Source organism: Silurus meridionalis, chromosome 6, assembly GCF_014805685.1.
Source record: "Silurus meridionalis isolate SWU-2019-XX chromosome 6, ASM1480568v1, whole genome shotgun sequence".
Classification (NCBI taxonomy): Eukaryota; Metazoa; Chordata; class Actinopteri; order Siluriformes; family Siluridae; genus Silurus; species Silurus meridionalis.
This window is the reverse complement of record NC_060889.1, coordinates 3314037-3455507: the sequence shown is the minus strand read 5'-3', so window position 1 is coordinate 3455507 and position 141471 is coordinate 3314037. Positions and strand designations below refer to the sequence as shown.

Genomic DNA, 141471 nt, shown 5'->3' with positions numbered 1-141471 from the left:
CAAAGGCTTCAAAACCAAGGTTGTATCTGTCAGATAAATGACCAGACATTCTTTTCCTGTTGTCTCCAGGAAGATGCAGCTCTACCTCTGCCATGTTAATCCATCATCTAGGTGACTTTCAGGCCACGCCTCAGTCTCCGTAGCGCTGTAATACGTCGTTTTCACATACCGTAGCAGCGGTGGTGCTGCGAGAACGTGCTCGAGAAAGAGTTTAGCGACAAGAAATCGATCGACGAATCAAATATGGGTCACAAATAATAGGTCACTTTCTATTTATACTTACGCCCACTTAATTCGAAACCTTTAAAACCAAGATTGCATTCGTCAGATACAAATGATATACCTGAGGAAACATAATGAAATGTATGAACCACTAGATGCTCATGGTATGGACTCCACATTGGCTTAAAAACATCCTGGCCCTATTGAGAATCTACTTTTTCTTCTTTCGGCTTCTCCCATTAGGGGTCGCCACAGCGGATCATCCTTCTGATTCCTGATCTGCATAATTGATTTGGCACATGTTTTACGCTGGATGCCCTTCATAACGTAACCCTCCCCATTTAACCCTCCACATTTATCCGGGATTGAATTCAGGTTTTTTAGGCATGACATGCCATGGTTACTCAGCATACATTAAAATATGTTACTGTGGTTTATATGTAATGCATTCTGAGATGTATTCTTTTGAGCTCACTACAGCTGTAAAGAGTGATGTAAAGAGCAATCCTAGCAGTTTAAAAAAGGACAAGGAGATATCAATTATCTCACAAACAAACTAAGTTTTAATTGAAGGAAAAACCAAATACCAAAAAAAACAGTCCATGACAAGTCAAATGTGAGTTATTGCAGCAATAAATAAAACTTCTGTTAGAATGTCATTTATGATAATGAGAGAAATCGCAAATGCAGATTCAGAATTCAGACAGTGACCGTCTATCCGTCTCCATCTTTCTTTCTTGTAAGTTCTGCGCCCATCAACCGATCAGTGCAATAATTTCCGAGGTGCGATTGTGTCTGATATTTTAGTATACACCAATCAGGCATAACATCATGAGGTTTAAAGTGAGTAACACTGATTATCTCTTTATCATGACACCTGTTTGTGGGTAGATATATTTATTAGGCAGCAAGTGAACATTTTGTTCTCAAAGTTGACATGTTAGAATAAGGAAAAATGAGCAAGCATACGTATTTGTGCGAGTTTGACAAATTGTGACATCTAGACGACTGGGTCTCAGAGCATCTCCAAAACTGCAGCTCTTGTTGGCTGTTCCCAGTCTGCAGTGGTCAGTATCTTTTAAAAGTGCCCCAAGGAAAGAACAGTGGTAAACCGGCGTCATGGGCGGCCGAGGATCATTAATGCACGTGAGGAGCAAAGGCTGGTCTGTGTGGTCCGATCCAACAGACGTGTTCCTGTTTTTTGACAGCAAAAGGGGGACCAACACAGTATTAGGCAGGTGGTCATAACTTTATGCCTGATTGGTGTAATCAGATTTACAAATAAGGCAATGAAAAAAGACTTCTGGTGTTTCAGGGTTTTTTTTCTGGTTTGTGTAATTTTTATACAGATGTTTGCACATTTTATCTGACATCACTATCAGCCATCACTACGTATAACACTGTTTACCAAACATCACACGTTGAGAGTACGCTATTTCCTGGCTTTGTGGTCAGAGTCCAAACCTGTTCAATGATGCAGTTGTTAGGGAAATGACATCACCTGATAACATCCTTCATTAGTATGCAGCAGGTGCTTTGTGATTTCTCCCGGCCGTATGCATGAGAAGTGAAAACATGTTGCTTACAGGAAGCCCCTTGCATTCTTGTAAGCGCTTCGAGAACCAGGGAGATCCCAGCTGTAGTGGTGGCGTGCCATCACTCGGCTGATAAACATCTCGCCGCTGCACAAGAATCAAACAGTTTAAAAGAAATGAGCGTTGGATGATCTTCGGGTGTGAATTTGCGCACAGCAATGCAAGGGCAGGAGGGTTCGAAGGGGCGGACCGAGGGGTTGTAGGCCGGTGGAGTGTTTGCTATTTTTACTTGCTCACTGAGTAATCCGTTGATGGGGGTGAGAAGGATGTGAAATCTCGGAGCACAGCCTAGCAATCAACCTCTAATTCACCCTGTAGCTTGAAGGCTCTGAAAACACAACTGCACCTGTTTTTATGGGAAAACAATCCTAAACATCACTTCAGGCTGCCCGACACAGTGTTGATTGTTTTTCAATAACGGCGCCTCAGGAACCTTCGAATCTGTTAAGAAAAGGTGCAATTCGATTCAAATCCTAGGTTTGCTTCCTGTTCTGCCGGGATGATCTTTATGCAAAAGGTCATTTTTGTTCACCAAGGAATTATACGGAACCATTTTAGGGAACCATAAGTACTCTAGACAATACGGGGCCTCACAGGCCAGGTGTCGTAATTTCATATAACAGCTTTCCAACCACATAAACCCTCGAATATATCCTATATCTTTTTATGATGTTTTTATTATTACTAGTGCATGAGGTGGTCTTTTTCACCTCAGACTGTTGCCTATCAACATAAAAAAAAAAAATAAATGGCACAGTAAAACGTGTAATGTTTTGATTGATGAAAAAAGGGCTGCTACCCTTCAAGAGGAACCGTATGCAAAGCTACAAAACATGTTGCTAAGATCTATAGGATACAAGATCCTGAAAAATATGTTTGGAAAAAATGTCTACAGTATAAATATATGAATGCATCAGGAGAACTCTAATTGGGCTAGAAACGATCTATGCTAGTTAGCAGATCATGTATATATTCAAAATCACATTGAATTGTGGAGGAGACTTAACCGACATGCGGTGGATCTGCGGACTGGTCTTTAACAAGCTTGAAAGACAGGAAGTAGCAGGTTTTTTTCTTTGCGACAACACATTTCAGTTTCAATTTCTGCCTGCCGCATTTCCCCTTTCTTTAGCTCGGGCCTCGTTTATAAGAGCACATTTGACAGCTTTAACAAATGGATCCACGGCAAAGTGACGTGCTGATGTTTGTGAGTAATGAACAAGGTCCCTCAAGGACAGCTACTCTACAAATTTTCGGGTCTCGGGGTCTGGTTAGACAATTTGCTGGGCGACAAACTGATAATGAGTGCTACAAAAAAAACAAAAAAAACAACACTTTTGAAAGTGGTTCAGAATGAATGGGGAACTGGTTTTGAGGCAAAGAAACATCATGCAAGAAGGCAACAATCTAAACCTGCAGACTCTGTGTTAAAATTCACCTGCTGTGTAAAAATTCACCTCGTTAGCTTGATACCTGTGAAAGGAAATTGCATTAGACCCCCGGATTTTATACAGCCAGGACGGCTATTATTAACCTTTCCTTCCTCTAGTCTTTTTTATGTTTTCATATTCATTGTGCATGGCCTTTCCTATCAGGCGGCATCATGATATATTTAAGCTGGGAGTGTGAAAGGTAACAGGCATCTCGGATGGACTCAGACGAAGCTCCTGCATCTTTCAGTGATCCGTACCAGAATTGTCAAACAGGTCAAAGAGTAAAAATGGGAATGCTAAACAGTTTTGCTTTGCCACATGACTACGTAGAAGTCAAACAACAGGTTGGTGTACTAGGTGTGACTCTCCACAACATCAGGAAATCATATATATGAAATTGGTAGTGAGAATTTTCACTTAAATATTGTCTGTATAACTGAGGCGGATGCGATTTGTATCTCGAAGCATAACCAATGATAAGATACATTAAAGATACATTTAAAGCATTCAATTCAACACAATGCGATTCCATTCGTTGAAATAAAATATGAAGCTATGCAATTCAATATGGTACAGATTGTTCACTTTCATTTCTTTGGTCCAGGCTGACAGCAAACCATAAATTGACTGACTTCTAAAGCATTCACAAACAATTATGATCTTTATTTAATAAAACCAGACTTTTCTTTTTCCTTTACTGTCTCCAGGAAGATGCAGCTCTACCTCTGCCATGTTGATCTAGATTCAAATATGTTAAAATAGGACGCATAGCAATATCCACGTGTATCAAAGAGCCTCGGTCGCCCATGTCACCGGTTCACCACCGTTTCTTCCTTGGAACACTTTTGATAAATACTGAGCACTGCAGAACAGGAACATCCCACAAGAGCTGCAGTTTTGGAGACGCTCTGACCCAGTCGTCTAGACGTCACAATTTGTCAAACTCGCACAAATCCTTACACTTGGCCATTTTTCCTGCTTCTAACATCAACTTTGAGGACAAAATGTTCTCTTGCTGCCTAATAAATATATCCACCCACTGACATTCACCATGATGAAGAGAAAATCAGTGTTCTTCACTTCACCGCTCATAACGTTATAATGTCATAATGTTGTATGTGTATATATATATATATATATATATATATATATATATATATATATATAGAGAGAGAGAGAGAGAGAGAGAGAGAGAGAGAGATGTATTTCCTTTTGAAACAGGAAGTCAGGGGTAACAATGTGTTGACAGCTTTATATACCATACCCTGTAACTGCAAACTTTAATGAAGCTAAAAAAAAAATCACACACTGGGGGTATTTACTATCAAAAGGGGCAGGTACAACATTTTTTCTTCTTAAAAGTCTTCTCCCCAGACAGTTCTATGATCATCTCAAGAAAGTTCCTCTTGCTGAGGCATTTTGTTTTCACTCAATTTCACTGTAAATAAAACAGTTCTGTTTCAGCGCTGGCATGTTGAAGTGTCATCAATGAAATAGTATTAGCACTACTCCAGTGCCTATTGCTATTACAACCATGATAAGTTGGTAAACATTGATTGCGACAGCAATATTACCACGTTGGCATCGACCATATGATATATCACCCACCATATGAGGAAGTGCAAGCTGAACTTCACACGAAAACATGGAACAGGAAAGAATTGTCAGGATTACTAACCTTTTCATGAAAGGCTGTGTAGTGCAGGCTTTTACCTAGTAACTATCTGGAAGTCATTTGACGCCTGATGTTTATGGAACAGTGGCAGCAGATTCTTGTTTTTGATTAATCAGACATTGATTAGTTCTCAGTATATTGTTAGCTCAGACAGTATACATTTTTACATTTGCGGCATTTAGCAGACCCCCTAATCCAGAGCGAAGGTCATTAAGAATGAAATTTAAGACTTATATACCTTCAAAAAATACATTGTTAGCAACTGGCCTTAACCGAACCCTAAATTATTATTAAATTTGGTACAATCCGAGAGAAATTCACACCAATAACAGAAAGCCAATTGGCTGTTGCGTGTTCTTTGAAGTCGTAATATAGGAAATTCTATTTGGACAAGCGAAAGAAAGAACTACAACACCACAGAAACTAACAAACTTCCAAAGTGCTGCATGAGCATTTCAATAGGCATTAGAGGCAGCGTTACATGGACATCGGAAAATTAAGACCCGTTTCAAATTAATTAAAACATAGAACAGCGAATTGTTAAGGCCTAAAATTTTGATTTAGACATTTTAGGGCTCCACGGAAACCCTGATTAAAGCAATTGCATGAATGTGTTCTTATTCCCGTAGTAACGACTCATCTACATATGCAACATTAAAATACATAAAAACATAAATTCCTGATTATTTATGGAAGGAGTTTCCAGTGTTCTGTACACATACGTTCTCATATTCCATATTCCAACAAGCTGCCTTTTCCTTATTAGTCTTTTAAGCCTCGAGGCTGGTTAGCAAAGTAATATTTCTAGCTACTATAACATAACCTTTAACTTGTCCTGGAAAACTTCTGGAAAAACCTCTGTAAACATTTTTGCAGGGTAAAAAATATGAGTAAAAGTTTAAGTCAGATTAGCAAACATTTCTATAGCAGTACATTTTCTTTATAATCACGTGTGTATTGTCAATAGCACATCGCTATTAGATGCAGATACATATAACTCCATAAAACGTACAGGTCTGATAGAGAATTCGTGAAAATGAAAATAAATTTCTTTATAAAGTGGAATTTCCATTAAAAATTAGACGAGGCATTACAGTACTTGGAAAAGTAGTTCTTAAAGTTCACACAGGGAAACGTTTTCGCATATTTCTTTTGTATCACGCCGACCAAAAGATTTACAAACAAATTAGTTTGTTGAAAAAACCTGTCTCATTTTGCAGACGTTACAAATCGAAGCACCTGTAAACACGCATGCCGAATGTCCCTATAATTACATCGGCCCACTGGGTCACCGCAAAGTGAAATATTTTGATTAGGATGCCGTTCTCGTCTAAGCTTGAGGACGCACCTGTTCCCCGTTGACCTTTTGGAACCGTCAAAGCCGATTTGTCCGTGATTGTAATGTGACTACACAAGACGACAGACACGAAAGAGGATCCGGGACTCGTGGCACTCGTTAATTTATTCAACCTTGGGCTTTGACTGACGAAAACTCTGAAGCATCAAGGGTAAATTTGCTCCCTGAGTCTGCTGCTACGTTTATTTTTTTTTTGTTTTCTACTTCAATAGTTTGTAAAAGAACTGTTTTGGACTATGCTGCCACTGCTGGGCCCTTGAGCAAGGCCCTTAACCCTCCCCTGCTCAGTTGTAAGTCACTTTGGATAAGGGTGTCTGCCAAATGCCATAAATATAAATGAATCTATTATCTATATAAAATTGGTGCTGGCTTGGCATTTAGATTTGTATTATTTTGAGTTTTTTTATTTATTTATTTCATTATTATCTATTGTTGATGAAAAAAGCATCAGTATTTGTTCAGTTGTATTTATTATTATGATTATAATTATGATTATAATTATTATAATTATTATTATTATTATTATTAATTGTCATAGTAGTAGAGAAAAAAATGTACATATAAAAAATTATTGAACTTTTTTTTTATAATTTCGCCTCTCTATACATCAATTTACTTATATTAAACTATTATGATTAAGCAGAAATGCAATCATTTTTTTTTTTATTAGTGGCATTAAAACTCATTTGCGCTAACACGTTATTAACACGCTAATTTCGACAAATAAACGAGCTTGCACTACATGCGAAAAACACGTGAGTTCCAACAAGCACAAACTTATGATTTCACATCTCGATCGTCGACACGTGGCTTTTCTGATGGCTGTATCGCTGCATGGAAGAATAAGCAAAAAGAACTTTTTACTCATAAGGCATGCGAAGGGGAACAATCCGAGGCGCCCACCAGAATGATTCAGGGGCTCAGCCGGAGATGAAGCTGCTCCGGGGAACGCGTATTATGCACTGATCCAAAATTCGTCAAATGAATGCACTGCTAACGGGCGACCTGTAACTGAAATAAAATTGAAAAAAAACACACATTCGAAGAAATGTTCTTTGGACTCTGTAGGGGGTTTTGTGCCTTTTTGACAGTTCTGCTAAGAAATCCATGAAAGTACAGAAAGACTGATTTCAGCTTTATCTTCTGATGCTGAATGCTCAATGCGTGAAGATATTTATTTTATAAATTAAAAAAATAAATAATGGAGAAAAATCTGGATGCTTTGGAAACCAATGTTTTTTAATTCACCATTCTCCAATCCGAAACCATTTTTAAACCATCTATCTCCACCGTTCACGACTGCTGCTTCAGCGTTCCCCCAATCAATCATCTACTTTACCACCATGTCAGTTCTGCCTTTGCAAAACACCTTCCTCCTCGTCAAATTTGTAATTCTTTTTCAACCCGCTTACCATCAGTTTATTGGGGGACCAAAGGACGATAGGGGGAGATTTTGGGGTGTCAGATCAGTAGTTTCCATTTAACAGGAAGTGTTTAACGACATGTGTGGGAAATGACCTGTCAGATACCAGTCAGATTTTCTTTGAGGATTTGTGGTTAAGTAAGAGCGGTGCCTGGTTCATGAAGTGAAAGAGACAGAGAAACAGAGAGGGAGAGCAAGCCAGGAGGGGGGGGAGAAAAAAAAGAAGCATGGAGACCTTTGTCTTTATGTTTCCTCAATTCGACTTCTCTGGCCCCTAGGAGGAAGTGCGTTTCAAAATGCTCGGTGAGACTGTGTGGCGTGCTACCAGAATGAAAGACAGCCATTCGAGGTATGTTTATTTTACATTTTTTTACATATATCGATAAATAAAATGACCTGTCTGTAATTACACAGGTATTACTTTATGACATGGCGTAAACTCATTCATCAGAACACTTTAGCTTGAATCCAGATGACTCGATGTTCAAACTGTGGTGATTCATAAATAAAAAAAAGAAAAGTATAATTGAAATTTCTTAAATTTTTCTTTGAGCGAATCGGTGACATCAGGGACAATCAGAACGGTTCATCAATTGACCAGCTACCAAAGAGCTTCACAGCCCTCGATTCAAAATTCTTCGGATGCTTAGGTTACAAAGAAAGAACTTTTATGGAACCGTACACATGCCGTTCTACAGTGGCAATTCTTCGTTTTTAGTCGTGATGTCGGTCTTTACATTATTACAAATGATTCATGGCTGAAGTCGAGCGATACTTCCCCATATTTCGCGTCTTATTGTTGGTCATGTCGCAGGAAGTCAGCTTGACATGCATCGCAAACTGACTCCATGGTCTGGTTAAAACAAAGACAGTTCGGACTGGTGCGGGTTCAGTGTTGGGCGAAGTCAGTGTAGGCTGCAAGGTTCTCTGATCTTGTCCTCATGCTGATCTGTTTCAGTGCCAGTTCAGTTTGCGAATTAATATCGTAGGATTTTATTACCCGGGGTATTATAATACACTGAGCTCAAAGAATAGTTGGGTCATGGTGTCATTATACTTTTTTCTGTAACATCTTTTAGATCATTGAGTCCAAAAACATTATTTTGACTACCTCCTTTTCACATCAGACCCCCATAAGGTGGTGGAACCAATGTCCCCAATGGTATTCGTTCCAGTGAACTACGTTGAAAGGAAGTGGAACAGGGTGTGATAAAACCATGAATTGCCTCAAAACCATTATTTCTCTCTCAGCTCATTCAGCTTAAACACACTCGATGTAATTCTGTTCAATATATCGCGTTTGTGTATCATGTATAATGCTAGCTAGGTTGCTCAGATAAAATAGCACTTGATCCAGCACTTTTTGATCATTTCTTTATTTATGTAACATCCTGACAGTTAGTTATAGTAGTGGCTTAAAGTTATTGTCCATTAAAGAACAAACACGCCTAATAAAATGGCCCTGATTTTGGAGCTCTGTTAGGATGTCCCAGGACCCCACATTCATAAAAGTAATACCTTCATTATTCATATTTAACCATACAGGAATAAGGACAAGGTCAAAGACAAGGACAAGGACAAGGACAAGGACAAAAAGTATAGACTCAGCCTTTTGATGACCAGATCAGGATCTCATGAAAACGTGAGCCCGGATAAAAAGGCATCGTCCAAGATTCAGTAAGGCCGTTTTATTACATGCGATACCCAGATGTGGAAATTTGTCACCGTGGACTTTATGATTAAATAAGTAACTCCTAAATCTATGACTCTAGAATTCCACCTGAGGTCGCTTTGAGCTGGAGCAGTTCCTTCGAAGATCTCCTGGCACATTCAGGTGAGAGAATGTTGACATTCATGTTAGACAATAAAGACGCACTACATCATGGATGTGTGCAGAGATCCTGTTGGGAAGGCGAAGGGTCAGCTTGATTAGAATCCCGAGAAATGTTTCTGCTAGCGTGACATTTCAGCACAGCAGCCCCAGATTTTTTATTATGCTCAACAAACAAGTGTAACCTTTACCAAAGCATGAGGAAGAACTTTCTCAATAGACACAAAAACCAAGAAGGATCACTTCTGCATTGTAGGCTTGCTCATCTCAAGTGCCTATAAGCGTTCTTGTTCCAGACACGCACCAATAAAGGATCTCTTGTTGTTGTGTCCTGATTTCAATTTCCATTCTCGTCTCTGATCCATCTTGGGCTGAAATGATCAAACGTAAAGAACCGGCTCCTTGTTCTCTTGCTTTAGATGGAGTGGAGACCTTCACACAATTCTTGCGCTCTGAGTTCAGCGAGGAGAACATTGAGTTCTGGTTAGAGTGCGAGGACTACAAGAACTCGACGTCTCCTGCCAACCTGCAATCCAAGGCCAGGCAAATGTACGCCGTATTTATCGATGCAGAGGCTCCCAAAGAGGTACTCAAGCAAAGACTCTTCATTAGCAGAAACACACTTTGTTTTCAGATGGGGATATGGGGGGATGGGTTGGTACTGAATCTACAATATTAGACACCAGTATTCAGATTCCAAATTTGCCTTTAATCTACAATTTCTGAAACAATCCTTAGCTAATCCTTAGATGGTTAATTTTCCAGTTTAACAAGTAAGATAAAAAACGGAGAGACTTGATTGTTTAAAGCTGCGAGATCGCATACAGGAGCGTTCCATAACAACGCAACTATTAATGGAAAACAAGACAAAATGTCTTACTTTCATTTAAAATTAATTGTTGTCATATTGCTGATGTATCAAAGGAATAAAACAAACTTCTTTCAGATATCTGTCCCAAAAACCTCCTTAATGAGGAACCGACCGAACGAAGGTTGCATTAGATTACTTCTAACCAATCAGATTAAAGCATACGACAAAGAAAAGATACCCTATTCTTTATGTGAGTGATTTGATTCGTTCAAACGTTGCGCGGTGGAAATTAGACTTTCTCACTCGGCGAGTGTCTCTTATGTCTCTAGCTCTGCTCAAGTGGCTGCTCTTATAAACCCTCTGGAAGTAAAAAAAACAAAAAGCCCCTCTGACGGAAACCCAGAGTCAGCTCGAGCCCAGGGGCTTGGTTTCACTTGTTTTTTTTGGCTGGACCTTTTTTGCGTCAATGAGGCTGAAATGGAAAGGCTTCGCAACAGCCTTTTGTCTAAAGAGCAAAACGAGGCGTCTAAAAAAACGCAGCGCTCATGGCCACAAGCCCGAAGTGGAGATGTGACCGTGTGGTTTTCCTGCTAGCATGTCACAGCTGGGCTTTGCAAACCCCCCTACTCAGCCACCCACGCAAAGCAGAAGTTACTGAGTAAAATGAACTCAGTTTGGATATTAATTGAATTAAAAACATTTTGTAACTTTACACAGACGTAAATCAATATGAAATGGTAAAAATGGACACACTATGTAGCTACAAGCTGAATCTAATCAGTTTTGTATAGACGGTACTGGTTTTACTGGCATGGCTCGAATTGGAATGGTATTGGTTTTTAGAGCTCTTTAAGAAATTGTATTTGTTTGACTGGTTAGAACAGGGATTGTAATAGTTTTCATGGTATTCATCTAATGGTACTTATTGGTTTTAATGGTTATAACAGAGATTGTATTGGCTTTAGTAGTACTGTTTTAATATACCTGGATTGGTTATAATATTTATATCAGGAATTGTATTGGTTTTACTGGTATGGTTTTAATGCAAATTGGATTAGTTTTACTGGTAATAACAGGGATTGTACTAGTGTTAATAGTATTCATTTGATAGTACTTGAATTGGTTTTAATGGTTATACCAGAAATTGTTTACTTTTTACTGGCTATAACAGGAAGTGTATTAGTTTTAATGCCATGATTCTACTGGGAATTGTATTAGTTGTAATGGGTATAGGAGGAAATAAATTGGTTTTTAATGGTATTGCCTAATAATACTTGTATTGTACTATAATAAGGTATTGTATTGGTTTTAAAGACATGGTTCTAATAGGAATTTTATTGGTTTTAATGGTATGGCTCTAATGGAAATTGTATTAGTTTTACAGGTTACAACAGTGATTGTATTACTGTTAATGGTATTAATCTAATAGTACTTGTATTGGTTTTAATTATAATGGGAAATATAGAGTATTTATTGGCCTTAATGGTATGATTTTAATGGTATTATTCTGTTGAGGAATAGTATTGTTTAAATTGTTCTAATGGGAGTTATGGGAGTTTTGATGGTTCTAACAGGGATTGTATTGGCCTACATGGTATGGTTCCAATGAGAATTGGTTTTAATAGCATTATTCTTTCGAGGAATTGTTAAGGAATGGGAATTATCTTGGTTTTAATGGTTGTAACAGGGATTGTATTGGTTTTAACAGAAGCTATAATGGTGTAAAGCAAGTGGGTCTCTACTAGTCCCCTTCAATTGGTGGCCAGTTATGATACCGTTAATGACCAGAAAAACACATTTGGCAACTTTATAGATCACATGGTATCTACTGGACCATTAGAACGTCAATAAGCCTCCAGATCCCAACTATGGCTTGTTTTGTTCATGATGGTGATCATTATTTGATGATGTCCACACAACATAATGGAAACCACTTAGTAATGGATTTTAATGGCGTGTAATCAATTTTTTGTCATATTGTGATGGTTTCTGTTGTTTTGGGTTTTTTTGTTTAAATTTTTTTTTTTCCAACTTACCAGTCATTTTTTTTTTTTTAAACCACACTGATATACATCACAGGAAACCCAAATCTTCAAATGTTCAAAACCTGTTCTTAGACTACCACAAAAATAGCGTTTACTTTTTTTTTTCTAATGTAGATCATTTGCCAATTTACACAGGGGGTTAAATTTAACTTTAAATGCGTTTACACTAAAGGACTATATTTTTTAGTTAAGTAAAGTAGCTCAGAGAACGTTCAGAGAACGCTTTGAGTCACTGTGTTGCACTTCTCAAAAGCGAGAAAAAGTGCGTTAACCAGATAGTAGTGCGAGGTAACAAAGAGCCAATAGAACGAGCATCTGGTACTACGGTTCAATACAGCTAGCGTGCCACTGTTAGCCTGACAAGAAAGTACTGGGGTTTTGCAAGATAGCATGAAAATCTTGCTTGATTCTTTGGAAATCTTCTTGGTTGCATGAACGCTGACAAATGACTATACGTGTAAAAGATACATTAATATCTTACTCTTAGATCATTTCTTTATATGGTCACATTGCATGGTATGCGTGTCTTGATACTATGTGATAACATGCTAGTTCTCTAGAACAGTGGAATTATCCAGAATTTTTTTTCTCAACGAATAACCAAACACCAATCAGAATTGAGAACTCACAGATGCTCTAAGATATATAATAATGATACATTTTAAATTGTGTTGCATTGTGTGTAACAGATTAACATCGACCACTCGACCAAACTGGACATCCAGAAGAACATCGCGCAAGCGACGCAGTCATGCTTCGATGCGGCGCAGAGCAAAATCTACGCCTTGATGAAGAAGGACTGCTACCCGCGTTTCCTCACCTCTGACATCTACCTGAGCCTGACCAAGAGGAAAGTGCCGCCGACCATGACCAGGCGAAGGTCTCGGTCTTTTGTCTTCAGCGAGCGTGAAGATAACGCAACAGCCTGGATGTAGCTCCTGAACAGAATTTCGGACAGTATCGTTTTCTGGTGCAGCGCCAATCAGACCTTAAAAACCGTCACAGAATTTGAAAAGGCATTTTTTATGGTTATTATAACAATTATATTGTTTTTAATGGTAAGGAATGAAATGTGTAATGGTTTTAAACCTTGAAAAAAAGAAAAGTCTTCTATTGGTGGTTCCAATTCTGGATACCGTTAAGGACCAATTGAACATCTCGAACAATTTAAATTCTGGTTTCATTACTGGACACCATTAGGAGGTCATTAAGGCTCCAGATTCCAGTCTTTGGTTTGATGATAATAATATGAGGATGTTCACAATCCCACCTTGTAGCCATGGAAACTATTTGGTATTTTTATTTTTTTTATGGCTAACAGCTGAAGGTATTTCCAGTGGAAACCATTGGAATTTCTGCAATTTGTTTTGTTTATTTGTTTCTTGTTTTATTTTTTTTTTTGGCAGAGATCAATTGATATGGCTTAGCTCAAATAAAAAAAAATATATTTTTTGCAATACGTTCAATATAGCTAAGTCTAACTCCATACAGGACAGTTTTTTTGACAAATACGACTTGAAATATACTTGGACTTCATCAGCATGGCCTGTTTATATATCACGTAGCTATCCACGTTAACTGTCTAGCTAAATTTGATTAGGATTGATACATTTATGGTCCAATGGTGTTCATTGTGAATCCCTGAAAGGCTGCAAGGCAAATCTCAGGTTCGTAGTGACACGATTTTATTTTTATACCTTATGGTTTCTATAGTAACAGCTTGTTTGCAACGGATGATGGACATGAATGTCAAGCTAATAGCCAATGGATTCAAAATGAAACATCTTCAAGAAAAAACAATGGTTAACATCGAAGGTTTTCCGTAAGCGGAAGTTGATTCAAAGGAAGGAGTTTCCAGAGGCAGAGCTTTGTAGCAGCTTTTAGGTATTTTTAGTACGTTTTTTGTGACTTAATTATATTTGTATGCGCTTGTAATAGTTATATATATTAATAATAGTAATATATAATAAGAGACGAGGCAAAAATCGACGGCTAACTTGTTTTGCAACCAAATGATATGCAATGTCAAGCTACATGCATTACAGCACACCCCATGAGTGTTTTATCCTTGACTGCAAGCTACTTCAAGCTAATTACCAATAAAACTGACGATCAGATGATTGCAGTTGCACTTAAGCTCCGCCCCCATTGGAGTCCTAGGAAACCGCGAAATCAGTGTTCCATACATATCAATTTCACGTTTTTTTTTGTTTGTTTGTAAATTCGTGTGTATAGTTGATAAGAATATCTGTTTACAGAATTGCAAGTATTAAACAATGTCCCTGTTCTATGAGAAACTATTTTTGAATGCAAGTAATACAGAAATATTACAGAATAAAGCATTTCCTTTCTGTTTATACTTTCGTATTATTCCACTCCTGACATGCACATTAGCATTGTTTTTTTTTTTTTATTTTGGACATAATCACTTTCGAGTATTAACGTGAGCCATGAATTATTTATTGACTAAAGCTTTTGCCATTTTTATAGCCAGGAATGTCATAATGCTAATCTATTTCTTGCAGCATTACAATCATTGCTTTTGTTTGTAAATTGTATATACAACCTGCGTTATTAATCCTTGTATGATAAAATTGTTTCCCCAAAAATCGCCTGAATAAAGCAGTTGTTCATTTTTTTTACTTTTTGTCTGCCTTCATTCCGTCTCCGTCTCCTGTTCCAGAATTTTCTCGCTACCCGACTGTGTTCAGCTATATTGTGATTATTTTCTGCATTTATTCCCTGCTCTGTTTTTTGCACAGATTCCTCTCAATCCCCGGATTACTCGCAGTTGCTACAGAACTTTCTGGATCATCCGAACTCACATCAGGCTTCCGTCACATCCCGAAAGCAGCACTCAATCCCTTTTGCACGGAATGGCCTCTCAGCAAATATCAATTATGTATGCACATAAAAGCGCGTGGAATGCATAAGATCTGTTGTCGGATCATCTCGGTGCGGAACAAGGCCTTGAATAACAAGCATGACAGAAGTTAGTAGGTAAATCTATCACACCCAGATATTACTTTGTCTCAAAATTAAATAAATAAATAAAAAGGAAGGAAGGTAGTAATGCTCCGAAGAAAATCTATATTTCATGACTGAGTGAAGCAGGCTTGAGTGAAATATTAATGGCATAGACAAATGATGTATGTGAAACGTCTTTATAGAATCCATTACCGACAAAAATTCCATTGTTTCGATAATATCGGGACGCAAAGCCGTTAAGCTTCAGCGCCGCCTGAGATCGTGTAAAGGTGATTCATATTCCACGTCGCGTTGAGGTATTCAAATCGCGCAATTAAGGTCAGCGTTCAGGAATGTGCATATTTCTTGTCATTTTTTTTTTTTTACTAGACTAAATTAATTAGAGAGTTTTATCAGAAATATGGGTCGGTGTTTCTGTGGCCTTGGAAACCTTGGAAACATCTCAAAACAAGGTGACAAGTGCCCCCAATTTGGATAGTTTTTCAGGGTGACGTCTGAAATTATCATTGTAATTATCGATAAACCTCTGGTGCTAGGAGTAAAACCGGATTTAAACATCAAAAGAATAATTAGCCTGTTGAAATGGCTTCATCACTTGAGATGTACATCACCGTTACGCATCATTATACCTCTAGCACGATATCATAAATCAAATATTTGCCCAAAGATAACACCCTGAAAAAATGACACCAGATCTTAACACTCCTTAATCCGTTTCTCCACTCACTCTTCCAGTATTTTCTACCTGGCTGTGTTCAGCTGTTTCGTGTCACTTTGTGATCGTCGTGTATATTTTATTCCGTCTTATCATCGTTCCCCTTTTGTTTGCTCTTTACTTCCTGGTTTTCGTTGCTCAGCCACTTTATGATGACAGATTATTCGTGAAACTTGTGTGATCTGACTTCCGATGTAGACTTTGAACAAACTAACACAACAATATAACTTTGTTTTGCTAGCTAATGAGCAAACCTGCTTACTCATTATTACCCACTACATTTCCATTATTAAAATCTATCACAGCAAATTTTACTTCATTTATTCGGCTAGCTAATAAACCAGCCAGCATACTTTAAGTAATTAGCACCATATCTGTACATGAAGTCTAACACAACTTCATTATCACTCTCCTAGCTTGTTAGCAAGAATGCTAGTAAACAATCATTTAACTAGCCCATTCTTTTTATACACGATATCGAATATGACTTTTATTCAGTTTATTTTGCTAGTTAGCAAGTCTGTTTTTCAACACAGCATCTAAGGAGTTACCTGGTCAACATGTTCCCATCAAAATTAATTAATTATTTCATAGTTAGTTAGTCAGAGCTAGTTAGCAAGACTGCTAATAAGGTTGATTAATTAGCCATCGCTATCTATATGTGAAATCTAACACAACTTGAGCACCTGATCCTGTTAGCCTGTAATGGAGTCGTTTTTTTTTTCTAGTACATGCTAGTACTCAAATGGTTTCCTTAAACCCGCTCCCACTGAATTTCTTACCATTACAATTGGTATTGGTACATATTGCGATTTTTGTGTCCACTCGTGCCCGGTACCCCAAACATTCTGTCACAGCCTATGAAGAAATAAACACAAATGCTACGATGAACTTACAGAATAATAACAGACTCAGACCATTAAACTGAGTAAAATGAAACAATGCTAACAACAAAGTAAAGCACCACACATGACAAACACCTTGGGATTTTTTATTGATTTGTTTATTTTTTATTAACCTTCAAAAACTCGAACTTATAAATAGCTTTCAATCAAAAATTACAACTTTCGCAGGATCTGCGGGATGGTGGGACTCACGCTATGTTTGTTTGACCGCCCACTCCCACCCACCATGGTAAAACCGCCCGAGATTTGCGTTGGGTTCCCGCGGCATCCCGAATCCCAACTCATCCCAAATCCCAACTCAGTCCTCTACATGGAATTGTACACAACTTTAATACTCGGTCCTGCTAGCTAGTTATTGAGACTTTTCGAGTTTCAAAAGAAGACATTCCCTGAGGTAAAACGAAGGGTACAAATGTCCGAAATGCTTTTTTTCAATACAAAATTAAGGCTTGGGACACTTGATTTCAATTTGAAAGGCAGTATAAGGAAAGGAAAACATAAAGGAAAAAAAATGCGAAGGGAATTCAAATCATGCCGAAGCAAAAACATTAAAACTCAGCAACGGTTGCAAACAAATTCAAGGCTAGAGAAATAAAGGGTTGTGTGATCGCTGGCTGAGAAGCTCGACAGGAAACAAAGCAGTGTATGGAAAGGAAGTTGATAGAGAAAAGGAGGCACAGCGCCATCTAATGTGTGAATGAGGGTAAGAAAACTCTGTTTGTGATAAGAAAAGATTGAAAATAAAAGACTGGCTAAAAAATAGTGTTTTTGAATGGAAAAATGTATAAGGATCTTCCATTATTTTCTTTTTGTTTGTTTTTTTCCAAAAGAATGACTGGTCACATCGATTGTGTTTCCCACACAATCGCTGGTTCAATCGTTCGCTCGGGCACTCACACACAGGTGGTGTAAACAAATTCCTAACCAAATAAGCTACATACAAGCTCGACGAGGTGGCAAAAGCACGACCTCCTTGCGATCTTTCCGACTAGGTTTTTGCTCAGAATCTACGAAAAGGAACGAAATCCGTCTGATCGCGCCATTTTCGAGGACAAATTGTCAAAGCACTTCGAGACACGCCAGAGAAACGCCGTATGCTTGATGTAGGCCGAGCCCTGGAAAGTTGTGAAGAAGTGCTTCGTACTCAAGGTTGCGGGGAAAGAAAGAACGAAAGAGAGAGAGAAGGAGAGAAGGAGCGAAAGAGACAAGAGATAGAGAGAGAGAGTAAAAGAAAGAGTGTGTGACCTGCTCGGCTCGAAGCACGTCCCCACCACCTCGTTTGGAAAGCAAATTCGCAGAGCCATGTGCGGATGATTATGTATGCAAATCGCAGCCGTCCTCGCATTTTCCATCGCCTGCAGACATTTACATGGCCAGGAAGCCTGCTGAGATACGGTTAATCAGCAGAGCTCCCCGGCGAACGCCATATACGCAAGATTTCGAGTACGAAAACAAACAAACAAACTTATAAATAAATCATTCAGGCATTTTGGATGGTGAGGAGAAGTGCACCAGACAACTACTATTAAAAGAAACGTTAAAACGGAGAGAAAACTGTGGCATCACTTTAAAAAAAAAAAAAAAAAATCTAAGTATCATAATTCAAATATCAAAGTGACCTTAGAAATCAGATAAATCGCAAGCGGAAAGGTTTGTGACGAAATGCGTGCATGTTGTGCGTATAGCGAGACATTCTATAAAAAAAAAAATAAATAACTAACTAACATGTAGAGATGAAATTTGAATCAAGTTGCATTCATGCATTATGCCCAAGTGTGTATTTGGAAGCAGAATTAAATAAAAAAAAAATTAACCATGAAATCTCATGAACTTTGTACAATTTGGATTTATTTATTTATATCGTGAAGAGATTGTGAGTTTGGGATCGTTTAAGGGTTAAAGTCAATGGGAATGGGAATCATAGAAATTGTAAATGTGAATTATGTGATGCATCCAAAAAAAAAAAGTTAATAATACAAAAATTCTAATTAAACTTTCACGTCCCAAAGTGGGAAATGCCAACTCAGTGGTTAAGGCTCTGATCAGAAGGTCAGGGGTTCAAACCCCAGTATTGCCAACCTGCAACTTTTGGGCCCTTGAGGAAGGCCCTTTGTGTTCTAGGGGGGCTGTATCATGGCTGACCCTGTGCATCGGGATATGCGAAGAAAGAATTTCCCTGTTCTCTAAAGTACATCTAACAAGTATAAAGCACTTTCACCTAGAAGCTTACGAACAAAAGTTTAATGCGATCCATTAAAAACACTATAATTTATGCATATCGCAAAAACTGCAAGGTTTAGGATGAGTTTGGGTTTTGCGTGAAAGAGCACCAAGCTGATCATTTGTACGAATGTGGATGTAAATGAATTGCATTGAATAATGAATAATAATATTAAGAAATGAATGGAAGACAGAACCTTAACCTATTAACCTGTGTTGATATGGAAGCACCAAATCATTCATTCTGGTGCATTTCTGTTTACAGGAAGCACATTTGCACTTTTGCATTTTAAGAAGCAGGCGACTGGCGGAAAGTGGAAAATATGACCTCGGAGATCGGCTGCAGGTTTACGCACAACGAGCCGAAGCCGATGTTGAACAACAGGCAAATCTGAGGAGACGTGATGATTTCAACCACAATCCATTTGCTTGCGACCAGATTTCCATTATATAATTTTAATGTCACGGTTTTTTGATTCAATCGTTTGGCTTTTAGGGTACACTGGTACAGCCAAATCAGACCATCGAATTAGTGTTGGGCAGAATTATTTCAAAGAATAAAACCCTGTAGTCAAATAAATACACTATATTTTTGTGGATATCAGACCTTCAGATTAATTATGTTCCTTTTGAGCATCCGATTCCACATTTGTTTACAGTTTGCTGCTCTCATAACCTCCAGTCTTCTGGATAGATTTTGTGACATTTCCTTCAGCTACAATGGTGTTAGCAAAACCAAGTTCTAATGAGGTGTGGTGGCCTGGGGTGCAGTCAGTCTTCATTCCAAAGGTGTTCAAAAGTGGTTGAGATCAGAGCTTTATAGCAGGAGATCTTCCACTCCAACCACATAAAGCATATCTTCATGGAGGGCACAGAGACATTGCCATGCTGGAACAGGGTAGTTCAAATGAAAATTTAATGCCAACCATCCAGATATATTCTATACAGTTGTGTGTCTCCAATGTTGTGACAGTTTGGGCAAAAAACATTTATTGCTGGAAAAGTCCTGTGTCCAAAAGCTTTGTCCTTATAATCAATATTCAATCCACTGCTCAAAGTTCCCCCTAATGGCAGACGTTTGTGTGTGCGAGTGAATTAAAGCTCTAAGGAAATTTACAAAGGTGACGCGAGTCACATACTCAAAGATATACCGAATTATACAGTTTTTACCGGGTGATCACAAGGTTACAATATAAGACATAACCATATGTTTTCAGTTTATACATTTTCATTGTTTGTAGTTTACATTCGCTTTCTGCACACAGGAATAACCGTATTAATTGTTTTATTGCGTCTTCAATGCAACTGTATTTTTTGTGTCAATTTTGCATCAACCAATCAGGATCTTTGCATCATCCGAAGCATAAGATTTGCCTCTCTTACCAAGCTACGTTATTGCCTTGGTATAATACCAATAATACCAAAAACTCATACAAGCACAAAAAAAATTATTTTATGCAGAAAATGTTGAAAAAAAAATGTATTCTGTTGCAATAAATATAAATAAAAAAAAAATATATATATATATTAGGACTGTCAAAATTGTTACGCATCGCAAATATAATTTTTAATAATTGTATCAACACGTGATTAATGCAGCACGCATTTCTGTAAAAAGATTTTTAACAAATAAATATAGAAGAGGCCAATATAAAACCTTTAACGCAACATACACTGTGTCCTTTCTTTACTCAGATATAAAAAAATAATAATAAACTTCACCAAAAAATATTCTTTTTTTTTCCATGTTTTATTTGAGGTTTGTGGCCCGCTTCATTGAAAGAATAAGCTAAATATGTATTCTAATGAAAGGAAAAACAGATGAAATGATATCACAGGCCTGTAACAGACCTGAAATTTCATCCAGGATTATTTTTTGATAAATGACATAACTGCAGTAAGCAACAGCTCCTTAGTTTTTTTTTTTCCCCTGAGCAGTTGATCACCGCATACATTTAAATATCTTGACTTTATTTATCAAAGCGCTTTGACATCCAACCACCAACCCCCTACCACAGAACAACCACCACCACCCCCACCACCACCACGGACCGAATGGAAGTCCTGGTGTTAGGGATGGCGTCATCTAGATCGTAAGTCCGATCGGAAGAGGCTTCCCCACAGCGCCTGCGGTGAGGTGACCCTCCCAAATAGAGCTTTGCATCTTCATTTCCATGCATTCTATTCATGGAGGTAGTCCTGCTCAGACCCCCTTTCGACAGTCCCACACACTGGCAGAGTGCGCATCAAGCAGATCCTGAGCACCGGAGTGGCAACCATGGCCATAAAGTGAGTTCGTTTAGGATTCAATTTCTACACTGGACATGTAATAGTATTTGAGTGCAGTAATTCCGTGTTTTTTATCTATTTACAAAAAAAAAAGAAAAAAAAAAGATTGGTAGTACTAATATTTCTTGCTGGTTCAATATGAAGAGAAATTCCATATCAAATGTTCTTGCTGAATGTGTTCGGGGTTGTAAGGTGATCCTGGTTTTGTAACCTATGTGACTAGTGAAAGATCTAATTGTAATTTTGAAGGGTAGATTTTGTTGCTTTGTCAAGGAACCTGTTGAAGATGTTACAGTTTGGAGCGAGTCGATCGAAAAGCTACTGGAGTCCACAGGTAAGGAGCTACGTTCAAGAGTTTAAGTGTTCTGTTAAATTTTTGAGTACAATTCTTATTGTAAAAAAAAAAAAATAACTGTAAGATATAAAAGCAAACCCTTAATATCTGAGTAATGAACGTAGCTCCCGTAAAAGGGGGCTGTCTTCACAAGAGTGGCTCAACTTCCATGTTACGGATATAATATCTGTTCAATTTGCCGTATTGTGCATTAAAAGAATATATATTGTTTCGTGATTTTAGAAATAAATCATTAAAAGAAAGAAAAAAGAAAAAGGTTTGAAAAAGATTTGAAGGTTTTCAGTTTTAAGGTACTTTGGATAATTCAAATCTGTGCGTCAGCATTCAAATCGGAGCTTTGTGTCTTCTCAACGACAAGCCCACACCCTGAATTTATTTGACAAAAAAAAATGTATCTTAGAAAAACCCAGTTGGGGTCATGATTTTGTGCTGTTCTGGATTTCTATTTAATTATGTTTTTGTAGCTGGGATGCATGCCTTTACGGAGTTCCTGAAGTCCGAGTACAGTGAGGAAAACATTCTGTTTTGGCAAGCATGCAAGGAATACAAGAAGATCTCGTGCCGGACAGAAATGACGTGCGAGGCCAATAGAATCTATTCGGAGTTTGTGCAAACGGAGGCTCCCAGGCAGGTAGGTTGGATCTTGGGTTGGAAATCGAGGTGCTCTACGGTGTTACATGTGGTGATGTTAATCTTAGTATCGAATGGTTCAGATGTAGGAATAATGACTATGCCATCATTTGACTAAAGCGTTAAGTCTACAAAACAAAAGCCAGGCTAAAAAATTATAAGAATGAAAACAATCATGCCCCCACTTATTTGTTTTCCAGATTAATATCGACTGTAAGACTCGAGCGACAATATCAAAAAACATCTCAGACCCAGACATTGCCACTTTCGATATGGCCCAGGCCCAGATCTACCGGCTCATGACGAGGGATTCTTACCCGCGGTTTTTAAAATCTGACATCTACCAAGCATTGTTGCAGAAATGAGGCCACACCCGACTTCTCAATAGGATTAAAAAAAATGTCTTTCTTTAAAGAATGCGCTTGGTTCCCAGGTAAATGCATGTACATCTTCTAAACCGCCGAGTTCCCATGGAGTTCTACCACAATAAAGGCTGCTCTTAATAGGCCATTTGGAACTGAGGAACTAACATATTATAGTGATGTAGTGTATTACACTAAACAAAAAACCAAACACACTTATTAGAGGCCTAGATAAACTACTACTCATTGAGATATGTAACAGAATCAGATTTTATACAAGCTACATTGTTTTCCTTAAGATATTGTTCTTGTTGTTAAATAAATAAAACAATAAAAACTTGACCCGTACCACTCAATGTATATAACTCTGAATATACTATGATGTGCACTTTCTTGTGTAATCATATTGACTAAATTCAAATTCAGAATTAAGAAGTCAACTCAAAATGACTTTAAAAGCACTTAAAAAATTCAAACACAACTTCCTTTTACGCAGTCAGGAACGAGCCTGCAAAATTTGGCAAAACATTTTAGCTAGGTTTTGCGAGATTGACATAAATAAATGATTAAAGACAAACCACCTAGCTGTCTTCAACAGCTGATTCAAGCCTTTAGGATAACTATGTACACTTGAAATTTCTCCACAATACTTAAAAATTGTTTTAGGTTAATAAAAGTACAAGTAACAACCACTTTCTAGCTCAAATTTGTTTTTTCTAGCTTCTAGGTCTCTAACAAGTGTAGCCCAAAAGAATGATTGATTCTATCAACAACAATAATGCCAACATAAAACACCCCCCTGCTTAATAGCACCATAACCTGGTAACTAGCGCATTTTAACATAAATGTAATCAAGAGCGTATCGAGACAAACATTGACAAACATTGTTCTGTGGACCTTGTAATAATGTACAGAAACTTGCAGGCTGCTGCTCACTGTATTAGTTTGCAACATAGAATATGGGAGTAGTCAAAGTTGTGGTGTGGTCATCTTTTAAGTCTAATAAGTGTGAAGGTTTTTTTTTTGTAAACATGCTTTTGTTTGCATAAAAAGACTTTTTTTCTAAGAAGTATGTATATATAAATATATATGTGTGGTGGCCTGAGAAAATGCTTAAAATTTTTTATTCCACCAAAAGTTAAAACATTTTTTAAATAGCTTTTTATATAGTTTGAATGAACCCCATAAGAGTGACTATAATAAAGAAATTCAGACAGATAAGACAAAAAAATGATTTAAATGAAATTTTTAAAAAAATAAAAATAAAAAAATGCAAAAAATTTAACTACATTTCAGGTTGGTAAAAAAAATAATAATAAAAAAATAGCCAGAGGATGGGTTTTCCCAGACCACCACACATACATTAAACTATTTATTGGTGTGAATACAGTACACATGCTTGAAAGTCATCAACGTATTGTATGCAAACTTATCACATTTTATTTTTTCAATTAAAATTATTATAAGATACTTCTTGGTACTATACAGCAAAATTGAATGTTGTCTTGCCAAGAATGATAGCAATGCATCATTTCATCTTGGACAAAAAAAATAAAATGGATTACAATAAAAAGATTTACAGCTCATTTTTCCAAGAAAACCGTGTGCTTTTTATGTCAGAATTTCATTTTTCTTTTACCCTGGGATACTTTTTTGTTGTATATTTTTTCCCCAATAACCTAGAGCTTAATTGCTTTATGGACAGCTGTTGGTTGAATCTATTAGCCTGTGTAAATAAAAGTACAGCATAACAAAGAGCATCTATTTTTAATTTGGTGAATTTAAATGATTGCTCTTTCATTCTGTTGGTTGGGAAAGTCTGCTGGATGGACGTTAGGTGGCAATACCATGCTACAAAATGGTGTGGTAACTTCCTGCCTTCCTGCCTCATGGTATTTGCATTTATTGATGGTGGACAAAGTATAGTTTCTTGTACTTAGGAAAGTAGCACAAGCTTCAACATGACTCCAGGAAAACCCAAACCTTTCTGGTGACACTACTTTCTTAGTGTCCACCAGTTCCTTATTGAGATACACATCCTCATGGTCAAAACCCTCATGGTCAAAACCCACCAGCTGCTTTCTGTCAGGCCTTAAGCCACACTGCTTTACGACTAACTTTGTTTCAAATAAATAAGCACCATCATTTTACCTGATTTGCCTGAATATGACGCTAATATAATTAACAATGCAGAAACTTTTTTTTCTCCAATGTTTACTTTTAGTTCTTCCCATTTTTTTGTGTCAATTTTATTCAAAACAAAGAAACAAACTCAATTCATTGTGATTCTGTACTCTAGAGTTACAACTTGCAGATTTTCAAGTTGCTTGATCACCAATTCAATCCATTTGTAGTGCACATTTTCTGTATTTTTAACACTGCGACAAAGTGCATCAACTGGACAATGGAAAACTATTAAAAAATGTTTTAAGTGATTGTTTAATTTCACAAATAAGGTAAAAACTGTATGTAAAACACTTGCCAACATTGGATAGTGGTTATTGCGTTCATTAAGATTTTATGTGCAGCAAAACATTGTACTTACAAAATGCATTGTTGGTAAATTTCTTGCATTGTTTGCCAAGAAATTTACCCAGGGAAAAAGTTTCCTCATAGGTTCTTCTATCAGCCAAAATTTCAAGACTTCTACTCCATTTTTTTCACCGAAGCTTCCAAAATGGGAAAACTTGTTTTGTCTGCTTATCATCTAAAAAGAGTTAAAAAGCTCTTGGGAAAGCGACAAAGAACTGATCTCAAGAAAAATTAGATAGGGGCCTGACCACCTTGAAGAACTCAACTTCACAACTGCAACACTATAAGAAGGGTACATGCGTCAGACTCTCGTGTTCTGTCACTCTTATGTTACAAACCCAAATAACTTAAAGAATTTGGCAAGAAACTATAAATGAAATGTATTCAATTTCCTAACAAACAAAAACAAAAAAACAAGTGGATGCAATATTAACATGGAACAAGAGTTTTATTAACTTCTTTACTTCTGATATAATGTTTGCAATTAAAACCTGCCATCATTCTGCTATACTGGATACTTTTCTATTCCTGCTTGCTTATGATAGTAAAATTAGCTCCACTTCCACAGAGCAGCTCCGAGGTAAGTGCATCCAATGCAGTCACATGGTCCAGTGTCAATATTACTATGGAAACATTCAACAATAACTGCATAGCAGACTCCGAAAGTGAAATGATAGCAGATGAAACATGATATTTTTGTTATTTTATTACATTTGAATATGACATCAAAGAGCGAGCTCTCTGCTGTTTATTTTTTTAGATTGGATTTTCCCATTCTATTGGACAAATCTGCTTTTTTTAACAATAAAAATAAAAAATCTGTAAAAAGTAGTTTTCTTGGACAAAATGTGTGGGCACCAGATCATACGTGCTTTTTGAAAATTACATCACAACAAAATAGTCCCCAGGTATAATTTATTCTATAATATATACATAATTTTATTGTTTAAGTCTAATTCTACCTAAGTTCTATTGAAATGACTTTGTGATCACTTCAGACATTCAGTAACAGAGCCAAAAAAAACATGCAATATATAGATCTTGGATGACCACATGACTCCTTTTGTTATTTACTATAAATGCAAAGTTGTGTACCTCGATAAGCTAAGCGAGAAAAAAAAAAAGAGTTTGCATGCTCATCTTATGTCGGTAATCTGACGCTTTTTAAACATGTATGCTTTGCGGTCATTGGAGGCTTTCGACACTTTTAATGTAAACATTTTCTGCACTGATGCCATTTTCTTTTTGTTTCAGTTGCAGGTTGAATTTCTTCCAATCGCTTATAGTATAGTAATGCACCAACGATTTTTAGTTCCAAAATGAGATGCTATCATGGGTTTCTGCCTTATAATATCCACTATGCACATGATAATGTAGCTATGCAAGCATTTACATTATAATCCGAAACAATAAATGCACCATCAATGGTGTCTATGTGCAAAGAACAAACGTGCAAATAATACAATAGGATACTTGTTGCAGCGTTTGAATGGCTTAAAAAAATTTTGTTGTTGTTGTTGTTGTTGTTTATCTCACACTGTTCCTTATTTGTCGTCTGCACATTTTGTTCTCAACGGTTGAGCGCTGGCATACAACCGTAACGACAAGCTCGGCTTCCTCTTCCTCTTGAAATGCTTTCATTTCTGCACATTCGTATCCCGTCGCGTAAGTCACATGTCTCCTCAGTCTGTTTTTGTTTGAAATGAGGGACTTCTCCGAGTGCTTATTAGACTCGCCTATGAATTTATGAGAAATGCTGTCATTGACACTATACCATGCCAGACAAACAGACAAGCAAAAAAAAGGGAAAAAACACAGGAAGTTGCAAGCACAGTCAAAGCCTTGCAATGCAAGCTTGGTGTAAGATCTCACAAAAAATTACATTTACCATACAAAATAGGTTCCTCAGGGATTCTTTGAATAGTTGTTACTATGCTGAAATGTTCTACATGGGAAACTCTCAGAAAGGGAATCCAAACTCAACTCAAGACTTGGCTTTATAAATGGAAGTGGGTAAGACGTTGAGCAAGTCCCTTAACCCTGAACAGAAAACACCCAAAGTTGGTTTGTTTCTTACTCATACCACAGTGACTTTAAATTCCTAAATCAGACATTCAAATACATTACTGTTTCTATACTTTTACATGGAGTTGTATGGCAGACCAATGATACACACAATAAATAGAGCAATATTAGTGAGTAAATGTTGATCTGGTCAGAAGATATTCTCTTAAAAGTTATAGAAGGGGTTTTCCTCCAAGAGAAAGTCTACAGGACAAAAAAAAAAAGTATTTTCTTCATTTCCTGTAAAATGCATTTTGCAGCATAACATGCCGTTTTGTTGTTTTGTGGGGTTTTTTTCACTTATTCATTTTCTGGATCAGACAAGGTCAGGCATCCTCAGAAAGGTCATAGGTTCTCTTATTTACTTCACAAATTAAGATCATTAAAAAGTGATAGACAGATTACAGATTATTTATAATGGAAATATAGCAAGAGGTTATGTCTCATGGGTGTCTGATAACATTACATGTAGCTATAAATGTCAAATAAATATGATTTGAAATGTCTGGTATGAAAAAAAAAAAAAAACCTGTAATGCAACACCTCATGTGACTCTACACCACACACCATTGCTGCTCTGAAGACCCAAACCTGAACCTATTTTGTTCGTTAATTACACAACATGTCTTATGCTTTATCTTGAATGCAACATCTGTAACTCACAGGGCCTCCGTTAATTCAACCATGTTGTCATACACCCTAGACGTCAGTGTGAAACCAAACAAGTGGGCTGAGGGTTTCCTGTCTGACACACATATATCCTCACCCTTAGACACATCCGTTTCGTCATTCTTAAACATATCCTTGAAAAATCACAGGACCTAGATCTACAGATCTCGGGGTGTAGAATAACATTTGTATCCATTCATCACCAAGCTGACAAATTATTTGGTCATTTAATCTGCGAAAGATTTTCCGTTCCTCCCTTGGTCTAAAGTTCAAGATTACTACTTCTCCCCAGAAGGCCTGCTGGTGTACATTCCTAAAATGGTGGTTCAGCTCAATGACTATTAACTTGACCAACTAACAAAATCAAATTTTGAATTGAATTGGAAAGCTCTTGGGAAAGCTACAAAGAACTGATCTGATCTCAAGGACAATTTAATACCTACCTGGCCCACTGGAAGACCTCAACTTGGCTGTGAATTGTTTGAAGGAGTAAACCCTGAAGGACAAACAGAACAGCCCTCTAGGGTGCTAAATAATGTAGGTCCTTAAAATGTTGGGAAAGACTACTTAGGCTTGGGCAGAATTTACCATTCTATACGGCACAATTCAAATTTAACAGAAGGATTCTTAAGCTCTTGGGAAATCTAAAAAGAAATTATCTCATAAATATATTGACATACCCTTGGCACATTTGATGGAACTTGTCGACACAACCTTAGAAAAAAAAAAACACTACAACAGAGGTTAAAAAACCTCTATATGAAAGAGAATCTCTTTTTTAGAGGGCTCTATAGAAAACCATTAAGGGCTACCACAGAAGGCCAAACCAAACGATACCAAAGGGTGTACCAATACAACAACAAAATAATTACATAACTGGCAAACCTCAGAAGGTCATTTGGAATTGAGCCAAGATTAAATGGTTCCTAAAATTTAGGTGTAGCCTAGTAAATGGAGTGTTTCTCAAAGCAAGAACATTTCAAGAAACACTTTTTATTTAATAAAATCTGCTAAGATTCTTATTCCCCTAAGAATGTAACAGTGTAGTTAACTATATTAACTAATTTGGGAGAATAGGCACCAGTAATTTAACCCACTCAATATAATTTAGCACTGAAAGGCCAAACAGGTTCCCTTTTTTTTGGGAGCAGAATGGAAAGCAAACTATTCTAGTCTTGCTATTACAATCTGGCTCACCACAAACAATGATGACATCATGTGCCTGCTCCCACAGGTGTATCTTGCTTCCCTAAATGTTAACAGTTTGTGACTTTATATGACCTTTTTGATCCAAATGCATTTTAGATTATTCCGTAATTGTTCTGTGCTGTGCTCAATGATATTCCAAACGTGGGCATGGAATGGTGGAATGACTGCAGCTCAAAACTGTAAACACCTTGGATCGAACCCTGAGCTCAGGTTACTGCCTGTGTGGATTGTTTTCCAATGTTCTCCAGGTACTCATAGTCCCACCCAGCTTTTAAAAGACAACTGGTTACTATACATCATGTACACCATGTATGAATGGGTGTTTCTGGTCCTCCATGATAAAAAATCTACAGTGCTTCTGGAAAGTATTTACAGCACTTCCCTTTTTCCACATTTTGTTATGTTATAGCCTTTTTCCAATATAGGTTCAATTCATTATTTTTCTTAAAATTTTACAATTAATACAACGTGAAAGAAGTTGGTTAGAAATCATGATGCTACAAGCTTGACACACCTATTTTTAGGCAGTTTCTCCCATTCTTCGTAGCAGAAGCTCTCAAGCACCATCAGGTTGGATGGGGAACATCGGTGCAATGCCATTTTCAGATCTCTCCAGAGATGTTCAATCGGGTTCAAGTCTGTGCTCTGGCTGGGCCACTCAAGGACATTTACAGAGTCATTCCGTAGCCAGAGGTCCAGAGCCCTCTGGAGCAGGATTTCATCAAGGATGTCTCTGTACATTGCCTTCGATCCTGACCAGTTTTCCTGCAGCTAAAAAACAGCATGATTATGCTACCACCATGCTTCACTGTAGAGATAGTATTGGCCAGGTGATGAGCGGTACCTGGTTTCCTCCAGACATGACACTTGGCATTTAGGCCAACAGTTAAAACTTAGTCTCTAATGGTCTGAAAGTCCTTCAGGTGCCTTTTGGCAAACTCCAGGCATGATGTCATTGCCTTTTACTGAGAAGTGGCTTCCATCTGGCCACTCTACCATACAGGCCTGATTGGTTGGAGTGCTGCAGAGATGGTTGTTCTTCTGGAAGGTTCTCCTTTCTTCACAGAGAAATGCTGGAGCTCTTCCAGAGTGGTTATCAGGTTCTTGGTCACCCCCCCTGACTAAGGCCTGTTTCTAGGAAAAGTCCTGGTGGTTTCAAACTTCTTCCATGTACGGATGATGAGGTCACTGTGATCATTGGGACCTTCAATGCTGCAGACATTTTTCTGTTCCCTAACCCAGATCTGTCCCCAGATACAATCCTGTCTCGGGGGTCTACAGACAGTTCCTTGGACTTCATGGCTTGGTTTGTGCTCTGACATGCAATGTTAACTGTCAGACCTCATATAGACAGGTGTGTGCCTTTCCAAATCATGTCCAATCAACCTGATTTACCACAGGTGGACTCCAAATAAGTTGTAGAAACATCTCAAGGATGATCAGTGGAAACACGATGCAACTGAGATCGATTTTTTTTTTCTCTTTCATGTTGTCATTATGGGGTATTGTTTGTAAAATTTTGAGGAAAATAATTAATTTAATCCATTATGGAATAAATATGTAACATTACAAAATGTGGAAAAAGTGACCTGTGAAGGTTACATTTCTGCCTCACACCCAATTATCTCAAGACAGGCTCTTGGTCCTCTGCTACCAAGATCAAGCCATCTAATAAGCCTGGATGAATGAATATTCAGTGCCTCATGCACTGTGCCACCACTTCCACATTAATGCCAACCAATAAAAAAAAATAAAAATGCTGGACTTGGGTAGAGAAAAAAAAAAAAGGTATCATGCTTTTTCTACTTAAAATACCAATACTTGTGAGAATACACAAAGTAGAAGTGAAACTTTCAACAAGAACGGGGCTTTCAGAATACTGTCTGGTGACCTCCTCAAGATGCAGTTGCAATTCTGTTTCTCTTTACAGAGAAAGTCCTCGAGCTTTGTGACTGTCCTCAAACACATTGCAGGCAAAACCCCCTGCAACTCCAGTGAATTTCTACTAATTCAGCTGTGGTGTAGAATGATCTCTTGCAAGAACTGCTAGGCTTAGCTTTTAGCCTCTAGTGTGAACAAGCAGGTTTTTAAGCCCTACTAAGGTAAATCACAAGGACTCTATACCATTGTGACTTTTTACTACCATACTAATTTTAACCTTTAAAATTATGGGCAACCATTAACTACTTATTTGTTATTTGATCAGGGTTATGGGAATTGTTTGAAGTTTGCAACGATTGCAACTTAAAACCAATGGCTTTACCTATAGTACACTTATTATTCCAATCTCAAAATAAAATACAGTAGGCTAACTTGATACAAAGCCGGGTTTAAAACTTTATACGATAAAATGGAAACTTTTCCATTAAACAAGCTGAAGACTTCTGAATGGAGGTTTAGCTGTGGGGCAGGATCTCAAAATGATGTGAGTTAACAAGCATTGTTTAGTCAAATAACTAGCTAAAAATAGTCAATTATATTTAGTTTAGCACTGCTCGTTGTGCTAACGCGGACAAAGAGCTCACTGAAAAGCTGTGAGGTAAAAGTCAGCATTTGCTTATCGCTGCTGAAGTTTCCACTGGCCGGATTTGCATCTGTCAAAGAGAGAAACAAAGCTCGCTGCAAATTCACCTGGTCCTAGCAATGAGCGTCAGTTGAAACTTCCTCTTGCTTTCTGTGGTTAGGCACGTCTGAGCTGATGACGTGCCACAACAGTCTCGATGATGCAAAGCCTATATAAAACCGATTTGCGTAGAATCCTGCTTTCAGACCCTGTGTTAACCAACTAACGGTAGAGACGCACACACAAGCACGCGTCAGTGCTACAAACACGTTTGAGAGAAACATGCCAAGCTTGCCTCGAACCACAAACGAACTGGACAACATGACCAGGGAAGAGAGGCCAGAACAATCACAGTGAGTTTAATTTTATTATCTGTAATTATTTTATAACTTTGAGCATACCTCAAATATATGAAACTCTTTTTCACATTAAAGGAGGAAAGACTTCAAGTGGAGGCTCCAGCGCAAACTCCTGAGAAGCCCAATGTCAGAGAAGTGAGTGTAATTGATTTGTTTTCCTATGGGATTTCTCTTGTGTACACTATCTGCATGTATTATATGTTTTTATGCTAATTATGTTGTACTCCCTTCAACCAGACTTAAACCTGGGGAAAGTCTGCTCTGGTCACAGTCTCTTGAAACTCTACTTCGATCAAATAGTAAGTAGAAGAACTACACACTACTGCAATGTATAATACATAATTATATTAATATAATACATATGAGTAAAAAGCTAGAGCTTTATGGCTAAGCATTTCTAGAGATACTAGAACTAGGTATGAGGGCAAATGTGAATTGTCCTTAAAACTACACAGGGTAACTCTTGCGCTCTCATCTCTCGCAGCTGGTAAATCAATATTCCAGGCCTTTCTCAAGTCAGAGTTCAGCGATGAGAATATTGAATTCTGGTTGAGATGTGAGGACTTCAAGAAAATCAAGTGCAGCCGGAGGCTGACCTCCAGAGCCAAGAAGATATTTGAACGGTACATCCAGCCTGAAGCTCCAAAAGAGGTAAAAACAAAAACTGTCACTTTCTTTATGTTGCCAGTGTTTAGAAATGGCAAATAGCTGCAGATAATTTCAAATACACGTAATTGACGTATTTAAAAATTAAATTAAACAAATGTATGCATAGATCATTGATTTTTGGTAATGCCCCACAGATCAACATTGACCACAAAACCAGGGAGATCATCAAACAGAACGTGCAGACCCCAAACAAGTATTGCTTTGACGAGGCCCAGAAGACTGTTTTTAGCCTTATGGAAAAGGACTCGTACCCCAGGTTCCTTCGTTCTGACTACTACAGGACCTTTCTGGAACCAGTCTGCTAAGGGCCAAGATTTGAAGGAAAAGACTTGATGTGGAGACCTGAATAACCAGGTGGCTTATCTTTAAGGACTACAGCAGAGCTTGCCAAGGACAATGGCAAGGGCTGGAATTTACCCCGGGCTCGACTACTATGGACTGGACAGCTGGACTGATATGGTTGCGTGGAACTCAGACATTGGTCACTTCTGCCATTGGACTGGCATCAACTACTTACATCTGCTGTTCTGATACACTACAGATGTAGATGAGGAACCAACCCACAAAGCTATAAAAGCTGTCATTGGGACTACAGTGCCAAGTTTATTAGCTAGTTGGTAATTTTTGTATAATGGGGAAAAGTCCCAATTATTATCTTTGCATACCACATTCACTGATAAGTTGCTCTCATAAGCCGTTTTTATAGCAGTCTTTTGAGATTACTACTTCTCACAAAAGTACAAGATGATGCAAGTCTAGTCTGGGTTACATTTATTAAGGCAAGAACCTACTCATTAGGTTCTGCTTGCATCATCCACCAGTGTGATCTGGGGTCATGGAGAAAGTCCTCCTCTTTGTGGCTTTTAGATATGCTTCTTAGCAAGTCTTACACACAGACATTGAGTAGAAATTTCCGATACTGTTAGACGTTTGTGGTGGACCGTCTTTGGTCACAGCGAAATTGAACTGTCTACCGGGAGCCACCTAAATTGGTCACTTGTGATGGGTTTTCTCTACATGTAAACTGCATGTTAACATGCCAGTCACGTTCATTAGCTCCTTCATAGAGTGTGTTGTTGCATGTTGCATTTTTAAAACAAATGGCTTGTGCACTGTATATATGTATGTGTTTGTCTACACTGTTTATTGTTTTAAATTATGGACTCCTTTTCGGGCACTTTTTTAAGTTAACGTTGGACATTTAAGGGATTTTCGAATCTCCAAACATGGCTGAAGGTCATCTGAAGGGTCAACCTGTCTCCTAATACTGTACATTATGCTCAGATTATATGCAGTAACCTATTTTTTTTTTTATATATATAATTTAATGTAAAACATGACTTTTATGTACTGTTTAAAAATATATGATGTCCTATTGGTTTTTTATTCATTGTTTTAAATTATGATTGCATTACAAATATTTGGGATGTTCACTGGTTGAAATTCCCCAGTACATATCTATCAAACTCGTACGTAGATGTAGTGAATAAATACTGTAGAAGAACTTTCGTCTCTCTTGTGCTCAATTCGACGTCAAACGCGATTCTGCACTTTGGTGCTGGTTTGATTTTTTGCGCTGATAAACGCATGACTGAAAATGCTACTGTAGATCTTGGATATCCCCTAAAATTTACTCAACCGAGTAACTGAATGTTTGACACCACATCACACGCGTTAGTGACAGAACTTCCCTGTTCGCTCGGCTGGCTGTCATGCGCTTCGGGTCAGGTGATGGTAAGTTGGTGTAAATTCAACGCCTACACGGGTTGAGTCCCTGCCACTTTAGGAAATTCAGAAGTTTTGAAGGTAAGCACAGAGGTACTGTACATCACGTTGCACATAGGAACTAAAACATGTGACATGATGCATTGTATTTCAGTTCCTAAAGCGTTATCATCATCTGAAAGCCAACTATTCATCTAAAATATCAGCGAGATCTAATCTTTTATCTCGGGGATGTAGGATAGAGATATCTCCGGTGAAGATTTTCAGAAAGCAAATGTATTTTGACTTAAAAACAGACCATGTTTGGGTTGAAAAATGCTTGTTTTGTCTGGAATGCATTAAAAGATAAATAGTCCATGCTCGTCAACCCCGACCTAGTGACACATGGAAAAAAAAATGAGGGAACATGAAATGGCTCGATGATGATACAGATAGAGGTCAAAAAAAATGAAAGCAATAAATATTGCCACCCTTTTCAAAGGTGACCATGATCTAATCTGGATCCACTTAAGAATAAAAACTGTTTTCCTTGTAGTTACAGTAATACAATCATCAGAACTTAAAACGACTCCATGGAAAAACATGCTTATGCTTCTGAAGAAATTAGATACGAATCAAACAGTGAACAGCCTCTAAAGCAGAGAAGCTACATCCAAAAGCAGTGCTAACAATTTGCAGTTTAATCAAAAGGCCTTATGTTAAATCAGAGGGTTACTAAGCAGATATAAGGATGTGCGGTTTATCAACATTGAAGCATACAGTCATCGAAAATGTAAGGCATCTACAGTGGTTACGCTTTGGGGCATTCCTGTGTAAAGACAGATGAGTCTGCATTTTGCAGATGAGTCTGCATTTTGCCGTTTCTTAGCTGACAGATTGGCAGTTTAATCTGAAAACAAAGCACAGGTTCACGTTAAAAACTGGCAAAAGCTGGCATGCAAACCAGAAAGCACACCATGGTACGGAACCTTCCTGTAGGTGGTGTTCTGAGTTGAGCTGCACAGAAATGGTGCACCGATTTCTTTTGAATGTAAATGCAACTCGAACATAAAACAGCTTGTGCATGTTTTATTGGTACACTATTATTACATCATTATATATAATATTACATATCTCAAAATAATAATTTTTGCTCTTTTGTTTTTCCTGCTCATGTCTGATGGGGTAGAACGAACATGGATGCACTAAGGTTCGAAAAATTAGGTAAGTGTCATTTCAGATCATCAGTTGTTACTGTAAATATTAGTAATTGAGCAGTTGAGGGTTAAGGGCCTTGCTGAAGGGCCCAGAACCTGCCTGCCAATCAAAAATCTAATGTGTCTTCTTTGCACTGGCTGCTCCAAACTACACTGCTAGGACACTGATGGCTCACTTATACTTTCCTGATTCTTATATATATATATATATATATATATATATATATATATATATATATATATATATACACACCGTATTTTCCGGACTATAAGCCGCTACTTTTTTCGCACGCTTTGAACCCCATGGTTTGAACAACGAAGCGGCTATTTTATGGATTTTTCCTGTGTTTTTCCCGGTTTCACAAACTTCAAGCTAAAAAACTGAGCCCCATAACATTAGACCAATGAAATTGCCGAATGGGTTCAGGTGAACCAATGAAACTCTTTATATTAAATCAGATGCGCTCCCACTGAATCGGGCCGCACCACATCATAAATATGGATGATGTTCCTCTGACGTTTGACCTGCTGCTCACTCGGACTGTCTACAGGAAATGTGAATCATTCGTCACGCTGAAAACAACCTGGCATGAAAAAAACGCATTCTGATGGTGATTTTTAAACGCACGGCGATGACAAAAGATAAACTCTCAAAAGAAATAGTTGTGAAAGGAAGGAGGAAGACAGTAAACAATGACTTTCTTGGTAGGCTGCTGTTTAGATACAAGCCGTGTAACAGACACTGTCTTTCGTTAAAGCCTGTGTAAAGTTCATTAGTTTCAATGTAGACTTATAGACAGGTGCGGCTTATTTATGTTCAAAATAAAAATATTATCTTATATATTATCGTTCTTGTTCACCAACTCTCACACATTTTTACACTTCCCAGAGCCTTTATATTTATTGGTTGTATATACAGTATATTCACTTATATATTACACGCTGTACAAACATTTGCACTTCTCAATTTGCACAATTGCTACTATTTGTATAAGTTAATCATTGTCCCATGGACATTACTCATTTAACAGCGTTCCCTGGTGTGATTTGTTCGTTGTACATGACACAAAATCTTAGTAGCATGGCCGCCTCACACCACAACATCCGTTAACCGAGCTGCACAAAACTAGACAAGAGTGGAAAAAACTAGTCCTTGACTACAGTGACCATGACCACGAGTCAAAGTAGTGAAAAGCCTTGAGTGCTGACTGTTGAACGTATCAGAAGGGGAAGCAGCAACACCTCAAATTTTATGTGGGAACTTTCAGTTCTGTTTGGTTCTTTTAATTCTGCTAGTCAGAGTGTCATCATACTTTCAGGATGAACACTGCGGTTGTCACGGATGACCTGAACTACCTCTGAGAAACACAAAATTCTACAAAACTCATAATCTGCAGTGCAAGTTGACTGGGTTTCCGCTCACATGGACTTTTAAGGTTAGATGTTTCACCATTAAAAGAAGCTGGTGTATTGAAAAAAAAAAAAACCATACACTGTTATCTGCAAAACGCTATCCGGACAAAAGTTTGAGGCCACCACATGCAATGGAACAATAAGATAAGGTTGAGATCAATAGCAGACCATTTAAGATCTTCCACTCAAACCTATATAAAGCATATTGAATCTTCCAAGAGCTAGCTTTATACACACAAGTATAGCCATGCTGGAACAGGTTTGGGTCTCCAATTTCAAGTGAAAGCCAATGCTACCACTTCCTAAAACATCCACATACGAGCCGACAAATTTGTTTCAACAGTTTGCCAAAAAAGCACATATTTTTGGAAATGTCCGATGTCTCAGTACTTTTGTCCATTTAGTGTATATATGTTTAATAATATATAATAGGCACTAGTCTATATGTAAATATGGAAGGTATATGTACTTTTTTAAACATTTGATCTGTATTTAAGACTGATTAACTGCTAACGATCTACCGTTTATCTTTGCGTTTCCTTTATACGATGGATAGACCAAAATAGACCATCTATATAGTTTGGTTTTGCAAATTCATTGCATTGAACCCTACTTCTTTCCCTAAGTGGTTATTCCACTTGTCAGGCCACCATTGTAAATAAGAACCTGTTCTTAATGACTTGCCTGTAAAAATAAAGGTTAAATAAAATAAAATCAATAAAATTACCTTTATTACAGCAGCATTCTTGTTTCTTCTTCTCTTGTATTTTATCTTTGAAAAAATCACAGACCTACCAGACACTGCTTGGTCAAGCTGGCTAAGACAAACCAACCAGCTACCGCTAACTAGCCATCACTATAAAATGACATTCAGATGTTTCTCATTTACTTGTCCGATGACAATGAATGTTTTCCGTGTGGAGGTTTGAAGCGTTTGCGCTAATTGCGTCGTCAGGTTCGGCGCTCCCATTGGTTCTTGGTTTGACGATTACCGTAGAAGTCACGCTGCAGGAAAGAGTCTGAAATCCTTCAGACTCACACTATTTAATCAGAGGGAAAAAAGATCGTTATTCAGCTGTTGGTGAACAACTTGTCCAACCGGCGAACAAAAACCACAGATTTTAGCCTCAGATTATAGAAATCTTTTCAGAATTTGTCTCAGACGACTAAATCGTGACCAAAATCGCACAGTGTGCACCTGGCTTTAGTCGTGAAGACATATGGCGAGACTCTGTATAGACACTTAGACAAAACAAGGTATAAATAAGCAAAATAATTCATTATTAACATAGGACCGATGAACACAAACAACCAATGTCAGGCGACAGATATCGGAACTGCCGCACAAATGGAAATCCATGCTAGGTTCAAGAGTGTATTGGTGTTGAGTTGATTTGTTTCAGTCCTTACACAGGTCAGGAGATTTTATAAAACACTCCTGGTTTTTTTTGTTGTTGTTAGCAGTTCAATTTCCAATTTCCACTGACCTGGTGTGTCATTTAAGCCCAAACAAACCTGGTTCCAGGTTGGAAATTCCACTGAATCTTACAACAACGTTTTTTCTGTTGGAAATAATAAAAATACCGAAGAACAGCTAGTTGAAGTGATGTAACATTAAGTTTCCATCACTGTGAAGCAGCATGAGGCATCCAACAGAACAAGCAGAAAGCAGAACTTTCATTTTGTCTTCTTTATGTTGTCAAATGTTTACACTTGACCAGCCAGCATGTTAACTAGTCCTTCGAATTTACCTGCTACAGATCTTGCAAATGGTATGTAATCAAGGTTTGGTGAATCCATGACTAATAGAGAACATCTGCACTGGGACTACAAGGTATTAGATGGAGTGAGCCTACACCTAGGATTAAAAGAGGAACATCTTGAGAGGAGCAAATAAGCAGTGATTCTCCAGCTCTATTACACCCAAGTGGAAAAGAATTGGGCCTTCTTACCACAAAGACGTTGCAGATCATGCAAATGTACCACCCACTTCATGTTAAAACGCCCAACACAAATTCACGTAGGAGGCCGTTCGAGCTAACGGAACATCGTGGTGTGAAAGGCTGCGCTACATGACCTGAAAACTTCTTAGACCAAAGTTTAGCCTGTGTACTTTGAACTCGATCACTTTGCCATTCACTTTGTTTTCAGGTGGTCTGATGGATACTTACATCTTAAAAAAGGCCCGATGACAGAATTGGATTCTACCTCACTCGCAAGTCACTTTGGATAAAAGCGTCTGCCAAATAAATATCTGTAAATGTAAATGTGAATGTAAATCAATGCCAGCCTATGCAAATGACAGCAGAGGTTACAACGAGGACTACCTTTTCTTTCGCATGCATCTTGCAACCCTCCACCCCGAAATAAGGAAAAGTGCATTGACAGCTTAAGCTTCAGCCTTAATGAATAAACAAATCTTAATTTCAGAGCAAAACAACTCCAGGGCTTTGGGCAACCTTATGGGGGAAAGATCCGACTACAAAGGATAAACGGCATTGAACGATGCTCACTTAACAGCAGCCTGGCCATTTCAAAACAGCTATATCACCCCCCCGCCCCCCAAAAAGGACATCTCTAAGGAAATATTAAAACATTTTAAATAAAGCAATATACTGAATTCCAAACATTTTTAAACATGCAAAGTATTCACCGGCAGGTGTTTCACCCCCAAAAATACCCTCAAGCAAGAAATATTTTGGTCCATTGGTCTTGAATTGAATGCGGTTCTTGAAGCTCATGAAGTAACAGAGATTCCTTTTTTTTAATATATACATCCGAATACACAATTCCATCAGGACACCTAAAGCAGACAACTCAAACATGGGATTTACATACATACTGAAAACATTTTGAGTACAAGAGGGAAGCTGAACAGTCTGATAAATGCACCTAGTGTTCACCTGTAGTTTCTTGAGAACTTGACTGACAGCTATGTTGACCCAAGAGGGCCAAAAGAGGAAGTCAAGTGGCTTCCGAGGAATTTTCCTGATCTGAGTACAAGTTCAACAAATCAGTCATGCTTTAAAACTCCAATTCGTTCTCAGTATCTGTGGTTAAAAACTGAAAACCATTGTATTTAAAAGCCAGGGTAGTCCCCTACAGCCTTTAGCAGAATTATGGACAGTTGTAGAGGCCATGAAGCCGAGTTTCTGCCCTGTTTTTTTTTTCTATTCTTCTTCACGGCAGAATGTCTGCAGGCAATTGTTTTATTTTATTTTATGTTAATCATCTAAAAAAAGAAAGACACTGGACACTCTTTTCACAATTGAAACAAAGAGTTTACACCTTGATACTCTCTGACTTGCCAGACTCCCAGAGGAATACCTCTATCAAAGGGGAATTTCACTATTGCTGTAGACAAGGCAAATCTACACACCCTTGACTTCATAGTGGCTTTCCCTTGTTTGGACCATTTAGACGTTTGGCATGGATCAGTCTTATATCCAGGATTTGGTTTATCCAATGGTTGGACAATAACAAGGAAAGATACAGAAAAAAGCGCTCCAAGATCAATTACAAGCTTTGTTGCTGCTCATTATTTCTTGGACTGTCTTTCTCAATGCTTTATTCGTTCCTGGATCAATTCCTACTCAACCATTGGTCCTACAGAGAAGCCACAAGGAGTAAATAATGCTCATTTGGCATCAACTGAAAGGCAACTCAGGCAACTAACCGACTCTCCACTAACTCCTGTTCACTCCTCACTCAGAAATAAGGGGCCTCCGCCAAAGTTTTGCCGAATACTGCAAAGCAAGCCTCCTACAATATTAGATGAAGTATCCGATAATTCAGATTTGCTGGCTGTTATTTAATCGTGCTGTCTAAGCAATTATTCCACCACCATGGGGCCCAAAATGGTGAATAATAATAAATGTAAGCAAACTAAACGAAGCCGTTCTATTCACCAGGGATGATAACGTGACATGCATGCTGGAGCATATAAACGAAGTAAAATGTCAAGGAATTGTAATTAGGAGGCAATAATTACCATCATGTCAAGATCGTCCAACCTGTTTGGAAAGGGGAAATAAATGGAGCAAATGGAGTGTGGGCTGTTGAGAGAACGACTGTCCACCTTGGACCTGCCAGATCCATCCTGATGTCTTACTACTGGATGTCTTTCTAATCAGATGGAAACCTGCTGAAGATGGTTCTACATGGACAATCTAAAGAACCGTGAAAATGGCTTTGTACGCTAATGAACATGAACAGTCAGCTACAATGTCTTAGAGCTACAGTTGCCATAAACAGTTTTGCACTCAAGTCATTGAACAGGTAATAGCCTCAACAACCGTGATACTTTTAATGAATGGACCTCTAGAATCTGGTTCCATTTTAAGGTTTCCTTCTCATGTTGTCTTAAGAGAGTCTAGCTTTTTTTTATATAGAATACTTTATTGGTCACATATACAGAACATTACAGCAGAGTGAAATTATTTTCTTCACAAATCACAGCTTGTTTGGAAGCTGGGGTCAAAGCTGGGGTCAGCCATGATACAGCGCCCCTGGAGCACTGAAGAGTTAAGGGACTTGTTTAAGGGTCCAAAAGTGGCAGCTTGGCAAAAACTCCCACCCTAAAACTTACTTTTCTTTTTTTTCTTTTTTTCTTTTTACAATAAACAGGATTTTATTTAGATATGAATGAAAAGGAAGTTTTGCATGAAATTCAATTATCATCACTCAGGTAACTATTTACGAAGCTATTGGAGGCGCTCTTTTATAAGCAAAAATAAACCCCCTCTCCTCATTCCCCAAAAAAAAAAAAAAAACAAAAAAGAAAAGAGCAAAGAAAACATGGAGGAGAAAACACTTTGAATATGGTAAAAAGGACTTTAGGAATGGATCATGCACGTTGTTTTGACTGGACGAATGTTTACTTAGTCGAAGTTTCCATTGTAGAGGCGATATATTGTTTTTCTTTTTCTATTTTGTTTTGGGAAAAAATTCTGTTCTGATCTCCTCCAAGGGTCCAGTTAAATTTTAAAATTCACAGAACCACGTTAAATATACAAGATGTAAACGCTTCTGGTGTGTTTTGACAGTCTGAACGCTTTCAGACCAATTGCGACCTCTAGTGGTTGAAACAGCGTTAAAGAACTAAGAATGCAGGAGCAGACGATGGAATGTTGTTGAGGCTTTTTATTGTTTTTTTGGGGGGGTGGGGGTATTCAGTCATTAGTGATTTTCTCTCCAGGGAATTTGCAACCATGAACCACTGCATTGTATTCGTATTTAAAACATGAATATATACAAACTGTTACCACAAAGCTGGAGGCACACAGACTTCGGTTTGGTTCCCAGAAGAGTGGAGTTTATTAATCACATACAAGTCAGGTGTCCACAAACTTTTGTCGAAGCTTTATTGTAAAGCTACTCGGATTCCTCACTGGGAAAAATCTCGATGGTCTCGCTGTTCTTGAGCTGCAAAGCCACTCGCTGGAGCCGCCACCTGCAAGGAACAGAAAAGGTTCCAGTCAAGAATAAAGACGAACGATATATAGTGGAATTCCTGGGATACCTGGGCTCTAAACTCTGTAACAATACATAAAATATGTGTATATAAGTGGATGTGTGTGTAGCATTCAGGAAAAATGGCACAGCTGGAAAAATGTGGCGCAAAAACACGTTCCTGAAAGCGTATATGCATATTACCAAAAACTAAAGTCCAACACATGCTTGGATCAGGATTTCAAACAAACATGAGTCTAATCTGAATTCCATTCCAAATGGCCGACATTTCTCTCATCATCATCATTGAAACAGAGGAGGTCATTTAAACAATTAAACATTTTTTTTTGCACATTTTTTTTTCGTGGAATTCTCAGAAAGCAACCGACTCCACACTCACACGTACACACGGCTCAGGTATTTCAAACGGAGCCCCCGGTTTTTCACTTCGCGGACTCAGGTTTCATTCTTGCTGCATTTTTTCGAAAGTACCTGCCTAAAGATTTACATACAGTCAGAAAAGTGGGGAGGGGAAAAACGTTTGCATCTCGAAAGTTTGAATGGGGGGGAAAAAAGGAAAATGAAATGCAAATTTCAAGCTGTTCAACACGAAGTGTGGGTTGAGCCTCGCGTCGAGAGAGCGATTCGAAACAAGGGAAATAACAAATAAATAAATAAATAAATGTTTTACATTTTCCTCCACGTTCTGATCTGATCATGAAGGTGCACCATCAACATTTCTAATACCAGTGATATCAAAGGAACCTCTTAGAAACCTATCCTTGGTATGAGTTGGATTATCGGAAGGGTGTACAAACTTTTACACTTAACTGTAATGATCCACTTTTTCGCAGTATTTAAGTATCCTAAGAGGTAAATGTGGTAAAGGTTTTTTTTTTTTTTAACTTGTCACCTGTACTTTACAGCACAGTGAAATTCTTTGGTCAGAGTGCAGAATCAGATATGTAACAGCGCCCCCTGGAGCACAGGGGCATTAAGGGCCTTGGTCAAGAACCCAGAGCCTTAACCACTGAGCTTTGTGTCTCTTTTAGTGATGGGTCGTTCATGAACAATTAGCTCATCTTGAACGAGTCTTTAACGTGACTCAGGAGAACGAGTTATCTCAAAGTGTGATGTAGTGACGTGTTGTTCATTTCTCAAAGAAAGTTTCAAGGCTCAAGTCACTAAAATGACCCGATCTTCTAACCTAAACAGTTTGTCAATATATTTGCTTACCTGGAATTTATTATGACTTCTGTCCGTTTTGTTTTTTTTTTCCCCCCTAGGTGTTGTGTCTACTTACGTGAGGGAGAAGCACTACATTAACACAAACTATCACAGTCATCATTAATTACACATCTATTACCCCACTAGTGGTTTGGGAATTGTGATCTGAAGACGTACCTGTTCATCGTGGCGTCTCTGTTGGAGGTCGTGTAGAGGTATCCTCCCGTCTTTGTTCCAGTCACTGGGATTTTAAGCTGAAAGAAAAATGGTACAAGCGGCCCTTCAGATACAATATATCCACAAAATTATGGGACACCTGACTTCTCCTGCAAATGTTGCCTATAAGGGCTGGAAACACACATTTGTAAAGGAAATTTTCCCTTGACTTGAGCGAGGAGATCCAAACTTGTTCCAACGTGACAATGCACAAAGCCAGCTCCATGAAGATATGCTTTCCATGGGTTGTAGTGGACGATCTCCTGCTATAAAGCTCTAACCTCAAACCTATTCAACAATGAATTGGAATGCTGACTGAACCCCAGGCCTCCTCACCTCACCTCACCTACACCAGGCTGAATTTTCACAAGGACCCTCCAAAATCTAGTCATTCTAGGGTTATTATGACAGCAAATGTGGAACCTTATGGTCAGGTGTCTGTATAAGGAGTAAAAATCCTTTTTTGCATCAGATCACCTTTTTAAAAAACTGTACTCATAAAAATACAAGATTGAAACAGGAAAACAAGCACCTGGGCGATGGTGTGATCGACGCGGTTATACCGATCAGTGAGATGGATGTTGTGGATCTTTAAGGGAGGAGCTCCCAGATTGGCCATCGCCGTGGAGTGATCGTTTAGCCGCTCAACCGCTGAGCGGTAGTACTCCGATTTGGCGAAGTTTTCTAAATAAAAACAGACGCGTCATAATAGATTTTGAGCTGATTACCGACACTGGAGACTCCTTCCAAAAATACAACACATTTTAACGATTACAACGAAAAACAGGATCACTCACTCTGCATGAGGTAGTACATCATCCCGCAGCCTCCACCGGTAACCATGGTGACAAAGATGGTCATCTGCTGAAGGAGATTGGTGGAGCGGCTCATTCTGAAACTTCTTGATTGCTCAGAGAACCTGAAAAAAAAAAAGAGCGAGAAATTTCAAGTTTCTGGAACCGTTCTATGGGAACTTGAGCGGGGGGAATTTGGGAAATTTTCCAAGTTGGAAATAAAACAGGAATTTATAGGAATTTATTAGAAATCTGGGGAAATGTATATAACTATAATTACTAAAACTAGAAGTACAAAGTGTCCCAGTGCGATTGTCAATATCTATTTATACTCTATTTTATATATATATATATATAGCCTCACCTCCATGTAAGAGAAAAAATGTTATGATCTTATTATGCCTTTTCACAGAAGCTATCGACTCCAAAGTTTGATTTTTTTGTGTCATTTATAAGCGATAAAATCCCATAAAGGGGCTTTAATTCAATTTAAATTAAGGAAATTAGTTGAGTCGTTGAAAGGTTTCATGTCGGTCGCAGTGATAAAACAATGACTTTGTGAGTAGCGATTAACAATATTTGAGACACTGGTCTTTGGTAGCTACACCATTTTCTGTTTCTTCACACTCAAACTGCATTGGACTAATGCATAATCCAAATATATTAATTACATATTTTAAATGTTAAGAGACAGTGGCATTGAGTAAAAGACAGGAGGTGGAGCAGGAGGTAGCAGAGCTGAAGATGTTGAGGTTTTCGTTGGGAGTGACGACGATGGACAGGATTAGATTTCAGTTTATTAGAGGGACAGCGCATGAAGGACGTTTTGGAGACAAAGTGAGGGAGGCGAGATTGAGATGGTTTGGACATGTGCAGAGGAGGGACATGGGGTATATCAGTAGGAGAATGCTGAGGATGGAGACACCAGGAAGGAGGAAAAGAGGAAGAACAAGGAGGAGGTTTATGGATGTGGTGAGGGAAGACATGCAGGTAGTTGGGTTGAAAGAGGCAGATGTAGAGGACAGGGGGCGGGTATGGAGACGGATCATCCGCTGTGGCGCCCCCTAATGGGAGAAGCCGAAAGAAGAAGAAATGGATTGAAATGGAAGTTGAATGGTTATTTGAATGCCAGGTACATTATTGTTCAATTTAATATTATATAATATTTGCTTATGCTTATATATGTTGTTATTATTATTATATTATTAAAAACCGTGTTTTATAATTCCTATATATTCCCATGGAATATTTCCAATCTTGAAAATTCCCAGAATTTTCCAACCCTATGTTATCTAGATTTAATTCTTTGGGTTATGTTTTTTTTTTTAGGCATTACATACTGTATGCTGTTGATTGTGGCCAGTTTGGATTGTTTAACCATGAGAACCAATCCTTTATTACTGGTTTATATATGAAATCAAACAGATTAGAGATGTGCAAGGCACAAATATTTCCCCTTTCCTACATTTGGAAAGAAATCCACCACTATATTGATTCCATGTAATCAAGCTACAGTACGATCATTTATACCAAATGCTATGTTTTTGTCACTTTATAATAGCATAATAAAATTATATATTTCCATTAAGAGGAGGAATGATATACAAATTATACTACACCTTGTATTCCATGGGGGCGGCCATCTTTGTTTTGAATCCACCAAACTTTATTGAACGATTGAGACGCTTTGGTAATATGGAAATATTACATTATACTTCACTAAGCTAATAAAAAAAAATGAATACAATCATACAATTTTATATTCAGTTAAAACAGGAGACTTTGTATTAGTAGATTCTCCTGCGTCCTAATGCATTTCTAAGGGGGAAATCTGAGTTTAAATTAATAAATTGGAAATTAATTTGGTTGTCTTGTACCTACTTGGACAAAGTTTGGTTTGTTTCAAATGTATATAAATTGTAATGTTATGTCAATGTAAATAATTATATATTAGGAGATCGACGGCTCGATCTGCCATGAACACGTGACCGTTCAGTTTAGCGAAGTGTCTATAATTAATTCTATTCATACGCAGTAATCAGATTTATTCTTTTGAATTTTCTTTATAGCTTTGATACTCAATATGGAAAGAATCCAAATTTTGTGTTTCGGTTCAAACATAAAAATGCAGCCTTAATAGTTGCACTTCATGCTTTCGGCCACTAGATGTCACTAGAATGCAGAAGAGTGCGCTTCATTTGCGCATGCGTCATTAAATATTTTTGCGAAGAGACCTCCTATAGTTACAGTTCTCTTTGAAGCCAGACATTACCGCGGTAAGTGAACGTCTTTCGTTTTATTTTAAAGGCTTTATTTGTTTATTTATTTTGGTGTGGGGGTGTTATTGTGCTATAATGTGTCCTAGTAAGTTGTTATAAAACGATTATTGTCATACTTGTTCCAAACACTGTAATCAACCTGTATACTATTGCAGTGAATATTTTCTGGATTGTGCAATAATATTGATGTCGTAATAATAAAAAAAAAAATTATTTTGTAATGAAACTGGGCTTCATTTGGTAACTAAGGTTCAGTAGGTTCTTGTCTGGTGTTCTCAGAAAAGTGGGAGTTGAATGTGAATCTTTTGCCAAGCTGCCACTGTGGGGGTCCTTCAGCAAGACCCTTAAACGAGAGTCACCCTGAAAAGGGCGTTTGCCGAATTCCAGAGATGGAAACGCAACCTGCTGACTGACATTCACAGGAGATTCACTTCTCTTTCCTCTCTTTACTTCTGTCTTTATTGAACTATTAGTTGACTCTGCGAATTCGCTCTCCCAATGGGTGGTGAAGGATAACGTCTTATCAAGCAAACACATGACAAGACCAACCCGCAAAAGTGTCCCAACCCTATTTGAATGTTTTCTCACTTTGTCATTACTTCCCAGAAGGCTGTTCCCATACTAAACTTCATTGACGTTTAAATTTTTCACTTCCTCAGAACATGTTTGGCTGTGTGGTCGTAGGCGTCGGCATGGCGGGTCGCGCCCGCATCCGAGACCTTCTCACACCACTGCCGTCCAGCGCTGCAGAGATCTTCACTCTTAAGGGCTTGGTGTCTAGGTCAGTGGTGTCATTTGAAATAAGACTGAACGGGAATTGTCCTGGTATGTAACTGGAAGCTTGAGCAGATTTTTGATGTGCAGGAGGTCACTGGAGGAGCAGCAGGGACTCCAGCAGGTCCCTTTGGAGGAGGCGCTGAGCCGTAGCGACATACAGGTGGCCTTCTTGTGCACAGAAAATGCCAGCCATGAAGAATATATCAGGTAAAACACCACAATGTTTGGTCCTGGGTCCATTTACACTAACAAACTCCTTTGTAACAGGAAGGTTGAAGTTGGAACCTGTATCATACACCGATCAGGCATAACTTTATGAGCACTTGCGTATTGTGTCGGTCCCGTTTTTGCTGCCAAAACAGTCGTGACACTTTAAACATTAACAGCATTAACTTCTTCAGCAGTTTGAGCCACAGGAGCTCGTACTGGCCAGCCTTCGCTCCCCACATGCATCAATTAGCCTCGGCCGCCCACGACCTTGTCGCCGGTTCTCCACTGTTCCTTCCTTGGACCACTTTTGATAGATACTGACCACTGCAGACCGGGGACAATTTGGCCCTTGTTTATCTCCCTCAAATCCAAATGCTTACAGATTATTCCTGCTTCTAACAGATCAGTTTTGAGGACAAAATGTTCATGTAATATACATTATCTGTGGTTTAATTTTCCCACAGCCGGTTTCTTGAAGCAGGGAAACATGTGTGTGTTGAGTATCCCATTGCTCTCAGCTACAGCGCTGCAGCTGATCTGTGGGACTCGGCACAACAGAAGGGTGAGAGGTTTTAAAATTTTCAAGACGTAAAATCGCGGTGGTGCAAATTGAAGGCCTTAGACAGCAGCACAAAATACACAATTCTTACCCATTACCTCCGCACCTCTTTAGGCTTGGTCCTGCATGAAGAACACATCGAGCTCCTCACCCCCGACTTCAAGCAGCTGAAGAAGGACATCACCGGCAAACAGCTCGAAGAGGGAAGCCTGCATTTCACAGGTGCGCTCGCTTCCACACACTTTAGATCCATGAAGTCGCGACACTGACCTCTTCTCCTATCCCGTCCTTGCCCAGGGGGTCCTCTCAAGAGCGGATTCGGGTTCCCGTCGTTCAGTGGCATCGCCCGCCTCACCTGGCTGGTGGATCTCTTTGGGGAGCTTAGCGTCAAATCGGCGTCGCTGCTCGAAGAGCCGGAAACGAAGCATGTGAAGATGACAGTCCACTTGCTGACCAGGGAGCAGAAGTAAGTTCAGGATACACGTTTGGGGCAGGTCATCAGAATTGGGGATCCGATGGCAATTTGAGATTTTTATACTTTGCATAGGCCCTTGACCTGGACTGAGGAGCGTGCTGAAGGCCTGAGTCGTGCCAAGCGCATTAACCTGCGCTTTAGCACCGGCATGATTACCGCCATGCCATCCGGAGTCCCGGAGCCTGTGGGTCTCTTCATGCAGGACCTGGTGCTGTTCGGAAAGAAGATGCAGGGCGCCGTGCCGCCCGACCAACTCCAGGCAGAGAGGAATCGAATCCTTCACTGCTTCAAGCTGGCAGACGACATCAGGAGACTCTGCCAGGACACCACATCCTAAAACAACTTAGCAACACAGGAACAGGGACCAGGACGGGGATTTGTTTTAGCCCATAGATTTTGCTCTGTCGGTCCAACATGTATGTAGCAAGCCTTTGTAATGAAGATGTAACCTATTTTTATTATTGCAATGTAAAAAAGTACAAATAATATTATTCTCTTATCACAGAACAAATTTCTGACACACACACAAATTCAGTGCACAGTATTCTATATTTAGATCAATTACATAATATAACATAACATCCATCTAGCTATAATACAAAATATACAATATTTATATGGTTTCTATTGAGCCTCATTGGTGCTGTTCAACATTCCTTTGAGCGGAAGTCTGGCCGTGGAGTGTCGGGTAGGAGAGTGAGGCACGGTGCGATTTCCTGACAATACACACCTTATAGAACGGACAGGAAGTTAGCCGTTTTTAAAATCAGCCAATCGGTGACGTGTGTTAGAGCCACAATGTTCTCATCACCCAGAGAAACATCCCCATACAGCTACGCACTATAATACGATGCTCAGGGAGACCAATACCCCAGACCACATCTACTCCGTCTTTGCTTTGGGATTAGAAGGTCTGATACCATTTGCACACTTTTCTGGGCACAAGCTTCAAGATCATGTCAATGGTCCTCACTTCTGCAGATGTGTATTTCCAGATGCTGATTTTGAAATAAGAGTTTTGTAGCAGATTAACGCAATCTCTAGAGGACGTTGAAGTGGGTACAACCCCTGAGATTGAACCCTCAAAGGTCTTGAAGCTTGTGGCCAGAAAAGTGCACCAAACAGATCAAAGGCTCCATGAGGACTATGTGGGGGAAAAAAAATCAAGTCTTCCACGGTTGATCTGAGGTGAAGAAAAGGTGAGTCCCTGAATTACGAGCGAGGAGTCTGAGGTGTGGAAATACTGACGAATAAAATGCTCTCTTATTTTCATTAGTGGGTAACTTGTACAGAGGCTTTGCACCTTTACAAATTTTTCTCCCCTGGTTGACAGTTTTTTTTTCTTTTTACCAAAATACTGCTTGTAAATTCGGGATAATAATTTATAAAGTGAGCTATTTAACAGACCGAACTTTCCTCGAACAAAAAAAGTTCACCAGTACTGGCTTTATTTATTACAGCTGAATGAGAAAACTCTCAAAGATTCAGGAATGGCGTGTAAAAAAAAATACCCCTGGACGACAAATTATGAATAATCCACATTGAAAATTCGAATGCTCAAGACCTTCAGAGCGTTGGTGCATATTTGAAAAGCCGCCAGGACGAGCGACGTATACCAGGAATGTGAAATGTGGGTCCAGAGTTTGCACCAAGCCCGCATCGACCAACATCTTAAGAGTTTTGAGATTCGTCAGTGGTTTTTATGTTCATATAGAACAACAAACTACTAATTTTTATGTTTTCTGATGTTTGGCCCAGGAGTACTTCAACAGGATAGTCGGCAGGAAGTACGGACCCTGCGTCTTATGAACCAGACAAAAAATATATATTTGAAACGAACAAATAAAAATAAAAAAAGTCTTGGATTAGTATACTGTACAGTCTGTTTCCAGTCTCATGGTGAGATGAAGGGGAATGGTGCTGAACGTTCTCAATGAGCAATCGGGAAAAAAAGGCGCTGGAATCGTCCTCACGTCGACTTCTGTCTGTAGTGAAGAGTCAGGTCTCCGCCGCTCTTCCAGATAAAATACTTTACTGTTCTCAAGTCCATGTTTGGATCCAGAACCTAAGCAAGAGGCAAAAATAAAGCAAAAATAAATAAATGCAAGTTTGCATTGCTATAAAAGTACTACATGCATGAAAGCAATTGTGTGTGTGTGTGTGTGTGTGTGTGTGTAGACCTGATCCTGGCACATGAGTTCAATCTTCTCCTCAGCGAGCATGGCCATGTCCTCCTCCTTCTCCTGCTCCCCGGGCTTCTCAGTTCCCGATGAGCTCGTGGTCTGAGACTCCGTGTCCAGGTTGATGATCTTCTCGTAGACATGCTCCATCACCTTCCTCACCTGCAGCATGTCACTGGCCGACAGCCTGTCCCTGAACGTGCACCAGGGAAAGCGTTAATGCGCTATTACGTTATAGCAAAATGTCTCCGAGCGGATCGAGGGTCCTGGAATTTGTAGCTTAGCTCTGATAGAACATGTCAAACCTCTCGTACAGAAAGTCTCTCGCACACAGCGCAGTGCAAACGAAATACTGCGACAAACAAACGTAGTTCTGGACAAAAAAATGTTAACCCAAGATAAAAAATTTTTACAAATAACGAGATAATGACTCACTAATGCATGTTAAAATAACAAGATATGCCATTTACATAGCCCGATATAACGAGATAACCGTCTTGAAACAATGCAATAATAATATTTAGAAATAACGAGATAACTCGGAATATTAACTTGTAACAGGACGACAAAAAACGAGATAATTCATCAACCGGCTCATAACACAAACTAGCTATTTTATACTGAAATAGCAAGATGAATATCATCTTGAAATGATGAGATAACAACTCAAATGGCTTAAAACATAATAAAACAATGAGATAGCCCATTCTATACAGTAATAAAATGCATGGGGTAACTCTTACTTCTTGAGCGTTTTCGCGCCGGAAGACGAGTGCGGCTGCAGGTAGAATGGGATCTTGTTGAATTTGGGCATGTTTTTCTACAACATGAGACGGAAAAAACGATCAATTTTGTAAATATGGAGATGATTAAAAAAAAATACAATAATAAATACAAAAAAATCCAATCATATATACAAATCCTCAAAGCTTCATACACTATACGGCTAAAAGTTTGTGGACACCTGACCCAATAAAGTCCACTCTTTTGTGAAGTTGTTTCACAAGATTGTATAATGTGGAGATTTGTTCAACCACAAGGTGTTAGTAAGGTCAAGTACTGATGTGGGTGACGTGAGGAGGCCTGGAGTGCAACTGAAGTTCCAATTCATCCCAAAGGTGTTCAGTAGGGTTTAGTTCAGAGCTCTATAGCAGAAGATCTTTCACTCCAGCCCATGCTGGAAAAGGTTTGGGTCTTCTAGTAGTGAAAATTTCCTGCCCCCACATCAAAAACAATTATGTGCCTCCAACTTTGTGGGAACAGTTTGGAGGAAGAACCACATATAGCTGGAAAAGTCAGGTGTCCCATCATATCTTTCCATATAGTGTATGTAAACTTGTGAGGACTAGAGAATGAGCGAACTTACGTCCACAGTAATGTCAATGACCCACTGTGGAACGGTTTCATTCAGCAACATGGATTCGGTTTCTCCACCAGAGTCTCGACATAATAACCTACGGAGACACAATGACAAGCGGAAGTCGTTCATCGGATTGTTCAAACAAAATGTGTGTATATTATATGGAGGTTGCCAGATCTTTCTTGAGTAAAGGGCAGGAAAAAGCAGACTGCAAAAGGAAATTGTGCTTTTTTATTTTATTCATTTAAATGTACAAACTAAAAAAACTTACCTGAACAGCGTCCTTCCACCTGCCTCGCTGAAGATCACCGGAGTGTGTGGCGGCACCTGGAAATAACCGTTCCCTTTCTGGAGCCGGTTCTCCTGCTCCCCATTTACTAGAAAAGCAAAGAGAAAGCGCCGTTACCAATGAAAAGCCAGCAGGACCTTCGGGGAACGTTGACGAGATGAGAGCCTTTACCATGATTAACATCTCCTTCTTCTTCTTCCATCGGATTGATGTGTGTTCGAGGCCAGAACTCGAGCAGAGCCTGGAGCAGAAGCCCTCCCAGATTCACTGGCGGGAAAAAGATTTTTTGTATTTAATGAAAAAAAAAACAACAACAGGAAATAACAAATAGTCTGCAATTTTAGGAACGCCTACACTTTGGATCCGATCCATCCGGACTTGTGAATCCGGCGTCTTTGGCGGACACCCAGGCAGCAAAGCAGTCGCTCTCATCCAAAGTGATGGTCAGCATCTAAGCAACAACAACAAAGAAAAAATCATTAGCTATACATATACTCCAATTTGCTTCTAGTTAGCGACGCGACCACTCACTCCAGTTTTGAGGTCCACTGAAAACCAGTTGGGCACGTAGACCATCTTGAAGTGCTTCTTTATCTCCTCATCGAACTCCACTTTCCCGAGGTCTTCGCCTTTACACGCCTGACAAAAAAACGCACATGTCGTCAAAAGCCTTGAAAAACAACATACCTTCTAGGATTTTCCAAAAAAAATCAGGAGGAGCCATGCCAACCTTGAGGACGTCCCAGAACGCCACGTTGTTGTTGGTGTCTTTGGTCAGGATGTGCCTCTTGTCGTTCAGGATGTGACACTGAATTATGCTGGCACCACCTAAAAAAACAACAACAAAAAAAACATGTCCCCAACTACTTCACCTTCATGTTTGATGGTCTTGCTTGTCCTTTAAACTTTTGTTTTTGGTGGGAAAAGTGTACCTTTAATGGCTTGCTCAGACTGTGTACACAGCGGGGTCAGCGGGGCGCTGCAGTCGTTGTCGTAGTCTCCTGACGCTCGAAAGTTGTGCATTCCTTTCAAAGACTGGTGAAGAACAAGCAAGTGGACCATCATTTGCTTCTATAGAGACAGCATATTCGCAAAAAGATTCAGCGGTGTACAAAGAATTCAGCAAGAATATCAGTACCCATTTGTTCACACAGGATTTGGTTGTGGACACCCAAATGGCAGGAGCAGGGTCTGCAGAGCGGTCCAGCTCCATCTGAACATGGAGATGAGAAAAGGTTCAAAATAAAACACACAAACAGACTTCGTTCGGCTTCAAGAAGTTGCTCGGTTGCAGATTTGATTCGTTCAATCAGCCACCAGGTGACAGTAAAGTGCGAACGTTTTCTCCGTCAAAATTCCAGCTGAATTTGACCTTCGCCCTGTCACTCACTCTCAATACAGGCGCCTTCTCTTCGCATATGAGCACTCGGATGTCCGGGTTGCGCAGGTCTGTGCAGTAGACCTTGCGGTCACGACCTCCTGAGTAGACGTGCGTGAAGGCTTCGTTGGCCTGCAGAGCCCACACGCCCTCGTCGTGGACGCGGTATGTTGCGATGCATCGCTGCTGACCCAGAGACCACAGTCGAATTGTACCGTCCGAGCTCCCGGACAGACACTGGATATACGGATGGATACGACACGGCAGTTTAACGCTGTACAAAAGTAAAGACAAGCTCATGACAGCACGAACACAAAACATACCTGAGTACCGTCTCTGTTTAACAGTAACGACTTGACGTTGTCCGTGTGTCCTTTCAGCTTCATCAGTTTTGCGCACGTCCGCGGATCCCAGACCCTCAAGACCTGAAAACACAAATCAAAATTTGACATTCCTCCAAAGATGTTGGTGTACATTGCTGACCTTAAAAAGTTAGCGAAGTCAACAAAAGGTAGCTCTTGTAGACTATAATACGGTAAAATTACAGTGCTTGGCCCCCTACAGTGCCCCTCCCCCCGATAAGTGCCTATGGAAAACCTGAAGCCGTTTCTCAAGACCTTTTCTGTCGACCCCGAAACGATGACTGTGCCCAGCTGGTTCATTGCAAGGCTGTAGATGGAGTCTTTGTTCCCGCTCAGAGAGGAAGCTGCCAAAGGTCAAGACGGTCAAATGAGATCAAGTGGAACTGAACTCCGACGTGTTCAAACTGTCTGAAAAGCAATGAGCAAAATTCCCAAGAGGACGTTGACTCACTGGTGACTGTGTTATTGGAGGCGGTCAGAGCCGTGAGTGTGTTTACGTCCCACAAAAAGATCTGCCTGTCCAGTCCAGCGGAAGCCACCAGCTCCTTGTCTTTCGCATACGCCAGAGCCTTGACGTAGTCCTGGAGCACAAAATCATCATCATCCCAAACATCATCGAAATAATGTGTGGTTTCTATGAACAGGACTTGGCTCTAGTTCAACATCCTACCTTATGAGTTCTTAAAGTGGACATGCAGAAGCCTTTGTGTGCGTTCCACACTTTCACTGTAGTATCTGACGAGGCTGAAATTACTGCGGAAGGGAAAAAAACTATCACATCAGGGGACTTGATCAAGTAGTGAATGTCAGGCTGTAAGGCAGTAATAAGTCATTAGTCTGGAAATTAGTTGATTGTTATGGCAGAAGGTACTCAATAATACATCATTGTTTCAGTAGATAATGAAGTCAACCATTAAGTCAGTAAGTAGCAGACAGGAAGCCAGGTAGAACAGTAATAAACCATCAAGTAGGTCGATAGAATGGACAATCTAGAAGATGGACAGAGTCATTAAATTAGTTACAGGTCAGTAAATAATTGTCAGTCAGCCAATTAGTACAATCAGATAAGTACTCAGTCTCACCTCACCTACCTGACTTTACTACATCTTCCCAGAAGAGTGGTGGTTATATATAAATTGGGACTAAGGTGTACAAAAAGCATGTCTCTTATTTTCAGATGACAAACCTTTGCCCATATAGTGTAGATTAATAAGTCAGTGGAGGGGAAAAAAGTCATTTGGTCAGGCAGTTAATCAGTAGTAAGTCAGTAGTTAAATTAGTCAGTAATTAGTCAGTGGGTACATCAGTAAATCAGTAATAAGTCAGTAGTTATATAAACAGAAGATTAAAGAAAAAAATCAAGCTTCAGTTTAGACTTACGAGTCTTCCCATTACAGCAGAGCACTATATCATTCACCCAATCTGTGTGGTGCTCCATCGAAGCTATATAGAGATCCTGCTGTAATAAAACAGTGTCATTTATTGTTAAAGTTCAAACTTCCACACACTGTATTAAAAAAAACGCATTTGTACATTAGTCTATAGTCCAAGAACTGTATTCTAATTCTTTAATACAACTCAGTTCTCTCCTGATAAATACTCTATTGTGTTAAAGTGTAGTGGTGTTGCAGTGTAGTGTAGTGGCATTGCAGTGTAGTGTAGTGGTTTTGCAGTGTAGTGTAGTGAAGTGTAGTGTGTAGTGGTGTTTCAGTGTAGTGTAGTGTAGTGGTGTTGCAGTGTAGTGTAGTGCCGTTGCAGTGTAGTGTAGTGGTGTGCAGTGTAGTGGTGATGCAGTGTAGTGATGTTGCAGTGTGGTGTAGTGTAGTGGTGTAGTGTAGTGGTGTTGGGGTGGTGATGTAGTGTAATGGTGTTGCAGTGTAGTGTAGTTGGGGTGGTGATGTAGTGTAGTGGTGTTGCAGTGTAGTGTAGTGTAGTTGCAGTGTAGTGGTGTTGCAGTGCAGTGTAGTGTAGTGGTGTTGGGGTGGTGATGTAGTGTAGTGGTGTTGCAGTGTAGTGTAGTGTAGTGTGTAGTGTAGTGGCATTGCAGTGTAGTGTAGTGTAGTGGTGTTGGGGTGGTGATGTAGTGTAGTGGTGTTGCAGTGTAGTGTGGTGTTGCAGTGTAGTGGTGTTGCAGTGTAGTGCAGTGTAGTGTAAGGTATTGGTGTTGGGGTGGTGATGTAGTGGTGTTGCAGTGTGGTGTAGTGTAGTGGTGTTGCAGTGTAGTGGTGTTGCAGTGTGGTGGTGTAGTGTAGTGTAGTGTGTGTAGTGTAGTGTGTTGCAGTGTAGTGGTGTTGCAGTGTAGTGTAAGGTATTGGTGTTGGGGTGGTGATGTGGTGTGGTGGTGTTACACTGGTGTTGCAGTGTAGTGTGGTGTAGTTGGGGTGGTGATGTAGTGCAGTGGTGTTGCAGTGTAGTGCAGTGTAGTGCAGTGGTGTTGCAGTGTAGTGTAGCGATGTTGGCGTGGTGTTGTGGTGTAGTGGTGTTTCAGTGTAGTGTAGTGCAGTGGTGTTGCAGTGTAGTGGTGTTGCAGTGCAGTGTAGTGCAGTGGTGTTGGGGTGGTGATGTAGTGTAGTGGTGTTACACTGGTGTTGCAGTGTAGTGGTGTTGGGGTGGTGATGTAGTGTAGTGGTGTTGCAGTGTGTGTAGTGTAGTGTGGTGGTGTTGCATTGTAGTGTAGTGCCGTTGCAGTGTAGTGGTTGCAGTGTGGTGTAGTGTAGTGGTGTTGGAGTGGTGATGCAGTGTAGTGATGTTGCAGTGTAGTGTAGTGTAGTGGTGTTGGGGTGGTGATGTAGTGTAGTGGTGTTGCAGTGTAGTGGTGGTGTTGCAGTGTAGTGGTGTTGCAGTGTAGTGTAGTGTAGTGTGGTGTGGTGGTGTTGGGGTGGTGATGTAGTGGTGTTGCAGTGTGGTGTAGTGTAGTGGTGTTGCAGTGTAGTGGTGTTGGGGTGGTGATGTAGTGTAGTGGTGTGCAGTGTAGTGTGTTGCAGTGTAGTGGTGTTGCAGTGTAGTGTAAGGTATTGGTGTTGGGGTGGTGATGTGGTGTGGTGGTGTTACACTGGTGTTGCAGTGTAGTGTAGTGAAGTCAACCATTAAGTCAGTAAGTAGCAGACAGGAAGCCAGGTAGAACAGTAATAAACCATCAAGTAGGTCGATAGAATGGACAATCTAGAAGATGGACAGAGTCATTAAATTAGTTACAGGTCAGTAAATAATTGTCAGTCAGCCAATTAGTACAATCAGATAAGTACTCAGTCTCACCTCACCTACCTGACTTTACTACATCTTCCCAGAAGAGTGGTGGTTATATATAAATTGGGACTAAGGTGTACAAAAAGCATGTCTCTTATTTTCAGATGACAAACCTTTGCCCATATAGTGTAGATTAATAAGTCAGTGGAGGGGAAAAAAGTCATTTGGTCAGGCAGTTAATCAGTAGTAAGTCAGTAGTTAAATTAGTCAGTAATTAGTCAGTGGGTACATCAGTAAATCAGTAATAAGTCAGTAGTTATATAAACAGAAGATTAAAGAAAAAAATCAAGCTTCAGTTTAGACTTACGAGTCTTCCCATTACAGCAGAGCACTATATCATTCACCCAATCTGTGTGGTGCTCCATCGAAGCTATATAGAGATCCTGCTGTAATAAAACAGTGTCATTTATTGTTAAAGTTCAAACTTCCACACACTGTATTAAAAAAAACGCATTTGTACATTAGTCTATAGTCCAAGAACTGTATTCTAATTCTTTAATACAACTCAGTTCTCTCCTGATAAATACTCTATTGTGTTAAAGTGTAGTGGTGTTGCAGTGTAGTGTAGTGGCGTTGCAGTGTAGTGTAGTGGTTTTGCAGTGTAGTGTAGTGTAGTGTAGTGTAGTGGTGTTTCAGTGTAGTGTAGTGTAGTGTAGTGGTGTTGCATTGTAGTGTAGTGCCGTTGCAGTGTAGTGGTTGCAGTGTGGTGTAGTGTAGTGGTGTTGGAGTGGTGATGCAGTGTAGTGATGTTGCAGTGTAGTGTAGTGTGGTGGTGTTGGGGTGGTGATGTAGTGTAATGGTGTTGCAGTGTAGTGTAGTTGGGGTGGTGATGTAGTGGTGTTGCAGTGTAGTGTAGTGTAGTTGCAGTGTGGTGTAGTGTAGTGCAGTGGTGTTGCAGTGTAGTGGTGTTGGGGTGGTGATGTAGTGTGGTGTTGCAGTGTGGTGTAGTGTAGTGCAGTGTAGTGGTGTTGCAGTGTAGTGTAGTGGTGTTGGGGTGGTGATGCAGTGTAGTGATGTTGCAGTGTAGTGTAGTGTGTAGTGGTGTTGGGGTGGTGATGTAGTGTAATGGTGTTGCAGTGTAGTGTAGTTGGGGTGGTGATGTAGTGTAGTGGTGTTGCAGTGTAGTGTGGTGTGGTTGCAGTGTAGTGGTGTTGCAGTGTAGTGTAGTGTAGTGGTGTTGGGGTGGTGATGTAGTGTAGTGGTGTTGCAGTGTAGTGTAGTTGCAGTGTAGTGGTGTTGCAGTGCAGTGTAGTGTAGTGGTGTGGTGTGGTGGTGTTGCAGTGTAGTGTAGTTGCAGTGTAGTGGTGTTGCAGTGTAGTGTAGTGGTGTTGGGGTGGTGATGTAGTGTAGTGGTTGCAGTGTAGTTGCAGTGTAGTGGTGTTGCAGTGTAGTGTAGTGTAGTGCAGTGTAGTGGTGTTGGGGTGGTGATGTAGTGGTGTTGCAGTGTAGTGTAGTGTAGTGTAGTGGTGTTGCAGTGTAGTGGTGTTGGAGTGGTGATGCAGTGTAGTGGTGTTGCAGTGTAGTGTAGTTGCAGTGTAGTGGTGTTGCAGTGTAGTGTAAGGTATTGGTGTTGGGGTGGTGATGTAGTGTAGTGGTGTTACACTGGTGTTGCAGTGTAGTGGTGTTGGGGTGGTGATGTAGTGTAGTGGTGTTGCAGTGTAGTGGTGTAGTGGTGTTGCAGTGTAGTGTAGCGATGTTGGCGTGGTGTTGTGGTGCAGTTGGACTGTAGTGTATTGGAGTGATGTGGTGTAGTTACGTTGGAGTGATGTAGTGTTGTGAAGTGGAGTGATACTGGAGGGGTGTAATGTAATAGTGTTGCATAGAGATGTCGTAGTGTAGTGCAGTTGGACTGTAGTGTACTGGATTGGTGTTTACTGTATTCTACTGATGTTGGGGTGGTGCTGAAGTGTAGTTGGACTGTAGTGTAGTGCAGTGGGGTGGTATTAAAGTGGTTGTTGTAGTGTAGATGTAATAGATGTACTTTGTGCTGATTGACGCTCCATATGCGGATGATGGAGTCTCTCCCCGCAGTAAAGAGCCGGTTGAGGGCCGGATCCAGCTGCAGGGCGTTCACTCCATTCCGATTGTACTTCTCGACCTCATCTCTTATCACATAGGAGACCTGAAAGCACACATTCCCACCACATCTCCCTCCTTTATTATATCAGGTCCCTTACTCCATCACCCTGCTACACACCCTTACTCAAGCTCACACAACCTCCTCCCACTCAGCTGTCCATCAGGCCTGGGCAACGCCCCCATCCCCAGTTCTCCCCAAAGTGCTAGCCTGCTAACTAGTTCTGTAAGAAGAAGGTATTTCAAACCAATTCAATTCAAACCCTTTCATACACATACACACACTCATAACACACACTAAAATATGCGTAGCATTTTATTATCTTTGAATAATAATGCATATTGTTTTAGTTCCTTGCTAGCGTCCTAGCAAACGATACGCCTTTTCTTTAATCCAACCCGTATTCCGACAAACTCCTATTCTTGTACGAGGATTGGTTGAACCCATCCCACCCACTGCAACACGATTGGCTAAAAGAGTTATCAATCTGTAGGATTGCGACTGACCAGCCAATCACTGTGCAGGAAGCCGGCTTTGACCCAAAACGGGTAGGAAAAACGAACCCAAGCATGGTGTTAGCCGTGCATTGCACTTTGATTAGGTTTCACTTTGATTCCAGATATCTTCATTTGCACGCGATTGAAAAAATTTAACGCGTTAAACGATTAAAAACTGGTACGTAAAATGAATTAGAATGTGTACCTGGACTTTTCTCCGGCCAGCAGCGTTTTGCCTGTGATGCGTCGCCATCTTTCATGTTGACAGTCAACTTAAAAAAAAAAAAAACCCACACAAAACACATCCGGGAAATTAGAGGAACAACTTCCGGTATCTTGTAACTCCGGTATATACGTCACCGGGTCAACCATATTGGTAGGGGTCTATTACGTGGTTCTTAAGTTTCACTGTTGAACCAGTGTCCAAAAAATGTGTTTCATTTCACGTGTAATGGAATAACGAGTATCAAATCACATCATAGTGAAGCTTTAATAGCACAATAAAAAAAAAAACTGATCAAATAACGTGAACATAAGATTGGGACCTGTTTTTTCGAACATCTCGTTTCACATTAGGTCTCCGTTTACTCGTATAATGATCTACTGAGTAGATGTTCCACATTTCCAAATGTGTCCTTGTAGAGATTAAAATCAGGATCTGATGTCGGGTGAGGAGTCCTAGGTTTTTTCAAATGTGGTTGTGAGTCTGCAGCAGGCCACTCAAGATCTTCAAACACACTTCCAACCCATGTAAAGCATATCTCACTTGGAGATATGGAGCTCACTTTTCGTCCCACTGGAACAGGTTCAGGTCTCGTAGTTCGACCGAAAGGAATTTTCTTCTGAAGCGCGAATGTGCGCCTCAGATTTTGGCGAAGAAGCACCCGCGACTAGAAAAGTCGATTTTCACCAATATTTTGGCGTAAAATTATATACGTAATGATAGATATTATCCGATACGGATCTCAAATGCTCTAATTGAAAATCACTAGAAATTGACGTAATCCTAAACCCTGTCAACCGGCTCTGGAAGCAGGAGTGACGCTTGTCAGTTGTTTTATAGGAATTATAAATACACCGATCTCGAGTCCGAGCCGACAAACGAATCGAAATCGAATCTTGTAGCATGCTGCATTTTATTCTTCAGACAAACAAGAACACTGGTTTAATTGTCTTCTCGATACCACTATCACCAAAAGATTTATAAACCGAACGTCAGGAAATGTGCTGATTTCTGTTGTTAACCAAACTCCTTTTTTCAAGTCAAAGTTTTGTATTGAATTTAATAATGTTAAACTATAAATATAGAGCAACAAAACCTAGAGCTTATAGGGGAACTTGAAGCATATAGGGTAGCTTGGTGCACATAGGGGATCTGGGTGCATTTGGGGCAACTTAGTGCACATAGGGGAACTTAGTGCACATAGAGGATCTTGGTGTATATAGGGTAGCTTGGTGCACATAGGGGACCTTGGTGTATATAGGGGAACTTGTTGTATATAGGGTAGCTTGGTGCACATAGGGGAACTTGGTGTATATAGGGGAACTTGGTGCATATAGGGGAACAACAAATATATATATATAAAATCTGAAACACGTTCAAGAATTTGTGTCATTACCAAATTTAGGGACTTGTAATCAGTCCTGCAAAAAAGTTATGGATTCTCTAAAGGACCAGTATAAATGCAGGTTGCTTTCTAATCCAATCAGCCACACCTGATCTAGAACGTCTTGTGTGGCAGTAGGTTTTCTTTCCAACCAACCAAGAGGCAGACAGGATTGCAGGTGGTCTTTCTAACCTTCCAGAACTTCCAGTATGGCTACAGTTTTTTTTTTCTTCCAGCCAATCAGGAGCCACCCCTGGTACAGAACCTGCAAACCCCTCTTGAGATGGCTGAAGAATTTCATTGCATCCAATTCACAAGCTTCACCAGAGATTCTGCAGGTTCTGCACTTAGTTCTTGGTTTGGCGAAAGGAAACCTAAAGCCACAAAGGCTATTTGTGTATAAGCGTAGACACACCCTGTTCCAGTGCTCGAATTGAGGTGGGGCATTAGGGACCCAGCATGACAAGTTACACAACAACTGCGGTCTCCCATAAGACTTAACTCAATTCGAGCACTGCCCTGTTCACTACTGGTATAATTTAAACTAAGACTGGTATAAGACCAACTTGGATACTTCTTTTACTTGGGGTCACAAAGCTTGATATTATTTGCCCTGGACTTGTGATTATTTATCTTTGGTAACTCAGTATGGCATTCTAACCTTCTTATTTAAATTTTTATGGGGACAGGGTCAAGGTTGAATTAGAGGAGTTCAACTTGGAGGAACGAGATGAACCACAGGACAATTAGGAAATATAAATGCACGAGTCTTCATCATCAGAGGGACAGGATGAGGACCAGTTGGAAGTTGTATCAGAGTAAAATCCTGGTGGGGAGAAGGAAAGATCTGAAGAACGAGAAGAGGAGCAATAGACTGGTGAATCAGGGTCGAAAAAGGCATCTTCTTTCATGGGCTCGTTCAACACAGATCTAAAGCTGTTAGTAGATGGTTTGATGGTCTCTTTTGGTCCACTGGGGAGCCAGTGATCTTTCCTCCAAATGCACTTAAAACAAGAGTGGCACAGGATGGAACTGTTCACGTCACGCTTCCATGAATGAGAGACATCGGTGTTGCATTTTGCACAGGTGTATGGATCTTTGGGAAGAGTTGCTGGAACATCAACAGCAGATATAGGAAACTTCTTTGGCCTTCCTGAACAGCAAAAGTAGAACAAAACAAATATTAAAAACATCCTTTCACTGTCCTATACAGTATATAATGGGTTTTGGTTATGGAGATTAGTGAGATCAGACACCGATGTAGGAAAGAAGAGGTCTGGGGTACAATCGGCATTCCAGTTCATCCCAAATGTGCTCAGTGGGGTTGAGGTCAGAGCTCTACTTCGACTTTGACAAACCATGTCTTCGCAGTTCTTGAGTGAGCATTGCCATGCTGGAACAGGTTCAAGTCTCTTTGCCAATGAGACTTTTAATGGCAGATGCTCCACACCAAAGGACGACCATCATTGTTTATAATACTAAAGATTTCCTCTTCAAGACTTTAGTGTGGTAACGTCTATATTGCTGGCAGCCATTAAATCGAACAAAAGTACTGGACCAACTGACTTGTCCAGCCATATGTGGCTTCTCCCTTCGATGTCTTTGAATGTGGTCGCATGAATTTTCCCTACATTTGAACTAGGGGACCCCAAACCTGTTCCAGCATGGCAATGACCCCTGTGCACAAAGCCAGTTCCATGGAAGATCTTTGGAATGGAAGAGCTCCTGCTGTAGAGCTCTGACTTGGAAGGTTGCATCCCAGAATTCTTCACCTCACCTACATCTCTACATTGCTAACGCCCATGTGGCCGAATAGAATCTCACAAATCTCCATAAAACTGGAAATGGAACATCTTCCCAGAAATTATTATAACCACAAATGGGGACTGAATGTGGAATCGGATAAAAAAACGATCAGGTCTCCACAAAGTTTTGTCCATCAAGTGTAGTATCATATCTGAGGAGGCCAAACCTTTGGTTTTATGTTTATTAGTCGCAGTGTGTAAGTTTTTTGTGTGCGGCCAATCCAAGCGAAACTGGACCACTTCTTCCAGACCAATCAGACGCACAAACTCTTTGTTCCATGACGGAATGATGCTGAAGTCAGTCGATGGATCGTGCTGTCAACAAAGAAGAAAAAAGACACAACCAAACCATAGCGCCGTTAATAACAAAAGAATATATATATATAATCGTGGCTACTTTTTTGGATAGACGTAGAAAATCCAAAATGTGTGGGATGATAAAAAAGTCAAATGTGAAGTCATATGGAAAGCATCACCATATTCTTGATATGGTAGGACACTTTTTATTCATGTCTTATAAACAGACAAAAATTATATTAATAAAAAAAAAAACCTCAGCAGGTCTCACTTCACACCTCCTAAATGTTTTCTTCCACACCTTTCATCAATATACAATACCTAAAGCTCACGTTGGCACAGTTCCAAATAGCGCCGCGCTCCCTGTACATGTGCACTACCCCGCCTTGTAAAAGAGGCGACTTGCACCCTACTTAGTGCACAACATCTCCATCCACGAGGTCGTTTGGAAACCAACAATATCAACTTTTTTTTGCACGTATAACAGTCAATTTAAATACATTTTCTTTCGTCAAAAACACGCAAAAATCGAATAAATCTGCTTCACCTCGGACTTAATAGTATTATATATTTTTTTTTTGCTAGCTAATAATTTGCTAATAATAAGCTAATAAGACATAAATTAACCCTTATGGCCTCAAGTCATATTCCAAGGAAGAAATACTCAACCAGACCATCTTGTTTTTAGAAATTAAACAAATACCCATAATCTAACAAACTTACCAGCTTTTCTTTTTTCTTTTTAAGTTGAAAATAGTCTTTAATGCTAACATTATATTTGGTGCCCAACATGGTGCCTTCTCTTCAATTAGGAAGCTGGAGCAGGTTAGGATGCGGGTTGCCAGATTGATGGGATTCACGCCAGAGATGAAGAGTTGCCTTAATAAATAAATAAATAAATAAATAAATAAATAAATCTATGTAATTAAACTATTATAAGGTTACATTTTGGTGTTTTGTTTGTTAGTTTTGTTTAAAACAAACAAAACAAATATATATTAAAAACGAATATAATATATATATATATATATATATATATATATATATATATATATATATATATATATATATATATATATATATATATATCTCATTATATACATAATATTATAAAATATATATTCCTAAAATCAAACAAACAAAAAAAAACACCAAAATGTAACCTTATATTAGTTTACTTTAATATACTACATATATATGTAGTATATTATGATGATTCATGAGGATCTTGGCGATAATGGGAAAAAAAAAAGGAAATCCCGCCATCTTGAGGCCAATATAGGCATGACACACAGAAGTGCCCATATGCAAATAAAATAAAACCCATTTAATATTGACAAAAATCAACAAGACGCCTTTTCATTTGAAACATGACCCATCAGACATGTTTAGAAATCATGATAGAGACGCCTCTTGGCCCCTTTAATAATAATGATCTAGTGCAAAGGTTGTTTGCACTTTTTATCAAATAAGTTAAACATCTATCAGTTTTATTACAAAAACTGTTATTATAAACCAGAGGGGCCCAAACGTTTCCATATCAAACTCGATTAAAGGCTGTAAATAAAAATAAAAAGGAAGTTCTGAAGATCCCTACTTGACATGTTTGGCATGGTGGGCCAAAATCAAGTCAACACGGGCCAAAGTTTGACCCTATTTGACTTTTAGACTTTGGAAATGATTTGAACACGCAATACTTGAGGCGAATGGCCTCCAACCAAAATGTGATAGATAGATCAATAAAAAGGGATAAAACAATACAAGAATTCGATATTAAAGGACGTATAACTGAACCATCCTGTTTCTCTCTTCCCATGAAAGGGTCAATACACGAGGCGGGTCTACAGCATTATTTATAGATAACCACATTATTTACAATGCCACCCAGAAGAACTTGGTTATCCTCGACATCTGTGATCTTTTTTTTTTTTTTTTGCACTTGTTTATTGCTTTAATGTAAATTTGGCGACATGGGACGCCAACATTGTCATCTGAAAAATCACACACGACACCTTTGAAGAATTATCTCCGGCCCACAATCGCGATCCCGCGTTTTTTTCCCTTTCTTTTTCTTTGAAGTGTGGTCGTTTTTAAGTTCGTCATGTGCGATCTCGCAGCTAGAGCATTTGAACACTAATTTCCAACAAGTACCACGTGCTTAGAAGGATTGTCTTATAAAAGGATCCACTTGATATAGTAAAATTCCTGTGACTATTCCTAATAGTCCTATTTCACTCTGCACATTTGATGCACTCTTGGGCAAGTGTGTTTACTAACTAATGATTAACAAAAAGATCTTTTCCTGACCCAAAGGTTGATTTTGAAATCATTAGTCTTCTCCCGCATTAACAATGCGCCTAGAATGTTCTTTATATACGTTCTCGATTTTTGTTTTGCTCTTTCCTCAAAGCTGGAATCATCAAGAAACATTCTCTGAGACAAAGGGTAAGGAGAACATGTTTTGAGCATGCACAGGTTTACGATATGTTCTTTATTTGAAGATCTATAATTATCCAAAAAATATCGGAGTAACTAGAAATGGATGAAAGTCAATATAAAACTGCCGTAGACCAATTGATTAATATGAGAGGAATAAAACACACGCTGTTGTTGTCAGATCTTTCCATTGTCCTTGGATCTTCTGTCGAGTTGCCATGTACGAACGGATCCGAATGGAGACATAACGGATCATTCCTAGTCTTGAGTCCTGCTCTCCACTTGCACAACACCAGCCTTGACGATCAGGGCTTCTACACGTGCCACAACTCAAACGGAGAAGTCCTCAAAACAGTACGACTGCAGCTGGGCTGTGAGTAGAGATGGACATTGGAGACTTCCTCCCTACTCCAAAAGTGTCTAACTCCTTAAAAACCATAACCATAGCAACACTTTTGCTTACTTTATGTTCACAATATTAACGAATGGTGCCTGTTACTATAGAAATAATAAAAAAGTTGTTATCTGAGTGGCCATTGTAGAAAAACAAATTGACATGCTCTGACCAATCAGATTTGAGATTTCAACATGGCTATAATCTACAACTTCACATTTTTGTCCATAGAAAATTTCTTTGTCTTGGCAATGCGTTGATACAATATTTTCCCACCTATGCTAGCTTGTGTATGTCCATTTTTTACCACAGAAACAGCAGAAAATATTTATTCCCAAAAAGATTATGTGCCCTTGGACTGAACATGATTGATTTGTTACTTACTCATTATTCATTAATTAGGCAATGTTTCACCTTTTAGTGCAAAGTAGATAGTGGGGTCACATAGAATGCAGCAAAATGTCTAAAAGAGGAGTGTTTTTTACCAGCTCACTGAATAAAGAAACATCACGTTGGGCACAAGTTTATGTTTAGAAAAAAATGTAACCTTTTCTACAGTTACATTTGTAACTTGATTATAGCAAATCCTAGTTGCAAGAATAGATGTGGGTTCATATGGTCTTCTATGGCCTTTGCAGATCCTCCGTCCAAACCAGACGTCCACTGCTGGTCACCGAGTTACCCCATGAAAGCCCTGTGCTCATGGACTCTGCCTCACAACCCAATACTGCCGACCTATTACATCTCCACCTATGGGTAGCGTACTGAAACTTGCAGAAGTGTTGCTCGATTCTACCATTGTATAAAATTCCCATCAGATATCAGACTTGCTTATGAATTTGGCCAGGCGTCTTGACGACACCTTTTCGTGCCAGAGACCAAGCGAACAGGACAGGCAATGTGTTCTGGAGGACCTGGAGCTTTATTCCAATGTGCCATACCTGGTTAACATCACAGCTGTCAACGCTCTTGGGAGCTCAAGCCGCCTCCTGCCTGTCATTTTCGAGGACATTGGTAAGATTTGTCTTCAATTTCATCTAGTCCTTATAGTCAACCACTGTCTGTGAATAGATTAATTTGCGTTCAATGCATCATTTAGGTACAGACTTCAAAAGTAAGTCAGAACGAGATCTGAAACATACCTGTAGACCTGTATAGCTACTCTTCGAAAACGTGTTGAGAAGAAAAGTATTTCTGAACAAAGAATATGTTCAAACAAATGACCTACCTCCAAATCAATTTTCACTAAACAGGTATTTAATGATAAAGGCTGAACCTCATCTTGTATTCCTATTAATCCTCAACCTATTCCTCTGCTAAATTGCTGCTCTAGGAATATTTTCTAGCCTATTCCTCTTATTTCACCTCTGCAAACTTCATTCATAGTGAAGCCTGACCCCCCTGTCGACGTGAAGGCGACGGCTTTACCAGGCAAAAAGCTTCACGTGCAGTGGGCTCCTCCGCCATCATGGCCAGATCCTGTAAACTTCCCCCTGAAATACAAAGTGCAGTTCCAGTGGGGAGACACAGCTAATATTGTAAGTCACACACAACTACACCCCCAGCAGGCTAACACTGCTAATAAATAAAACCCATAGCACTATCTGACCCCTGAATATCAGGTAACAGTGTAACATACAGTATATCCATACTTCTGACAAGAAATGATTCAGCGTTTTCCATTTTAGTAACTGATACTGATGATTTATGTGAAAAAGTACAGAGAAATCCAATGCCTGTTGGTGAGGTGTAGGATTTTTCCTCAGGTACTTATTTAATTTAATGGCTAAAAGCTAAAGGCTAGTTAGCATACGCTTTCAAAATAAACTGTACTTTTCTCATTGATGCTACTGTTAGAGTAACAAGGGAAAGACAAGTTCGGTAGCTTTATTACTTTTGAATTCCTAACATTCGAACATAGCTTCAAACTAGCTTTCCTGTAGCATTGTTAGCATCCTTGGATGAGGTTATGTGGTAAAACTTTGATATCTTTCGTTACAGATGGGTCCTATCGAGTTGGAAAGCATGGTTCGGAGTGGAGTAATGCCTGGACGGACGTATCATATCCGCGTATCTGTTATGGACCTCCTGGGTAACGGTCAGAGCAGCGAGTGGAGTGACACCGTCAACATAACTATGCCCAGGAGTTGACACTAAACCCTATTTAGATACAAAATACGTCAACAAAGAATGTTTTTACACCAGCAGTTTGAATTTCCCGATCGCACAAGATCTGTTTAAAGCTATACAATCGAATAAAGCTTTATCAGATCGGCAAATTTGTGTAAAATAAATCAGTTTCAATGAAAAAAGAAAGTTCTTGCAGCACTCCTTCTTCAGCCAGTTACACCATGAAATAAAATGAAGCTATACAGTTGTCACAATTTTAGGCAAAAAGAAATTATACAATAATATAACAATAATCCAACACACTCAACTATGAAAGTTATATATAATAATTCCAATAAGAACAATCACATAGTATATCATTTGTATTGTAAAAACATACAAGTGACAATGAGATTGTGTATCCTCATAGGGGTTATAAGGTCCAACAAGTCATTTTCTCCCCTTAATCAGTTAACTCGATGACTAAAGGGGTGACAAACTCTGAATGGCGCACCCCCATGGTAAAAGACGGCGCCTTAGGTAAGTGTGCCGTGACTTTCTCTGGGAAGTGAGTGCCTGGTCCAGGTTTGCGCGTGGCATCGCTGGGGATGTTATGGCGGCTTTGGATGGAAAAAGATGGCTGCCTGTTCATGTAGATGCTTGGTTCTGTTCTATTGTAGTAAGCCGGCCCGGGAGTCATCGCCAGGTCCTCGGAAGGCGCCCCGACTTTCATGCGGCGGGACATGGAGTAGCAGGCACTTGAAGGCTTGTTGGGAATATGCGAGCCCAACAGGTTGGGCAGGGTGTAGCGGTTTGGGGGAGGAACAGCATCTACGATCCTGTAGCGTGTCCGAGAACCCATGGTGTAGGAGGGTGGGCGGTAATGCCAGTTTAGTGGAGGGGCCTTCTCCGGACTGTAGGATCCTGGCCCGGGAGTTTGGAACGTAACAGCTGGTAAAAGAGAGACAGGTTTGATTTTTAACAGTTCTTGAAAGACATGATTTTTTTTTTGTACTTCCTGTCTGAAAACAAACAGATAAGCACATTAATGACTCATATAACCCGATCAATGCTCTCACCTCCGGCCTTCTTTCTACCCAACATCGAATACGACGGAGTGCCGTCTCTTCCAAAGCGAGTGATCTTGCTGTCCACGTGGTACTGAGGCCCAGGGCTGGAGTCTTCAAATAGCACTATCGACAATGCATTGAGAGAATGAGGAGGTAAACAACAAATGTTGAAATTGAGCCTGTTGGATTCTGGTTCGTTTGTTTGGATGCTGGTGGTCCATATAATTTTTTTTTTCAATTGATGTTACTTTTGTTTTTGGCCAGGGTGTAGTTATAGCTAAATAAATAAATGATTATCTCTGCACTCTTAATGGAATTTCTAAATAAATAATAATAATAAAAATAATAAATAAAAAAATCAACGGATGCAAAATGCCAATATTTAAGTAGGTTTAAAACAATAAATCAATAAATAAATACTAAACAAAACTGAAAAAAAATTTGAATGTCAGTAGAACTAAAATAAGTTAAACTAAATCCATATTAAAACATTTTTATCTAAGTTTTAGAAATATATTATATTCGATTACTTAAAAGAATTAATACAAAAATGTATTAAAAAGATTTTTTTAAACTGACCCGAATCTGAAAATATTTCACATTTGACAAAAAATAAAAGCAATCCCTACACTGAAAGAGTCTGTATAACGCAGAAACGACAGCGCTGACAAGCCTGTGCTAGCTTTATTTTATTATTCCGGGCAATGCAATAAGAATATGCTGAAAGAATTTTACTACTGCCTGTTTTGATGTCTAAAAGTCCACAGTTTCACAGTTGTAAAACATTTTCTTTCCTGTTTCGGTGCCTCACTGCAAGCTGATATTACAATCGCCGTCATTGTGTGATTATTGTATTACACCGTAAAGCATAAACATACCAGCATGATGTGCACTGTTTCATTTGCAACAGCCCCCATCCAACCACCTCTCTATTATAAGCAAGGTTATAACGACAGTTTAGATATCGGATGCCGCAACGGTGTAGTAATCCATCTCCATGGTTTACGCGGGGGAAAGTCCGAACATGCCCAGCAGTTATGATGAGCAGGAAGCTCTTAGCTCAACCTCATATAAATAGAAATGTGATGGCGATGACGATGACGTGAGGTCTGATTCCACTTACTTTTGCTGCTCATACGGCGGTGAAACGAGTACGCCGGACTGCTGGGCTTGGTGTAGTCATGGTTTATGTAGCCGATGGTAGGGGGCAGAGCATAGTGCCCAGGTCCGGGCCCTAGTAAAAAAAAAAAAAATAATACAACTATAATAATAACAAGCATGCCGAGAGACTGAGGTCTTATCATAGCAGTGGCTCTACAGTGGTCATAGAAACTCAAAAACCTCCCTAGAACAGCAAAATATCTATTGTAAAAAGAATAATAATAACAGATGGTTGAATAATAATTGGGTATTTAAGAACCTTTGATCTTTGGCCCCTAATAGTTATAATAATAACAAGAATATGATAAAGAAAAAGAAGAAAACAACAACATACACAGAGTCCTTTCACAGCAGTGAAAACTGAAAAAAATAGATTGTTTCTATTGAAATAATAATAATCATACTAAGAATAATAAGGAAAAGAGAGCAATGAAGAAAAGGGGAAAAATACATGGAAATAATAATACAGTATACAAACAAATATTATTATGCTTCTCAGATTCAAAAAGATTGGTATGTGCTTAGTTTTGAGAATCCCAATCCCATGTTATAATAACCTCTACTTTTCTACACTAGATTTTCTACACTTTTTTTGCACCAGATTTTGAAGTATATGCTTGTGAAGGTTTAAGATATTCGAGAGATTTCATTCAGCCACAAGGGCGTTGTTAAAGTCAGTTACTGATGTAGGATGAGGAGGCTTTGGAAATGGTTTTAGAAAACAATCCTTTCAATTCTACGACACATAAGAGTAAATGTATTTCGAGGTGAAAAATTCAGCCACATGTGCACAACACATTGCCTGAGTCTTGAAGGGAAGCTGTAAAAGGCTCGTTTAAATCCTCAGAGTTCAAGAAGGCTGTGAAATTTCATACTGCTTTAAAGAAGTCGAGAAAAAGAAAAAAAAAACCCAACAAAGTCAGCCTAGGGGACAGGCAGGTGTCCCCCTGCAGACTTGTTTTTTAGTGCTGCTAAGGTTTCTTATGAGTTTCCGTTTGTTTTAGATTTTAAAGAATGCCATTGCACCAAGTTTGTGTTAAACAGGTCCACACAGGGACACTTGATTTTTCCAGCCACGAGCTGGCATGAAAATTTCCCTTTTTTTGAACTAGGACACCCAAACCCTGTTGCATGACAATGCCCCTGCGAAACAAAACCAGCTCCATGAAGATCTGCTTTACATGGGTTGGAGTGGAAGATCTCCTGCTATAGAGCAGGCTTTACTAACCTGGCTTTACTAACTTAATGTGGAATGGGATGTTCAAAATCCGATACCAATCTTATGGTCTTATGGTCAGGGGTTCACAGACTTACACATATCATTTCTTTCTTTCTGCAGTGATCTAAATGAGATTACTTCCTAAACTTGCAACAATACTGTAACTTTTTATTCCATCCTACTTTGGAATTCCCAACATCTGACCAATCAGTTATGGTGTATGGACTTATTTTTTGCTTGACATCCCATTTTTTTTTATCTTAGATGGATCCCGAATGGAAGGACTGTTTATAGCAGAAGGTCTGCAACAATTTGTGTATAAGAAGAATTACACTGGAAAAAATATATTCAGGATGCTACTGAACTGCTGACTGAAACTCTGCATTGCTTTATCTTTGATTAGTTTGATCTGACAGCACATGCCAAAGTGAATGACTATAGAATGATTATATAGAATCTTTTGTTACTCAGAAAACACAATCACATTGAGCTTTAGTAACATTGCATTGACTGTAAATTAGAAGATTAAAATTAAAATATTTTCAGCCATTATTTTTTTACCACCAACCTCCTTCCCCTCTCAAACATTCCATACAGTGAAATTAGAGGGCCTTTATTTGATATTAAGGCTCACCACAGATGTCCACGCCACCAACTTTGGGAAATTCCTTCAGAAACGGCGTAGGCCTACACAGCAGGGTCCTCATTAAACACGACACGGTCCAACCAAACACGGACTCAAGATTAAACCCTGATGCACATCGCAAGTCTACGACTCTTAGCCATTTATTGTTATTTCGACCCAGCTAATGTTTCTCTTACACCCATGGTTTTGGAAACCCCCTTACACACTATTACCTATTAGTATGTTATATTTTACAGAAAACAAAGAAAAACCCCGCTGCATGAAACAAAAGGTGCACTTTTTAAATAATTATACTACAAAGTAAATTTTTCGTCAGATGATTTTCTCAGAACGAAACACAACCTCGAAAAAAGAGATCGAATCAAGGACTCACCCTGCACCCGGGCAGCGATAAGAGGACGCCTTCTCGTCACTTCTTCCTCCATGGAGAACTCGGACTCAACTCGCACAGGCACCGAGGTCCTCTTGTTTAGGTCTGGCACTGTTTGAGAATTCAGTCTTCCACACGCATTCACAAGGGAGGGCCAACTACATCGTGAATTATAGATAATCATTACAAGGATGAGAAACCTTATCCTTGTCCGAGTGACACACACACACATCCAGGAGCAACCAAGGAGCAGAGGAATTGTTGGCAAGAATTAAATTTGCAGGATGCAGTGCTAGGCAATTAATCAAGAGCTACAAGGTGTGAAAAGAAAATCACAATTTAACCAAACAAAAAAGCGTTCAAGAATTCTTTCTTATTAAAGGTAAATTTACTAAAGTGTATTAATTTTTTAAGTTTAATGTCTAATTGTAAATAGTTCCTACAATATTAATAAAAAAGGATATTTGTAAAAAAAAAAATAATAATAAAATCGGAAAAACTATACATACATTAACAAGTATTAAAATGCCGTAGTGTCTTACTTACAAGCCGTTTTTTTTCTTCTAAATATCTTCTTGTATTTTCTTGGTATTTTTTTCCCGGTTGCTGTGTGGACACACACTTGGTCGCTGTGGATTCAGATTCCAGCTCACAAGCATCTCTCGGCTCGAGTATCACTCAAAGGAGTACTTTGTTTGCGGCTCTGGGGTACGGAATTGCACAAAAAACATGGGTTTCATTGAGGAAGGGAAAAGAATACTTCTACACAAAATAGCAAAAAAACTAAACAAAAAAAAGACCAATGAAATATTACATTTGTCTGCCTCGAATAATTTTTCCGACACTCAGATTAATCGGATTCTTTTGAAAATTTTATTACAGTATTGGAAATCGAAGAATAATTTTGGTCGAAATTAAGTTTCTTATTAAAAAAATAAACGGAACATGTTAATAAACGGAGACATTAAAATACATTTTTCAATACATTTCTTTTACAAATTTGCTTACTCCATATAATTGTATATTCTTTATTTTATTGTTAAATATAATTTATATTTAACTCCCTGAGCTAGCTGGTAGAAATAATATTATTAATACCATTAACACTGAGTAAAGAAAGTAGAAATATGTTTAAAATCAAATCCAACTTTAAAATGTAATAAAAAAATATAATTCTATTAACAGCATCATCCAAAACATTTAATCAGGTTTAAACAAAAACTGGGAAAACTACATTTTCTGCCAATTTATTCTTTTTTCACAACGTTGGAGGCACACAACTGCACAAGATATCTTTGGATATGGAAGCATAAAACTGTTTCAGCATCACAATGCCAATGGGATGTGACTTTATTACTTTATTATTAAGACGTTATTACTTTAGTGACATCCATTCGGTGCTTGGCCCGCTTACGATTTACCAAATACGGACTTCATATAAAGTGTTACCCAATATTGCATGTACTTTAGGAGACGAGGCACCAGGGCAGTCCAGTGGAGTGTGTATAGTGATGGTGGAACAACAGGATGGACCCCAGCAGAGCATTAAACATTAAAAGCCACTCCAAAGACAGACTCGTTCCAGTAAAATGGTGGGCTCCTTTTACGCAAAATGGAAACAGTGATGACATGCAAGATAAAAACACTCCCAGATAGCGGATGAGTGACGGCACAGCGCCAGTCAGTGTAAATTATTGCTTTCATCTGGCTGGCATACCAGCAGGGAACGACTCATGGCAATAGTGGAGCCCTGATGAAACCACATCTCAGGCATGATACAGATCACAGAGTAACATCTGAGGCCACAATACATTTGCAGTCACCATCAAGACTGACCCTAATCTACCTAAACTCAACCAGATTTGGTCTGAAAATGGGTGATTTATTTTTATTTTATTTTACTTATTTTTTATTATCTTTTGGGTTAACTTCAATTCAAAGAGGTGCTATTACTTTTCTAAACATAATCAATATATTCAACATAATATATGTGTGCATAAAGCTTAGTGTTTTAAATATTTTATTCCAGACATATTCCTGCCCAGTATTCCCAATAAAGGCTCCAGATCCAACAGAACCTGACCAAGATAAAGCACTTACTGATGATCTAAAGACTTTTAATAGAAAAAGCTTAAGAAGCTTCAGATTAGTTTTTCTTTTTGGAACATCTTCCCTTTGCAATCCAACCTCAAAATCAAAGCCTCCATTACACCAACGTGTGTCTAATTCCAGACTCTTTCCACTCATGGCTCTGTGGCAGATGAACAAGTTCCACATCCTTGAAGAAGGTCTTTTTGACCATTGATGCACAAGGACACTTATGATATTTGTCTGTTCTGGATTTCTCAGATTATGCGCAATCTTTCTGTGCTTTAACATGCTTGTGTGTTGTTGCTATGTCCATGAATCGTTTTTTTGCCGAAACCTTGTATTGCTTGTACGTTTCAGCGAACGCCCGTTTAGTTGGATAGCTCTTTTTTTCTCTCAGTCCTCTTTAATTCCATCTTGCTGGATTTCTACCATTGGATTGGATTCACTTGTAAGTTTTGCAATAATAAGTATGAGTATGAGTATTATTTAACATTTTGTATTTTACACACACATATATATATATATATATATATATATATATATATATATATATATATATATATATATATATATATATATATATGTGTGTGTGTGTGTGTGTGCCCAATAAGAAAAGTTTACAATTTGAAATGATTATTTTTACAATGAAGTACTGTTACTAAAATATGATAGTTCTAATATTTAAAAATATGTTTAATTCTGTTATATTACTAAAACCAGTGATGTATTGTACTTTTTATGTGACAGTTCTGTGTATCAAGTAAATAGTTTTTGTGTTTGTTTGTCCTCAAAATAAACTTAAGCTAAAAAATGTATTTGATTTGACCAAATCATTTTACTGTTCAAATGCTTTCCTTTGGAAATATATATTTATATAATATAATCAGGACACAATGATCTAACGGGATCTAAAAGGTATGTTTATTTAAAACAATATACATATCTTTGTTTAATATTTCTTTTTGTCTATCAAACTACAGGTCAAAATGTCTAAAAGGAAAAAACAACATAAGTAGTTTTTCTCTCTCTTTATTTCAATACAACTTTTTTATTATTACAAATTATACTATCAGACATAACTGGAGAAAAATGTAGAATCTTAGAACATTGACATGGAAACCTGACGATCTGTGTTAGAAAAATCTTTGTTTATTTATTTAGAAAATTTAATGCACAATAGAGAGAATATAAATGAAATTATGCTGAAATTTCAACATACAAATTCTGCCAAGATCTGGCCCAAATTGTGACCCAGAAATAGTGAAGAATGTTAAATATTTATGATTTATGATGCAGATTTTCATGCTTTCTGTTCTTCGAAATTGTTAAATATAAAACTAATTTCAGTGTAGAATTTCATGTGTATATGAACTATAATATCATAAATTGGGTAGTGTAAAATTTAGCAAAATTCTAATGGTTCAGAAAATTATTTTCAATTTGCTGGTTGTTGATTTTAAATCAAAAGCAAACATTTGTGTGAAATTCACGGACCTTCTTATTGTATCGCAGTCATTTAAGAGCAGTTATATGCGAGATAGGCTGAAAGTCACTTCCAGGACAAAGTCAAAATTAACTAGCTGGCTAATTAATCAGGTTCCTCTAAAAAACTAGACTTTTAGGATAATTTAACAAACTTTATCATAACTATTACTTAATTTAAAAATGTCATGAATGAAGAAAATGTTGTTTTATTTTTCACTGTTGTGTAAAATGTTGATAAAGTAAATAAAAATTAACTAGTTTTAAATATTATTCTATTGTCACATAATTTAGCTTCTTTCTTAAAATAAATGCTTCAAAAAAGATTAATGATTTGCAAATAAAATAAGACAATTTCAAGAGCAAAATAAGTAAAATAAGTAAAACCTATTTTACATACCTATATATAAAATATAAAAATCAATTTAAAAAAGTCCCAAACTTAGCTAGCTAAATAAACAAGCTTATTGAAAAAATGTATTTAACAATTAAGCAAACTAACCCACAAAAATAACTAGAGTTATAGATCTAAATAGATATCTACATAGATCTAATGCACAATATGCAACTAGCTAGCTAATTCAATACCTAATGTACAATATTTAACCAGCTAGCAAATTGAACACCTACTGTACATTATGTAACTAGCTAGCTAATTTAATACCTCATTTAACAATATGTAATTAGCTAGCTTTTTAACTAGCCGAGGAACAAATTTCAAACATGACTTACCATATTTACATTCTTTACATTTAAAAGAAAAATGACATAGGAGGCAAATAAGAGTCCTCCTCCTCCTCCTGTGTGAATTAGTAATGATAAAAAAAACACACAAAATCTCCTAAAAGTACAAAATACAACTATATATTTTTACACCAGAAATACAAAACTGCAATGGTCATGTACGTGATGTTCAATATTACAGTTTAATAATTCAGTCAGTCATATTATAAACTACCTACTTATAACTTAAGAGCCAGAAACTTTACACTTGTGTGTGTTTTTTTTTTTAAATACGCTGATACAATTCGGTACAAAAAAATAAAAAGCAGTACAATTGTACATAACATTACATACAATTATTTACTAACAGTCCCAATGCTGCAGAGCTCCATTGCAGTTTATGTTTTTGGAGGGATAGGTGGTTGGTGGTTCTTTGGAATTTCAGCCACAAAGGCGGAAAAAAGAGGAAAAGGATTAATCCACTGCTGAATAAACAAAAACGGTGAGCCAGTCAGTCCCGGCCGCTTGTGATGTTTAGCTTGAGTCCCGATGCAACAGAAGTAGAAAAAGTGAACTGGGTAATTACGACAAAGGTGAGCATCAATAAAAAAAAACATTGGGTTACTCAACAAAATACTTCACCAATTTTTGACAGCTACATACTGAGAATGAAATATCAAAAATAAAAAAAAAAATCCATTATTGAAAACTTGTTTGGAAATGTTTTGAATTTGTGAATGAGCTCATCTGCATATTTCAATCTGCGAGGTATTTCAAGCTTCGAGGTACTGCAAAGAAGTAGACACTCGTGCCTGGTTGAAAGTAGGAAGAGAATATCACAATATTTTTTGCAATTTTCTTTGGCAGTAGTTACATAGTAACAAGCATCTGACTGTTCAATTTGTTAAATAGCTGCTGAATGTTATGGTTTCGTTTCATTTCACTCATGCAAACACCTGCAAAAATAGATACACTATAGGGACAAAAGTACTGGAACAGCTGAATTTTCAGCCTATACGTGGTTCTTCCTAAAACCTTTAACACACTGTTGGAGGCACAGAATTGTATAGGATGTCTTTAGATGTGGTAGCATGAAATTTTCCCTTTACTTGAACTAGGAGGCCCAAACCTGTTCCAGCATAACATAAAGTGCACAAATCCAACAATGTAGATCTGCTTTAAAGTGGAAGATCTTGTGTTGTAGAACTCTGACCTCAACCCTTTTGAACACCTTTGGGATGAATTGGATGGTAGATAAATGATCGCAAATTTCCACAAGCACACTCAAAAACCTAGTGGAAAATCCTCCCAGAAAAGTGGAGGGGATTATAACAGCAAATTGGGAATAAATGTGGAATAGGGAATGGGCACATGACAACCTTAAGCTCAGGTGTTCACACACTTTTGTCCATATATTTGATCCATAATTACATTCTTAAGAATATATTCCCCTTCATTTGTAAAAATGTGGAATGGTTCATTTTTTTTTTTTATATAATGAAGGAATATTCCAACCATATGACCCACAGCAAGATTACAGGTATCTTTGGCAAAACACTTGTGAATAGAATATCATAAAACATTAAGGCACCGGTTATAGATATCTTATGTGATGTCATAATATCATGGAGTGTCGTCATTCTCGGGAAACAAAAAATGTGCAAAATCCCCCAGCCTAAAGATATCCTCCATCTGTCATGGGTTATCAAACAAATGTTACAAAAACACGGCTGGTTTTCTGTAGAGATCATAAAAAAAGGCACTTTTGTAAATATATAAAGTGTCCAGTGGAATTGAAATCTCGTGTTGTTCCTTCTGAAGTCGGTTTCCGCAGCAGGACTAACAGCTAGTGTGTCAGGAACAAGAAAACTAGCTGTCCCTTCCCAGCCCACCTCAGCAATCCCCCATCTTGTCCACTGATTTAAGCAGCCAAGGGCGTGACATCGCTACGATTTGTCTCCTTGAAGAACCTGAATAGAACAAAAAAAAGTGATGAGTAAATCGCAGGTACTGAGACTCAAAGGTTTGTGACCGACTGATTGGCGGGCGAGCTTTAGAAAAAAGGAATGCACTGATCAAAATACTTTAGGGGGGGTCAAGCTGCATTTTTAATCACAAGGCTGCATTTTAAAGGCTTTGCATTTGGGTGGTATAATTGCTCAAAGGTTCTGGAAAACTTCATGCTGCGCTGGAAGATTAGAGGCAGCCGTCCCCATTCAAAAGTTCCTCGGTCGCACGGACAAACGTTTAGCATGTGTCCTTGCTCAAACTCAGAGACCACAGCGTACACAAGGGGGATGGGGGGGGGAGACGTAGACGGTTAGGAAAAGTGGCTAATGATCTGTCGGTCATGTTCTTTGCGTGCACTTGTGAGCGCAGACCTGTTGTGAGACAAACCCTTTAGCCATTACCAAACAAAGAATTACCACAGAATCGTAAAAAGAAATAAATAAATAAAGAGAGAGAAAGAGATGCGAGTGGCAATTTTGTTGGGGATTACGACTAGAAATTACCACTAAAGACAACAACAACAACAATAACAATAATAATATAAAAATGTATATAAAAAAGTTACAGTAATAAAATAAAATTAAAAATGACGCTAAAATACATCAAAAGAAATGTATAAATACTATTAACATGAAAATGACAATAAAATACAAATATTAATCAATAAATGCATACATTAATTAAATGGAACAAATGAACAAAATGTATGTAAATAATGGTGAATGATAAATAAAAAAATCATTAACTATAAATAGGTGAATAAATAAATAATATGGAAATTATAACACAATTCTAAATTAGGAATATTAATGAATTTAATTCTTCAGTTCCGTAAAGCTGCTTTGAGACAACGTCCGTTGTGAAAAGCGCTATAGAAATAAATGAATAAAATAAAAATGAAAAATATTAACTAGAATAATACTCATTTATAATAATGCCACATCAATACACAACTTATTTCTATCCTAGGGTCCGTTAATATGACCCAAAATCATTTTGTAATAATTATATTAGTATATAATAATATATTGTCATTGACTTTTTTCGTATTAAATCGTTAACTCTACAGTTAAACCGTATAAAGTTCTTTCTAATCCTAAACTAGAGCTTCTGGAATATTCCCTGTTTCTGTCATTCCTGTCACACACAAAAAAAAAGGAATTGAAGAGCTTTTCTTACGGCCCACACTGCGTTAGAGCTGGGAGCGATTATCTAAAACACCAAAAATGAAAAAAAAGGAAGGAAAAAAAAAACAAGACGAGGGTTAAATACTCAGTATTTGTAGATTCATCGCTTCGAGTTAAGCTGAAGAAAAAAACACACTTTGGAACTGACCCCGAATTTTCTACTTTGTTAGTGTGTAATTCTGAGCTGGCCGTCTCTCCCCCGGGCCCTGCAGAGATCACTGAACACACACCTGGATCTAATATTCAGACGCTACTGTCCGACGTTTATTTATTTTGTACTCTATTATGCGCTCGGTCCTGTATTAATAAGAAAAAAGGAGTCTAGACAGCACAGAATGTCTGCTTGCTCACTTGAATATTAAAGCACATTCTGGAGGATTTCGTCTGTATTTATTGTTTTGTCTGAGAAGTTTGTCTCAGCTATTCACTTTTCTTTTCCCCCCAAAATAGTTTATTATTTACCCATAATATTTTGTCAGGAGTCTTAGGGCATATTTGTTTACGTATTTTGACTGTATCTATTGTTTTGTCTGGAATATTTGCCTTCTGTTTTTATACTGTTTGTTTGTTGCTTATAGTTAGTATTTATATTATTGTTTTGTCTGAATACACCACAAGATTGGTATGTGCTTTTTAAACATCTCTTTAAACATTAACTCCCCTTTTTTTCCATTATTACCTTCACTCTTTTGGGAAGATGAACTAAATTTTGGAGTGTGCGTGTGGAGTTTTGTGCTCATTTTGTTTCTTGTTTTTGTCTGTTTATTTTGAAGGATTTTGTCTGTATATGTTGTTCGGTCGAAATATTTGGTCATAATATTTGTTTGTTTTGGAATTGGGTGTTTTGGCATGTTTTATTATTATTTTTTATTATTATTATTATTATTATTATTATTATTATTATTATTATTATTATTATACAGCATTATTGTTTTGCCTGAATAAGATGTCAGTATGGATTGTTTTGTCTGTTTCTAATTGTTTTGTATTTATTATTTTTGTCTGCATGCTTATTATTATAAATATTATGGTTATTCTACTGTATTTGAGCAGAATACGATGTCTTGGTTTTGTTTGAATTTATACTTTGTATTTTGCCTTTACTTTTGGTTTCATCTGAATCTTTTGTCTGGATTATTTTGTCTATACTTAATGTTAAAAGTATGAATATTTTTCGCATCTTGTTTTAGTATTTTGTTTGTACATTTTGCATGTACATTGTACATGTCAGAAATTCGTCTGCATATTTTGTTTTGTAAATTGTTTGAAATATTAATATTAGACTTTTTGTTTATTTCAGAGCTGATAATGGACTGTTTTATTTTAGTAATATGTGTGCATTTATTAGGATTTTGCCAGTTTTGTATTTTTTCTGCAAATGTTGTTTTGAATATTCTTCGTATATTTGTGTTTAATTTTGTTCTGCTTGCAATATTATAATTGATATTTATATATGTATAATTTAGATGTGCTTATTGTGTTTTTTGAGTATTTACTCTTTTTTGAGTATTTTCCGTCTGTCTTCTCTCGTCTGCAAATTTTGCTGAATGCTCTGTTTGTGGCTATTGTTTAGAACATATGTGATTGGGTGGAAATGAGGTAAGAATTATCTCTCAGTGGTTAAGATGTTGGACTTCCGATTGGGAAGTGTGCTTGTTGTAAGCAAAAAAAAGGAGATATTTAGTCTCTGCCAAATGCTATATCACATGTACCTGGTTTCGGGTTTTGTGAGACTTTTGCAGCCAGACACGCCACTGGTCGTACTGTTTGATGCTCATAGCACTGCAGTCGGAGACGCGTTTGCGCACCCAGCTGAAGAACTGCTTCAAGTCCTGACGTAGCGTTGAGTTCTGCCGGGCAGCTTTGGAGTCGCACGAACCCACCATTGAGCGTTCTGAATAACAGATACAAATACAAAAATGTCAACGGTGATTTACTTATGATGATCAGCTTGGCCTCCTCCCCAAATTACAGAAGATCCAAATCCATGAGTACCTCACTATCAAGAGCCTAATTCTTACTTGTATTCGGGGGTTTGCATGGGTTAGGTACTAGTTTTAAAATAAGGGGACTGCTTCAAACTTGTGTCATTGTAGGGTCCGGAAGGGACAAACTGAACCAAGTCTATACAATGTACAAAGTGTGACCTATAAGCAGGTATCATCAATTTAATTTCCTTTTAATTCTCACCTAAGTTCATTTGTTCATTAATGAAAAATGTCTATGCATCACGTCCTAATTTTTGCTAACTTTTTTTGTTGTTCAATCTGCACCATCGAAGGAGTTTCAGTTACTTCTGCAACGTGTGCAAGAGTAGGTAATTTCATTGGGTTAAAAATTCATACTGTGACGTGAATTGTTGAACTTTCCCAGCAGGATAGCTTGTTCTGCCAGGCCCTGATTGGAGTTGGATGATAGACAATGATTGTTTGGGTCCAAGCTATTTTCAAAACCTTGGCCAAGCTGCAGCAAAAAATCCCAAAAATGATGCACGAGTACCAGAAGCTATGGAAACATTGTGGAACGGGGAAAAGAAAGGCAAACGGTCGCAGCAGGGAGCGAAGTAAACCTGGGCTTTAATGAGATAATAGCTGTAAGTGGGTACAGAAAACTTACAGCCAACACTAATCATGGCAATAGGAGGTATTGCTATGGAGTTTATCCTGGAACTGTAAAATAAAATGACAAGGCAAGTTAGCCTTGTTAAAAAAACACCTCCTGGGTCTTAAACAAACACAAGACGTTTTATATCTAGGTTACTGGCTCAAGTCCGTTCATGGACCCAAGACCAATTCAAATGGTTGGACATTTCAACCAAACTCCCTATACCGTTTCCCTACAATCCACGGTGTTACTGTTATCGTATCGCACCGGTTGTCTCCCGAATTACCTCTGGGTTTTCTTTCAGTTTTGGGCCACATATCGAAACCCAGGGACGGCGCAAAAAAATAAATTCAGCTTCACTTTAAATAAATAGCGTCTTTAGTCGCTCCAGATGCGGCGTGTGAGTTACAGGAAGCGGCGGAACGTGGTGGGGAGCTAATCTGTTAATCTTCAGAAAACAGCCTTTCGAAACAAATGTATCAAATGCTCCCTGCGGCCACTTTCTGGCGAGCCGCAAAGTGGGAAGAGATGTGTGGGACGTGTAATCTGTTTCATGTGCGGCAACGGGTTTTTTTAGCTGCCGGATTTAGCACTGTCTCGAATGTGTCTCCCATTAAACCACGGACTGCAGGACACGTACAATATGTGGCGACGTGATGAAGGACGAATGGTGTCTCAATCCTGCCGGGGCCTTTCTTTCGTTGTGTTTTTTGACATTTTGCTCGATGTCTGCTAGCCATCAATTTTTTTCCCGTTCATTATGTCATTATTATATGTTACGCTGGTTTGGTGTTGTCAATTACCAACATGTAAATATTCCTTTTCAACCACTAGAGGTTTCTGGTCAGGATCATTTAAATCCACTGTGCAAATCTCAATTTGCTTCTAATCCATTTTTAAATACGTTGAGGCTTTCTACACATTACACATGAAGTGGTTCATTTGCAAATCGAACTGACTTTTATTTATTTTTTTAGACTGTGTTGTGCATATCTGATTTGCATTTTACGAAGCCCACATAATACCAACATGCACACAATCTGGATTTTTGCCATCTTAAAAAATACATCCTCTCCCAGATCAGTCCTCAATACCAATTGCAACAATCCAGCAACTCGAGCTAAAGCATCTCTTACCACTGTGTGGAGTGGATGCTGCTGTTGGGTGACTCCAGTCACTCCAGATGCCTGCCTTCCTGGATCCAAGGATGCCCACTGGATTACACCGCACCTGCACGAAGTATACGGTCCCCGGCCTGAGCCCAGCCAACCTGCAGGACGTCTGGTTTCCCATGTCATCAACCACCTACAGCAAGAGAGAGAGAAACCCAAACAAAAAACGTCACATCAAAGACCTAGATACACACACACACACACACACACACACACACACACACACACACACACACACATATACACACAAACACACTCACACAGACTTGACTGATAGGCCCCTGTTTACGTTCCTAAAAACCAGACCATTCATGCTAGAATCCACAAAGCAAGCTGGCACAGGCTCGAGTGTTAAGCAGGATACAATAATCTCTCGGAGAGAGGATCTGACATGTATCCTCGAAAGAAGTTAACACACACATACGCATAACACAAACACACACACGTCAGCCTGAGACAGTAAACGATACAGTCAAACACACGCTGCATGCTGTTCTTAGCCATGCACGCCTACTTCGCCCCGAGAGGAAAATCTGTTATCTATTACTTATTACAGAATGAGTAATTGGACGGGTGAAGACGGCACCAACAGCTTACAAGCGGCAGCCGAAACCCAAGCCAAGACAGAATCCTTTCGTTCTCCTCCTAATTTGCTTTTCTAAATATTCCATATTTGAGAGGAGGGGACGACTTCCAAATGCAGGAATTCCTGTGCCTCGGAGCAGCATAATAAGCACCGGGGCCCCATGTAATTTTTCACAACCGCGACCGTCCTGATTCGGCCCGTGTCCGCCATCTCCCTTTTCCTTTACAAAAAAAGCAACAAACATTCGAGCATGCCGCAACCCGGCGCGATTAAAAGTGTCATGCCGTGCTCCAATTCGTCACGGGGCCATCATTTACAACCAAACTGTTGAATGCTAACAGACTTGCTGGGTTAGCAGCGTAGCCCAGGGAATAGGACAGGGAGACACGCCGGAACAGACACCTTACATCGTTTTAAAAGGAAATTAAATGCATAAAAACCTTATAATCGCGTATTGGTCAATTTTGAGGAAGAATCGGATCTCCTAGCAAAAGGAAAAAAAATAACGGTACGTGGTGTTACGTGTTAGCTAATCTCTCGGGCCTGATTGAGAGAGAACCTGTCTGCTGATTGAAACCATACAAAAGAAGACAAAGAACGGTGAAAGCTTATTTCAAGGCTGTGTTTTATGACGACACAACAACCGGAAACCTCGTAGCCTCCTGTTCCTCCTGTTGTCATGAAACCGACTATTGAAACTATGTACTCGGTGTACCATGAGTTAGCCAGATTAGCCAAGTACTTTCATCTGAAGAACTCAAATAAAAAAACGCAACCTCTAACACATCCAATTATATATATATTATATATACAGTCCCCCCCAGAAGTATTAGATTGACAAGGCCAATTCATTGAATATAAGACAAGAATTTTTGTATTAAATAACATAGAATTTGACCCCTTTGGGGGCAAATCATGCCGCTTTTGGTTGAGCAAAAATTATGGAAAGGATCAAGCAAATTAAGGTGAATAACACTTAATATTTGATTGCATGTATCATTTTGTCCCATAGACTCTGTTCCTCATCTTGGCTTTTCCTTTTGTTGTTAAAAAATGCAGACTATTTAAGCAAAATCCAAGGTTTAACCCAAGAATAAATGTCCAGAGCTATTATTTGTCAGTGAATGATTTGTCGGTACACCTCAGTTACATCTTCCAGTGTTTCTGATTACTTGAAAAATGGATAAGTCAATCCCAAATAACAAATCCAATCAATTATCTCTAATAATTGTTCAGACTCATTCTGTTTCATGCATGGTCCAATGATTCTTTAGTTATTATGCACAATTAATATAATTTGATCATTATCTTATATCATATCTGTCCTTTTATTAAATTGAGAAATTGTTGCAGCTTCGAGTGAGTGTGTGTCGCTAGTAAGGATAGCTTGCTTTGCAAATCTGCCGACAAAGCTTATCATTTAACATGTAATCAAGCAATATTATGTAACAATAGCAGCCATTAAACACTCCACAAGAAACAAACTATGAAGGCACAAAATAACTTTTTTCTAAAAATATCTTGTTTGGCTAACTGTTAGCAGTAACAGCATTGCTAGGAGTAATATTTTTATTCATATATTATGTGGTAATTTCTGCACGTTTATGTACAGTTTGAGTTTGTTTGGAATTCATGAACGCAAACTGATGTATATTTAACAAGTAAGCGAGCAAGGGGTTAAAGATCTTGGTCGAAAGCCTAGCAGTGGTTCTCTGGAAAAGTCTGGGATTTATTCTCACAAAATTTGTTCTCGGATTCTTAACTCACTGGGGCACAGTTTAAAGCCAATATGCTTTCAAGCTCAATCCTGTAACACAAAGCCAAAAAGTATCCTTCAAAGAATCCTGCTAACGAATGCTTCTAATGACAGCTAGCATACCGGTGACAATTAGCACAACGCAAACAAATCATACAATCTGGTCGACCGCTTGGGTGAAGTGAACTCAACTAATGACGCCTGTCTTATCCTTCCCTTCCAATTCCTAACTTTTATGTGGTTTTTTTTCCATTTAGAGTAGATTCTTGGCACAAGTGGTGACATTTTTACAAGGTGCACCGCAATAAATCTTTCCCTTATTTCCCTCTATAATGGAACCCATTGTAACTTTAACCAAGGATATTCCTATCACCCTTAGGACAAGATTCGCATACCTGGGTGCCATGATTCATTGGGAAGCCGATGGTAAGCATGTGTTTTTGATTCCTATGTGGGAGATTAGCCTTATGCAGTTAGGGGTTGAACGTTTTTGCCCCGATAAAACGTGGTGGTGGTAGTATCTCTGCAGTCACTAAATTCCAAACTTTGCTATTAAGTTCACTTGGAAAGCCAAACAACAACAAGATGGTCTAGGTTTTATTTCTGCATTACTACACTTTCATACAGAAGCTCCACAAATCAGGGAGAATGATGGATCTCTGACTCTGGCAGAGAAAAAAAGCGAAGAAAAAGAAACATTAAGCAGCGTTAGTTAAAACTGTTAAAGCTCTAGGATATCGAGTTTCGGCCTAATAAATCTAAACCCCTCTTGCACAAAAATCTGATATCATCATGAATCACTGAAGCTAGGTGTCTGCTCAAGATCCTGTAAAAATATCCTTAAATCTCTAAACTCCCACATGGCAAGGTTCCTGCTCGTGCAAAGAAAAGCCAGAGGCGTCCTCAGCCATTCGGGCCGACCTCTAAAATAAACCTCGGCTTTCGCTAATAAAAATACTGCAGTGAAAATCAATCGGCCATCAAATAAACGGCACTGTCAATCATCCGATGAACTCGGCAAGCGGTTCAAGATAGATGGATGGATAAGGAGGCAAAGGAGTTCCGTCCAAGAGAAAAGGTTTAAAATAACAGGCCAGTTACCTTCCACTCAGTGCTGTCTTCAAGCCTGTAGCGGATCTGATACTTGGCCTGGAAGAGATAGTCCTTGAGGGCAGGCGGAGTACCCCAGCGAACGGTCAGCTGGTCATCCAAATCACCAACGCGACTCACATGCACGTCTGCCGGAGGATCCGTTGTCACTGGACAGGATAAGAAACTATAGTTTATATACAGTACACTGCATAGACACTACATAGACAAATGTTTGTCGACATCTGACTATTAGATTCATGTGTATTTTGTGAACACCCCATTCCACATTTAGTATTCATTTGCAATAATATAACCTCCACTCTGCAGGAAAGATGTTTCACTAGATTTTGGATGGTGCTTGTGGAGATTTTGCTCATTCAGCCACAAGGGTGTTAGTGAAGTCAGGTACTGATGTAGGATAAATAGGTCTCTGATGCAGTCAGTGTTTCAATTCATCCCAAAGGTGTTCAGTAGGATTGAGGTCAGAGCTCTTTATCAGGCCACTCAAGATCTTCCACTCTAATCCATGGAAAGCATATCTTCATGAAGATGGCATTGTGCACAGAAGTGCACAACGGTGCAGGAACTGGTCTCCTAGTTCTAGTAAGGGGGGAATTTGGATCTAATGCATCCAAAGGCCTTCCTTTACAATTGTGAAATCACACAGATAACTGGAAAATTCAGGTGACCCAATTTGTGTCTATGTAATGTATATTATTTCACTACTCAGGGTGATAATGTATAATGTTCTTGAATCTGATTGGTTAAAAGGTTCTGGCTTCAAATCCTTGATGCTGGACTTGTATGGTGAACATTCTAGAAAATCCAAAGCACAATAATAAATGTTAAAATAACAGATGTCTTTCCTTTTAAAACAGCATTTATGGAAGGAGTTTCCTGTGTCTGTAAATTTGCATGTGTACATATGTGATGAGCATGAACCAATAAATAACAAAGTAGTGGAGGAAAAATAAATTGCTGGCTGTTCCACGTCGCCTTGGAAACGTTTATTTTGCTAGCATGGCCGCTTGTTTTCCTTAGTAGAATGACGAGTTGATGGAGGATGAAAAAAATGATGCAAATCAGATGCTACGGGCTTCACACTTCATCACCACATCTCGGCCTAATTGAACACTTATGGGTGGTTTGAGAGCGGTGGGTCTAGTGAGAAAGAGCAACAGCGGCAGCACTCTCGACCTTCGTGGATGAAGAAATGACGTTGGAAAGAGAAACTCTTCTTGTGTTCATGGGTACGGTATGTGTAGAATACAAATGGGGAGCAAAGTCGCTTTGTGCTGTTTCTACTGTACTGAATTTGTGTTCCTTCACCACATATCATGTGCAACACTCACTTTACATTTCCTTCTGGGATTTGCTCCTAGGTTGCACACATGGCTGATAACATCACGAAAAATGCAAAGAAGCCTTCAATTGTGTAGTAAACGTGGAGGCGTTTGGGTGTGACGAGTGCGTCATGCTTCTGGTATCACTACTGCAACACCCACCTTCCTGTTCCAGCTGTTTGCTCACCTCTGTTCCTTTGCTTTCCAGGTGTCAGACATGCATAGGATCCAAGATCCAAGTCGTAAACTGGAGCCTTTTTAAAGAGCTCTATGATGAATAACCCTTTAACCCTTCCACCCCCTTCCTACCTAAGTCTGATTCTGATTGGTAGATATGGTAGAGGTAATGAGGGGAAAAGTCAGCTGAAGGTCAGTGATAAAAGATAATAACATGCAAAATGCATTTTAGAGACTTGCCTTTAATGTCACATGGACATTTACTCGTAGCCCCAAGGCATGTGTGGGTCCAAAAACTTCCATTCTCATATATTGACAAAAAACCCCCAGGGTCAATGAGATGACACTATCAAAGGAACAAGGTAGGTGTGGGACAATCCATCACACACTTTTTTTGTCCCTCTTTCCTCTAGTCGCCCGAGTGACACTGATGGATCAGAGGTTACACACATTCAAAATAGTCGAGCCACTCGAGACACTCACCCACGTCCAGGATGTCTAGGTTGATGACGTCTGAGGTGGCACTCCCAAGTTGGTTGGAAGCCTCCACCCAGATTTCATAGGGCGTGAAGAGGGCGAGATCGCGTGGGATGTAGCATGTGTATGGCTGTCCTCCGCTATAGTCATCACACTCTTTTTCCTGGCCGTACCATCTGTGCAAAAACAACAACCACAACAATGGGTTGTCCATCAGAACGCATTTCCACACTAAGATTCCGCTATTTCGATAGCTGGTTTCAGGCATAATTTCAAAAACATCTAAAAAAAACAACTGTTTTTTGACCACCAACCAATAAACGGTCGAGATATACAGTATGGCTGATGCGATTTGTTGGAACTTGAGCGAATTCTCTCTGGCTCAATAAAAAATAAAACGTATATGTAAAGCTTGCAGCATCCTGTGGAATCGTAAAAGCGTGAATAAGTGCCTCCCGCATTCTTTTCTTTCCGTCTTTTTGAATAACCTCCCTTTTTTTTTTGCTCATCAAAAGGATTAGTGCAGATCCGGTCTGAGAGCTTCTCAAACACCCACAAAAACGCCTTCGGGGCTAAAAAGAATAATTCGTGCAAGAAAAAAGCGCTAATAATAAACGGTTCAGTGCAAATGGCTGGAAGGTTGTAAGTTCAAATCCTGGAATAAATGTAAATATAAATAAAAGATAAAACAGCCATCGATGACAAATCAACAAATTCATGTATGTGTGTGAGTGTGATGTGGGCACTTACTTCAGCTTGTATTTGAGGGTGTATTTGGTCTTAATGAAGGTCTCGCCCTGACCCCCAGGAGCCCATTTGCAGGTAAGATCTTTTGTGTTTCTCGACCAGCACGTGAGGTTCACGGGTTTCTCCGGCGGCACTAAAAGAACCCAAACGGAGAGAAAAACAAAAAACAAACAGAAAGAGCTTTACTGATTTCATCCTGCAATGTTCAACCTCAACACTGCAAAACAGGCTAATCCAAACACAGACGATGTCTCCTGAAATCTTCGTATGGAAGCTAAACTACTGATTGTAATCTGCGTCCGCGAAACATACGTTACATTAAGAAGAAGAAGGAGGACACGAAAAAGCAGATCTTCATCGAGATCCTGAAAATAATGGCCCGGGCTTTAAATATTTTCAACAGCGGATGAGCTTTTTCAGCTGCCATCCTCGATTAAGTTCGGGAAAGGCGCCAAGATTCCATTCAACTGAGAACAAAAGGCAGGCGGTGGAAGTGTCAGAGGCTGATTAAGGCTAAAAGACACCGAGGACGAGACCTTGGGAGCTCAGGAAAGAACGGGACATAGTACTTTAACAAGCGTACACAGCGTGGCTCCGTCCCGCAATGTCAGTCTGAGAGGACGCAAGGAATTTTCCATATTGTGGACCTTTCAGCAAACTTGACATTCCATCTTTGGGAGATGCCGATCGGCCGGAGCGAACTCACGGGTGCCAATTGCAGCGGGAAACCCAGCAAGTGTCTTAAACCCGTATGCCGAAAGCTTGAAATACTTGCAACAACTGCACTGACCAGAAGTCTAATTCCACTGTCAGTCTTAAATAAACTTTTAAAACTGAAAAGAAAAAAACGACCCCAAATTCTATTTGAAGTCCCAAGGTTTTATTGGAAGAGTAAAAACAAAACATCAAATGTCTAGCACAAAATCTTGACATTTAATTTTTCCTGACACAATTTGTCGGGGCCAATAACCATTTGCAGCTGCAAGTTAATATCACTTAGCAGTAATAATTGTTTTCATGCAGCATGCCTGACTTTACAAGGCAACAGCTGGGCCAATCGTTTTGCTCGTCGGACACTACCAAGCATCTCCGACCGCTTGCGCTTACAACATTTCTGACACTCTTCATTGAAGGATGTTGTACCCTAACACAGACTCCCAGAATCCCCCAAAAAATTTACTGTTTCGGCAAATGTTTGCTCGCCTTAGAAAGCAAAGAAAAATGCTCCAGATTTTACGTTACGGCAACATTTGTGGGTTCGGTTTCAATTGGGTGTAATCTCATGAGCGCGGTATTCCAAAGGGAATCCAAGAAAGGGTGCGAACTTTTGGATGCGATGCATAGCAATATACTTAAATGCCCAATTTGTGCCCCCCTCTTGGATTTTGAACAGGAAACCGCAGTTTTTATTTTACAATCTACACACCTATGAGTTTCAGAGTCATTCATTTGCCATTCACGATGCATCTGGAACATCCGTGGTATATAACAAGTGCTCACAATTGCTAATGTCGTTAAAAAAAAACAAAAAATGACGTACTTCGAGCCTCTATTCAGTCTCTTAAAAGCGTTTCCAGTCATGCCATTATGAAACGTCTAATAGCGGTAAATCAAGTTAAGAAGTAAATGCCTATGCCTAGTCATTTTGACTTGTTCCTACTAGCTGTAGCATTATAGACCTTCTTTTTTTATGGCCAAACACCTCTACTCCCTCCTGATGTGCCTCTCTTTTGTTTCACTTTAGTCCATACCTAACATTTTGACAAGATTACAAAATTACACGCCCCAGTCCACTCACCTTGACTCACTTGCCAGTCTAATCACAGATATTTGACGTCTCTGAAATGAAAGACTAACCGAAATGATGGTCCATTTCCTTTCAGAGTGGAATTCATTCTCGGATGTGACTCAGAAAAGTCCAATGGCCGATCAAAACCAGCTTAAAAAAGAACCAACTACCAGGACCGAAAGAAAAAAAAAGAAGCATGCAACGTTCCACCTGTCTATTCGCCTAATAAAAAAATGCAGAATATACAGACAGGTAAAGAAAATTGAGGGACAAACATGTGGCATGTCAGTATGAAAGCTGCAACGAAAAAAGCAAAGATTTGTAATAATTTTTAGAACGATCCAATATTCGGTGAACCTTCATGGACTTGTCGGTAGGGGGTGGGCTCATCCCAGAAGCGGTTTTAAGATATAACCATGTAATGACAATGCTGAAATCATGGTTCGACGAGGTCACCAATAATTTAGTGCACAGCTGAAGCAGGGACTGGAATTCCGGGACTATTACAACGACTTGTAGCTATTGTTAGCTATATTTTAAACAGGCCACGCCCACAATTTCTCATTTGTCTTGTGCATACAGCCGTCAACGGTTTTCCAGAGTATTCGACACCACCCTGCTCATGATAAACCATGCAACAAGACTTACTGCCCACGTAGAGACAGGACCCGGCAAGCACGTGCCCCCCGCCGCTGTGACACACCAGGTTGTCGCCCGAGCGCTGCCGCGAGCCGCTCAAGTTGCTCAATGTGACGCTGACGACGCTGGGGCTGAGCACGCTGTAGGTGTTGCTGGGAAGCCGTCGGCCGTTCAGCGTCCAGTACAGCGAGCTGGCATGTAGTCCGTGGTCCGTTCCGACAGAACACGTGGCGGTCAAGCTTGCACCAATCCGAAGGGCTGGGTCCTGAGGGTGCACGCTTGCCATCGCTGGAAGGACGGATACAGGACAAAAGGACAAAGAGCGTCCACAAAAAAAGGTACATTAGGTCCTGTTATTGGTGTTATTACCACTAACATCATCAGCAACTTTTGTTCTCGAACTAGAAAATGCAGCTGGTCACATCAAGAGAAAACTGGAAGCGCAACATCCTTCGTCCTTATTGACTGTTCCGGAGGGCTGACGCTGCAGACTGCTTCCATGACCTCACCACATCAATGATGCAATGTTTTTTCTTCCTTCCTACAAATCTCCATAAAGAAGCTGTCACTATAGAAATGATCGATTCATAAATAGAGATTATGCTTGAATTACGTGTGTAGCCATTTTGTTCGTAAGGTATCCGAATATGAGGCGCTCCGGATATCAATTATTGTCAATACCAACTTTAATGTTGATGTTGCAAATTCGCATATACTAATGTCAGCGCAGAAATCATCTTCGAATTACTTATACACACTCACAGCAGCGATCACCAGTTTTCTCCTGAGCCCGAACAGGAAAACTCAAGCACGTCGTTTCGGAAAAAAGATTCGGAAACAAAATCTAAAAAGGTCCTGTGGGGTTAGCATTAAGCAAGACGTTCTAAAACCAAAGCAAACATGCGGCAGCTCCGGTTAAATCCCTCGGATTAAGCACAATTCAGAATGGTGCGAAAAAAAGGGGAGCTACCTCTGACGCCGTCATTCAGCATTCATCATCGGTGCATTAAAAGGATACGATCAGGCCTACGGTCTTTCGCCTACACATGCGTTTGTGTCTGTTTATGTTAAACTGAGGCCAGGGGAAAACCACTTTGGCTTACAAAAAAAAAAAAAAAAAAACGTGTGTTGCCACATTCTCAAGTGCTGTTAAGTCTCGCACCTGATGAAGAGGGTGTGAATACAGTCAGGCTTAATTAGCCGTAATTAGTCTTTTTTTTGTTTTTTTGTTTTCACACCTGCACACGACACAAAACGGCTGGAAAAGCGGCACAAGTGCGGAATCCCTTATACGAAATTAACGGCTTAGAAGCGGGATTAACACCTGTGGCGGCGGGAGGGAGGCAAAATCCTGCTGGGCCCAAATAAACACTGGGGAGAGTCTGGGGAAATCATTTGATATATACGATATATATATTTGGACAGGTTTTGATGTTAAAGTCCTTATGTGCAAGTACTAAATAAACGGCTTCCGTTCCTTCTCTCAAATGCTGCAACGTTCCGAATTTTCCAAGGCCATTCTTATGAAATCACGTTTTTGAAAAGTACGGAATTTATCCTCGTGCCGGCCCAAAATGTTTTTAAACCCAAAAAATATGACAGCAAATTCAACTCTTGTACGTCAACACGTAGACTCACGGTGTATAACGTACTAATATTACTGTATTCATGGATGCAAAAGGACCATGGAACATGGATGAAATGGACCATTGGCTGGGAATGAAACGAATCCTGATTGTGCTTTAGATCATTTGCTGTCGGACATTAAGGAAATCTGCATGCACACTTTCACACACTCAAACACACACACACACACACACACACAGAACTGTCAGTTGGGCTGAATATTAGTGTGACCTACTGAGACCTTGAACTCATCACCACTTCTTTTTTTTCCCCTCTCCCACTTTTGCATTGTTTTGCAAAATGAGAAGCTGATGCTGAGTTGACAAAAATGTCAATTTTTTTGTTTTTTTATTGTTATTTATTTATTTTATTATTTTGTTGATGTACAGATATACAAACACTGTCTCAAAAGTTTTTTGGAATGGTCCTAAGACTCCAGAATACGCACGCACGCACGCAGGCGCGCGCGCACACACACACGCACACACGCACACTCGCACACACGAATACACGCAAAGGCATACACGCACACGCGCGCGCATACCAAAAAAAAAAATCTCTCCTACTCCTACTCACGGGTGGAAGGGAGCGCGCAGTGTGCGCCGGGAGCGCGCAGCATGAAAAACAATAAGACGATCATGTCCCGGGACGCGCTTCTTCTCCGCGTGATCATTCCCTTCATTCCCTGGAAGCCTGAGATCCTTGACTTCGGGACTGATAGAGAACTCCTCCTGGGATTTCGAGATCTTCTGGAGCTTGTAGAGGACGCCTCTGATCTGCTTCTCCCTTCTGAGGTGTTGCTACCGCAGTCTGGACTTTCTATCTGTCTCTTTTTTCATAAGTTCTCCCCCCCTCCTATTTTTTCTTTGGGGGAAAAAAAGATGATGATGAGGATGAAGGATGGTAAGGATTTATCCAGCGCGCGCTGACGCGACACGATGGCTCGCTCGTGCTCCTTCGTGCCGTTTGGTCATCGTTCAGCAGGACGCGTCCAAGTTTATGAGAAGCCAGTAGAAGCACCAGTGGGCGGGGAGCTCGGGCTTTACAAGCTCCTCCCACTCCGCCCTCCACCTTCTTCCTCCTCCTCCTCCTCCAACTTCCAACCTCCTGCTGTTTTTTTTTTCTTTTTTCACTCCTCTCACTCCATGTTTTCTGGGGGCCATGGGAAGCACACTGAAGGTACATCATGGACTGATGGGATTTCTTCCTGCCACATCAAGTTCTCAGCTCCTGTAGTTCAGACTTTGTTTTTTTTTTTTTAAATGGTCAGAGGCACGTGATTAGACCAAGTAAAAGTCGTGGACGGAGTACTCCATCCCTCTTTTACAGCAAACAACAACAACAAAAAAACAGTATCAAAGTACCAATTCACAAGTCAGTTGAATTTTTTACATTTCTGAACTTCAGTAAGTTCTGTATCCTGGTCAGTGTTGAAGGATCCCAGGACTCGTACACAACTAGTGCTGCCAATCCACCTACTGGTACGTCTTGCTAGGTAGGAGAATTCCAGAGAATAAGAAGGAAACCCTTGTGGAAAATTGAAAAAGAGAGTAACCCAAGCCCAGGATCTGAGGAACCGAGATGGCAAAGCTCCACTACCACTGCATTAATTCACCCACTTTGTATACAATGGAAAAAAATGTTGGTGCACAGTGTGAATGTATTCATCTGCTTCTCAGGTCCATGCTAGATTTTAACACAGCTGGTCCCTGGTGGTCTAGTGGTTAGGATGTGGCGCTCTCACCGTTGCGGCCCGGGTTTGATCCCCGGTCAGGGAACCAACCCCAGCCGTTAGGGTTGCACAAGCCTTAGTGCCGGTCGCAAGCCCGGATAAATGGGAAGGGAATCCAGCGTAAAAACATGTGCCAAAACAAACATGCGGATGATCCGCTGTGGCGACCCCTAATGGGAAAAGCCGAAAGAAAAGTAATTTGCAAACTAGCTAGCGTTGTAACTAGCTGTGAAGGAAAGTATATGTGGAAACTACGTAAAAACGAATCAACTTGGCCTCCAGGAGCAGTAAACTTGACTTGAACATTTTTCACTCTTGCATAGGCGTGAACTTAATACCGCAGTTTGACCCCCGAGAGCTGAATTTTTTTCACCTTTTAAACAATTGTAGCCGTTTTAATAGAAGACGCGCATTCGCGATTCCAGGCTTCATCCGAAACAACAAAGCGGGAACGATACGTCCTCTTCTTCCCCCCTCCGGAAATTAACCCCCGCTCTTGGGTCATATTTAAAAAGTTAACGTATAATTTAATGTAGCCCATCATAATTTAATAGGATATGAAAACAACGCAGTCTCCGGGGTTGTACACAAGTTTTAGGAGTTTCGTCTCGAGATTCATCTGGAGGACATCTGCTTGTCTTTTTATCCAGTCAGTTGTAATTGTTAAGTTATGTAAATGACACTAAAAGGGATGGGGGGGGACTTTTTGCGGAAATAGGAAAACCTATTACATGGCATTTAAGGGGAAAAAAAATGCATGTTCAGTTATGCTAGTAAAGTAAAATGCGGGGCATGACCCGAGTATGATAATATGCAAATGAAAAAAAGCCATGAAGGATTATATGCAAATTGAATACAAAGTCAAATATTTTCCTCTACTGTGTCCCATTTATTTTGTGAAGGACACAGACCTTTTATTTTGTCGCTTGTAATTATTAGGTTTTGTCAAATTACAGACCAGAGGGAAGCGAATGTTGTCTGTCTGTCTCGGAATCTAACATGAAAAAAAAGGAGACAGAGAGAGAGAAGCAGGCCTAAATGAAAATCAGGTTCATCAGTGGAAACAGAGCCGCTAGCCTCGGTAGATGTCATGACCACAGTTTGACTAATGGCAGCTGCGGGTATTCTGAGTTGGACGCCTTGGACAGTGACTCACATGCCAGTGAAAGTGTATGCGTGCTGAAACAATAACCGTAGCGGTCGGAGTGTCCGAGGGTCAGCAAGACACAATGCGGTGCATTATCTGTAGCAGACAAGCCTTTTATTTGGCTTATGTTTTACCGCTTGTCTCGTGTCCGCCGTGTCTGGTAAATGAGTGAGTAGTCTTCCTTTCCTGTTACTTTCCAAAGTAAGAACATTGCTATTCGAGGTCCTTGAATGGGCCAAGCACAATACATTACGCAGAGTTATAGCTCTTCAGGGAAATGTCATCTCAAAAATGAATGACACAAATCTGGATGACCAAATGGTCCATTGTTCCAAGTATTTACAGACTGTATAAAGGTCTTTCAAATGGAAAGTTCTTTAATAGAAAGTTCCTTAAAATCTCTGTCCAGAGCTTCTAAATCTATAGCTCGGTCAGGCATTTGTAGGACATTAAGCAACACAACTATAGACTAGCCAAGACCAGGTCAGGATGGGGTCTTAAAGGGGTCAAGTCCAAGTCAAGTCAAGTACAAGCCCAAATCAAAGTAAAAATAAGATCTATTGTTAATTCCAAGTCCAAGGCAAACCAAGATCAGGTCAGGTTGGGGTCTTAAGTGGGTCAAGTCCAAGTCAAGTCTAGCTCAAACCCATATTAAAACAAGATTAAGTCAAGATAAAGTCTTAATTAGGTCAAATACAAGTTTAGTCAATGTCAAAGTCTGGATAAAAGCAACAAAAATTCAAGATCGAGTCCTAAGAAGTTCAAGGCCAAGACCATTTAAGTCCAAGCCCAAATTAAAGCAAGACCAAAGACCCCCAAATTCTTTTCAGGATCAAGTATCAACTTCAAAATTCAGCTTGTTGCCTTCATTAATGCACTGCACCAATGATTACACCATTATCCGTGCATCTGTAAGAGAAGACCATATTTAGCAAGACCATTGTCCAAGTGTAAATCCAAATCCAAGACATCACTCAAGTCCTACAGGTGTAGAAATGTGCAATTTGATTGGCTAGACTACATTGTCTGTCTTTTTTTTTTTTTTTGATGATTACCAGTTAGTTGAAATAATGGTCACATGGACTTGGTTAAACTCTGATATAAGCTCTTGGCTGGTTAAGCTCTGACATATCTTTTTAATATTCTGAACCATTATAACCCATTTCCAATACATTATTAATCAAGGCAGGTTTGGGGGTCTCTATTTAGGATTAGTTGTAGCTTAGTCTGTGGTAAATTTTGTGTTTTGTCTTATATATCCACAAAATCTTTAGCATCCACAAGCCTTTCACAATATTTAAAAGTAATTGACTTTGAATTAAAAGTGCTATATAAATAAATACCATCATTTATACTGTAATTTGTACATGGAAAGCTTGATAGATTTTATAGTTAATCTCTGTCTACTTGAGGCTTTTCCACAGATTCCCAGAAGAACCTCAACTCAAATCGCTGGCTTTGGAAAATGGCATACTGTCTGTTTAGCACAGCAGATTTTGTTGATTGGGACAGATGTAAGTGGGTTAAGCTTGTTATGCAGAACATAATGATCTCGCTGTCAGGTAAGCGTTCAAGCACAAAAAAACCCTCACTAGCAATCTTGCATTATTTGACTTGACAGATTTCTGGAAAGCCTTCTACCACGACTCAAAAAAAAAAAAAAAAACCCTTTCCTTTTTTCTTTCTTTAAAACGCTGTCCTTACCTCTGAATGTTAACTGATTAATGTCCATTCTGCACTATAGTGTGCTTCAGGAAAAGTCGTTTTTATTTCCGAGTCTTTAAAAAAGCACCTAGCTGGGACTAAGATGGTAAACCCAAATTGGAAGGTTTTACATCCCAATTTGGTGACGTTCAAACGGATGGAAGTTATTCTACGAAGACCCGACAGAATATGATTAGAAGGCTGACGAAGTACCTCATTACAGAACCCAATGGGAGGCCAACAATGTACCCAATTACGTGGTCCTGAGATACGCCAACCCGATTGCATCCAAGTATGAGACTTTTTAATAATGTTCATACTTGTTCAAACTTTCCCCGTAAACAAGTTAGAATCTACGAGCCAATCCATTCTCCAGAAGTCCTTCTTCGAGACAGCCGACATGAACGTAATGAGATGGGGGGGGGGATTGGCTATTTGGGATGCAGTGATTTAGTGGGTGAACACTAGCATGTGGAACGCATTATCCCACCGTAAAGTTTTCAGAGGCAGGCGGGGAGATGAGGGGATCAGGAAGGGTGGGGATTTTTTTTTTTAAGATTCTCTCCAGGGTCTCAAGCTCAGTCCTGGATTTGAGTGTGAAAGTCTGGCTTCTCCATTTTTTTTAATCACTTGGCGCAACATGAAGCCGATATGACAGAACGACAGTAACCACGATCATCCAGCTCAGACTGAACCTCAATCTGAACCCAGACCGGGAATTATTTTTCCAATAAACATCAACAGGGACTTTTTAAATTAACCAGAAAGACTCCAGTGCTAAATCCTAAATCAGACCATTTCCTTTCTAATGCGAGAAGACAGTTAGTGAACCCAGTGGAGCAATCCACATTGATTGGGAGAAAGTGTTTGTTTAAAATAAAGTAGAGGAGTTTCCAGGATGTAGCCATGCTGCATCTACACACCACGGAGTTTTGATACATGATATTAGTTACGGGGTTATCTGTAAGGGACAGAGAGAAGCCAACGAGGCAGTAGTCAGACTGGGATTTGCAGAGGATCTATTCCTTGCATAGTTTCAAAAGCCAGCTTTGGCATTCTCTGCAATAATGCGTGACAGATGCACTTCGATTATGTACTGGCTGCTGGTGGTTTTGAGCAAATGTATAGACAGGAAGTGAATTTGTGTATTATGGATTGGATTCTCCATTCTCTATGAGTATTTTCCTAACAGAATACTGTTTAAAACAGCTTGTTTGCTTGTAATATGTTATTAAAACTGTGATACATAACGCAATGTTTGTTTGTTATGTAACGTTACATTACATTATGTTATATAATATATTATGTTGCTTCAAGTTGTTACATTATGCTATGCAATGTTGCATTACATTGAATGCTGTATTATGTTGTTACATTACACTGTGTAGTGTTACATTACATTGTCATTCATTACATTGTTATATGTTACACTGTTATATAGTATGTTGCATCATATTATGTTACACTGTTTCATTACGCTAGGTAATGTTGCATCATATCGTTAAACATTGCATTGCATTATGCTGTGTGAGGTTACATAGTTATATTACTTTGTTGTTTTACATTGTTATTTGATGCACCATGTTATGTTACACTGTTACATTATGCTTCATAATGTTCCATTACATCATGTTAAGTTACATTGTTATATCTTGTATTATGCGCTGCTTCATTATATTACATTAAGTTGTATAAGGTTACATTACTTTGTGTGATGTTACATTATATTTGACCTTATGTTACATTGGCATGGTGTGTTAAATTATATGTTACATTTGCCTATGTCATTTTACCTTAAGTTACAATATGCTATGTTCTGTTGCATCATGTTACATTGTGTTATGTTATGCTGTTGTTACATTACACTGTGTAGTGTTACAATTCATTATGTCATTCATTACATTGTTATATTTTACACTGTTATACAGTATGTTGCATCATATCTTGTTACACTGTTACATTATTATTATATTATTATACATTAAGGTTACATTAATTTGTGTGATGTTACATTATATTTGACCTTATGTTACATTGATATGGGATGTTAAATTATATGTTACATGTTACATGTTATATGTTCTGTTGCGTCATGTTACATTGGCATGTTATGCTGTTGTTACATGGTCCAAATCTGAATGGTCCAAAGGTCTTGATTCCTTATGTAACCATTTTTTTTATGTCCTAATGTTACCTTTACAATAGTAACAGCTAGTACAAGCACTTTGGATGAGTTACATACTTTAAGACTAAATAATAAAAAGAAAAAGAAAGATCTTGTTATTTAACTTACAGTTAATGATGTGGAGATGTTTATGTACGGAGTCTCCATTTTCAGCATAGTTATGAAGTACAGGTATGTTCAAATGTTCAATAAGAACATTTGATTTCAATAAAATAAGGGGGATAATAGAGAGATTGGTTCGAGAATGACTGTTTATAGGTGCCTTATATAAGAATAACAAGACCTAACATGATTCACAAATGTTCTACTAACCTGTACCTGTAAATGGCAAATAAAAAAGTACGATACTCCACCATTTGTAAAGGCATTTTTGTCATTTGTCTATGAACGTGTTGCTATTTTACATTTCCCTAACATGGCGTACTTTGACACCAGGCTACGCATTAACTTTCTTTCTTTGTTCTCTATTGTTCCATAGTGCTATTGTCTAAACAGGAAATCTTCAAAACGTCACACATTTATTATTCTGTAGATATGCTGTCCGGGGATTCACCAAGCTAACTTCCTCCTTTGTTTTCGGCCGAGCTGTTCCTTGTTGCCGTTTGCTAGGCACCGCTAATGCATATGTAACGTAAGCATTTTTGTTATTAAAAAAATTGATGACCTCGACATTGAAAGGGCATCTAACCACAATTGCACATATTTTATTTACAATTTGGTTGAGGTGAAATGAAACGCATTACATTTACAAAACCAGCACAAAAAAACACAAACATTGGGGTCTACATTGTAACCCGGATTATACCATAAAATCTTGCACTGAGAAGAGCCTTCCATTTGGCCACTCTGCCAAAAAGCCCAGTCCAGATCAGTGGAGTGTTTCAGTGATGGCTGACCTTTTGCAAGTTTCTTAGTCTCCACACTTAGCCTTGACCAGAGTGACTTTAAAGTTCTTGGTCACCTCTCATACTGAGCCCCTTCACCCCTGATTGCTCAATTTTGAAGGTTGTTCCAATCTTCTTCCGTTAAAGAATTACAGAGGCCACTGTGCTCCTGGGAACCTGTAATAAAGCAGACATTGTTTCGTTGCCTTCCTCAGATCTGTTCCTACACAATCTTGTCTCTGAGCTCTGCAAGGTGACAGTTCCTTTGACCTGAACTCAAGGCTTGGTTTTTGCTCTGATCTGCAGTTTCTGCTGTTATACCTTAAATAGATGGGAGCCTGCTTTTCCAAATGATGTCCATTCAAGTTCAGTTTGCCACAGGTGCACTCCAATGAAACATTGGTGCATATCAAAGACAATCCAGAGATATGAGGGGCACCTGAGCTAAATTCGCAATTGTCACAGCAAAGGGTAAAAATTTAGTGTATATGTCAATTTAGTGTCACAAATCTGTTTTTTGCTGTGTCATTATAAGGGGTGGAGTGTAAACTGATCTGAAAATAAAACATGTAAAGCATTTTTGCAAAACGATGTGAAAAATATGAAGAGGTCTGAATACTCTTATTTCATTTCATCAGCCAAAACCTTTTTGACTTTGTTTTCTACTCAAGTACCTACATTCCACTTGTGACATATCACCTTTGACTAAAGTATCATTTATCAGTATTTTATTTAGCCACAATGGAATGGGACTACTCTATACCAGATACGTAGTTGTGAGAGCCAACTGAGCCAACTGATCTGCATCCAAAAAGTGATTTGGTTTTCAAATGTAACGGAAGAATTATATTAATAATGGCTGTAATCCTCTGAGAAAACATGGCCACGCAGACAACAACTCATTGCCGTTAGAGGGCAGCAGGAGCATAGTGAATTACCCCCAGCTGGCATCACCATTCATCTCAGCGCTTGGAGGGAGAATTAAACATTTCAGGGCTTCCAGGAACTCGGTGAACCATTAACATGCAGATGATTGAACACTTTTAAAATGGGGACTAAGACTCAGGCAGGCTGCGAAAAGACAACACTGACGCTTTTGCATTGTAATACCGCAGTGTCACGTTTTCACCAAGGAGCGTGACAGAGCGGCAAGAACAGACCTGCACACATGCTATGCACGGTATGCCGTCTATACAACATTGCATTCGATCGATTACATAATACCACAGGGTTTGACAAGGCGAGATCCGAGATCTTGTTTTGTTCTTATCTCATTAAACAAAGTGGATCATCCACTTGCCTTGTCTGTGGGGTGTGTCTTAAGTGTGCTTAGAATCATCCAATGTTTGTCTGTTTACTTTGTTTCTCTATCGCTACATTCTTTTTGTTTTGTTTTGGAGTCCTGCCCTTTCCAGATGCCTCAGGATTGCGATGCAAAAAACAATGATCCTCTTCAAGTTCCTCGCGACCGTGACAAGGCAGAAATCAACAAAAACAGCCCTCGCCAAAACCACACGAGGCAGGGTCTGAGGGCTGGGTGGAACCCCAGCGAGTAATAAGGAAAGTTCTTCCAAGAAACATACCGGATGTTCAGTAAAAAAAAAAGGGTCTTGAATTGTTGCATGCATTTGTAATGCAATGAATGAATTCAGTGGCTGACAAGCTGTAATGACATCTTTTATCTGAACGCGTGGTGTTTTTTTTCTTTTCCAAACACGTTGACATTTCATACCTGATAGAGATCGGCCAGATGAGGGTTTGGGTTTCAATTTCATAAGCGGCGTACCATTGTGCGCGGCTATTCCAGTAGACACTATGTGTCATCATATACACAATGTGCCCTATGATAAACCCGTCCCTTTCTATGAATGCACTCTGACTCAGTGCGCTTTCAATGTGTGGACTGTAAACTCTGACAAGTCGAAACACTGACGCTACACCCTGAAAGGAGACAAGGGCTTTCCCAAGAGCGGTATATTTACTTTTATTAGTCCCTGAAGGCTAAGAGGGGCTCTTATTACCCAGTCAATCTGTAGATTGTTTCCACATCTGGTTTCCTTTGGTGTGATATATGGTTTTCTACATGCAGTTACCCCTATACGTTCAAACCAACTCTTTAGGACAATCATAATAATGATTTTCAAGCTGTGGGAACTTTCCACCAGACTTCAATTCCAATTACCACCATACAACTTTCTGAACTCTGAGGTCAGAACACCATCTAGGCGCCCCAAATAGGGATCTGTCAAGTTCTATCAAGTTGAGGGAGTTTTCTTTTTTTTTTTTTATAATAATCCAATTGCATTTGGGATTCTGGTATATTGGGCAACCTACAACCAATACACCAATCAGCCATAATATTACAACCACTGCCTGGAGAAATAAACTACATAAATTAGTTTGTTACATTAGAATCTGGCATATGGGTGGGTTGTATAAGGCAGCAAGTTCTTGAAGTTGATGTGTTGGAAGCAGGAAAAATGGGCAACCACTCCACATCCCTTAATGTTGGCGCTATTTCCTAATGGAAGCAGGATAATACACCATGGACTGCCACTTCAAAAGATTGTTTGAAATTGGTGTTTACTTGATTTCCTAATTTTCTGGTTTAATGTGGTGTACAAACAAGCCTTTTGCATGGAGGCACCACCTTTGCAACTTGGAGAGGTCTCGTCAAGAGGGTCTGAGCTGTTTTTGGCGCCACAAAGTGGACCTTCTAAAATAATAAGCAGGCGGTTTTAACACAGGACGGCGGATCACTTTTTGAAGAATAACAAGTCATTCGAGGGATTTTTCTTCGAGAGTTCTTTTTGGTAAAATGAGCGACGTGAAAAAAACTGATGAGATTTCGGCGTGATTGTCATGTTCACCCAACTCCACTAACTTAAAGAAGGTCTACAGGTTGCACTGGTACTGTAATTCCAAGCAGTCAGAGAATGTACCACGGAGGCTGATGGAATCTAACAACCATACCGTGAAGCACCGCACCACATCCAATGGCAAAAAGGGGGTTTGATTAGGTTCGGTTTCTCATGGGGGAATCTTCTCTAACCGGTATTAGTATATCCGAACAACCACCAACCTAACCTGAGCGATGCAGGTGCACCCGTGTCACTTGTTGTTTTGTTACACTTGGAGGTTTATTTCATTTCAATTTGAGATCATAGCTTCCATTTGCATGCTCAGACTCTTCTTGTGAAGGCTTGCTTTGACATGAACAAATAGATATTTATATGCATGACACATTACCTAGGAAAACTTCAACCGCACCCAGTTTCAAACGCTTGACGCCCCTGGTGGGACAAGTCCAAAAAGTCTGCTTGTTGCACTAGGTAGTGAACAGAAGCTCTTATTTTGGTCCACTTAGTGCACTCATCTAGGGATCCCGGAGTTATTCTGGATAGGTATTCTGCACGGGTATTCGGAATGATCCTAAAATAAAGTCCAGAATTAGGCTCGGATTCGCATTTGGATCCTAATTTGTTCCCAAAACTGAAAAAAACATTTACTTTAAAGTTGTCAATGTTAAAGCTTTACTTCCGGGTTTTGTATAGTGGTGGTGGTGGTGGTGGTGGAGGAGGAGGCTGTGGAGATGGTGCTGGAGGAAGGACGAACAGAAGAGCGCGCGTGCGTGAGTGTGTGTGCGCGCGCTGACGCAGCTGAACACGGCCGAGTTGCACAGTCATGCTGATGTGGATCGGATCAATGGCACGCCACTAAACAGCTGGATGTGGAAAAAAAATAGAGCGCGCACTTTGTTTTGCTCGGCTATTTTGTTTCCTTGTTATGTCGCGGTGTTAAAAAAAAAAAAACGGCTTCACTTCCGGAAGTTTTAGCATTGCCAGGACCGGATTAAAAGAGAACTTCTTCACGATGTTCTTCACACTTTAGTGCTTCTGGATCATAGAAACCCTCTGGACTCTGAATGGAAATAACTCTAGAGATCAGTTTTTTTCTGGATCATGGTGAGTTCAAGAACTCTATATTGCATAGACAATAGTGTAGTGCTTCAAAAATCCTGTACAGAAAAAAAGATTGCAAAAAAGAAAAAACAGAGATCATATTCTAATGAAATATAGACGCCCAAATAGCACGTGAGGTGTTTGCACGAGCGCATAACGTTCATTGAGGTTTGTTTGCGTCTCGTGTTGAAAAGCATTACAAAACAAAAAGTGGGGGTTCTTTGCATGTTTGTTTGCTTTGGCATGCACTTGTTTGCACTGGCTTTCTCACTATGCCTTTTGCTGACTAAGGCCTGGTTTGCACTTTAGCTTGAACAACTAATCCTACCTGACATGTTTATATAAAACAGTAGGATTGTTTCTTTTCTTTTCTTTTTTTGTGTGTGTCTAATCCCAAAATAGTGATTTATTCCACTTACATTACATTTGATATTTATATGGTGCATTTTTTGTATACATTTGGATAGAAAATACTTCCAAAATGGCCTTTTATTCATTTGTCATGATCTTGAAAAAACAAAAACAAACATAAGAAATGCTTAAAAAATGCTCCAGTTTGGGGAATACAACAGGAAGCATATGTAATAAATGAATAACTACAAAACAGCCACAAAAATCTGTTTTAAACCGAATTGAAGGATAGGTGTCTCTGTAAAAACATCTTTAAAAAAGCACAAAAGTACCGTAATCCATCTTAATTTCCGTTTCGCACAGTTATTCATTCCTTCTTACTAATGTACCCGGAACGATTCATTCGTTTAAAGTAGCTAATCACATTACATGACCAAGAGGGTGCTATTATTTTTGGACAACCTGATGTAGGTTAGGAAAGTTTTGGTATCGATATTGTGTATACATCGTACAAAGGATTTATTTAAATTGTGATTTTTCTTTTATATTGCTTTAGTTTGTGATTTGCTTGAAAACTCATAATCACATGATGGACTTTTTCCTATCATGACTAACTTCTTAAGAACTTTCTAGTTAGACATCATTTCCAGGAGGATGAGTGATTCATTCATGAGCATTACAAAGGCTTATAATGCTGAGTCGCAGATATCGGAATTATAGTATTCTTTGCTGGCTTGTTATCAGGTCAACTTGTAAATAAATTAAACCCCATGGTAAAGAAGTGTTTTAAAACGTTCTCGGTTTCAAACACAAGATGTTGAAGCAATGTCCGAACCTTTCCTTAAATACTAAAAGAACCGTGCACACCTAATTCCATAATGACTGGTTCTTGCAGAGAATCGCGCAGGTCTTCTGAGTCATCGATGATGCTCTTCAGCATAGTTACTTGATTAATCAGTTATTGCTGGCATTGGGGGTAAAATATCTGGACAAAAGTATATATTGGGACATCTGACTTTTCCACCATATGTGGTTCTTCACCAAAATAGGAGAACTAGGAAGACCCAAACCTGTTCCATCATGACAATGCAGCTGTCCACAAAGTCAGCTCTATGAAGATATGCTTTTATTTGGAGTGAAAGATTTTGAGTGGCCTTCTATAGAGCTTTGACCTCAACCCTGTTAAACACCTGTGGGATGAATTGCAATGCTGACTGCACCCCAGGCCTTCTCACATCACCTATATCAGTACCTGACATTACTATAACCCTTGTGGCTAAATGAATCACAAATTTCCAAAAGCACAATCTAGTGAAACATCTTCCAAGAAGAGTGGAGATGTGAATCTTATGGTCATGTGTCTACAAACTATTGTTTATATTAGTATAATGTTTTATTGTCATGCTCAGTGAGGATGGATAATTCAAGTTCAAGCTTATTTGTCTTCTTTTAATTTGATCTCTATGTGTCTCTGTTTTAAATATCACACTTTAAGGCTAAAGGTTTGGGGAAACTGGCCCTTTTGCAAACTGTTGCCACAATGTTGAAGCACACAATTGTATAGTGTGTGCTGAAGTATTACAATTCCCTTTTGATCAAACTAAGAGGCCTGTTCCGGTGCTCTTGAGTACAATTGTGTACCTTGAAGACGTGGTTTGCCTGACCTTCACCTGAATGAATGCTTTTGGGAACAATCGGAATACTGATTGCTCCCCTGGCCTTCTCACCAGACATCAGTGCCAAACCTGTTGTGGTTGAATGAACAGAATTCTCAACAGTCATACTTCAAGATCTAGAAAGCCTTCCCAGAAGAGTGGAGATAATTATTTGACAAAGGGTAGAGTAAATCTGGAATGGGATGCTTAAAATGTATGTATGGTACAGGGTGCACAAACATCTGACCCTATAGTGTTTTTCCACTTTTCCTCTAATATATATACATTACATACATAAAGATCTGTTGTGGCTTGACTAGATTTCAATAATCAGTATATTGTGATAATTTTCTAGAACATTACCACAGTATTAAGGTGACCGGCAGGTAGTTAATAATAATCCAACTTTGCGCACGCCCTGCTATTCTTCACGTATCAATGTTGCTTTTTAACTTTATGCACATGTGACACCGAGATTTTTTACATTAAACCTACGGCGAGTGGCCTTGTCTCATGATAAGCCTGCTTCAAGGCAAATATTGCTCAACCAAACATTCCAAGTGCAATAACACGGGATGCAAAGTCTCTTCAGCCCTGATGTTCTGCAAATAAGTTCTGCAACCCAGTAGAACAAATCAAATTACTGCTAATTAAAAATGACATGCAGCCATGACAACTTTGGTATTCATTGCAAGGTTAATAGTGGTGTTTTTCTTTCTTTTTTTTTGAGGGGGTGGGGTGGCTTTTTGGAAGGCTTTGATACTTAGAAAGGAAAAAGGAAGTGAAAGATGATTCAGCAAAGTATATGTAGCTATTTGCATTCACAATTTGTAGGCCATTTGGGCTCTACTCAAGCATAAAAAAGATCTTTGTGCAGTTCTTTATAGATCATCTGTGAGGCAAGTCACCATGTCTAATTTAACTTGCCAATTTGGAGACATTGCAAACTGGTAAATTTCTTGCTATTTTTTTTTCTTCTTTCTGTTTCAGCACACCTAATCAGAGGGCATAACATCACAGAACCACACTTAAAGAAAATGAGCCAAAACCAAGAAGACTTTTTGCGGATTTAGTATATGTGACATCTAGTTCTTTTGATGCCCTTTTGAGTTTTTTTTCTTGGTATCTTTGTGATATTCACACAGTATTTGGTCTGGATCGTTAAACAATGCCTATTTGGTCTGAGAGAGACCCCAGTCATGATGGATTTCGAGTCAGACAAAAAAAGAATGGCTTCCTATCTCCCAATGACTACCAATTGTGTCTGTATTATTTCATGACACGTGGTTGGATCTAGACTATTTTGCCTCTTTAGACTCTAGACCCTATATCCTGTAAAACCGAATTACAACCCAGGCTTGGAGAATGATATGTCCAAGAAAGAAGAGGCCTACCAAAGATGAAGATTTCTCAGCCATCGTGGTGCCTTCAATGAAAGGCCATGGCTATCTGGACTACACCATTGAGAGTTACCCTTCCAGAGCTCTTCAATTCATCGATGAGTTGCGGCAACACGGACTGCTCTGTGACCTGGTACTTCGAGTGACGTACAAAGATACGATAGTGGATTTCAAGGTGAGAGTTGTGAGGGGTAAGTCCACAGGAAAGATGAGAGTCAGCATGATAAGATATCAGCCTAAGTCAGCACAGTTTATCTTAGGGTAGCAGTGCTCTAAAAGGGCACAACTTGTTCTGTAAAGTTTGATGTGTAGGGTTCTTAGTATTACTAAATGAAAAAATATTTTGCCTAAATTATCTAATTTACTAAGGGTAGTTGCTCCTAGTCATCATTAATTTGTAAGGTATAATATATGTAAACTTCAAAACTGTAATACTTGATGGGAAGTATATATATCATTAGCTGGTTTCTTTCTAAGCTATTGCTTTTTGCGTTTATATATTATACATTAGTAGGACTAGCATGGCACACATTCATTAGCAGATTTACCACCAGCCAAGTTTGCTAAGCATTTAGGCAGAACATGCATGAGTCTTGAAACTGGGAGGGTCATGTTTGGGTCATCTTTTATTTGTCCACTTTGATCTTGTTATGCCTGTCACAGACGTGGGTCTATATTTTCCAGGTCCACAAACTGGTTCTGGCAGCCTGCAGCCCATACTTTAAAGCCATGTTTACCAGCAACTTCAAGGAGTGCCAGGCCTCAGAGGTGACTCTCAAGGATGTTTGCCCTCAGGTGATCAGCAGGCTAGTGGACTATGCATATACCTCTCGCATCACAGTAGGGGAAAAGTGTGTGCTGCATGTCCTGTTGGCTGCCATGCGCTTCCAAATGGAGGACGTGGCAAAAGCATGCTGTGACTTCCTGATCAAGAACCTAGAGCCCTCAAACGTTATTGGAATTGCCCGATTTGCAGAGGAGATTGGCTGTGTTGAGCTGCATCAACGTTGTCGAGAGTATATCAACAGTCACTTCAGTGAGGTATATGCTTCTATACATTGCAAGAATTTTCCTGATTTTCACAATTGTTTGGTATCTGTGGTAAACCGAGACACATCTAAGCTCTTTCTCCCAGGTGACCAAAGAAGAAGAGTTCTTCAGCCTGACACACTGCCAACTGTCAGAGCTGATCAGTCAAGACAGTCTGAAGGTTCTGTGTGAGACTGAAGTCTACAAAGCCTGCATTGACTGGGTGCGTTGGGATGCAGAGGCTCGCTCTCAATACTTCCATGCTCTGCTAAATGCTGTTCATATCTATGCCTTGCCTGCCAAGTTCCTTAAGAGGCAACTGCAGTCATGCCCCATCTTGAGCAAGGCCAACTCCTGCAAAGACTTTCTCTCCAAAATCTTCCACGATATGACCCTCCGCAAGTACCTGCCCCCTACTCCATACCGAGGCACTAAGTTAATCTACGTGTCTGGAGGTTACAAGCAGCACTCGTTAGACTCCATGGAGGCCTTTGACCCACGAAACAACACCTGGCTGAAACTGGCACCGATGGAGCAACCCTGCAGTGGCTTGGGGGCATCTGTACTATTTGGACTCTTTTACACTGTGGGGGGTCGAAACCTCTCACTGCAGAGCAATACAGACTCTGCAACGCTGTCCTGCTACAACCCCATGACCAATCAGTGGACCCGGCTGGCTTCACTTAACACAGCTAGAAATAGAGTGGGGACTGGGGAGCTCGATGGAAGCATTTATGCTTTTGGAGGATCCTATGGCTCCACACATCACAACACAGTGGAGAGGTGAGTGTACAGAATCCTTGTAGTGTCATAATCATCATTGATAATTTATAAAGCACTTGGTTCATTTAGGGGCTTGGCAGTAAAAGGTTAAAAGGGGACACTACTTCTGTTTCACCAATTATTCTGTTAATTTTGGTTTATTTATTCTTTCATTCTATTTTATTCTCTTTCTTTTGGAGAACTAATTATTTTTGCTTGTGTTACTAAAATGTAATTAAACATTTTTCAATTGTGAAATCAAATGTTTGGCCAGTAGCACCATGACTAGTTGGTTTCTAAAGATGAATTAAAGAACTAAAGCATATCATATGCTTGAATGAAAGTTCTAACATGACAGTTCTAACATATAGCTCTAGTTCCAATGAGGAAACACATGCCATCCCCCACCCCCAGAATTTCTTATGTCTGTCTTGAACACATGATCTGTTCTTTCTAAACAAAAATGTATTTGTATTCACTATCATCCCTGCCATGTACATTACAGGATTAATAAGAAGCAAATTTGCCATGGGGGAACGTGTTTTCACAAACGCCTTGGCATTTGGCCTTGTGGTGTTGCATGTGAACGACGGACGGTGGTTAAGTGGTGTACAATGTTTTGACTTGGCATGTGCATCTCTCTAACAACAGGCAAAATCTGTTCTGATCCAGTGAAGTCACTTAGGATGAACAAACTCCATGCCATAGCTAATAGCAAGCTTTCGAAGAGCACTGCCAGTTCTAATACCATTCCTAATAGGTGCAATAACAGGAATCATATTAGTCACTCTTACCAGCCTTCTCACTTGCCTCTAGTCTTTTGTTCTTTTTTTTTTTGAGTGTCACAGGAAGGGAAAAAAACAGCATTGGTTTGTGTTTGCTTGGGCTTAGAAAATACATATATTGTATAAATTATATATTTTATATATATATATATATATATATATATATATATATATATATATATATATATATATATTTTATATATAAAATACATATATTGTATAAATTATATATTTTATATATATATATATATATATATATATATATATATATATATATATATATATATATATATATAAATGTTTTATTTTTTTTATTTATATTTTTTTTTTACTTTTACCAAGGATGACCAGCAACGTTTTTATCCCCAGCGTTCCATGCAGTATGACCCAATATTGATGCAACATTGCTCTAATATGGGTATTAGCGTGTGCAGTGCAGGTTTTTCCATAGTAAAAAAAAAGATCAGAATGCCCAAGTAACCGCCATTCACAAATCAAAAATGTGCATCTTACTGCCAGAACAGTATGTATTTCGAGCTAAAATAACAACAATGAAAATATATTTTGTGTCTAGTCGCCTGAGAGAGTCAAAGTCAGAGATGCACTTGGCTTGTTTGGCAAGTCCAAATCAAAATTATTTTCGTTTGTTTGCTATTTGCCTTTTAGGGGACATTTTAGGCTCAGAACTCTTTCGTTCATAGGTCAGAAATGTGGCAATGGAAGACCTTCAACAAGGGTGCACAGAACAAAAATTACAAAAGCTCTGACAACATGGATCTAGTATCTACACTCAAATAATACATGGCAAGTTTGGTCCACTTCCTGCAGCTGAGTCAGTGCAGGATCAAGTCCCTTTCTCACAGCAATTGAATCTCTCTAGAATTTACTTGGACCAGAACCATGACCTTGTAAATGAACCGAAAAAGCAGAAACCATCTGCTTATGGGCGTGTGGTAAGGGGTGAGGCTGAAAACATTCTCGTAAAACGCTTTTTATTTTAAATACAGCAACTTTGGTCTTAATCTTCTCAGTGTTTGCACGTTTGGCTTGGTACATGCAGTTGTGTCCCAATTCGAAGCCGCCACACTTGGTTGCTCTGATCTGCCTAAATAAAACACATTGGGGGATGTCACCAGAACAAGAGTAAAACTTCAATGGACTAAACTCTGTCTATGTGAAAGCACTCTCACACTAAGGAACTTTTAATTATGTCCCTTGTTTGGCACCTGATCAATCCAAAGCCTCTGAAAACCTTTATATAAGGAAGTGGCGTGTACATCCATGTTGTTGAAAGACTTTGTTTGAGTTGGACTGTTTTTCTGTGGATCACATAACATAGCTGCAAGCTATAGTAATCCCAGGGTTGGGTATCAAGTTCTGTGAGAAAGTATTTCAGGTCAGGACACAGTTTTACGACACCAGGATATTGGTTGTATGGATCCTATTATGTAGTAGACGTTTTCTTTCATACATAAATATATAGTGTACAATACACAGTCTGTATAGTTTGCATTACAACTATAGGTACGAGACTATGAGAAGATAATTAGTCCTGCCTGTGGGTGGAAGTTAGCCCTCTCAATGGTTTTCAAATACAGACTCATCTGTTCAAACAAGAACATGAAAATTAAAGAGAAAGAAGGTAGTAATGATGACCTGTACACTAGCACTGTGGCCACACAGTTCCAGGATCCTTGGTTTGATCCTAAGCTCGGGTTACTGTCTGTGTGGATTCTCCGGTTTCCACCTATCTCTCGAAAATGTTCCATTGGATATGAAACATTGGCCATAAACTAAAATGTGCTTGTATTTGAATGTCTAGCAAAGTAGATTTCTGCTTTGGTGTTTCTGAAGTTGAATAAATGAGTTCTGAATCTTCTTTTATACAGGTACGATCCGGAGACAAACAGGTGGACTTATGTGGCACCAATGTCAGTAGCACGCCTGGGAGCTGGTGTAGCAGCGTGTGGGGGAGCTCTGTATGTGGTGGGGGGCTTTGATGGCCAAAACCGTTGGAGAACAGTGGAACGTTACCAACCAGACACCAACACTTGGCACCATGTAGCACCTATGCACACTGCACGAAGTGGTTTAGGTAAATATTAACTAATGCTGGCAGCTTTTGTATTATTTTTGCAAACCCATTGATGTTTTTCACCAACACTGGAGCAGAGCCAATTTGGGGAAAGGTTGCCATCCCATCCCATTGCCAGCAGCACCATACTTAAACTAACACACAGTGTTATTAACACTAAGGGATGGTTAATTGTTGGAAAAAGGCCAGTAGCCTCTAATTCCTAATATTCCTGATCTTGGCTGACGGGATGTGGCCTTCTGCGTTTGTATCCCATCCAACGCATGGGTTACATTGCTGCTCATTCTGTGATGCTTCTTTGCTCATCACGGTGGTTAAGAGTGATTATTTCAGTTGCTGCTGTGACCTCTCTCTCTGAAAATGTATGGCTATAATATTTAAATCTTTCATCAAGAAGGTATTTGCTCTTGCAGAAATTAATGCTGAAAGGATGCTTTTTTTTTTAGTTTGATGTGAACTCATTGTCTGAAGCTCTTTATTTCTATTAACATGACTATGCATTTGACTGCTGCCACATGATTGGTTAATTGAATCATTAAATAATTGAAGTTGGAGATTAAAACTGAATATTTTACCAGTACTTGGATAATGCCACTGATTCAACAGGGCTGGTATTATGATTACACTGTATGTAATGCACATACTGGAAAAACAAAAATTCTGGTGGAAAGCGGTTAATGGAAATGTACTGACCTGTGGTATTTTTTTGTATTCCTAACCCATGCAGGTGTGGTGTCTATAGATTCTTACCTCTACGCAGTGGGTGGTTATGATGGCCAAAGGCAACTCAACACTATGGAGAGATACAACGTAGCTAGAGATGTTTGGGAGCCCTTGGCATCCATGGTCCACAGTCGAAGTGCCCACGGAATCACGGTCTACCATGACAAAATCTTCGTGTTCGGTAAGCACGCAACACTTCTACTGATAGTTCCTTCTCTAGCCACCTATGTGTGGAACAGCGAGCGACAGAAGTACAATGTGTTTCATCGTCGGTTATTTACTAGAAAAATGGAGGCTTTGTGTCTTCATTGTATTTGCCTGTCGAAGAGGCAGGGCTCTCATTACAGGGCCATTTCCGTATTAGTGGGAACACAATGAGGAGTCATTCACAAGTTAATCAGCACTTACACGCAATAAACCAGCACTTTGCTTCTGTTTTGTACGTGGCATCTCGACACGATTTAGAGGACACAAAATCAGTTTTCTGACTGGGACTTGATCGCAGTAAACGTCTTTTCAACATTTAGTAGCATCAACAATCCTAGTCTTCTACCAAGAGCTATTTATATTTCCTCCTCCACGACACCAGCGAATTCAGTGATCTGCTCACACAAGTATTCTCTTTATACATTGCGTTAATTGATGGCACCTTTTAACCTGATAATTACTTAATTACTACAGTACATCCTTGCTCGGGAAATCTGCTAGTAAGGACCAAATCACTTCAGGTTGGTTTGTTACAATGGAAGAAGGAACTGTGGCGTCATATGATATGGCCCAAAGCAAAGTCGTTTTTTTAACCATATATAGAACGTCCAAGGAAACCGGTTTTTGCAGGCACTTATGATATAGCAGCTATAAACACTTGTTCATTTACCACTTGACAGTCCAAAGTCTTTCATGACATTCTAAAGAAATGTAAAGCAAGTTTTCCATGTGTTGAAGATTAAACGCTGGAGAATCTTTTCAAAAAATGCAAGAAAAACAAACATCATCTCACTGAAAAGTCAACATAGCAATATAATAATATAAATATAATTTTATATGGACTGTCCAAAATACATGCATTACATCATACCTATAGAAATGAGCTTCTGAGCAAATCAAGCATGTAACATGGTTACTTTTGAGAATTAAAATGTGAATTAATGTTTTCTTTTGCTGCCTTTAAGGTGGTTTCAACCAGAGCGGCTTCCTGTCCAGTGTGGAGAGTTACTGCCCAGGAAGTAACCAGTGGACGTACGTGACTGACATGCCAGTGGGACGGAGTGGGATGGGAGTGGGTGTAACCATGGAGCCGTGCCCAGGCTGTCTTCCTGAGGAGGAAGACGATGAATGAAGTGGACTTGGAACCGTGCAACCTCATCAGAGATTAGTGCCTGTCCCCTTGAAGTCAGGCATATTCGAGACTTCTAGCTTTTGTTCAGTGGCAGTATTTGAAAACGTAGACCGTGTTGGTTTGTGTGTTATGGAGATTACTGGACTGCAAACTTGTCCTAATAAGCTGGGATTCCTGTGTGATTAAAATAAGAATTAAAATTGTGGTCTGTATATTTGCAGATTTTTTATAAGAAAAATGTGTAATCTATCAGATAAATATTTTGAGTGCTACAGAACGTGTCATTTATTTTACATTTCTATTTAAACTGTACATCTGATTTCGTTTGTAACCTTAAGCATGGCCACTAGGTGGAGGAATTTATCTTCCGCAGAAAGGGGGAATGCATTCCACTGTGGGATATGTCCAGTTCTTCAGTGTGGGTTTTTCTTTAACTGATAATACTAATAATTGTATTTATTTTGGCATTTTGACACCTAACGGGGCAGTACAAACAAATATATAACAAAAAAACAAAAAAAGAGTAAACATTGAGACGCACTGGAAATCATTAATAGACAAGCAAACATTAGCGGTCATGAATTATCGAAAGCGACGAACGAACAAGCAGGCCTGCTGAGTAACGTGATTAAGTGGTGGAAAATGGAGGAGGATGTTTGCGTGACATAATGAGATATAAAATGTAATTTAAATATGTTGAAGTGAACAGATGCATTCTGACTACTGCCTGCATGCAAAAAAGGATCAAAGTAAATTGATCATTTATTCAATAAAAGATATTTACCCACTTAATATTTGCCAAGATAATGACGTGTAGCATTATGAGTCACGTCTATTTAAAATATATATATATATATTATGTGTACAGATTTAATTGAGTTCAAATCTGATGATTGTCAGCCTGCCACAGCTGCTTGGATAGCATTTATTATTTTAAAGCCTTTTAAATAAGGCTAATCAAAATATTAGCAAAAAGGTAACAAGTGAACACAAAATGCAGTTTTTAAATGAAGGTTTTTATTATTGAGGGGGGGGGATCCCAAAATACCCGGCCCCCCTGTTTGCCCCCTGTCAAAACTACGGTTTATCACACCTGAGTTCAATTTATCTAGCCACACCTGTTCACAATCAAGAAATATCTTAAATAGGACCTGCCTGGTGAAGTAGACCAAAAGATCCTCAAAAGCTAGACATCATGCTGAGATCCAAAGAAATTCAGAAACAAATGAGAAAGAAAGTAATGGAAATCTATCAGTCTGGAAAAGGTTAGAAAGCCATTTCTAAAGCTTTGGGACGCCAGCGAACCACAGTGAGAGCCATTATTTACAAATGGCAAAAACATGGAACAATGAAGAACCTTCCCAGGAGCGGCCGACCAAAATTATCCCAAGAGCACAGCGACGACTCATTCAAGAGGTCACAAAACCCCCATAACAACATCCAAAGAACTGCAGGCCTCACTTGCCTCAGTTAAGGTCAGTGTTCATGACTCCACCATAACAAAGAGACCCGGCAAAAATGGTCTGCATGGAAGAGTTCCAAGACCAAAACCGCTGCTGAGCAAAAAGAACATAAAGGCTTGTCTCAGTTTTGCCAGAAAACATCTTGATCCCCAAGACTTTTGGGAAAATTCTCTGTGGACTGACGAGACAAAAGTTGAACTATTTGGAAGGTGTGTGTCCCATTACGTCTGGCGTATAAGTAACACCGCATTTCAGAAAAAAAGAACATCATACCAACAGTGAAATATGGTGGTGGTAGTGTGATGGTCTGGCGCTGTTTTGCTGCTTCAGGGCCTGAAAGATTGCTGTGATCAATGGAACCATGAATTCAGCTGTTTACTAAAAAATTCTGAAGGAGAATGTCCGGCCATCTGTTCATGACCTCAAGCTGAAGGAAACTTCTGCAGCAGGACAATGATCCAAACACACCAGCAAGTCCACCTCTGAATGGCTGAAGAAAAACAAAATGGAGACTTTGGAGTGGCCTAGTCAAAGTCCTGACTAAAATCCCATTGAGATGCTGTGGCATGACCTTAAGAATTCGGTTCATGCTTGAAAAGACTCCAATGTGGGTGAATTACAACAATTCTGCATAGATGAGTGGACCAACATTCCTCCACAGCGCTGTAACAGACTCATTGCAAGTTATTGCAAATGCTTGAATGCAGTTGCTGCTGCTAAGGGAGGCCCAATCAGTTATTAGGTTTAGGGACAAACACTTTTTCACACAGGGTCATGTAGGTTTGGATTTTGTTTTCCCTTAATAATAAAAGCCTTTATTTAAAAGCTGCATTTTGTGTTGACGTGTTATCTTTTACTAATATTTAAAATAGTTTGATGATCTGAAACAGTGTGACAAACAAAAATATGAAATCAAACACTTTTTCCACACCACTGTGTGTATATATATATATATATATATATATATATATATATATATATATATATATATATATATATATATATACACACACACACACACACACACAAACAGAAGGTATGTTGAAGACTTGAATTGTCAGTTCTAACTTATTATTGCTGATTTGATGTCATATTATTTTTTATTCAAGATTTGAATATTCCAGTGTTGCACTTGCACACAACAATTACAGCCATCGTATGAACGTTTTTAGGACAAAAGGCTGGCGAGGGAACAACTGGTTGGCGCTTGAGGAATAACCGTTTCAGTCACTTTCCATAACATTAATTGTAATAAAAATCCATTAAAAAGTACAAAGTTGCAGATGAGGAATAAAGCATGTCCGGAAGTGTTTATTTCTAAAGTTGATGCATAGTTATAGTTATGTTGTGAACTCAAATCTTGTTCATCTTTTTCCAGGCTCCAATAAATCTACATGCAATATTGCCTTATCACCACTGTGCTGGTTTGGTGTTCCCATGAGCACTTGCCAGCATGCCCTTATTCCCTTGATGCTACATAGAGATCAGTTTCTCACGTGACGTCATGGCATTAGTCACCCAGCACACGTCAATATGTTGTTCGTCTCTGCTGGTTCTGGCCTGGTGCCCCTTTCAGAAATAATATGCTTCTTAGGAGAATCAGCGTCTATATCAATGGTGCAATTAAGATTGGCGATTTGGTGGAAATTCGAACGCATTTTGGGTACAATAGCAGTTCTCAGTAGTCTCACCATGTTTACTGTGATTCGGTTTTCCACCTAGCGCTGAATGAAAATGGTTCAATGTATAATTGCGGCTTCTTTGTACAAAAAAAAAAGAGGTTTTAGGGAAACCCCACCTGTTGTAGAGTATGAGGATGTCTCCAGAGAAACAATGGATATCTGGCACATAGGCCCAACAGTCCATTAAGTGGGAAAGATTTTCCCAATGTATACTTTCCAAAATTGTGGAAAAACAATCTCTCAGACACACACTTCGAGATGGATGGCTTGTGTGCATGAAAGCCCTGAAGGCTTCTTGTGCTTGACATATCTGATTGGTAGGGAAGGGTGGGGCTGCTCATCGTCAAGCTTTTTCTGGAATGACTCACATAGCAAAACATATGACGCACCGGTGCTTTCTCGCTGTTTATCTCTCTTTTTCTCTTGCAAGTCTCTCTGTTCGTGGTGCGTCATGCCGGCAACCTCAGAACTTAGCAAAGCGGAACGTATTCCCAAACTCTGGAGCATCTAAGCATGATTGCGATCTTTTTTGTTTCCATCCAACATACAGTAACGTTACTTCAAAATAGTCGTTGTCGGCTCTTAAAACCTGCTTTCAAGGTCCTCCGAGCAAATCTCTTCACCGCTGGAGAATTTCATGAATGTTTAAAGGACTGCTGCACGCACCGAGGACTACCAAGCTTACGTTTTCATTAACATTTGGATCAACGTCCGTATTTAAATGAACATGTATTAAAATGCTACTGAACAAGAACAGATGTTTGGGTTTATTTTACCCAACGAAACAATACAGTCATAATACACAATTTAAAACGAGTTCATTACAATGCTATAAAATTTGTTATATTGGAACAAGCCTAAAGGCATCAGCAACATGCAAACACCTTTTCTCTCTGGGGAAAAAAAAAAGAAAGAGAGGAATAATAGCCTCTGCTGACTGATGAGCCATTCTAGATGTCTCATACCGGAAATGACACACTCCACCGTGACCAAGATAGGAATAACTCGTTATTTGTTACAGTTTATCAGCAAGCTTTCCAAGCACAAGCTGTATTTCAAATGCAGAATGCTCAGGCAAGGTTGGGCTCTCCAAATACATTATTTAAAAATATATATTTTTCATCCCTATCAATCCCTATTCATTTCCTATCAACTGTTAGGAGTGAGCAATCAGGGTATAAGCATGACAAAGGGTTAGAGATGGAGCAACTTATATAATCAAAAAGAGTTTAAGAACAATACAGCAGAAGTGCTCAGATGAGACAATCAGTGATTGGTGGAAACAAGGTGGTCATTGATTTGTTGTTGGGAAAGACGCAATGGTGTTTAGTAATAGGTTTGTAGTAAATAAAATTAATTGCTCAAAAAATTAACGGTGAGCAAACATCATTGGTAACATTGAGGCTCAGAGATGGTTTATTGGTAAAAGTGGTGATGAGTTCACAGGGAACACTGGTGATGGGCTATTGGATAAAATGGCGATCAGTAATTGGTCATGGGATAAAAAAGGTGTTCAGTGATTTGGCATTGAATAAAATGATCAGAAATTATTGGATAAAAATAATCAGGGATTGGTTTAATCTATAAAACTGGTGATTCGTGTTTGGTCATTGAATAAAAATTGTAAATCAGTGATTGGTTTGATGGATACCAAATTATCATCATTGATTCATTACTGGATAAAATGGTGATCAGTTTGTTACTTTGGCATTTACATGTGTATATCAGGTTGTAGTCACTGGTGGTGACACCATCAAACTTGTTCTCAACTTGCTGTGATGAGAACTGAAGAAATATATAGCGTGGGACAGTTGCTTTATGTTCTTGGTGTAGCATAAGTCAATGTATGAAAATCATCACGACAAACGGGACAAACTGTTGCATGTGCTCTGAGGAAACATTTCAGAAATGTGGGGCCTCACGTATTCATCAGCCCCAGGCCAGGCATTAGCGTAATGCTGCCCCATCTACCACAGAAGTTCTCAATCCCAGTTCTGGAGACTCTAATCAACTGCACATTTTTGTTTCCTCTGATCTAACACGAACGACTGAGGTCATGAAGGCTTTGTTAAGTACCTGATGAGTACAGTTTTGTGTGTTGAAGGGGTCGTGTTTTATTCCGTAGACATTTTTCCGGCCGAGATTCTAAATCAAGTAGCTTGCAGTTAATCTACTCTTGAGTCAATCTTGTTTGCAATTAGGCAATGGATTTGTGTTCAAATATCCTACTGTAGGTTTGCTGCAGTCGGGATGCATCGTTGATATGAAACGACATTGTGTCGTTGGCGTTAGTGTGTGTGGCCGCAGCGTTCAAATTTGGCCTTTGATTCGAGCGCACTTAACTAAACGCAGTTCGAGTGACACCTGGTGAAGTTCAGGCACTGCATTCTAAGCAATTCTTTCACGAAACGCTTCCAAACAGCTTGCTGTTTTAAAACTTGACAAGCCCATGAATCCCCAAGAGGCTTAATTGTTGTTTCAACTGCCCATATAATTCTTTATATTCATTACCCAACTTGTGCCGGTCAACAACCATCTGTCTCTTTTATGTTAAAGCCCAATTTCATAATTAGCTTCTTACTGGTGTCTATTGCTCCTGTGGTGAATTTACCACTGACTATGAAACAAAGAACACCCGTTAAAAGATTTTTTTTCTCTGGTCGTCGAATCGAGTCGGGGTGGGACTATACATGGATCGATGCCAAATCAACAATCAGAATCGGCCGTTTGCTTACATCAGCACCACTTTTTCCTGCTTTCCTCAACCACACAATCTGCACTGCCTTATTTCCTGAGCAAATTAGCAATTTTTTTCCCCCATTTTATATACACTGGTTAAGTATGGAGTGGCACGATGGGTAGCGTTGGTGTATTGCAGCTTTCCGTTTCCTGGTTGCGTCCTAAATTGGGTTTAATGTCTATGTGGATCTTGGTGTCTGTATGGGTTCCGTCCAGGTTCTCCGGTTTCCTCCCACCATCCGCGGTGCGTTCTCAGCTGGCAAACCCAGTGTCCCTGGGATTCATCGCAATGCTGACTAAAAAAAAAGCCTTTACTACGGCTGAACAAATGAACACTTTTGTATTTGTATTATACACGTATTGGCCAAGGGAACAGTTTCTGACGTGTCTACATAAAACCTCACCGGATAACTACCAGAACTCTCTTTCCGAGCTTCGCCATCAAAACTCATGATTGGTCCTTCAGCTCCTCGTTGATGACAAGTTGCTGAGTACGACCATGAGAACACTTTGTAATTGGAATGTTTCACTAAACCAGGTGTGATGTCTGCTGGCTCGGCTAAAACAGCTGAAGGATGTAGCAGTGGTGTGAACGCAAACTGCAATCTTACCTTTTTGTTTTTCCAACACTCACAGACACCAAGCACACACTATTGGCTATATATGATCTTCTGTATGGGTTCCTGCAGACCTCATCTTTTGTCACTCGCACTCAATCAATTTGTTTCGCTTTATCCGACAAAATGTTTATGAACAACTTACCAAATGGATGTCTGAAAAAAAGATTTGAAATGGTACATGTGATTATATTTATATTATAGATAGAGCTTCCTTCACCTTTCCACCATTCACCATGAGCTTCACAGTGTAGATGGCATGTGATACCGTTGTTTTCACACAGAGGGAGCTAAGTAACTTCACTTTGGTAGTTTGGGGAGACTTTTGGAGAAGACGCTTAGATCCCAGAAGTGATACCCAAAAAAAAAACTAAAGGTCTCCAGTTCCGCATGACTAAAAGGAAACAAAAATAGTTATTGATTAAATAGAAATCATCATTGATAACCAGAGATATTTTCTTTTCTTTTTTTAACAACATATCGCAACCATCCTTATTGTCTCATGTATTATCCGTACCTCAAGACCCGTCTGTGTGACCTGCATTACCTGTAACCTTTCGGACTGCTTCCACACACCTGACCGACCTTAAAAGCTGTCGGTGTTTGGGCAAATTTCATGATTTTCACGTACATCATGGCGAATTTCGCTTCACTTTGGAACTGTTGGGAAATAAACCTTCGTGAACGCTTTAAGGATATGAGGATGTTCTTTTTTGAGACTTTACAGTGTTTGTACCCAGAGTTCATTGCAGACAAGCTTTTAATTCATGCCTTTTTCCCCTAGGATATTATTTAGTCCAAACTTCTAGGCCTTTGGTGTTTTTTGGTTCACTTTTCTAATAGCCAAATCTTCAGGTTCCTTATAATATAGAAAATAGTGTGTGTGTGTGTATATATATATATATATATATATATATATATATATATATATATATATATATATATGCGTGTGTGTGTAATATTGGAACATCAAGCACGCGCGTGCGGGACGAAGGCGGGATTTTTGGCTCCTGAGGCGTCTAAAAACAGACCGCAAATCAGCTCACTATCGGGCTAAAGCTATATTATTCGACTTGTACGACCGTGTAAACGTTTTTTTAAAAAGTATTTATAGGTATACTGTTAGATACTGTTCGGTTAGTTTACTAAGCGTGAGAGACACACGACGGCGAAATCTAAACTGTGCTCAACACTTCTTTCTCTCCAAACTCACCTCAGCAGCGCGACTGACCTGTTTCAAGCTCCCCACTCGGTGAATTGATTCTACTACAGGTCCGCCTGAAAGCGGGCTCCAGGCAGCGGGGGTGTTTACTTCTCTCCGCTTGTGTTTATTCCCCCAAACACCGTAAAATCTGCATCGAAACGCGTTCGCACCATGATGCAAAAGGCTAATAATCGAACCAGTATCTAAATACACAGGTCAATTCGCGCGCGCACCTTTCGTACGCGGAAGAACGCTTTCTGTGTCCCCCCGCAATGAAAATGAAACATTCCACAATTTATTCCAGGGAAAGACTGACAGTTTTTTGGGTCATGAAGCAGCTGTTCAAGTCAGCGTCCTGCCCTCCCTCCGCGGGAATAAGAAATGAGTACATTTTAAATTAGATAAGTAAATTTTTTTTCTTTTCTTTTTCTTTTTTTTCTCCGTAGAAAATGCATCGAGTTTTTATTTTAATAAAAGGGTAAGTTTAATGAGATAGTGTATACGTGAAGGAAATTAGGTTTTTTAATGCATTTGGTAAACATTAGTATACCAGTTTTTGCTCACAGGCATACAAAGTTTCAGGATTATATTGACTACTTAACACACTATATACACACACACACACACACACACACACACACACACACACACGATGACAATTTTGTACACTTTCTCATCCTCATCAGATTGTCACCTGGAATCGTTTTCCAACAATCTTGAAGAGGTGTTGAGTGCTTGTTGGCTGCTTTTCCTTCGCTCTCCGATCCAACTCATTCCAAACCATCTCAGCTGGATTTGGATCAGGTGATTGTTGAGGCCAGGTCATCTGATCACCTTCTCCATCACTCTCCTTTTTGGATGAATAACTCTTACATAACCTGGTTGTGCGATGTGGTCATTGTCCTATTGGACGCACTAAGTGCATACCAAATGCGATGGCATGCCGCTGCAAAATGCTGTGGTAACCATGCTGGTTGTGTGCCCTAAGTTATGAGAAAGTCACCAACAGTGTCACCAGAAAATACCCTTACACCATCATACCTCCTCCTACAAGGTTCACAGTGGGAACCACACATTCAGGAACCGTCCATTCACCCTCAGTATATCTAACCAAGACCTGACAGTTAGCATTAAAAACTCAAATTTGGTCAATTGTACAGTTTTTAACTGATTTAATTCTCTTCGGCTGGTTGTTCTTCCGAAATAATAATGTCTTTGATGCAGTTAGACCATGACTTGTGCAGTTTCCATTAATCAGTAGATGTGGAAATATGTCTGCCATTAGGTTGGTAATTACAATAATGGTAATTATAATAAACTTATCCTCTGCAGCAGAGGTAGCTTTCCTTTCCTTGGATGGTCCTCATGAGATCCTGTCTCCTCATAGTTTTTAATGGTTTTGGCAAGTGCACTTCGAGATACATTTAAAGATATGAGATGTTAAGGATATCTTCAGTATTATTAACAATGTTGAGAATATGCAAAAAATATATATGCATGTAATTTATGAGGTATGCATAGATTACATACATTGCTGCTCATCTTTGTTAAAAAGTTATCAATTATTAAGATCAGATTGACTTCCATTTGCTAGATTATCAGTTTCTTCATGCCTGTGGGACTTGCAGTGTGAGTCATTACAGTACAAAAAAAATAACCACAGAATAGGACTATTTATATTACAGCTAAGGTTCAGTTCAGTGTGTTCACGTCTCAGATGCTTTGCATCTCTTTGCCTCTTTGCCACATGGTGTGCTCAATAGTCTAGAAGTCCTGTTTGTGGAGAAAAGTGGCGAGACGCAATGCTCTTTGATCTTATAGGTCTGGGTCGGACGTGTCGGATTCCAGGCGTGGAGGGTGAGGGGGACAACAGAGAGTCTGTAGAGATTTAATGTGAGCCGTTGGCTCACCGGTGGCCTACGGGAGCTTTGTGACAAATTTTATCCCACAATATACCACGTAAATTCTTTTTTTTTTAATTAGTCTAGCCATTGTGTTGGTCTGAACATGAAAGGTTTAGGGTAAATGTGAAATCTAAAACATTTAACATACAAAAAAATCAAGTGCTGTAAATTCCAAGTTGACATTTGTTAGCTAACTAACGTTCACGCTATCAATGCTATCAATTCTTAAGTTCCCGTGTCAGTACGCCATTTACATTTTATGCGCAAAGAAAATAGAAAACAATGAATCTTATCCAGTAATATACAGTACCATGAGTCAATGCGTACTTAAGTTACAAAGAAATATTAAGCTTGTTAGGATGATGCAAAGATGGTTGGTGCATTTGGTTGATGTGTGTAGCTTGTACATTTAGGCTTATTTAGCTAATCCCCCAATTTAGCTAGTACAAAATGTAGCATGTGACTTGGATTAATCAAACAAATACATATTAAACCAACTTGATCTATGTTAATCACATAGTCCAAAATAGGCTATCAATTCTGGCTATTCTGGAGGGAGTTGTTGATTTCTAGTGTAAACATAGGGTTAATGGAATAAAACAAGATCACCTAATTGATACCATTTTCGAATTACAGTTGCTCAGATGTAATTGATGAGCCAGTGCATGATGTTCAGTGCTTACCTTTTTTTTTCACTGGTGCTACAAGGCTAACTGTATTTGTGTCTTTTGAAGCAAATTATATGGTAATATGGGTGTGAATTATTGGAAAAGATTCTGTTAGATATGAGATTTCCAAGGACAGCAGGTTGTGTTGCTGCCTGACAGCTCCACAGGCTGTTTCACTTGTTTTCCCTCTTAGCTTGTGAGGTTTTCCTCTGGGTTCGCAGTTTTTTTCTCCAGCTCCTGGAAAACAAGGTGGATTTCTCCTGAGTGTGCCAATGTGTGATGGACTGGGATGCCACTCAGATTCCCATTCTTAGGATTGGCTCTGCATTGACAAAGACCCTAATAAGGAAAAAGTGCTTACTGGAGAAACAAATGTATGAATAAAACCTCTGTTAAAGTTTGTAGATTTAGTGCAAAAATGAAGAACGTTTTCTATTACCAATAATTTACATAACAGTGGTCCCCAACCCCCGGGTCAATTGGTACAGGGCCGCAGAGAGAATACATAACTTACATTATTTCCGCTTTATTTATTAGCTGATTATGAACGATGTTTTATTTTGGAAAATTACCGGATTCTCTCCGCCACATCTGTCTATGACTCACGCTTGATGCTGGTCACATGTCTTACCTACATCTGCTACCTTCTTAAAGGGGCTGCTCTGGCTGCTAACACATAATACATTACCGCTAAATCGAAACCCGCAAGCTAGCAAAATATAAAAAAAAAAACAACACAGTGGATTTACGTTTATTATTATATTTGGAAAATACCAGTTTTTATGCCGGTCGTATCATTTTATTTTGTTGTATTCATCTGCATACCTTAAATGCCGGTCTGTGAAAATATTGTCTGACATTAATTCGGTCCGTGGCGCAAAAAAGGTTGAGGACCAATGCTATATAATATATGTATTTCACAATTTATAGTTCTTTAAAGTTATTAATACAATTTTAGACACAGTACTTGCTATGTCTTAATGAGTTTAATCCAGTGTGGCAGAGAAGGAGAACTACAAATCTTCGGGTCAATCTACTGGCCTAGATCCTGACAAATACAATTTGCAGGCTTTTTTTTTATTGCACTCAGGTTAGCACTTCAAAGTTTTGGGTTTAAAAAAGGCATTTTGTTTTAGCTGAATCACAAATGGATAAAAAGGTGCACAGTGAAAGAAGTAATGGTTTGAACAATGACCTTAAAATTGGTATTAATATTAAACCATTAGAACGTCCCACCATCAGAAATTTGACTTGCATTTACATAATAAATGGCATCACTAGAAAACACTATGGTAACATGAAAGGAAGCCATGACTGACATTTACCACCCACTGCAAATCAGCCCCTGCCAATCAAAAAAACAGCATCCAATGTCCATCCACAGTAAGAAGCAAGCACCCGTATCTTGTTTGAACATCACAGGGCAGCTGCACACAGCTGGATGAAAGTGCAGTCTGCTCTCTTACGCATACATGAGCTCAGAGACGCCCAAGTTTGGTCAGTGTAACACACACGACGTGAGACATAGTAATGCTATCCTTACAGAGACCATGTCTAGTTGAAAAATGGTTGAACATTGAAAATGGTTTTAAGGACTATATAAATTGGACTTTCCATCCAAAGACCTTAAACTACTAAACTATGGCAGCCTAATCTATGTGTCACTTTTAAAGCAAACAAGAACAAACCCATTTATTAGATCTTGCTGTGAAGAGAGCAATGAAATCCAGATATTCTTCAACATTGCATTGTGCTTCTGTCTGCCTTGCAGTGCATCAGCTGCAGATGTCCACTCTACATCTGAGAAAAAAAAAACGAATTGCCGCTACAGAGATTGGAACTAATGAAGTACAAATACTTTGTTACTGTACTTAAGTTGTTTTGATGGAATCAGTACTTTACTTCACTATTTACTTTTCAGGGAAATTTTTACTTTCGCTCATTACATTTTTTGCACAAACATCTGTTCTTTCTACTTCTTTCATTTTAAAAGCTCTTAATCGATTTGGTGATTTTTTTTCTTTTCATTGCTTGCTGTTTTTAGCCCATCAACCTATTTCCTGTCATTGCGTGGCTTTTTCAACCTACCACTGGCGTATCATTTTCTGGCTATCACACACCACAGTTCTTGGCTAGCCTACGAAGCTAACAACGAGCAAGGCAGAAGGCAACAAAGAAATATGGTTAACATGGATGAGAAAAAAGTGAGTCAGCGATGTAAACATGACTGAAAACAGAGACATCACCTGTTCATCATCTTTTCTCTGCTTGTGTTCTATATGGTGGATGTTCAGCCTGGATACATACATTAGATAACAAAATGTGAAATTCTTAATATATTAATATGATGTCAGGTCCAGTTACCAGCATGCCACTAAAACAGGTAGTAGTAATTGCTACTATTTACTTAAGTATATGTCAGAGCCCAAACTTGTTTACTTTAAGGTGTAGTCAGTACTTCAACTATCAAAACATGAGAATCTGTACTTCTGCTTGAGTGAAGTACATTTGCCATCTCTGTACAGCTATAATGTGAGCAGTCCCCGTTGGCTTTGGGACATTGGTCAATCACTGCAGTTTAGATGAAGATTTAGGCCAGGCAATTGCTGTCATCCCTTGTCGTTTCCTTCCAGTTGAACCGTGCAGGAACTCTACTTTTGTCACTGTTTACTTTCCATAAATTAAGTCAGCAATTTTAAACAAAAGCAGCTGCGAAGGAGGTTCCACTGGAATTGTAAATATCTGAAAGATCCGGTGGGTATGTTTACTTAGGACCTTAAGTCCTAATCCATTCAGTTCACTTTTTCGTTGTGTTTCCAAAAGGACTGCCAGCACACCTTGACAACCTGACCCAATCCCATTTGGCGAATGACTGCGTTCATATTTACAGAAGCGTGAGGGCTTGACAAACCTTTATTGTCAATATGGAAATTATGTACACCTTACGCTATATATATAGCCTTCCCACTTACCAGGTGTTCATCTATTATAATGTGTTTATAAGGTGCATAACGCTATTCTGGTGTCTCCAAGAACATCAAGCCATGTGTATATTAACAAAACTTTCAAAGGCCTCACAGACAGTAAGTAAATTTCAGAAGCTACACCATGATGCAGATTTCGCTTAGCTCAATTCAAATCAATTTTATTTCCTTCAAAGCTTATTACAGTGAACAATATCACATCACAGCTACGAAGGTCCAGATTCAGCCAGCATAAAAGAACTCCTCAGGAATGCATGAAGAAGAAACACTTTTGTAAACGAAATATTAAAAATAAACATCTTCCAATAGGCAGCAATAAAATAATAAAAAGAACCCTTAATGACATCGTAGAAGCCAGAGTATGCAGCTTCTTGCAAAAATTCTTAGTATAGTATATAATTCCAAGGAATCTCCAACCCCTTGCATTGTCACTTTTCCGACGGAAACGCCTACTTTGGAATGCTGATGCCGCTGCTGGAACGGTCTCTATTAACACTTAAGTCAGCCCTGTGTTCCCAGAATTCCCCACACCATTTGGTTAAGAGCCACAGGCTCCAACTGGGTCTTAATATGCATCATATGTGGAGTCAGTGTGGAGTCCCAACCCAAGACCTCTGCCTTGGCAGAAGAACCCAGCAAAGCAAATAGGGTTTACAGGGCAAAGGTTTGATTTGATGATCCAGTACTTCTGGGTTCACTTTTCACTTTTTTGTTTTCTGGTGCCACGTAGGAATTTGGTCTTGTTCTGATTTTGAGCTAAAGGACATTGTGGTTTCCTTAACATTCCTCAATATCCAGTCTTGAAGTGTTGACATTCTATTTATTAGTTATTAGATAATGAGAGATTTAATAAAACGCCATTCAAGCAGTGTATGCTCTTAAGCAAAGGAAGTTTTTACTAAAGACTGTGACTACTAAGTTTCTTCACTCCCAAACCAGATTTCTAGCTAGAGCATATGGAACATTCAGTCAATAAATGTGGCCAAGATCCACCCACAGAAAAGCACAATTTCACTGATATGGCAGCAAACCAACCACAGACATTGTTTTTCAATCAAGTCATTATATGTTGCTTTGAAATGCTTATTGTGTTGCAGTGTTTTTACCTGGAATCCAGCACATGAAAGTGTAGGGAACCAATAAGAATGCAACTATCCAAATTCTAAAGGTTGCGGCCATAAAAGTGTACAAAGATCGTGGCTGGAAGGACTTTTAGAGTCAACTGTAACTTTTATACTAGTGTACGTTATTACAAATTTGCATTCATGAGACTGTGCTCTCTCTCTCTCTCTCTCTCTCTCTCTCTCTCTCTCTCTCTCAATTATAAGGGTTCTTTGTATGCAGAACTAGTTCTGAACTTATCCGCAGTATTCATGCTCTTCACTTCTCAAACAGAGGGAGACACAGCAAAGCTGAGTGCTTTGATACAGGAAGCTCGTTTGATTTAATGTATTGTGTGTGATAAAATTTAAACTAGCATAGATTGGCTATGTCTTTTCACCAGAGTTTGGTTCTGTCTCTCTCTCTCTCTCTCTCTCTCTCTCTCTCTCTGTCTCTCTTTCTCTCTCTTTCTTTTTTTTTTAAAAACAATTTACTCCATTTGGTCATTTGCCAATTACCACAACAGCTACCAGGCAGTGAGGGTAAAGGGTAAAGGGCTTCCTTTGGAGGACAGTGCTAACGCCCTCTAAACTACACAGACACCCAAGATTGGTTAGCGTTGCTCTGATTGACAGGGGAGAGAGTATGTCATTCCACCCACTCAGACAGCACAGCCAATTTTGCTGTCTTGTATTCTCAGTCATGGATGCAGCATCGGTGATCTCCTGACAATAGGGTGAATGTGTTACTGTTGAACCACTTGGAAAAATATCTAATTTTATAGTTTTAGTCATCCAGAGATTGAGAGATCTGGATTTAAATTGACAAGCCAAGCTTCCTCTACCACTTCCTCGATCCAACCCCCCTCCCCACCAACACCACTGAAAGGTTTCTCCTCCTGTTCTGTCGGCTTAGCAGCTGCAGTGTGTGGTATCTTAATGGATGGTTCAGAGGCCACTGGCGAGGCTGGTAATACATAAATCAATTTGTAAAGACATTTCTTCTTGGGTGCTCAAGGGAGCTAGGTTTTTTTTGCTTGACTCAGCGTACCTCCTGCATGTAAACCCAATGGTGGGGACCGAGGCTCCTGCTTTTTGAGTGGTATCAGCAGTGCACATTCCATAGTCCTAAAGGAACCTGTTGTTTGTGAAATGGTACCTGTCGGATGCCATCAGGTTTACTGGTGTCTTCATAAGTTAAAAAATCAACAGAGGTTCTCCAGGGTCATCAAACCTGATCACACCTGATTGATGTGAATTTAGAATTCCTGCCCCACCAAGCACATCAAAAATTGTAAAAAGAACACGTTCTCCATGACTACCCGTGTATTGCCGTTGCTCTTTTTATTACGTCACCTTGTCAGACTCACTTCCATTACCCAGTAATTCATGGAAATGCAACGATTCTTGCCAACCTTTCCAGAAATTTGCTTAATATTTGCAAAACATTTGGATAAAAGCATATCTATTCTCTCATGTGCTATCCTTCACTTTCTGTTTCTCTCTCTCTCTCTCTCTCTCTCTCTCTCTCTCTCTCCCTCGCTCTCTCTCACTACACCTTATAATGTCTTCTAATTGAGCTAAATCTCATTATTCCTCGCCAGGCTAATGGCACTGTCACTATATGCAAGACTGCACATCTTAAAACAGATCAAGCAGTACTTTATGTCTGAGATTAACACCGTCTAGATGATGAGATCTGTTTGATTTCCTATGCTCTCCTTTTTGTCTATCTCTCTGTACCTCTCTCTCTTTGTACCTCTCTCTCTCTCTCACCACAACATATTTTCTAATTGGAATCATATTATTCTTGGATATCTTCATACAGATCAGCCAAAATGTTGTAAGAGGAGTTAACATCATTTACGTATAAAAGCAGACTGTTTGGTTTAATCTGTGCTCTACCTCTTTTATCGCGTTCTCTTTCTCTCTTTCTCTCTTTCTCTCTCCTGTCCTCCACTGAGACGTCTCGCTTTTCTTCTCAATGGCTTCTTTTCCTTCCACATTCCATTGAGAGTACGCCTCTTAACACACGCAAGGCATGCTCTTAATACTCGACTGTTTTACTCGGTAAACCGAGACACCCCTTGATGCACAATTTGCATGGAACCGTGGCAAGATCTGGTTAGCCGTTGACAGCATTGCAAAGAGAGACTTTATAAAAAAAGGGCCCAAAGTTGCAAGCAGAGATTTGCCAATGGAAGAATTGTTGGTACAAGTGCCAAAGAGTTTTATATATTTTGCGCATGGAGGAGAAATGTTGAAAAGCAGGATTTATGAATGAATTAAAACACACACAGAAAACTGCAAGGTTTATCTAATTTGTGGGGGAGAATAATAGAAGCCATGCTTCTCCACTAAAGAGAAAAACTAAAGAACGAAGCCCTGGCCCTTTGTACCTCCCTGTGTCTGTAGTTTGTACACATGCTGTGTGTGTGTGTGTGTGTGTGTGTACGTAAAGGAATGGGTGCGGGGGAGGGGGGGGGGGGATCATGGAGGCCCCGCAAAGAGACATGAGAGGCTCTGCAGGCTTGGCCTGGGGCACGACTGTCAACAATATATGCCTCCATCACTCAGACAAAAGCAGAACTGCAGGAAGACTTGCGAAAAGAAAGACACCAGGTTGGGATTTATCACCACGTGTTCTACCGGGTTATGGAAAACACAACTGGCGTGAAATAACTGGAGAGAGGTCTGTAGGGCCTTTCTTCCGGTTTGGCTGATGTGTATTTCATCCATGCGTCCAATGGATACAAGGATTTGGCATAAGAACATCTCATTCCATATTTCTTATTTCATCTGTTGGAAATAAATATGGAAATTATTATAATATACATCTTCACTGTATCAATCACTACCAGTAGTCATTATTGAAAAGCTTTTACTACAGCTGGGCTAGTTTGGGTCTTTGTTTTATAATCTCCACACACACACAAATATACCTTCCCTCCCTCCCACATTTTCTTTCTAACCCCCGTCCATCATCTTCATCCTCCTAACAATATCTTCCCTTTTTCTTTTCGTTCCAGATTCCAGGTCCATGTTTTCCTCGCCGCTGCTTCATCCTGACTCATTGTGGTCACATTTGCAAAGATGCACGGCGCTCGCCAGGCGCGTTACACACTCGATGACCTCACTGAATCTTCTAATGCAGCCGAGCCTGTGGAACTGATTACTGTGGACTGGAGTTGCTCATTTATGCCCAATACGTAACCTCAGGAGAATTTAAATGTCTCTTTTTTATGGGTCTGGTCTGGCAAGACACATTTTTATCGGTGGCACTGTTCCAAATCGGCTTGTTGCAGGCAAATGTTTTTGTTTTTTTTGTGCCCCTCTGAAATGTGGAGGGGAAAAAAGACGGGATCATATACAGACCACGTGGATAAAAGCAAAGAATTGAATTCATTGTATTATTAATTAATCTTTTTTTCTATACTACGTCTTGGGGGATTTTATATGTTCATTCGATTGCATTTTTCTGAACTCTAATCAGTTAAGTGGCAGCCTTGAAAAGAAGTAGAGTGTCGGAGGTGTGGGTCAGTGTAATTGACCGGACTGACCCCATCCCCCTTAGCTCATGATGGAGGAGCTGGAGGTTTGTGTGGCTCGAGGAACAATTAAAGCTGTACTGCATTAATAAATCCAGCAGACGACAGCCTCCAGCTTAAGGCGACTTTAATCTCTAATTAACGAGGCCCCTCCCCTAGAAACCCTGTTAGCTATGCTAATTAACCCACTGCTAACGAGGAATCTGCCAAAACAGGCTTCCTGCAGAGTAACCATGGCAAAACTGGAAATGGTTCTATGTTGTTGGTTTGAACGAATTGGTTCGAACCAATTTTAAATGCCACTCAATTTTCCACTCAGAACAGCGAGTAATGTTGGGATTAATATGTAAAAATTTTCACAGTTACACTCTTGACCAGATGAAAAAACGAGACATTACAGACAATATTAGCACATAACCAATTCCAATAATAAATAGGAAGGTTTAAGGTTTCCTTTTGTGCCTGGTGTAGATTGCCAGAAAATTGACCCTATCAGTGATTTTGCTGCTTGTGTCCCCTAGATAATTCTTACCTACAGACATCCAGACATTTTGTAGTTATGGTGGTGGTGGTGGTGGTGGGGTGGGTTTTCCTCTGTTTGTGTGCAGGAAAAATCCCGGAATTTCTCATTAGGCCGTGTAGTGAAGATACGGCGTGCTCGCATTTCATTTGCATGTCGTTAACTTGCTTCACCGGCGTCAAGACAGCCCAGCAAGCCTAGAAAAAAAACCCTGTTTTCTCCACTTCTTTTCTCGCAGACATGCCTGTGCCTCTCCTCAAGCTTGAAAAAAAAAAAGAAAAAACAGCCTGCTTTTCATCCCAGATGTGTGGAAAGGGTCATAAACTCTTCCTGGGCTTTAGCTAGCCCCCCTTTTTTCCCCATCTGTAATTGGATGCAACAGCGCTTGCTCAAAAAAAAGGGTGTCTTTTTCCGTCCTAGGTGCCTGGGACCACATTCAATTAAAAAAAAAAAAAGAACCAGATGAAAAAAATGGTGGCTGTAGAGGTTGTGTGGCAGAGCTGGAGATATATACGCTTTAGAAATGTAGCAGAGGACAGCGACAAAAAAAGGTGTCTGAAAATAAGTAAATGTCTGATTAGAAATCTAAAAGAAAATAAACAACGTAACAGATGATGCATAGCGTTAATGATCGACTAGGCCTATTTTCACTGTGTTTAGGTGCAATCATACCTAGAAGAGGTCTGATTATTCAGCACTCAGATGGAGATCCATCTGGAACGGCAAGGCTTGTTTTCTATGCTAATTTTGCAGGTGCTTCTGGGATGGCGAAGGTAAACATCACCAAACCTAAACTGGTCACAGGGACCTGCTTTTTGCAGTGATCCATACCAATACAAGAGGTATTAGAGAAAATTTTTTGGTATGTATGGGGAAATATTCTAGAGATAGAAGTGTGCAAGGGAACAAGGGCTAGAGAGGGTAGTGTGAGTGTGTGAATGTGTGTGTGTGTGTGTGTGTGTGTGTGTGTGTGTGTGAGACAAAGTGTTTGTGTGTGCTTCTTGAGCCAGCACAGCAGGTTATTTCTGTATGCATGGTGCATCTACTCATTCCGTGAGGAACATCTATCATTTTAGCCGGTGATTAATGGCCATCCCGAGCTTGGCTGGTGCGAAAGCGAAAAAGCCTCGGAAAAAAAGGGGGGGTATACACTGAATGGTGGAGGTGGAGGGGGGCGAGAACGAGAAATGCCACTGCGAATGCGGCAAGTCGAGCCCTCACAACAAACTCGCAGCAGAGTCTAATTCCCAAAGAACCAACACAAAGCCTTTGTCTTTTTATTCACGGCAGTGTTATCCCAGGCCTGACTGTCCGGTCCGAATTTTGCGGCGGAAGAATCAGCTTTTGCGGTCTTGTTATCTTTTAAGGGTATGCGGAAACGACATAATTCGTTCAATCCAATGGGCACGTAGGGTCAACAGGATAAACCAAAAATGAGATGCTTGAAGACAAAGCTGTCCAATTCATAGTATTATAAAAAAAATCCATTTTACATTGGTGGGGATGGATGGATGGATGGATGGATGGATGGATGGATGGATGGATGGATGGATGGATAGATAGATAGATAGATAGATAGATAGATAGATAGATAGATAGATAGATAGATAGATAGATAGATAGATAGATAGATAGATAGAACTTTATTGTCATTGCACAGGTACACAGCATCAAAATGCAGTTTAGCATCTACCAGAAGTGCTAATGGAAGCACATATGCAAATTGACAAGGGTGCTGATTAATATGTGAGTATATGTACAGCATGTAATTATATATAAACATATGTACAGTGAATAAATATAAAGGGCTATGGCAGTGAAAAATGTGCAGACACTTTTAAAGGTACAACAAGTAGAAGGTTATAAGGCTATGGCATTGAAAAAAAAATGTGAAAAGCTGAATAACAAGTACACTAAATATATATATGTAAATGTGAAATATTAGGCAGGATGTTCAGTAAGGTATATATAGATCCACATAAATAAAACTGTAGTGCAGATTTTTTCAAGGCACAATATGTGTAGAGAAACGGGGGTATAAAAAGTACAATATGCAAAATGTACAATTGTAAAGAAGTTACATACAGTGTTTATACAGTGATCAAAGGTGTAGTGTAGAGTTTATTAGGGTGATGGTGGATGGAAAAAAGCTGTCCCTGAACCCGCTGGTTCTAGCACGTAAGTCCTGTATCCTGTATCTCCTTTTTGATGGAAGGAGGTTAAACAGTTTGTGACTGGGATGTCTACAGTCCTTGATGATGTTGTGAGCTCTCCGCATTAGCTGTGGTGAAGGTGTTCAGTGGCAGATAGCTGGGTGCCAGTGATGCGTTGGGCGATATTGACCACCCTTTGAGGGCTTTGCGTTTACACACAGTGGAGCCTCCTTACCATACAGTGATGGAGATGGTCAGGATGCTCTTGATGATGCAGCGGTAAAAACTCAGAATCCCTGGGGACAGATAAACTTTCTTAGGACTCCTCAAGAAGTACAGGTTAAAGTGAAAGTGGACTGTTAGCAGTAGTAGAGTCAGCAGTTGAGATGAAATGTCCTATGCCTTGATTAAAATGAGCAAAAAAAAGGATTGAGTTTGTTCGGTAGGAAGGCACTGCTGGTTGGTAGAGATCATGGTTTGTAGTCTGTGATGGTCTGGATGCCTTTTCACATGCGTGTGGGTTCAGAGTTATGGAAGTGCTCTTCTATGTGGAGTTTGTATGTGTGTCTGGCTCTCCTAACACCTCTTTTCAGGTTGGCCCTGGCTCTGTTGCAGTCCTCTGCATTGTCATATTTAAAAGCAGCATCTCTTGCTTTCAACAGGAGACGGACCTCAGAGTTCATTCACAGCTTCGGATTGGGAAAGCAATTTACGTGTTTGACGGTAGTGACATTGTCAATGCACGTGTTAATATGGTCCAAAACAAAGGATGTGTTAATGTCCATGTCTGTGTGAGAGTCTAGTGTGACCTGTAAGGCAAACATGTTCCAGTCACTATCCTGAAACTGTTGCTGTAGAGAAGAAATGCCCCCCTCTGGCCATACCTTTACTGTCCTCACAGCTGGTTTCACTCGTTTGATCAGTAGTGTGTATTTGGGTAGCAGAAACAAAGAGAGGCGATGAGACTGACCCAAGTGGGGGAGGGGAATAGCCGTGTATGCTCAGCTATGTTTGTGTATACCTGATCCAGTGTGTTGTTCCCTCTGGTAGTGCAAGAGACATTATGGTGAAATGTATCAGTACAGATAGTACAGTAGTACAGATCTCAGGTTGGAGTGGTTGAAGTCTTCAGCAATGATTCTGGTTGAATAAACATGCAGTTAGTGAAGAAATTACTACCGAATCCGAAATCTGGAGAGACGCTGGGCCTTGTGTTGTGCACGTGCCGCCAAGATGGTTATCCGACATGGGGTCCAAGTCGTTTCAGTAAAACCACCAAGGTTAAACGAGTATCCCGAGTGGGCCACCCAGCTCCGGTTTCATCAAATAACTACCCCTGATTCTGAGCCAGCTTGTGGTGGTATAAATCAAGTGAAAGGGCATCTCCTGATATGCAAGAAGAAAAAATAGAGGTGCTTGAACAAGTAGAGGGACAGGTTGAAATAAACAATGGGTTGTGATGGGAAGATGCCTGTATAATAATGAGGAGAAATGCGGACACATACTGTAGGTCATGTTTTTTTCTTGTTAGTCCTGGCTTGCAGCTCAGGCATTACGTTTGCTTCAGCAAATTGTGAACCGAGAAGCAATCAAGGCCAAGAAAGGTGGCATAGTGAGCAACTGGTATTTTTTATTAATCAAATAGAAGAGAGATACTAGTCAATTAAATGACTACAATGACCACTTTGTTCACTGTAGCTTTAGATTCTTTGACAGGAGTTTACCATGATACTTTGGTCCTTGGCTGCTTTGACATATTGTGCATTCTGAGATGCTTTTCTGCTCGGCACGGTTGCAAAGAGTGGTTGATTGCTTGACTGCACTTTCCTGTAGGCTTGAACCTGTCTATCCTTTCTGAGTTGACCTTCCTCATCTTACAACACGCTTTCACCTGTAGCATTGGATGTTTTTTGTTTTTCCACGCCATTCCGGAGAGTGGTTGGATGTGTGAAATACTCAGCCACAGTCTAAAACCCATTTGCATAATTTTTACGAAATGTGCTGCTGCCGTGTGATTGGCTGACTGGATAATGGTCAGCGTACAGTTGCTCCCATTAAAATGGTCGGTGCATGTATTGTAAAATTCATACCGAATCCCAAATCCTTATGCTTGGGATGGAGTTCTAGGTTTGCCGTACCTTTGCTTCCGATTTCTTCCCTTCTAAATTTGTTGGAGATCAGGTTGAGTGACTCCGGTATCTCTCTCGCAGTCCTCTCTGCATTTCCATTCTCTTCTCCTTCCCCACACACACACACACACACACACACACACACACACACACACACACACACAGAGAGCTCTACGCTCTATTCAACCCCCACCCCCCATTGCTCCAACACCCACAACACGCAGCCCAGAGCAAAGAGGATTTCTTCCTGGCACTAATAATGAGATTTTTTTTCCTTGAAGCCTGCCTCCACCGATATAATTCAACAGGGGAACCAGAAATACACGTACATTATACATGTACGGTCCTGCGTTAAAAGGGGGAGCGACTTCAGCATGTCGTTCCCTAACATCCGTGTTCGTTTTCGTGCTGTTTAGTTTTCTGAATGGAGAAGGCACGACGATTGATATGGACGGTGCGATAAGGCAGTGATAAAGTTTGGGGTCTAGCACTAGATCTACTTCAGTGCCTCAGAGGTTGACATGATAGAGTGAAAGAGAGAGAGAGAGTGAGAAAGAGAAAGAGAGAGAGAGTGTGTGTCTGAGGTATGCACTATGTGAATTTGCCATGGTTGAAACGAGTGAATTTTTGAGGTTTGGTGCATGTTTGTACCATGATGCAATTCGCCACAACTTGTTTGCAGTGCTGTTTTTCTTTTTCTTTTCTTTTCCCCCGTCACCCACAGCTGCATGTTGCACATAAGACTATACAATTTCATGCACTGAAAATACTAACACGAACTGCGATTAATCGCCATGCACTCATCATCATAACACATGGTACATGATTGAAACAAGCATTATCAGGTGGGTCAGGGTTGGGGAGCAATGATTATATATATATATATATATATATATATATATATATATATATATATATATATATATATATATATATATGGATATGTATTATATCTACTGTGTACAAGGTGCAGTGGAGAAGATTTCTTGGTTGTGCAGCAGTGGTGGGGGAAAAAAGCGAGTATTTACTATTCTCGGAGTGTCTCGTCAAGTCTCTCTCCATCCCTCACTATCTCCCTCGTCCTCTCTTCTTCCTCCATCTCTCCCTCTCTCTCTCTTTCTCTCTCTCTCTCTCACTTTCTCTCTCGCTCTCTTTCTCTTTCACTCTCTTTCCCTCGCTTTCTCCCTCACTCATTGGAAGATAGTTCTGAATTATAGGCGTCTATGTGAATTTTTTGGGCTCCTTTCTGGAAGAAGCTGAACCTGAAGCACAGAACACTCACACACACACACACACACATATATATATATATATATATATATATATATATATATATATATATATAAAGTAATTACACCCCTCACATTTCAGCAACCATTTTACTATATATTCTCAAGGGACAATACTATACAAATGAAACTTGTATATATTTTGAAGTACTCAATGTGCATCTTGCATAGTAGTATAGACAGCCATTATTGTCAAAATAGCTGCCAACAAAAGTGTGTACACCCTAAGTGATAACAGTTGTACATCATATAACCATACAATATACAATTTTGTCATACTGACCAATGGTTGTTCACACAAGGATTTGAGAATTAGAATTGTGGCTCTCCTCAAAGATACAAAAAGATCGGTAGCACCCTGAAACTGGTCATACAGAGGTTTTTCTAGATGGGTTCCAGTCAGAACAGGTCTTGCAATGGTCGATCAAAGAAGTCGAGTCCTCGTGTTGTGTGTCAGGTGCAGAAGCTGGC

General features: G+C 39.3%; 11 protein-coding genes and 2 long non-coding RNA genes across 17 annotated transcripts; 7 read left to right on the top strand and 6 right to left on the bottom strand.

The window, feature by feature from the left end:
- The first annotated feature begins 7729 nt into the window (after nt 1-7729).
- On the top strand, nt 7730-15016 carry rgs18 (regulator of G protein signaling 18). The gene is made up of 5 exons (XM_046852628.1): nt 7730-8054; nt 9251-9382; nt 9478-9539; nt 9956-10122; nt 13082-15016. The coding sequence occupies exons 1-5, from the start codon at nt 8002-8004 to the stop codon at nt 13325-13327; spliced, it is 660 nt and encodes a 219-aa protein (XP_046708584.1). The 5' UTR covers nt 7730-8001; the 3' UTR covers nt 13328-15016.
- Nucleotides 15017-21407: 6391 nt separating this feature from the next.
- On the top strand, nt 21408-24442 carry rgs1 (regulator of G protein signaling 1). The gene is made up of 4 exons (XM_046851089.1): nt 21408-21509; nt 21783-21843; nt 22329-22495; nt 22695-24442. Exons 1-4 carry the CDS (start codon nt 21408-21410, stop codon nt 22857-22859), a joined length of 495 nt encoding a protein of 164 aa, XP_046707045.1. The 3' UTR covers nt 22860-24442.
- Nucleotides 24443-32085: 7643 nt separating this feature from the next.
- rgs13 (regulator of G protein signaling 13) lies at nt 32086-34425 on the top strand. The gene is made up of 5 exons (XM_046850659.1): nt 32086-32246; nt 32328-32387; nt 32490-32551; nt 32737-32903; nt 33056-34425. The coding sequence occupies exons 1-5, from the start codon at nt 32176-32178 to the stop codon at nt 33224-33226; spliced, it is 531 nt and encodes a 176-aa protein (XP_046706615.1). The 5' UTR covers nt 32086-32175; the 3' UTR covers nt 33227-34425.
- An 8122-nt stretch (nt 34426-42547) lies between these two features.
- Nucleotides 42548-46679, bottom strand: LOC124387106 (cytochrome c oxidase assembly factor 1 homolog). Of its 2 annotated transcripts, none has more exons than XM_046851222.1 (5): nt 46563-46679; nt 44947-45068; nt 44682-44833; nt 44111-44187; nt 42548-42707 (listed from the first exon to the last, which is right to left on the bottom strand). In XM_046851222.1, the coding sequence occupies exons 2-5, from the start codon at nt 45038-45040 to the stop codon at nt 42629-42631; spliced, it is 402 nt and encodes a 133-aa protein (XP_046707178.1). In that variant the 5' UTR covers nt 45041-45068; nt 46563-46679; the 3' UTR covers nt 42548-42628. The 2 variants fall into 2 exon arrangements, with proteins under 2 accessions (XP_046707178.1, XP_046707177.1); XM_046851221.1 differs by lacking the exon at nt 46563-46679 and adding an exon at nt 46284-46339.
- A 436-nt stretch (nt 46680-47115) lies between these two features.
- Nucleotides 47116-49859, top strand: blvra (biliverdin reductase A). The gene is made up of 7 exons (XM_046851217.1): nt 47116-47219; nt 47882-48003; nt 48087-48206; nt 48674-48771; nt 48883-48990; nt 49066-49234; nt 49316-49859. Exons 2-7 carry the CDS (start codon nt 47885-47887, stop codon nt 49578-49580), a joined length of 879 nt encoding a protein of 292 aa, XP_046707173.1. The 5' UTR covers nt 47116-47219; nt 47882-47884; the 3' UTR covers nt 49581-49859.
- Nucleotides 49860-50669: 810 nt separating this feature from the next.
- On the bottom strand, nt 50670-60920 carry wdr48b (WD repeat domain 48b). Of its 3 annotated transcripts, none has more exons than XM_046851212.1 (19): nt 60838-60920; nt 60040-60180; nt 58366-58444; nt 55483-55565; nt 55264-55393; nt 55068-55156; nt 54774-54875; nt 54463-54687; nt 54211-54285; nt 54005-54107; nt 53803-53900; nt 53604-53711; nt 53427-53523; nt 53244-53339; nt 53055-53160; nt 52790-52877; nt 52167-52243; nt 51424-51616; nt 50670-51308 (listed from the first exon to the last, which is right to left on the bottom strand). In XM_046851212.1, the coding sequence occupies exons 1-19, from the start codon at nt 60883-60885 to the stop codon at nt 51213-51215; spliced, it is 2034 nt and encodes a 677-aa protein (XP_046707168.1). In that variant the 5' UTR covers nt 60886-60920; the 3' UTR covers nt 50670-51212. The 3 variants fall into 3 exon arrangements, with proteins under 3 accessions (XP_046707168.1, XP_046707170.1, XP_046707169.1); XM_046851214.1 differs by having other exon boundaries at nt 58366-58441; XM_046851213.1 differs by lacking the exon at nt 58366-58444 and adding an exon at nt 56193-56271.
- Nucleotides 60921-61751: 831 nt separating this feature from the next.
- On the bottom strand, nt 61752-65201 carry LOC124387105. Its single transcript, XM_046851220.1, has 3 exons — nt 65065-65201; nt 64212-64359; nt 61752-63392 (listed from the first exon to the last, which is right to left on the bottom strand). Exons 1-3 carry the CDS (start codon nt 65131-65133, stop codon nt 62986-62988), a joined length of 624 nt encoding a protein of 207 aa, XP_046707176.1. The 5' UTR covers nt 65134-65201; the 3' UTR covers nt 61752-62985.
- A 1382-nt stretch (nt 65202-66583) lies between these two features.
- ebi3 (Epstein-Barr virus induced 3) lies at nt 66584-69469 on the top strand. Its single transcript, XM_046851219.1, has 6 exons — nt 66584-66786; nt 66959-67150; nt 67810-67927; nt 68019-68185; nt 68558-68709; nt 69173-69469. Exons 1-6 carry the CDS (start codon nt 66693-66695, stop codon nt 69320-69322), a joined length of 873 nt encoding a protein of 290 aa, XP_046707175.1. The 5' UTR covers nt 66584-66692; the 3' UTR covers nt 69323-69469.
- A 178-nt stretch (nt 69470-69647) lies between these two features.
- Nucleotides 69648-74418, bottom strand: odf3l2a (outer dense fiber of sperm tails 3-like 2a). 2 transcript variants are annotated; one of them, XM_046851216.1, is made up of 5 exons: nt 74293-74418; nt 73750-73904; nt 71474-71584; nt 70360-70473; nt 69648-70231 (listed from the first exon to the last, which is right to left on the bottom strand). In XM_046851216.1, exons 2-5 carry the CDS (start codon nt 73799-73801, stop codon nt 69744-69746), a joined length of 765 nt encoding a protein of 254 aa, XP_046707172.1. In that variant the 5' UTR covers nt 73802-73904; nt 74293-74418; the 3' UTR covers nt 69648-69743. The 2 variants fall into 2 exon arrangements, with proteins under 2 accessions (XP_046707172.1, XP_046707171.1); XM_046851215.1 differs by lacking the exon at nt 74293-74418 and having other exon boundaries at nt 73750-73993.
- Nucleotides 74419-76960: 2542 nt separating this feature from the next.
- Nucleotides 76961-102361, bottom strand: crlf1a (cytokine receptor-like factor 1a). Its single transcript, XM_046851885.1, has 8 exons — nt 95824-102361; nt 93631-93909; nt 91197-91326; nt 90453-90622; nt 88459-88616; nt 84980-85148; nt 82952-83133; nt 76961-80012 (listed from the first exon to the last, which is right to left on the bottom strand). The coding sequence occupies exons 1-8, from the start codon at nt 95927-95929 to the stop codon at nt 79989-79991; spliced, it is 1218 nt and encodes a 405-aa protein (XP_046707841.1). The 5' UTR covers nt 95930-102361; the 3' UTR covers nt 76961-79988.
- A 3893-nt stretch (nt 102362-106254) lies between these two features.
- keap1a (kelch-like ECH-associated protein 1a) lies at nt 106255-117272 on the top strand. The gene is made up of 7 exons (XM_046852326.1): nt 106255-106864; nt 109858-110442; nt 110952-111308; nt 111403-112079; nt 114733-114938; nt 115666-115842; nt 116834-117272. The coding sequence occupies exons 2-7, from the start codon at nt 110233-110235 to the stop codon at nt 116998-117000; spliced, it is 1794 nt and encodes a 597-aa protein (XP_046708282.1). The 5' UTR covers nt 106255-106864; nt 109858-110232; the 3' UTR covers nt 117001-117272.
- A 3619-nt stretch (nt 117273-120891) lies between these two features.
- On the bottom strand, nt 120892-124327 carry LOC124386845. The gene is made up of 2 exons (XR_006926032.1): nt 124019-124327; nt 120892-123895 (listed from the first exon to the last, which is right to left on the bottom strand). It is a non-coding gene; the product is annotated as an uncharacterized LOC124386845 (long non-coding RNA).
- A 714-nt stretch (nt 124328-125041) lies between these two features.
- Nucleotides 125042-135016, top strand: LOC124387649. Its single transcript, XR_006926201.1, has 3 exons — nt 125042-125183; nt 125392-125509; nt 134391-135016. It is a non-coding gene; the product is annotated as an uncharacterized LOC124387649 (long non-coding RNA).
- Nucleotides 135017-141471: the final 6455 nt, after the last annotated feature.

What these genes read in the sequence shown, in the direction of transcription:
- keap1a (XM_046852326.1), top strand. Translation starts at nt 110,233, where the DNA reads ATGATATGTCCAAGAAAGAAGAGGCCTACCAAAGATGAAGATTTCTCA. An exon ending in ATACGATAGTGGATTTCAAG is followed by an intron (nt 110,443 to 110,951) that starts GTGAGAGTTGTG and finishes TATATTTTCCAG; the next exon opens with GTCCACAAACTGGTTCTGGC. An exon ending in CATCACAACACAGTGGAGAG is followed by an intron (nt 112,080 to 114,732) that starts GTGAGTGTACAG and finishes TCTTTTATACAG; the next exon opens with GTACGATCCGGAGACAAACA.
- rgs13 (XM_046850659.1), top strand. Translation starts at nt 32,176, where the DNA reads ATGCCAAGCTTGCCTCGAACCACAAACGAACTGGACAACATGACCAGG. An exon ending in AACTCTACTTCGATCAAATA is followed by an intron (nt 32,552 to 32,736) that starts GTAAGTAGAAGA and finishes CATCTCTCGCAG; the next exon opens with CTGGTAAATCAATATTCCAG. An exon ending in AGCCTGAAGCTCCAAAAGAG is followed by an intron (nt 32,904 to 33,055) that starts GTAAAAACAAAA and finishes AATGCCCCACAG; the next exon opens with ATCAACATTGACCACAAAAC.
- wdr48b (XM_046851212.1), bottom strand. Translation starts at nt 60,885, where the DNA reads ATGGCGACGCATCACAGGCAAAACGCTGCTGGCCGGAGAAAAGTCCAG. An exon ending in GGATGGATCGGATCCAAAGT is followed by an intron (nt 53,340 to 53,426) that starts GTAGGCGTTCCT and finishes TTTTCCCGCCAG; the next exon opens with TGAATCTGGGAGGGCTTCTG. An exon ending in AACTCATGTGCCAGGATCAG is followed by an intron (nt 51,309 to 51,423) that starts GTCTACACACAC and finishes CCTCTTGCTTAG; the next exon opens with GTTCTGGATCCAAACATGGA.
- rgs1 (XM_046851089.1), top strand. Translation starts at nt 21,408, where the DNA reads ATGGAGGTAGTCCTGCTCAGACCCCCTTTCGACAGTCCCACACACTGG. An exon ending in GTGGCAACCATGGCCATAAA is followed by an intron (nt 21,510 to 21,782) that starts GTGAGTTCGTTT and finishes TGCTTTGTCAAG; the next exon opens with GAACCTGTTGAAGATGTTAC. An exon ending in AAACGGAGGCTCCCAGGCAG is followed by an intron (nt 22,496 to 22,694) that starts GTAGGTTGGATC and finishes TTTGTTTTCCAG; the next exon opens with ATTAATATCGACTGTAAGAC.
- LOC124387105 (XM_046851220.1), bottom strand. Translation starts at nt 65,133, where the DNA reads ATGTTGGGCACCAAATATAATGTTAGCATTAAAGACTATTTTCAACTT. An exon ending in AAAAGAAAAAAGAAAAGCTG is followed by an intron (nt 64,360 to 65,064) that starts GTAAGTTTGTTA and finishes CTTTGTTGACAG; the next exon opens with CACGATCCATCGACTGACTT. An exon ending in TAATAAACATAAAACCAAAG is followed by an intron (nt 63,393 to 64,211) that starts GTTTGGCCTCCT and finishes TTTGCTGTTCAG; the next exon opens with GAAGGCCAAAGAAGTTTCCT.
- LOC124387106 (XM_046851221.1), bottom strand. Translation starts at nt 46,324, where the DNA reads ATGGTTAAACAATCCAAACTGGCCACAATCAACAGCATACA. An exon ending in GCCACAATCAACAGCATACA is followed by an intron (nt 45,069 to 46,283) that starts GTATGTAATGCC and finishes TTTTTTTTTCAG; the next exon opens with GTTCTCTGAGCAATCAAGAA. An exon ending in AGAGACGCCACGATGAACAG is followed by an intron (nt 42,708 to 44,110) that starts GTACGTCTTCAG and finishes TGTTCCTTGCAG; the next exon opens with GTGGCGGCTCCAGCGAGTGG.
- blvra (XM_046851217.1), top strand. Translation starts at nt 47,885, where the DNA reads ATGTTTGGCTGTGTGGTCGTAGGCGTCGGCATGGCGGGTCGCGCCCGC. An exon ending in AGCCATGAAGAATATATCAG is followed by an intron (nt 48,207 to 48,673) that starts GTAAAACACCAC and finishes ATTTTCCCACAG; the next exon opens with CCGGTTTCTTGAAGCAGGGA. An exon ending in GGGAAGCCTGCATTTCACAG is followed by an intron (nt 48,991 to 49,065) that starts GTGCGCTCGCTT and finishes GTCCTTGCCCAG; the next exon opens with GGGGTCCTCTCAAGAGCGGA.
- crlf1a (XM_046851885.1), bottom strand. Translation starts at nt 95,929, where the DNA reads ATGAAGGGAATGATCACGCGGAGAAGAAGCGCGTCCCGGGACATGATC. An exon ending in AGCATCCACTCCACACAGTG is followed by an intron (nt 83,134 to 84,979) that starts GTAAGAGATGCT and finishes TCTGTTATTCAG; the next exon opens with AACGCTCAATGGTGGGTTCG. An exon ending in CTCACAAAACCCGAAACCAG is followed by an intron (nt 80,013 to 82,951) that starts GTACATGTGATA and finishes TGTTCTATTCAG; the next exon opens with GTTCTTCAAGGAGACAAATC.
- odf3l2a (XM_046851215.1), bottom strand. Translation starts at nt 73,978, where the DNA reads ATGTGTGTGTGTGTCACTCGGACAAGGATAAGGTTTCTCATCCTTGTA. An exon ending in TATCGCTGCCCGGGTGCAGG is followed by an intron (nt 71,585 to 73,749) that starts GTGAGTCCTTGA and finishes TTTTTTTACTAG; the next exon opens with GGCCCGGACCTGGGCACTAT. An exon ending in GGGTAGAAAGAAGGCCGGAG is followed by an intron (nt 70,232 to 70,359) that starts GTGAGAGCATTG and finishes CTCTTTTACCAG; the next exon opens with CTGTTACGTTCCAAACTCCC.
- rgs18 (XM_046852628.1), top strand. Translation starts at nt 8,002, where the DNA reads ATGCTCGGTGAGACTGTGTGGCGTGCTACCAGAATGAAAGACAGCCAT. An exon ending in AAGGCATCGTCCAAGATTCA is followed by an intron (nt 9,383 to 9,477) that starts GTAAGGCCGTTT and finishes CTATGACTCTAG; the next exon opens with AATTCCACCTGAGGTCGCTT. An exon ending in ATGCAGAGGCTCCCAAAGAG is followed by an intron (nt 10,123 to 13,081) that starts GTACTCAAGCAA and finishes TGTGTGTAACAG; the next exon opens with ATTAACATCGACCACTCGAC.
- ebi3 (XM_046851219.1), top strand. Translation starts at nt 66,693, where the DNA reads ATGCGCCTAGAATGTTCTTTATATACGTTCTCGATTTTTGTTTTGCTC. An exon ending in TATTACATCTCCACCTATGG is followed by an intron (nt 67,928 to 68,018) that starts GTAGCGTACTGA and finishes GAATTTGGCCAG; the next exon opens with GCGTCTTGACGACACCTTTT. An exon ending in TGTCATTTTCGAGGACATTG is followed by an intron (nt 68,186 to 68,557) that starts GTAAGATTTGTC and finishes CTTCATTCATAG; the next exon opens with TGAAGCCTGACCCCCCTGTC.